General features: G+C 42.0%; 5 protein-coding genes across 13 annotated transcripts in view; all 5 read right to left on the bottom strand.

Moving 5' to 3' along the window:
* The window catches only part of LOC131937222 (centrosomal protein of 41 kDa B), a 15,430-nt gene extending 454 nt beyond the window's left edge, over nucleotides 1-14,976 (bottom strand). The window contains exons 1-13 of one of the 3 annotated variants that reach the window (XR_009386177.1): nucleotides 14,909-14,954; nucleotides 12,943-13,006; nucleotides 12,510-12,557; nucleotides 11,653-11,714; nucleotides 11,443-11,503; nucleotides 10,724-10,856; nucleotides 10,208-10,350; nucleotides 9,533-9,600; nucleotides 7,838-7,952; nucleotides 5,116-5,331; nucleotides 3,835-3,944; nucleotides 1,583-2,624; nucleotides 1-1,497 (exon numbers count right to left, since the gene is read on the bottom strand). The exon at nucleotides 1-1,497 is cut by the window's left edge and continues 454 nt beyond it. Coding sequence is in view for 2 of the 3 variants with exons in the window: in XM_059294473.1 (XP_059150456.1) it covers nucleotides 3,844-3,944; nucleotides 5,116-5,331; nucleotides 7,838-7,952; nucleotides 9,533-9,600; nucleotides 10,208-10,350; nucleotides 10,724-10,856; nucleotides 11,443-11,503; nucleotides 11,653-11,714; nucleotides 12,510-12,557; nucleotides 12,943-13,006; nucleotides 14,909-14,938 (1,041 nt within the window). In the remaining variant the exon portion in view is untranslated. Of the gene's footprint in view, nucleotides 2,625-3,834; nucleotides 3,945-5,115; nucleotides 5,332-7,837; nucleotides 7,953-9,532; nucleotides 9,601-10,207; nucleotides 10,351-10,723; nucleotides 10,857-11,442; nucleotides 11,504-11,652; nucleotides 11,715-12,509; nucleotides 12,558-12,942; nucleotides 13,057-14,908 lie in introns of all 3 variants that reach the window. The other 2 variants (XM_059294474.1, XM_059294473.1) reach the window with 2 other exon arrangements.
* A 4,338-nt stretch (nucleotides 14,977-19,314) lies between these two features.
* LOC131937223 (uncharacterized) lies at nucleotides 19,315-23,162 on the bottom strand. Its single transcript, XM_059294475.1, has 6 exons — nucleotides 22,792-23,162; nucleotides 22,369-22,577; nucleotides 21,766-21,931; nucleotides 21,221-21,376; nucleotides 20,748-20,933; nucleotides 19,315-20,542 (listed from the first exon to the last, which is right to left on the bottom strand). Exons 1-6 carry the CDS (start codon nucleotides 22,847-22,849, stop codon nucleotides 20,325-20,327), a joined length of 993 nt encoding a protein of 330 aa, XP_059150458.1. The 5' UTR covers nucleotides 22,850-23,162; the 3' UTR covers nucleotides 19,315-20,324.
* A 3,284-nt stretch (nucleotides 23,163-26,446) lies between these two features.
* LOC131937217 (protocadherin Fat 4) lies at nucleotides 26,447-58,394 on the bottom strand. The gene is made up of 19 exons (XM_059294463.1): nucleotides 58,292-58,394; nucleotides 57,506-57,696; nucleotides 56,087-56,216; nucleotides 55,454-55,654; nucleotides 54,891-55,046; nucleotides 53,797-53,951; nucleotides 52,018-52,138; nucleotides 51,236-51,381; nucleotides 50,999-51,083; nucleotides 49,850-49,966; nucleotides 49,523-49,626; nucleotides 47,699-47,890; nucleotides 42,370-45,776; nucleotides 41,632-41,841; nucleotides 29,646-29,756; nucleotides 29,303-29,402; nucleotides 28,466-28,692; nucleotides 27,968-28,008; nucleotides 26,447-27,876 (listed from the first exon to the last, which is right to left on the bottom strand). Exons 1-19 carry the CDS (start codon nucleotides 58,314-58,316, stop codon nucleotides 26,693-26,695), a joined length of 6,903 nt encoding a protein of 2,300 aa, XP_059150446.1. The 5' UTR covers nucleotides 58,317-58,394; the 3' UTR covers nucleotides 26,447-26,692.
* Nucleotides 58,395-66,296: 7,902 nt separating this feature from the next.
* Nucleotides 66,297-92,918, bottom strand: LOC131937249 (protocadherin Fat 4). The gene is made up of 21 exons (XM_059294525.1): nucleotides 92,804-92,918; nucleotides 92,239-92,371; nucleotides 90,633-90,764; nucleotides 89,848-90,032; nucleotides 89,346-89,475; nucleotides 88,772-88,987; nucleotides 87,980-88,120; nucleotides 87,634-87,791; nucleotides 87,297-87,405; nucleotides 86,899-87,038; nucleotides 83,523-83,607; nucleotides 81,826-81,942; nucleotides 80,412-80,518; nucleotides 78,107-78,298; nucleotides 72,175-75,575; nucleotides 71,256-71,465; nucleotides 69,006-69,116; nucleotides 68,681-68,780; nucleotides 68,267-68,496; nucleotides 68,046-68,080; nucleotides 66,297-67,680 (listed from the first exon to the last, which is right to left on the bottom strand). The coding sequence occupies exons 2-21, from the start codon at nucleotides 92,300-92,302 to the stop codon at nucleotides 66,932-66,934; spliced, it is 6,612 nt and encodes a 2,203-aa protein (XP_059150508.1). The 5' UTR covers nucleotides 92,303-92,371; nucleotides 92,804-92,918; the 3' UTR covers nucleotides 66,297-66,931.
* Nucleotides 92,919-96,256: 3,338 nt separating this feature from the next.
* LOC131937221 (prestin) lies at nucleotides 96,257-141,670 on the bottom strand. Of its 7 annotated transcripts, none has more exons than XR_009386176.1 (21): nucleotides 124,004-124,535; nucleotides 122,276-122,309; nucleotides 115,772-115,869; nucleotides 115,463-115,673; nucleotides 115,219-115,329; nucleotides 114,806-115,011; nucleotides 114,257-114,421; nucleotides 113,850-114,011; nucleotides 113,667-113,749; nucleotides 112,852-112,999; nucleotides 111,425-111,538; nucleotides 109,462-109,539; nucleotides 109,128-109,223; nucleotides 107,613-107,719; nucleotides 105,089-105,158; nucleotides 104,783-104,965; nucleotides 103,706-103,939; nucleotides 103,465-103,519; nucleotides 100,615-100,736; nucleotides 96,559-100,009; nucleotides 96,257-96,272 (listed from the first exon to the last, which is right to left on the bottom strand). XR_009386176.1 is itself a non-coding variant. In XM_059294469.1 (21 exons), exons 2-21 carry the CDS (start codon nucleotides 124,097-124,099, stop codon nucleotides 99,809-99,811), a joined length of 2,574 nt encoding a protein of 857 aa, XP_059150452.1. In that variant the 5' UTR covers nucleotides 124,100-124,302; nucleotides 124,354-124,535; the 3' UTR covers nucleotides 96,415-99,808. The 7 variants fall into 7 exon arrangements, 5 of the variants coding, with proteins under 5 accessions (XP_059150452.1, XP_059150450.1, XP_059150453.1 ...); XR_009386175.1 differs by lacking the exon at nucleotides 96,257-96,272 and adding an exon at nucleotides 96,415-96,520; XM_059294469.1 differs by lacking the exon at nucleotides 96,257-96,272 and having other exon boundaries at nucleotides 96,415-100,009; nucleotides 124,004-124,302; nucleotides 124,354-124,535.
* Between the last annotated feature and the right edge of the window lie 2,509 nt (nucleotides 141,671-144,179).

Here is a 144,179-nt window from a genome sequence, read left to right as displayed (position 1 = left end):
ATCTGAGCTAAAGACCACAAGCTTCTCATCCTTAAGGTTTGTTATCTTAGCTTATTAAAAATAACTTACTGTGTTTTGGAGGTAAGCTCTTCATAAATGAAGATGAACATCCAGTATGAACAAGTTTTACCATGGCGCAGAAGGCTTTGTGACAAACATACTAGCTACCCACCACTTCAAGGGTCTGCTACAATATGGTCTAGATTTGATAACTCATTGTTTTCAATGGGTTTGGACGGCATTGTTTTCATAGAAGTAGATTTAAAAAATATAGAATTATTTTTGTTGTAAATCTACAACATTGGGCACAGATCTATAGAAAGTTATAAACACAGTCCAGTGTTTACATCAATGATCTAAAATAAGCTTTGGTAATGTAAATTTTAATTAGTAACACAATCCTTCCCTCTCTTCTGATATGATTGAATGTTTTCATGAAAGATGTATCAAAGTTGGGTTGGGCTGGTTACTGAGATGTGACCAGAGGAAATGTTAAGTAGGTAAGAATTGGAGTGTGTTGTAAGAAAAAACTCTTGAAAAGTTGGCATATAACAACAGTTACGGTGGCACGTAACAACAGTTACAGTGGCACGTAACAACAGTTACAGTGGCACCTAACAACAGTTACAGTGGCATGTAACAACAGCTACAGTGGCACGTAACAACAGCTACAGTGGCACGTAACAACAGCTACAGTGGCACGTAACAACAGCTACAGTGGCACGTAACAACAGCTACAGTGGCACGTAACAACAGCTACAGTGGCACGTAACAACAGCTACAGTGGCACGTAACAACAGTTACAGTGGCACCTAACAACAGTTACAGTGGCACGTAACAACAGTTACAGTGGCACGTAACAATGGAGTAGAGAAAGCTTTTAGTGGGACATAATTACATCAAATAGATAGAAGAATTCAAAGATGGGCTTTTTACACTTGTGAACATTTTATATTTAAAAAGCTTTGTAAAAAATTGAAGCTAAACATTAGAGTAGTTAAAGTGTGTCATTATTTCAATGAGTGATGCAAACAGGTAAACCACACACATAGAACACATTCTAGTCCATTAAAAACCTATTGTATCCAAATTTGAGCACACACCAATTAAATCAAACAGGTAAACCACACACATAGAACATGTTCTAGTCCATTAAAAACCTATTGTATCCAAATTTGAGCACACACCAATTAAATCAAACAGGTAAACCACACACATAGAACACATTCTAGTCCATTAAAAACCTATTGTATCCAAATTTGAGCACACACCAATTAAATCAAACAGGTAAACCACACACATAGAACACATTCTAGTCCATTAAAAACCTATTGTATCCAAATGTAAGCACACACCAATTAAATCAAACAGGTAAACCACACACATAGAACATGTTCTAGTCCATTAAAAAACCTATTGTATACAAATGTAAGCACACACCAACTAAATCAAACAGGTAAACCACACACATAGAACACATTCTAGTCCATTATAAACCTATCGTATCCAAATGTAAGGACACACCAATTAAATCAAACAGGTAAACCACACACATACAACACTTTCTAGTCCATTAAAAAACCTATTGTATCCAAATGTAAGCACACACCAATCAAACAGCACAGGCTGAATCTGTTGGACAACATCCAGTCCACCATACAATGACAAACATCAACTCACTGATGGCAGAGCACTTGTAAACAAAACTAAGAGTAAATATATCACATAATGCAGCACAGGCTCACAGATGTCAGGTACAAATCTCTGGACCATCAGGTACAAATATCTGGACCATCAGGTACAAATCTCTGGACCATCAGGTACAAATCTCTGGACCATCAGGTACAAATATCTGGACCATCAGGTACAAATCTCTGGACCATCAGGTACAAATCTCTGGACCATCAGGTACAAATATCTGGACCATCAGGTACAAATCTCTGGACCATCAGGTACAAATATCTGGACCATCAGGTACAAATCTCTGGACCACCAGGTACAAATCTCTGGACCACCAGGTACAAATCTCTGGACCATCAGGTACAAATCTCTGGACCATCAGGTACAAATCTCTGGACCATCAGGTACAAATCTCTGGACCATCAGGTACAAATCTCTGGACCACCAGATTTATGACAGCAGGTATATCATTTGTACAAATATTTAAAAAAAAAACCATACCTAAACCAAATTCTTAAAGATGGTTTTCTTCTTGGTAACAATTTCAACATATTGGAAAAAAAACACTTTATCGTGGAATGATTATTGTAAGATAATTTTGCACACAACTGACATAAAATCATGACAATTATCAGAAATTTTGTATGATGTTTTGTAATTTGATTATTTTTTTAGGAAAATGTATGTAATGCCCCAACCAAAATATTTAAAATTATGTCAGCCAAGTTTAAATAACCAATAATTTAATTGTTGAAACAAAAAGCTAAACTACAAAATAGGAGCCCATCTTTCTTTCAGGTAATGACAGCTGGAGATGACATTAACTGTATAAACTTGAGTAGCTTCCCTTGATTATTTTGTTTTAATCAAGTGGATCATGTCTTTCTTTCACTCAAGTTGAAATTGGTAAAATTCTATTCAGGTCAGGTCAAGAGACTTAATCACTGGGGAAAACAAGTGTAGGTCAGGTTATGGCAGAGAATGTATCAGCATCTAAAAATAGCACAATCTGTCAATGGAAGCTGAACTAATCTATTGGACAATGTTTCAGATGTCATTAACAATGCTAGGTGGGAGGTATTATTTCTTAAAGAAAAATATTACCAGTAAATTTTAACAAACAGACCAGTAAACAGGGTTTCCACAATTTTTTGACCAGAAAATTCCCTGCTATTCGAAGAAATTCCCAGCTATTTTTTCATATAAATTTCAACGTGCAACATTGAACATAAACTTGCCAAATTAAATTTAATTAAACCATAAAAAGTCAGACATTATTTTAGGGGTGCTACTCAATTTTTAAAGTGAATCTTATCCTAAAATTCAATCCCAAAACTTAAAATTTTAAACCCTGAAACTTGGTGTTATCAGAAAATTTTTAAAATAAAATTTAAAGAAATTTTTAATAACAAAATTTGACAATACAAACTTTTCAAGACATTTGATTCACATGTTATATTATACATTCTTTTAGTGATTTTAACTTTATAACAATCTTTTAACAAAAATTAATATTTAAAGGATTGTGCATATAACAAAAAATTGTTCAAAATAAACTCATCTTGATCCCATGAAGTAATATTATAATTCTAGAACCTCCCCCCCCCCCCCTCCCCCAACATAAAATAATTAATATTAACATGGCGCACTGTTTTCAATTTAATGTAAAATTATGTTATATGTTTCTTAGAGGTACCTGTATTTTTAAACTTAAACAGCCTAATTGTAATTTTAACATTTTAGTTTTATAGACAATGAGATCAACTGGCCTATTTTTTATTTCAAATAAATTGTATATAAAAAAAACTTGAAAAAAAAAACAGCATCTGAGCCAAGCAGACCTATAATCATGACGATAGTCAACACATCAATATGTTTGCTTTCCAAATAGTCTTTGAGCGCTATTAAAAATTGACAGTCGGCATCCCCCCTCCACCAACTTAACACTGTGGAGGTCACCGTGAAACCTATAGCAGATGTCATAACATGAATATCTGCTATTTTAGGGAGCTGATGACGTCTCTTTCTCCCCCCCCCCCCCCCAAAAAACTTTCATAACATGAATATCTGCTATTTTAGGGAGCTGATGACGTCTCTTTCTCCCCCCCCCCCCCCCAAAAAAAAAACCAACCAGTTTAATGTTAACAAACTTACGGGTAAATGTTAACACTTGAAAGGTTTACGGCCTAGCGTGGAGAGTGAGGCGGTGGAGGCAATACTTGAAGGTCTGCTGGACTTGGCACTGGACAGCTTGGACAGTCGGCCTAAAAATCAAGTTTTTATAACAGTGTCAGCCCACCATTATCAGTCAACATCAATGCAACAAAGCATCCTTTCAGGTAATAAATATTTGTGGCATCAACCTACCATATCAGTATTAATGGCATAGGCCCAGAATATTCTCAAAGCGGAAAAATAAATATTATACAAATATTTTGCACTGTGTCATTAGAACATCAGTAGAGATCCCCAGTGCATATGCTACTTATAGATTTAGGTCGCTAAACAAAGTTTGAAAACAAAAAAGCTAAAAAATTTGGTCCTGTATTATAATACAACTTGTTTACAGACTATAGAGGAAGTTTTGTAATCATACTAAATAATTAACAGCTATTTTCACAGTTTTCACTGACATAAATTGTTTATAGAATATAAAGGATGAATAAAATTGAATTGTAAGCAGAAAAATCTTAATCGAGATTCTGACAAATTTTGATGTATTACGCTCTTCAAGAGCCAGAAACCTTTGTTGGCCTCTATATGCGTGTCTGTAAACATGATAACTTGAGCACCTTTTCCGTTAGGTTGACCAAATATCATATAAAAGTATTATATAAAAATTTTTTGTTTTCTATCAACTTTTCAGCTATTTTCTTATCCACAAGTGGTACATACTCTACTTCCTGTTCCTCAGAATGCTAATAACTAGAGTACCATTTAAATTAGATGGACAAAATATAGCCTCAAAGCAAGGATATTCTTTCTTCTTCTTCGTTCTTAATTCTAGTGGTTTCTAAACCCTCTAACAAAATTAAGTATATGTGTCAACTTGTTATGTGCCATATAGGCAGTTGACTCAGATTTCAGCCTGTTTATCTTTTTGGATTTGCTTCCATAGCCTTTGTCCAACCAAGAACAAACTACAAGGCAGAAGTTGTTTAATTTTGGAGTTGTCTCTCCTAGAAGAGTTGCTGTACCCAGCAGTCAAGCCTGAGATCAGGATATTCATTTTTGCTATTTGCAAAATCTTAAAATATTTTTTAAAAATTTTAATTGTAAAAAGAAAAAATTAATAATTACTATATAAGGATCAATGCCAAATCAATAAATAGAATGAAGAATATTTTTTTAAGATTTCTCAACTAAAACATTCAAGACAATATGGTATAGTAGCTCCCAGCCCCCCACTTGGTGGAAAAATGAAAGAGAACTGACTAGCACCACTCCTGTCTGAGGCAGTATCATCCAGATGTACACACAGTTTCTCTATCAGCTCCAGACTGAAGGACTCCGTGTTGGCCGGCAGCTTCATCAGGGGCTCTGTCTTGTGTTTGGACCCCTTCTGGCCCTGTGGGGTGTCATCCAGAATTGTCTGCGGCACCGTGCCAGCTATCAAACCCTCAGGAAACAGTTTATAGGCCACTTTCATACCTAAAGCATAAACATAGAACAGTTTATAGGCCACTTTCATACCTGAATCATAAACATAGAACAGTTTATAGGCCACTTTCATACCTAAAGCATAAACATAGAACAGTTTATAGGCCACTTTCATACCTGAATCATAAACATAGAACAGTTTATAGGCCACTTTCATACCTAAATCATAAACATAGAACAGTTTATAGGCCACTTTCATACCTGAATCATAAACATAGAACAGTTTATAGGCCACTTTCATACCTGAATCATAAACATAGAACAGTTTATAGGCCACTTTCATACCTAAAGCATAAACATAGAACAGTTTATAGGCCACTTTCATACCTGAATCATAAACATAGAACAGTTTATAGGCCACTTTCATACCTAAATCATAAACATAGAACAGTTTATAGGCCACTTTCATACCTGAATCATAAACATAGAACAGTTTATAGGCCACTTTCATACCTGAATCATAAACATAGAACAGTTTATAGGCCACTTTCATACCTGAATCATAAACATAGAACAGTTTATAGGCCACTTTCATACCTGAATCATAAACATAGAACAGTTTATAGGCCACTTTCATACCTAAATCATAAACATAGAACAGTTTATAGGCCACTTTCATACCTGAATCATAAACATAGAACAGTTTATAGGCCACTTTCATACCTGAATCATAAACATAGAACAGTTTATAGGCCACTTTCATACCTGAATCATAAACATAGAACAGTTTATAGGCCACTTTCATACCTGAATCATAAACATAGAACAGTTTATAGGCCACTTTCATACCTAAAGCATAAACATAGAACAGTTTATAGGCCACTTTCATACCTGAATCATAAACATAGAACAGTTTATAGGCCACTTTCATACCTGAATCATAAACATAGAACAGTTTATAGGCCACTTTCATACCTAAAGCATAAACATAGAACAGTTTATAGGCAACTTTCATACCTGAATCATAAACATAGAACAGTTTATAGGCCACTTTCATACCTAAATCATAAACATAGAACATTCACACTTTCAGTTGTGCAAGTTTTTAAAAAGCCATCGTAAAAAAAATAGACAAGTTCTAAACGTTGAAGAAGTGACTTCTAGTTTAGCATCTGACCTTCAGATAGCAGATAGCATAAACAATTATTCACCTCCAGACAAACCAGGTCACTCACCTCCAGACAAACCAGGTCACTCACCTCCAGACAACACAAACCAGGTCACTCACCTCCAGACAACACAAACCAGGTCACTCACCTCCAGACAAACCAGGTCACTCACCTCCAGACAAACCAGGTCACTCACCTCCAGACAAACCAGGTCACTCACCTCCAGACAAACCAGGTCACTCACCTCCAGACAAACCAGGTCACTCACCTCCAGACAAACCAGGTCACTCACCTCCAGACAAACCAGGTCACTCACCTCCAGACAAACCAGGTCACTCACCTCCAGACAAACCAGGTCACTCACCTCCAGACAAACCAGGTCACTCACCTCCAGACAAACCAGGTCACTCACCTCCAGACAAACCAGGTCACTCACCTCCAGACAAACCAGGTCACTCACCTCCAGACAAACCAGGTCACTCACCTCCAGACAACACAAACCAGGTCACTCACCTCCAGACAAACCAGGTCACTCACCTCCAGACAAACCAGGTCACTCACCTCCAGACAAACCAGGTCACTCACCTCCAGACAAACCAGGTCACTCACCTCCAGACAAACCAGGTCACTCACCTCCAGACAAACCAGGTCACTCACCTCCAGACAACACAAACCAGGTCACTCACCTCCAGACAAACCAGGTCACTCACCTCCAGACAAACCAGGTCACTCACCTCCAGACAAACCAGGTCACTCACCTCCAGACAAACCAGGTCACTCACCTCCAGACAAACCAGGTCACTCACCTCCAGACAAACCAGGTCACTCACCTCCAGACAAACCAGGTCACTCACCTCCAGACAAACCAGGTCACTCACCTCCAGACAACACAAACCAGGTCACTCACCTCCAGACAAACCAGGTCACTCACCTCCAGACAAACCAGGTCACTCACCTCCAGACAACACAAACCAGGTCACTCACCTCCAGACAAACCAGGTCACTCACCTCCAGACAACACAAACCAGGTCACTCACCTCCAGACAACACAAACCAGGTCACTCACCTCCAGACAAACCAGGTCACTCACCTCCAGACAAACCAGGTCACTCACCTCCAGACAAACCAGGTCACTCACCTCCAGACAAACCAGGTCACTCACCTCCAGACAACACAAACCAGGTCACTCACCTCCAGACAAACCAGGTCACTCACCTCCAGACAAACCAGGTCACTCACCTCCAGACAAACCAGGTCACTCACCTCCAGACAAACCAGGTCACTCACCTCCAGACAAACCAGGTCACTCACCTCCAGACAAACCAGGTCACTCACCTCCAGACAACACAAACCAGGTCACTCACCTCCAGACAAACCAGGTCACTCACCTCCAGACAACATAAATAAATTATCGTAGCCCCGCTGAACTAATGTTGTTGCTGCTCTGTGACTAATTCTTTCATCTTCGTCGTAAATTAAAATTATTTTACCCGGTTGATTTTTCTAAACAAATTTGTAAGGAAAATTGTAATGACAAAATTTATAAACAAAATTAATTTATCTTTTTAAACCCAAATATTTAAAAAAAAATTAAACTCAAATTTTTTTTAACAAAATTACACCCAAAACATTGTTAACAAAATTAACCCCAATAATTTTAAACAAAATTAAGGGGATATGCTATGTTTTTTTTCTATTTTTTACAGTTTAAGATCTAAAGCTTTTTGAATACTTTTATCATATTTGGCATATAAAAGTAAGTATTAAACAGCAAAAAAAAAGGGTCGAAAACAATTTTGGTTATCATGGAAACCCAAAAAACCTCCGCCATTTTGAATTTTTCAGTTCCTTTAAAAATACTAAGGCTTTTTTATTTATGCACCTATAGCAATCAAATTTAAACTGCTTATATTTCAGTATATATTAAAACTTTTGTCACGACAACTTTTTGAAATAATTACTAGTAAGAATTTTACAAGGTCTAAAAAATCGTACCCTTTTTAGTATTCAAATGTGCATATTAATTACCAAATACTTTTTTTCTATAAAAGCAATCACAATTCCCTCGTGACAAAAGTTGTATTTTTGCATCAACAACATTTACTGAAAATATGGTTGGCATTGTTTAATAAATAAAAAAGAAGTAGGCTTTTTAGTGTTAAAAACATGCGAACTGAGAAAAACAGCAAAAAGTAACGAAAACTAGGTCAGGAAAGTACCATATCTGTGTAAACTGCAAAGCCGATTGTAAGCTTTGGGTGTTTCCGAGATGTAGGAAATTAAGTTTATTAGATACACGAGAGATCCAGCTTTCCAATGATGTCAAATACAATATAATAACGGATATAAAACTTTTCGTAGAGAACTTGTAAGATTGGGAAAAATTGATTATTTTTTAATTAATAGGGTCATAAAAATCGGAATTCAAACACATAAAATATTTTTTTCTCTTTAAAGTTATTATTTTCTTTATACAAAAATGGACAAAGTATCTAAAAGTGCAAAAAACCCATCATGATGAAAAACATGAAATTTTGTGCTATTTTTTAACAAAAATTAATGTTAAAAAATTTCTCATTGTTTTTATACTTTAAAGTATAAAAAATTAATGATTAACTATGTTAGGTTAAATTAATTATGTAGAGTTTTAAGTTAACTAGTAAAATAAATATTTTAAAACAAAGATACAAATTCTAACATTTGATCTGGCTCATTGGTTTCTTAATGATAAGGAGTCGTCCATAAATGACGTCACACTTGTAAGGGGGGAGGGGGGTGATGGTGTGTGACGAGGGGAAGTGGGGGGGGGGGGGGGGTGTTCAGCGACGTCACACTTTTTCATTATAAAAAAGCAATGTCAGAAAACGGAATTTTAAACGAATTTTCGGGTTTAGAAAATGGTTTTAATAAATTGCAATAGGAGTTGATTAAAATACTCTATTTCGCAAGAGTTCAGACAAGATTTTGGAAAAATGTCGATGTTTTAAGAAAAATTAAACTGCAATTTTATGGATGACCCCTAACTTGTCCTTTGCTCAAATTTTAAGGGTCTGGTTAATAAATTTATTTTTCAACAAGGATACATAATTTAACATATCTTTTGTTTCATAATTCACAGATCTGGCTAGCATAGCTGTAGGGTAACTTTTGGCTGAAATTTAAAAAAAAAAAGATTTAAATAATAATGTAAATGTAAGAATTTTTTTTTTAAATTTAAATAATTATGTAATAAAATAAAAAATAGATTAAAATAATAATGTAATAAAATAAAATAAAAATTTAAATAATAGGCCTAATGTAATAAAAAGAATTTAAATAATAGTGTAATAAAATTAAAAAAAAGATTTAAATAATAATGTAATAATATTTTTAAAAATTTAAATAATTATGTAATAACATTTTAAAAAATATTTAAATAATAATGTAATAAAATAAATAAAATGTAAATAATGATGTAATAAAATTTTAAAAAAGATTTAAATAATAATGTAATAAAAAAAAGCAGAAAACAAAATTTCTTGACATGACTTTTTAAGCTGCCAATAATGTGACATTCATCAACCACTCACCTGTAATAATGTGACACTCACCTGTAATAATGTGACACTCACCTGTAATAATGTGACACTCACCTGTAATAATGTGACACTCACCTGTAATAATGTGACACTCACCTGTAATAAAATGACACTCACCTGTAATAATGTAACACTCACCTGTAATAATGTGACACTCACCTGTAATAATGTGACACTCACCTGTAATAATGTGACACTCGTCAAACGCATCCTTCTCTCTGACATCAAGCAGCAGGTAAGGGCACTGAGAACCCATCATTGGGAGAGGTTGGTGTGGACGTTTGCTGGCGTCCAGGTCGACCTCACCCATCCCATTGATAACCCTGGTCAATGATGAGAGCATTGGTCAATGATGAGAGCATTGGTCAATGATGAGAGCGTTGGTCAATGATGAGAGCATTGGTCACTGATGAGAGCATTGGTCACTGATGAGAGCATTGGTCAATGATGAGAGCATTGGTCAATGATGAGAGCATTGGTCAATGATGAGAGCATTGGTCAATGATGAGAGCATTGGTCAATGATGAGAGCGTTGGTCAATGATGAGAGCATTGGTCAGTGATGAGAGCGTTGGTCAATGATGAGAGCAAAATGGTACAAGATTTTAGTTGATATACTTTTCTACAGACTTACAGCTGGTTTTAAAAAAAGCCATTAACTGGCCTAGACAAAGCTAGTTTTATAAAAGTGACTTACTGCTCTAGCCTAGATCTGCTTGTGTCTACCTCAGGTGTCTGTCTGCTTGTATCAGATGTCTGTCTGCTTGTATCACCTGATCCATTTTTCTGAATTCTTTCAACTTCATTATCAGCCGTGTCTGGTCTATCAGCTGAAACAAGAGTAGCATCTAGTTGATGGAAGATTTTACTACAGGAAAAAAATTTTAGTTGATGGAAGATTTTACTACAGGAAAAAACTTTTAGTTCATGGAAGATTTTACTACAGGAAAAAATTTTTAGTTGATGGAAGATTTTACTACAGGAAAAAACTTTTAGTTCATGGAAGATTTTACTACAGGAAAAAATTTTTAGTTGATGGAAGATTTTACTACAGGAAAAAACTTTTAGTTCATGGAAGATTTTACTACAGGAAAAAACTTTTAGTTGATGAAAGATTTTACTACAGGAAAAAACTTTTAGTTGATGAAAGATTTTACTACAGGAAAAAACTTTTAGTTGATGGAAGATTTTATTACAGGAAAAAATTTTTAGTTGATGGAAGATTTTACAACAGAAAAAAACAAGTTATATACAAATGAAATATGGACAGCAGGGTGGCCCTTAAAGATTTGACTAGACTTTAGGGAGGCCCTAAAAACTTTGACTAGACTATAGGGGGGCCCTAAAAACTTTGACTAGACTATAAGGAGGATCTAAAAACTTTGATTTGACTATAGGGGGGCCCTAAAAACTTACTTCCACTAGTGCTGTAGGGTGGCCCTTCCTCAAAGTTATCAACATCTGCAACTTGCACTACCTGAGAAATAGAGGCAACACAATAATGAAACTTGCTCTATCCGAGTGAATTGTGATACCACTTTTATAGCAGTGAAGAAATTTTAAAAAAATACAAACAGTATTACAGTTAATTGTATTACAGTGTAAATTGTGAAAAAAATAGTTTACCAGTTGTACAAATGTTGAAATTTTCATTCTTTTGAAGATTTCATCCTTTCTAAAATTGTAATCTAAAAAAAACAAAGAAATAATGAGATGAGGTAGTTTGGTTCAATATTTGATTAAAAAAATAAACCGGGAGTGATCTCCCCTAAACTTTCTCGAATATTCTTATATAACTTGGAATATAGACATGATTTTTAATTACTTAAACTTTTAAAAATAGAATAGAATCTCATAGAAAAAAAGAATTGCGCACCAAGCAAACGCCAAAACAAAATGTGCATAATAGTGCGCAATATTATTAGTACTTTATAAATTTACATGCGTTTTTTGAGAAATCGGAAATAGCGTAAATTAGTACTTCCGGTCAACGGAAATTACTCAAAATTTGATAGAAAGTAGAGAATTAGATCTTTTACTTACATCTGAAATTTCATTTATCTATCTGAAATAGTACTCAAGTTATAGGCTTTTGAAAAATTCAAAGTAGAAAAAGTACCACTTCCGGTTATCGAAAATCGCTCAAAAGTTGATCAGGATATACGATTTTGATAAAATACTTATATATGAAATTTCATCAACCTAGCTGTAACGGTACTCAAGTTATCATGTTTACACACAGACAGACAGACACACACACAGACAGACACACAGACATATGGAAAAGATTGCAAAATTATGTTTTTCCGTATCAGTGAGGTGTAAAACGTCGAGATTTGTAAAAATCTCGATTTTTTTTTTTGCACGATTACAAGACTTTCTCTATACTTCGTATATATGAGAAAGTAAAAACGTAATTGATGCTAGTGTTTAGTGAATTACTGAATATTTGAAGTGAATATTTCATGTGAATCAAGTCTTACTTCTCTTCAACTCTTCCATCTTCTCCATGTATTTTGATATACTGGCACCTAAAGAAAGAAACAATTACAGTATTCAGAACTTTTTTATTAGCATCTAAAGAATTAAACAAAAAAGGTGTATTTACCTGTACCACAATATCAATTTACTTGTATCACAATATGTATTTACCTGTATCACAATATCAATTTACTTGTATCACAATATGTATTTACCTGTACCACAATATCAATTTACTTGTATCACAATATGTATTTACCTGTACCACAATATCAATTTACTTGTATCACAATATGTATTTACCTGTACCACAATATCAATTTACTTGTATCACAATATGTATTTACCTGTACCACAATATCAATTTACTTGTATCACAATATGTACTTACCTGTACCACAATATCAATTTACTTGTATCACAATATGTACTTACCTGTATCAACAGTTGGCCGTACATGCTTATACTTGGGGTTTTCTGGAATTTTTTTATCCAATGGCTGAAAAGAAAAAAAATGGCTGTCAGTTAGTGAAACAGTTTATCCAATGGCTGAAGAGAAGTTCAATATTGGAGTCCTCACCTCAATGTGTCCCCAGTTCAATATTGTGTCCTCACCTCAATGTGTCCCCAGTTCAATATTGGTGTCCTCACCACAGTGTGTCCCCACCTCAATGGGGACTTTTAGAAATCCCCATTTCTAAAATATTGTATTCATTTTTTTTAAGCTCCCACAATTCTGTCAGCTGTCCAGTTAAGATCTTATTTTCTGTGTTTTCTTATCTTATAATGGATATATTTTGTAAAGAAACGGGTTAAATTAGGAAATAATTTAAATGTTTGTGAGACAGGCTACATTAGGCTATACATCTATATATATAATTCTCTTCTGGGAGACGCTAGAAAACAAGCTGTAAAAGCGCTCCCTACCATCCCCACCCCTACATGGTCTTAGTGAGCTGTGGTTCACGCTATGTTTACTTACCTTCGTGGAGTCGGGTTTAGTGACGGCTATTAGGCGCAGATAATTTAGTTTGAAACGATTTTAAACGTTGGGGGGGGGGGGGGGGGGAGGAAGGGGGGTGGTTTGGTCCTTAACGAGCTACTTATAGTGTTTTAAAGAAATATTTTCAGTGTCAGCGTTGGTACTGTCGAATTCACAAATTATGAATTACTGAAAAGTAGAAAAAACAACAACTAAATAGCGGCGTATGTTATGCCGCGGGCCGGCTCGTTATAATATAAAATAGCAACACCCACAAAAGTAGTGGGCATGAGCCCCGTTGCTAACAATAATTTTTTCTGCTTTGTTCAACTGACCATTAAGTTAAAAAATACCTGCCACTTGAAAAGCATTTTTTTTTTGCGGATATTAAGTTAATACATTAAGTCTAGACCATAAGTCCTACTACTATTGACTTAGTATTAGCAGACATTTTACTACATTTACTTTTTAAATTATTTATCATGCTTCCAAATCTGACAAAGCCTAATTAATTTTAATTAGGCTAATTATAATGGTTTCAATGGTCTTCATTGATATATGTATGTATATATATATATATATTAGGCTAATATTTATATTAAGATTTAATAGGCCTGATAAGTTAAATTTGTTTTAACCATGGGCCCAGACTTAAATTACTAATTAATAAATGAAGTACAAGGACTAGGATATGTGTGTGCTGTGCTCGCATTGTGGTGGAGCAAGCAAGCTGTCTGTCACACATTTTTTGCTTTCAGATGACATTTTTTTAAAGAAAAATCAAATAGATACAAATCCTAATAAAATAATTTAAACCCTGCCTGGGGACAGAGCTTTGTGAATATAGCGCCAATCCCAAGCCAGATAAGGGAGGTGGTTTAGATTCAATTTGAAAGGACATCTTAATCTTAAGTGTGCCTTTTGATTATTTTTTATTACCGGTATTACCGCATTGCACAGCCATACCTCCACTTCACCTTCCCCCCTTACACCCCTTTGAGCCTAAAATTCCTGCTCACAAGAACTCTTCGTCTTCAACCTGTTCAACCGTTGTCATGGAGTGGTCTGAGTCACCAAATATTGAAATGCTGTAATTGAGCCCCAACAAATAAGCTAGAATCATCAAATTTAGAGTCTGGTTGGTTATGGAGAGATATATAGCGTTATTGAATTTAAATCTAAAAACGGTCAAATTTAAACTTTAGTGAGAATTGCCCATAAAATTTAAAAAATATTCGGGCTTCGGCATCGCAGTGGGTGAATAGGCCGATTATTTGATACCTGAATCAGGCTTTAAAAGTTTATAATTTAAAGCATAGGCTTGCATATTATTTAGTAAGTTTATCTTGACAATGTGTACAACTAATTAATATATCTTTAACAGTGCAAAGCGGATGCAACATGTATCAATTCACTTACATTGGCACTTTTACGGCCATGGGCAGACATTTTGTTGTGTGTTGTTAGGAATGCCTGCTCGAGAGTTGCTTCCCTTAAATAATGTTTATGTTTTAAGCGGTCCCAAATTAAGTGATCCAAATTAAAATAATTACACAAGATAATTTTCTACTTCAACAAATCACGCACATAAAAATATTAAACCGATGATTTTTTTTAAATTATTAAATTTTATTATTAATTTAAACAAAAAAATTGTAATTCCATTCAATGATAAAAGATTAAGAGCGTTGGTTTATTATTATTTATTAAGTAGGCCTACTTAAAAAAAAATCTATTTTTAAAAAAAATTAGATCTAAAATATATTTAAAAATTGATTTATCGGTGGCAGAGTTCTTTTATATTTTACTTGAATATGTTTGTCATCGACATCTAGAGTAGCTATACATTCAGCACTGGTGTAATTTATGAACTACTAAATCTAAACTATACATCCAGTGTTTGTGTAATGTATGTACTACTAAAACTAAACTATACATCCAGTGTTTGTGTAATATATGTCACAGGCACAAAACAAGTCACAAGGAGAAGTGCCAGCAACATTTTTCGTGCCCTTACCAAGTTTGCACGAATCAAAAACAAACCAGAAGACAAACACTAGACCGAAACTTTCTGGACCATTTATGTCTTTGTTATGGTGGAAGTTGATGGACCTGGTGTGTGTCCTTATGGCCAACACATATTAAATGTATGTCACGTGTCTATGGTGAACGCGTGTTCAAAGTTTCTTCCAGGCATATCTTCGGGGGTGGGGGGGGGGGGGCTCAGCCCCCCCCCCCCCCGAAAATATCAAGTGCCCCCCCCCCCCCCCCCGGAGAAAAAAGTCTGGAAGAAACACTGCGCGAGTTAAAGATACGTCATAAGCTACCAACTTGTTTCTTGGGGTGATTTTTCTCGATCATACAATATGATACATTAGACACAATCTAAACCAAAATGGCGTCTCTCAAACATTTTCATTAATGCTATATAACCTTTACCCAAACTAACTGCACGACCCACACATAGATGGTCACAGATGGGAACGTCTGTGGTAAAGGTTAAGGTCACCCGGATCCCAGGTTGACCTGACGGCATAATATTTAATAATGTCTCCCCTACAGACAGCCAAAGACTAGACCCGCCCAAACACTAGACCCGCCCAAATACTAGACCCGCCCAAACACTAGACCCGCCCAAACACTAGACCCGCCCAAACACTAGACCCGCCCAAACACTAGACCAGAGGCGTAGCGACCCCTCCCCGCGCCCGGGGCGAACATTCAGTTTGGCGCCCCCCATATATATATATGTGTGTGTGTGTGTGTGTGTGTGTGTGTGTGCGTGCGCGACAGTCTTGAAAAAAATTAATGATTACGCTGTATGATTGTCGTTTCCTAAAACCTAAAACTTTACTCGACGTAAATTAAATTAGTAATGTCAGAAAAAAAAGTTTAGCCGTGCTAAATCGTTTAGGACAGACTTTTTTTTTTTATCTTTGAGACAGTCTCTGTTATGATTTAGTATATATTTGGATTATAAGTTTGTTAGATTAAGGTCATACAATTGACATACAATAGCAAATTATTGTTCACATTGGAATACGATATGTGTATTTCGTTGACTAGTTGATTGTATAATGAAACAAGTTAGAGGATACACATTTCTTTTCTAAGTGTTAAAAGAGTTATCTAGTAACCGATCCAGTACAAATCCTGCGATTTTTGTTGGTGAAAAAGCGCCCCCCCCCCTTCCCAACATCTTGGACAAAAATATTAAAGCGGATTTTTAACGTCACTAATTCTTCTTTTTATGTTACACAATCGTAAAATACGATTTAGTTCCATGGGTTCTTTTTTGAGTGATATGGGTTATTTATTCCTTAATTTTTCCAATTTTAGTCTTCGAAAAAGCGCCCCCCCCCCTTAAATAGGAAAGCTGGAAAGCAGTTTTTCCGGTCACTGTTTCTTAAGGATATACCTTTTACAGTTACTTAATCAAGGTAGAAAACAGTTAAATCAGTATGCAAAGGCTCTCAGCCGTTAAATTTCTTTACTTTGACTGTTTATAATTCAAAACTGCAGCTTAAAATGAGCTTGTAAAAAAAAAATTCTACCCCTTTTGGCGCCCCCCTAGGGTCGGCGCCCGGGGCGGCCGCCCTCCCCTAGCTACGCCTCTGCACTAGACCCGCCCAAACACTAGACCCGCCCAAACACTAGACCCGCCCAAACACTAGACCCGCCCAAAACTATTTAAAAATAGCAAGTCACAGAAAGAAAATGGGTTCAACTAAAATGTAGTTTGACCACTATTTGATATCTCCTAACATTGAACAAACAATCTGATGAACACACAGACTGATAACCGGCAAACAATGAAAGTACTTGAAGTGGCGCTAAAGATAGAATCGAATTGTGTACAAAATTATAGGGAGACAATACGACATTATCTCCTCTATTTGTTTGCTGCTATTTTTAGCTTTCTGTCACTGATGACACGTGCTACCACCAACTTTCTGACAGCGCGGAGCCCGCAATTCTCACGGGAAACTGACGATAAGACGATGCTACAGAGAGGGCCAAGTGGTGCAATATTTTATTTTTATTCTGTCAGATAAAAGATCTAGTTTAGACCATGCGGGGGTGGGGGGGGGGGGGGGGATGTAATTATTTTTAGCCTAGTGTCTTGGTAGACCGTTCGACCGCCCACACAAGTCACAAGAACACAAACAATTCGTTTTTGTAGATTTTTACATTTTAATGCAACCATAGCCTACTTGTCAACATTTTTTTTTCATCATGCAGCCATATTTGTCAAAACCTCAATATCCATTATGCAGCTATATTTCTCAAAAACCTCAATATGCAGCTATATTTGTTTTTTGTGACAGGATTGAACGACGCTTCTGGATGTGTGAGTTTGTTAGTATTTGGGTTGGTTTGTGGGTGTGTGGGTCGAATTGTGTGTGAGAGTTGGTTTGTGTGTGTAGTTTTGTGTGTGAGTTGGTTTGTGTATCTGTGGGTTGATGTATGGGGATTGGTTTGTGTGTGTGTGGGGGGGGGGGGGGTGGGGTGATCGGTGGGTGTGTGGGTTGGTCTGTGGGCGGGATGTTCTTGAGTCCACTCAGCCCAAATAAGTACCGTATTTTCAGGCGGAACAGACGACGTTTACAGCCTGGAATCTTCACAACATTCCAGTGTCGTCTCATGCACCGGGTGTGGTCAGTGTAAGGCGAATATCCCACTAGATAAATTTTTAACTTCAAAAGCGGTGGGTGGAGGAGGAGTGGGGGGGGGGGGGGGGGGGGGCAGAGGCGTAGCGATGTGGGGGGGGGGGGCAGAAGGACATATGTTCCCGGGCGCCGACCTTAGGGGGCGCCAAAATTGGTTGTAAAAACAAATTAAAATGTCAATTTAGCTGCATTTTTGCAGTTTGAGGAGAGGGGGTGCAAATCGAAAGTTTGAGGGGGTGGTGCAAATCGAAAAGTTGGGGGGGGGGGGGACGGAAAAGGGGGGCGTTTATACGCTAGAAATGCTTGTTAGATAAAGTCATGCTTGGCAAATATTTCCTATTCCATCAGCCATGTGGTTTGATATGGTCTAATTAAGTAGCCCCCCCCCCCCCCCACCCTAACTTTGTTGCCAACATTTGAAAATGATTTTCTCCGAACATCTACTGTAAAGCCTGAAGGGTTTTCTTAGAGATGTTACACAGTGATTGTTGTCTGTCACACACTGTTGTCTGTCACACAGTGATTGTTGTCTGTCACACACTGTTGTCTGTCACACAGTGATTGTTGTCTGTCACACAGTGATTGTTGTCTGTCACACACTGTTGTCTGTCACACAGTGATTGTTGTCTGTCACACAGTGATTGTTGTCTGTCACACACTGTTGTCTGTCACACAGTGATTGTTGTCTGTCACACACTGTTGTCTGTCACACAGTGATTGTTGTCTGTCACACAGTGATTGTTGTCTGTCACACACTGTTGTCTGTCACACAGTGATTGTTGTCTGTCACACACTGTTGTCTGTCACACACTGTTGTCTGTCACACACTGTTGTCTGTCACACACTGTTGTCTGGCACACACTGACTGTTGTCTGTCACACACTGTTGTCTGTCACACACTGTTGTCTGTCACACACTGTTGTCTGTCACACACTGTTGTCTGTCACACACTGTTGTCTGTCACACACTGTTGTCTGTCACACACTGTTGTGTGTCTAGGTTCTCAAAAGCCAACAATTCTCTTGGAAGTTTATCTTAGAGAAAACAATTGTTTGAACTTTGAACCCCACATCTGGTTGCTACACGGCTGTAACCTATGACCTTCTACAACGACACAAATCTGACACTTACACCCTCCAAAAAGAAAGGAAATGATTGGTTGGTTTTAAAAAAACATTTTATTTATCGTGAGTGAGGACGACATTAAATATATGTGTGCTATTTACACAACACTTTCAACATGTAGGCAACTATTTACACATTTTAAACAGTGTTCATGATAACTGAAGCAAGTAAAATATAACCTAATAATGTTACATGTACATCTATAGCCGAGATTAGTGGTTTACCCCTGTAAACTAGCGCCCATTGAGCCTCCACCCCTGTAAACTAGCGCTCATTGGAAATCCACCCCTGTAAACTAGCGCCCTTGAGCCTCACCCCTGTAAACTAGCGCCCCTTGAGCCTCCACTTCTGTAAACTGGCGCCCCTTGGAAATCCACCCCTGTAAGCTAGCGCCCCTTGAGCCATAATCTCTAGAAAGCTGACAGTGCCGCCATAGCAAACTGAACATATATAGAAAAAATAATTTATTAAAATAGAAAAGTATTTGCATTGTTTAGAATATATATTACATTTAGATGGCTTTTGATTTAAAAAAAAAAACCATCTAATTAAAAAAAAAGACATTATTGATCAAAAGTTTATCATCGCAAAATAAACCAGAGGGTGGTCTTTGTTCCTAGAGAGAGCGTTACTGAATCTTGCTTAAACGTAACTCAATTTTGGCATTGGTAAAAACATAAGCACTTTAATTAGTACTACACATATTTTGATATTCCACAATGTCATGATTATTTAATTAGTACTACACATATTTTGATATTCCCTAATATCATGATTATTTAACTAGCGCTACACATATTTTGATATTCCCTAATATCATGATTATTGAACTAGCGCTACAAAAATATCGAAGAAAACCGGAAGTGAGCTACCTCTGGACTTGACCTTTAACCCACGAGAACGAACAAGGCAACCAGTTTCCTGTTGACGATGCCGAGAGTCCGAGGCTACAAATGTATCAGAGGGGAGAAAAGTAGGAGTTGCTGAAACCATCAAGGTCGGACCACCAAGTTTTCTCAAGGTCAGACCATCAAGTTTTCTCAAGGTCGGACCAGAATGCCAGAGAAGACACACAGTCTCTCAGACAACGCTTTTGGGTTACTTCCGGATGCTAAATTCACAACGACCTTGACCGCGTCCGACTTTTTCAGCCTAGCGACGACGCTGATGGAGCCTTGGTCGCCAAAGTCCCTATCCTGTGTGTACATCTTCGCCAGATTGGCGCCTGCAACGTTCAGGAGGATCTCCCCAACAGCGCCTGGTAGAAAGCAGAAATTGTCGTCAAAACAACAGATTCTATCCCATAATTATTTGCAGGAGCTTTACATTTAAAAGTTCCACAACGTGAGGACATTAACATTTTACAAGTATCACTTTGCTCTTACAAGTTTCTACTTGTAAAATGTTAATGTCCTCACGTGTAGGTCTACTAGGTCAGTAAATATTTAAGCTAACGAGCTTACCGCCATAGCCAATCTCTAGCACCACGTGGAAGACATACAGGCCAGCAGACGGCGCTGTGAAAATGCCAGAACTTTGGTTGTAGCCTTGACCTTCGTTCAACATGACGTCATTGAAGAGAATTGTGTCACCAGTGACGATGTTTTTCTCTTCTCTCAAAGTGGCAGAAAATGCCGCAGTTAAACTCACTGTTGGTTAGACATCAGATAAGCTTCTCAATATGACATCTAAACATATCAACGTGACATCTAAACAATTCAACATCACATCTAAACAATCGAACATGACATCTAAACTTTTGAACATGACATCTATAAAATTGAAAATGACATCTAAACAATTAAACATGACAACCAAAGAATTGAAAATGACATCTAAACAATCACCAAATCATAAATGCCACACCACAGTACGTCTTACAACACCTAGAAACATCAGCTGTAGATTCTACCACCAATTGACCGGTACAACTCACTTTTCTCTTTGACGGCCTCCAGCTGATCTGATTGGTTCCTCACGGAGAGAAGCATCTGCTGATTGGACCGCTCGACGGCCTTGACCCTTTCCAACAGGTTGTCCACACTCTTCTGGAGGTTACTGACCTTGTCGTCCAGACTGGCACCGTTAGTGGCTGGAACCACCGCAGGTTTACATTACAACCAGTCGTAGTCGTGTACATCTATGTGTTTGTTTGTGTTTGTGTGTTTAGATTACAACCAGCCTAGTCGTGTACATTTAGATTACAACCAGCCTAGTCGTGTACATTTAGATTACAACCAGCCTAGTCGTGTACATCTATGTGTTTGTGTGTGTATATATACTGAAGTATAAGAGGTTCTCACATTTTTATAAATGTTCTACATGTCCTACTCACAATTGAGACTGAGATGGACCATGTCCCTGTCCTGTCTAACTGTTGTCCTACATGTCCTACTCACCATTGAGGCTGAGACGGACCATGTCCCGGTCCTGTCTAACTGTTGTCCTACATGTCCTACATGTCCTACATGTCCTACTCACCATTGAGGCTGAGACGGACCATGTCCCGGTCTTGTTTGAGCAGTCCTGTCTCGTCCAGGTAGGACATGACGCAGGTGTAGATGCCCACGTTGTCACTGCTGGGGTACCTGATGGTCAGCGTCAGGTAACTTTCTGCGATGTCAGTGTTGTTGATGGCACCCTGAGCCTATAGATACAAGCATTCAACAATCTCATGGGGTGACACCATGAGCCTACAGACACCATGAGCCTACAGACACCATGACCTACAGACACCATGAACCTACAGACACCATGGCCTACAGACACCATGAGCCTACAGACACCATGGCCTACAGACACAAGCATTGTTAAATGGGCCTAAACACCTAATTTAGGTAACCATCTCAGCGCCATGGGTTCATGATTCATTGATTTCATGCGAATTTTGGAACCAAACTAAAATTCCAGCTAATCAGTCGCTTACTTTTGAAACCGAACCCCCCCCCCTTTTACTACGAATTTACAAAAACCCACCTGGAAATGCCACATTTAACTACACGTGTAAACAAGCCATCTGAAAATGCCACATTTAACACAGTAGTAGAAAACCCCACCTTTAGATCAAGTGAAACAAAAGCCCACCTGGAAAAGCCCCCCGTCGCCGTGGGCGTAGTTCAGCTTGTCCGGAGGTTGGATGTTGACGATGGGCGTCTCGGCGTCCTTGGAGATCTCCATCAGCAGGATCTGTCTGGCCTTGACCCCGGTACCATCGGGGAGACACGTCATCACAATGGCGTCCGTCACACCGTCAAGAAAGTCGCTGGGCACCACATCCAGATGTACCGCCCCGCCTGGTAAAGTAGCGTTCACATGTGCAACAGCAGCCTTTGTTTTTACATGTATATTAACATGCATTTTATTTACTTTAAGCAGAGCTAACATATAAATAATTATAATGCAAGGAATAGATTAAATTTATTATTTCAATCTGCTGGATTCAACTAGAGTTTATTTGAGCTTAATTAAAACTTCTAATTAAAACTTCTAATTAAAACTTCTAATTACCTCCGTAAACAAGTAGAGCAAGGAGCGGAGCCCAAGCATTGGCAACTTTTGTTTGCATCTCCGGGTGGCAACTTTAGAATTTTACTGGCAACTTTTCTATCAAGTCAATGTTCAGTTTTTATCTTTATCAAGTCAATGTTCAGTTTAGGTCTCTTTAAGTCAACGTTCACTTTTGATCTTTACTAAGTCAATGTTCAGTTTTGGTTAAAGAAAAATGCGTGCTTGTAGTAAACAGAAAGGAAATGGAGTAACTCTTGTTGTCGTCTGGTGAGAAAAGTCCTTTAGACAGCGGCTGGTCTACAGAACTCTCACAGACAAGAACTTATATAGGGGGACTCGGCACCCTGACACTGGCGGATAATGTCAGTAGAAAGTAATCATCACACACAAGTACCTGTAGCGTTAAGGTAGTATCGCTACCTTGTAATCAAATGCAGGATCGATACCACCTTTGTGGTACACCCAACAACCCGGCCCGTGGTTTCATGTGACGCAAGTCCCCTCCCCTCAAGTGTCTTCATGTACACTCCACAGATAACTAGCCGCCAAAACAGCGGCGGGGGTGGGGGTGGGGTAGAGCTGCTTCAAGTTTCATGCAACAAAAGATGCTGCCACAATCAATATAAAAAACCCTCAGATAATTTTATAATTTTAATGTTATCGAAAACACCACAATCAATATAAAAATCCCTTAGATAATTTTATAATTTTAATGTTATCGAAAACTTACACCAGAAGAACAACGCTAGTCTTCACTTAATGGAGAGCAAAAGCTAGGGTATCTAAACCATATCTTTAAGTGCAAAGTTTATTTTAAGTCCACGATTAGAGAAGTCTTGTCATGGGTCAATCAGAACGTGTTGATTTTCAAAACCTGGTGTTGCACAAACTACAATGATCAATACTATTGTTTAGCTGTTATTAAAAGATCTATTGTCTTACAGCCGAATCGATTAGCGAAAATAATAATATAAATAAACTAACAGAGCGTTTGTAGAAAGTGAATATAAAAAGACGATAGAGTTATTACATGCTTTAGTATAGTATAATAAAGCCAATGGCCAGTTTCACTAAGTTTATGTTTACCTTTAAAGGCCAGGGCGGCGCCTAGCCGAAAAGGCTATAGATGTATATAAATTTGATTAAATTTTGAAACGAAATGGGAAAAGCAGACTTGGTCTTTAAATTTACATCTTTTTAGCGTCCCTTTTGTCTGTTTAGACCTGTAGACATAAACACTGTTGACACCACTATCCCACGTGACTGGCCTAGTTAAGGCTCCTCCTGAAATCTCCAGTTGGTTGGTTTGTTAATCGTCCATTTGTATTGGCTTATTTAATATCTATTTAGATATGAAATTAGATATTCTTGCGTCGCCGTTGAAATTATCTGGAATATTAAAATAAATGAGTACAGTAGATTAAACATGAGTATGAAATTGGACATAGAGACATCCTGGCCCAATCTAAGAAAAAGCTCAGAGAAAACTTTACCAATTGCGTATTAAAACGTTCTCAAGCAGAGACCATCTCCCATCCGGTGAATCACCAATTTGTCGCCTGCTTATCTTTACCGTCAAAGTAGAGGACTCTTGCTGTGATCTCACTAAGGACTGATGACGTCAAACGCTCTGATAGGACTTTAAAAAAACGGGTTAATTGCGGATCTCAACTGCCACAGAAGATATCGGTGAGAAATCTTTTAAACCTGCGTGACAGGCTGCAGTTAAATCGTCAGCCTGTGTCACTGTGACAGGCTGCAGGTAAAGAGTCACAAATTGTGACAGGCTGCAGGTAAAGAGTCACCCTGTGATGAGCTGTTTCGTCCTCTCTAAACGCAGACGCCCCCCCCCCCCCCATATGGTGTGTAGTGTGAAAGTCAACAAAATAAATAAATAAACAGTAAAAAAAAAACCTGGACAAAAAATACAATAGACTAGTTTTATTTCGCTCTAGATATTTTTTTTTTCTGTTGTTGATTGTGTGCACATTTTTTCCCCCTCGTTTTCTTTAACTTGCTTTCGCGTCTGTTTTTCCATCAAATCTTGCGATCAAAATTTCGGGCACTTCCCAGTTAGCTAGCGCGCTGAAATTTTCAGGGATGCTTTGTTTCCGATGACAATACAATATTAAATTATTATTATTACTAAATTGATCCATGGAAACATTTTATTGATCATTTTAGACTCCTATTGATTTGTACCAAAAAAGGGACATAACCTGGTAATTGTAATTTGATAAAAACAAGGTTCGGTACTTTCCCTCTTTTGGCTTACTGAAAAACAAATGAAAAAAATCATGAAGGAGCGAGCACGCGATTGGCTGAGTAGTGGTCACGCGGTGTTTGTGTACAAACCTATGCAAATCTGACTGATCCGGAAGTAGAATGTTGATGGTCGAATGGTTTGCACGCGAGGGCAAAATGGTGAAAGAAACGGCAACACAGAAGAAACGTCGATTGGAAAAGGCACGCCCGAAGTATCAGGAGAAGCGCAATGCAGGATACAGATTGGAAAATCCTCCTAAACGACCAAAAATTATGGAAGAAGGTGAGTATCAAAAGAAGCTTGAAAAAGGTCGAAACCGAAAATCGTGGGGCGCCGTGATTTTCTTACAGTTTCTAATACTTCGGCGCCCCACGTTTTTCATTTTTTGTCATAATGCGCACGCAGATTCCGATCGCTTATAGCAGAGTGATCGTTTGCATTATTGTGATGTATAGCATTTATTTTCTACTTTTTAGTTCAATCAGAAAACGTGGGTTTTTAAAAAAAAAAATTATGATAATTAATTTTGTCGATAGGGGTATGAGAGATTAATGTTAATAGTTTTTTCCAGGCAATAACTTTTATTATTTAAATAAAGCAAATAATAATGGCATAGCTAGAACATGAAAAATCTACTAAATAAAAATAAATAAAACGAACATTAGAAACTATCAAAGATATCAAGTTCCATTGTTTAACATACTTTTGACAGACTTGCCAGATAAGAAGTTACACTTTTCACAATTTTTGGAGGGCAGAAACTGAGATATAAGTTTGGGCCTATTCACGTGTGGTTTGTAGTCTGACAATCAAATAGGTCAAATTACTAAATTAGGAAACAGATTAATTTAAAAGTCTTCTGTAAATAAATAAATAAATAAATACACACACACACACACACACACACACATATATATATATATATATATATATATATATATATATATATATATATATATATATGTGTGTGTGTGTGTGTGTGGGGGGTTGAGAGAATTATTTTTTGCGGGGGTGGATTGGGGGTGGGGGGCTCTTGTTCCGCTATTGAGTGTAGCATATAAAAATATTAGTGATGAAAGATCTAACAATTGAATTGAAACGAATGTAATAGGCTTGAAATGTCTATATAATCACACTAAATTTAAAAAAAAAATAATTAAAGTTACATATCAAAGTATTAAAGCCGTTTACATGAAAAGCCGTTTAGAATTATTTTATCTATTCAATTATTTTTTAAAAAGCCGCCCTTACATTGAAGTCAACCGGAGTGGCCAGGGAGAGTAAAACAATGTAAGTCAATTTTTTTTCTCCATGATAAAATTCGCAATAGCGGTCAATCGAGGTACATTACCCAGTAGTTTTTTTTTTTTTAATATTAAATAATATTAGTTCCCCTATCACCACAACACACTGACTCTACTAATCCAAATTTAAAATAAAAGTGTTAGCTAAATTACTATTATATTGCTAGTCTAGTTATTATTTTAAAAATATTTCTAGCCTTAGTAAAACCGGAAGTCATTCTCAAATGTTATAAAATAGTCAATTTTGGTTGAAAAATTGTATCGTGGTACAAAAATGTACTTTACAAAAAAGCTGAGCCATGAAATAAAAACTTAAAGGTTGCCAGGTGAACTAGTTGCTGTCACTGTCTAGTCTGGCGGTCACTCCTTCGTTCTTTAGGACTGGCAGACTTTCTTCGTGGGTTGTCTCAAGATTTTTGTTAGGGGTGTCAGCATCAGACAGACTTTCCTCGTGGGTTGTCTCAAGATTTTTGTTAGGGGTGTCAGCATCAGATAGACTTTCTTCGTGGGTTGTCTCAATATTTTTGTTAGGGGTGTCAGCATCAGACAGACTTTCTTCGTGGGTTGTCTCAATATTTTTGTTAGGGGTGTCAGCATCAGACAGACTTTCTTCGTGGGTTGTCTCAATATTTTTGTTAGGGTTGTCAGCATCGTTGTCCTTGATGTCAGCCGAGTCAGCGTCCTCAAGGTTGGAGTCAGCATGACTGGAGCCAGTGTGGTGGATATTGAATGAAGACGTGTCACTAGCGTGAGTCGATTTGTTTCCCTCATGTCCAGTGTTGTCTGTGGTGTTCGGTCTGTCTGGTCTCACGCTTGCCGAGTCGTCCGTACCGCTGCTCTCGTCATCTCGCGGTCTCTCGCGCTCGTCTCGGTCACTCCGTTTGACTTCCGGTGGTTTGTTTATGTTCTTGCTTTCTCTGATGGCCGCTCTACTTCCTCTGGTCGCGCCGTCTCTTCTTTGGGCGGCCTTGCTATTTCGAGAAGGCGTGTAGGCAGTCCATATGGTTTTAGGAGTGTTCTGCCCTTTTTTAGGGATGTTCTGCCCCTTTTTAGGGATGTTCTTCCCATCTTTGGGGACGTTCTGCCCATCTTTGGGGATGTTCTGCCCATCTTTGGAGATGTTCTGCCCATCTTTAGTGGATTGAACTTGCTTACCTCTGACTCCAGCCTTCACTAGACTCACACTGTTGCTGCCGTCTCTCTGAGGCTTCATGTAGGGCGTGCTTGTGGATGTGTGTGTTCTCAGTTCGCTCCGTGTACTGGTCCCGGCTGGGGATGTGTGTGTTCTCAGTTCGCTCCGTGTACTGACCCCGGGGGCGGGACGGTAGCTTTTCGCCCTGTACCTCGGGCTGAGGCTGTGTTTGACGTCGTATCCCCACTGTGGTTGGTCTTCTTGAAGGTTCTCGCGAGACGCAGGGGCGACAACAAAGATGTCTGTGTAAGGGAGAGCAGCCGTCTGATGTTTTTGGACATTTGTCGACTTGCCATTAGAGTCGCTGACCTTGCTGCTAGATACTAAAGGTAAAAAAATGTTTGAAAGAAATTAGAAATAAAAAGCCGGAAAGTTTAGACTACAAAAACAAGCAATAGAAAAAAACCAACCAACCTGGTTCTTTAGTTCTCTCTTCTCTTGTCCTCTTCAATCTGCTGAACGGGAGAAAGGGGCGGACAATTTGTTTTAATCAGAACAAAAATCTTTTATTTAAAAGTTAAATGTAAACACTTATCAGTGTGTGTCTATCATGAACGTACGGTGTGTCTGTCGTTAACGTACGGTGTGTCTGTCGTTAACGTACGGTGTGTCTGTCGTTAACGTACGGTGTGTCTGTCGTTAACGTACAGTGTGTCTGTCGTTAACGTACGGTGTGTCTGTCGTTAACGTACGGTGTGTCTGTCGTTAACGTACGGTGTGTCTGTCGTTAACGTACGGTGTGTCTGTCGTTAACGTACGGTGTGTCTGTCGTTAACGTACAGTGTGTCTGTCGTTAACGTACGGTGTGTCTGTCGTTAACGTACGGTGTGTCTGTCGTTAACGTACGGTGTGTCTGTCGTTAACGTACGGTGTGTCTGTCGTTAACGTACGGTGTGTCTGTCGTTAACGTACGGTGTGTCTGTTTTCTTGTGGTAGCAGAGGCAGACGGCCAGCAGTACGAGGGCCACTAGCAGCACCAGGGCCAACAGGCAGAACATGGCCACCGCCCCGGGGGAGGACACGAAGTCTGTGGCGTCTGCGGCGTCGGCTGCTTGGTACGGCTCTACTACGGTGACGTCAAGGAGGGCGGGGTCGGACAAACCCAGGACAGGCGTCCCGTCTACAGATCTCTGCAGGACCTAGACAGGACACAGGGGTTATGTGGGGGTCTTATGGACATGTGGGGTTATGTGGGGGTCGTGCGGAAATGTGGGGTTATGTGGGGATCATGTGGGGGTCATGTGGACATGTGGAGTTATGTGGGGGTCGTGTGGGGTTATGTGGGGGTCGTGTGGAAATGTGGGGTTATGTGGGGGTCATGTGGAGTTATTTGGGGGTCGTGTGGGGTTATGTGGGGGTCGTGTTGAAATGTGGGGTTATGTGGGGGTCATGTGGAGTTATTTGGGGGTCGTGTGGGGTTATGTGGGGGTCGTGTGGAGTTATGTGGGGGTCGTGTGGGGTTAAGTGGGGTTTTGTGGGGGTCGTGTGGGGTTATGTGGGGGTCGTGTGGAAATGTGGGGTTATGTGGGGGTCTTATGGACATGTGGGGTTATGTGGGGGTCATGTGGGGTTATGTGGGGGTCTTGTGTACATGTGGAGTTGTGTGGCATGAGGACACGATGGTTTAGGAAGATGGGACGGGTTTCTGTGGGGTTGGAGTAGTGATATGGATAAACGGGCATTGACCATTTGGTGATCTACGAAGACTTGTGGTAACTATATAAACCAATGACCTCTAGATGACCTTACCTTCAGTATGTCTCTGTCGGCCATGAAGGTTTTGGGATTGTTGACGTTAACCAAGTCGTCTGCTTGCACATCGTTGACGACATATGTGTAGACTGCAGTGCTGGAAAGATATAGCGAGATCGAATACACCCAGCAATTCTAAACCCCACCCCGCCTCATTATTTCCTCCAAATGTAGACTACTGAAATAGCTATCAATTAGGATAATTATTCGGTGTCTAGTAAGTGAAAAGTTGTATTTATCTCAGACAATAGGAAGCAAAGATTGGACATTTTAAAAGTATGGCTAACAATTGACAGTAGTGGACAGGGTGGATGGACAGCGTAGATAGACAAAGACGTACTGTGTATCTAAAAGTCTCCTACGATAACTGGTGCTGGTATCGATGACATTGGAGAATCCGATTCTTTGAGAGTTGGAGAAAAACATTTGCGCCCTGTCTCGAAATATGGACCTGGAACATGAGAGGAGATTGGCAGTTATTGGGGCGTGGAACATGAGAGGGGATTGGCAGTTATTGGGGCGTGGACCTGGAACATGAGAGGAGATTGGCAGTTATTGGGGCGTGGACCTGGAACATGAGAGGAGATTGGCAGTTATTGGGGCGTGGACCTGGAACATAAGAGGGGATTGGCAGTTATTGGGGCGTGGACCTGGAACATAAGAGGGGATTGGCAGTTATTGGGGCGTGGACCTGGAACATAAGAGGAGATTGGCAGTTATTGGGGCGTGGACCTGGAACATAAGAGGGGATTGGCAGTTATTGGGGCGTGGACCTGGAACATAAGAGGAGATTGGCAGTTATTGGGGCGTGGACCTGGAACATAAGAGGAGATTGGCAGTTATTGGGGCGTGGACCTGGAACATAAGAGGGGATTGGCAGTTATTGGGGCGTGGACCTGGAACATAAGAGGGGATTGGCAGTTATTGGGGCGTGGACCTGGAACATAAGAGGGGATTGGCAGTTATTGGGGCGTGGACCTGGAACATAAGAGGAGATTGGCAGTTATTGGGGCGTGGACCTGGAACATAAGAGGGGATTGGCAGTTATTGGGGCGTGGACCTGGAACATAAGAGGAGATTGGCAGTTATTGGGGCGTGGACCTGGAACATAAGAGGGGATTGGCAGTTATTGGGGCGTGGACCTGGAACATAAGAGGGGATTGGCAGTTATTGGGGCGTGGACCTGGAACATAAGAGGAGATTGGCAGTTATTGGGGCGTGGACCTGGAACATAAGAGGGGATTGGCAGTTATTGGGGCGTGGACCTGGAACATAAGAGGAGATTGGCAGTTATTGGGGCGTGGACCTGGAACATAAGAGGAGATTGGCAGTTATTGGGGCGTGGACCTGGAACATAAGAGGGGATTGGCAGTTATTGGGGCGTGGACCTGGAACATAAGAGGGGATTGGCAGTTATTGGGGCGTGGACCTGGAACATAAGAGGGGATTGGCAGTTATTGGGGCGTGGACCTGGAACATAAGAGGAGATTGGCAGTTATTGGGGCGTGGAACATGAGAGGAGATTGGCAGTTATTGGGGCGTGGACCTGGAACATGAGAGGGGATTGGCAGTTATTGGGGCGTGGACCTGGAACATGAGAGAAGATTGGCAGTTATTGGGGCGTGGACCTGGAACATAAGAGGGGATTGGCAGTTATTGGGGCGTGGACCTGGAACATAAGAGGGGATTGGCAGTTATTGGGGCGTGGACCTGGAACATGAGAGGGGATTGGCAGTTATTGGGGCGTGGACCTGGAACATGAGAGGGGATTGGCAGTTATTGGGGCGTGGACCTGGAACATAAGAGGAGATTGGCAGTTATTGGGGCGTGGACCTGGAACATGAGAGGGGATTGGCAGTTATTGGGGCGTGGACCTGGAACATAAGAGGAGATTGGCAGTTATTGGGGCGTGGACCTGGAACATGAGAGGGGATTGGCAGTTATTGGGGCGTGGACCTGGAACATGAGAGGGGATTGGCAGTTATTGGGGCGTGGACCTGGAACATGAGAGGAGATTGGCAGTTATTGGGGCGTGGACCTAGAACATGAGAGGAGATTGGCAGTTATTGGGGCGTGGAACATGAGAGGGGATTGGCAGTTATTGGGGCGTGTAACATGAGAGGAGATTGGCAGTTATTGGGGCTAGGACCTGGAACATAAGAGGGGATTGGCAGTTATTGGGGCGTGGACCTGGAACATGAGAGGAGATTGGCAGTTATTGGGGCGTGGACCTGGAACATGAGAGAAGATTGGCAGTTATTGGGGCGTGGACCTGGAACATGAGAGGGGATTGGCAGTTATTGGGGCGTGGAACATGAGAGGGGATTGGCAGTTATTGGGGCGTGGACCTGGAACATGAGAGGGGATTGGCAGTTATTGGGGCGTGGAACATGAGAGGGGATTGGCAGTTATTGGGGCGTGGACCTGGAACATGAGAGAAGATTGGCAGTTATTGGGGCGTGGACCTGGAACATGAGAGGAGATTGGCAGTTATTGGGACGTGGACCATGAGAGGAGATTGGCAGTTATTGGGGCGTGGAACATGAGAGGGGATTGGCAGTTATTGGGGCGTGGACCTGGAACATGAGAGGGGATTGGCAGTTATTGGGGCGTGGACCTGGAACATGAGAGAAGATTGGCAGTTATTGGGGCGTGGAACATGAGAGGGGATTGGCAGTTATTGGGGCGTGGACCTGGAACATGAGAGGAGATTGGCAGTTATTGGGGCGTGGACCTGGAACATGAGAGAAGATTGGCAGTTATTGGGGCGTGGACCTGGAACATGAGAGGGGATTGGCAGTTATTGGGGCGTGGAACATGAGAGGGGATTGGCAGTTATTGGGGCGTGGACCTGGAACATGAGAGGGGATTGGCAGTTATTGGGGCGTGGAACATGAGAGGGGATTGGCAGTTATTGGGGCGTGGACCTGGAACATGAGAGGAGATTGGCAGTTATTGGGGCGTGGACCTGGAACATGAGAGGAGATTGGCAGTTATTGGGGCGTGGACCTGGAACATGAGAGGGGATTGGCAGTTATTGGGGCGTGGACCTGGAACATGAGAGGGGATTGGCAGTTATTGGGGCGTGGACCTGGAACATGAGAGGGGATTGGCAGTTATTGGGGCGTGGACCTGGAACATGAGAGGGGATTGGCAGTTATTGGGGCGTGGACCTGGAACATGAGAGGGGATTGGCAGTTATTGGAGCGTGGACCTGGAACATGAGAGGGGATTGGCAGTTATTGGGGCGTGGACCTGGAACATGAGAGGGGATTGGCAGTTATTGGGGCGTGGAACATAAGAGGAGATTGGCAGTTATTGGGGCGTGGACCTGGAACATGAGAGGAGATTGGCAGTTATTGGGGCGTGGACCATGAGAGGGGATTGGCAGTTATTGGGGCCTGGAACATGAGAGGGGATTGGCAGTTATTGGGGCGTGGACCTGGAACATGAGAGAAGATTGGCAGTTATTGGAGCGTGGAACATGAGAGGGGATTGGCAGTTATTGGGGCGTGGACCTGGAACATGAGAGAAGATTGGCAGTTATTGGGGCGTGGACCTGGAACATGAGAGGGGATTGGCAGTTATTGGGGCGTGGAACATAAGAGGAGATTGGCAGTTATTGGGGCGTGGACCTGGAACATGAGAGGAGATTGGCAGTTATTGGGGCGTGGACCATGAGAGGGGATTGGCAGTTATTGGGGCGTGGAACATGAGAGGGGATTGGCAGTTATTGGGGCGTGGACCTGGAACATGAGAGAAGATTGGCAGTTATTGGGGCGTGGACCTGGAACATGAGAGGAGATTGGCAGTTATTGGGGCGTGGACCTGGAACATGAGAGAAGATTGGCAGTTATTGGGGCGTGGACCTGGAACAGAGAGGGGATTGGCAGTTATTGGGGCGTGGAACATAAGAGGGGATTGGCAGTTATTGGGGCGTGGAACATAAGAGGGGATTGGCAGTTATTGGGGCGTGGAACATGAGAGGAGATTGGCAGTTATTGGGGCGTGGAACATGAGAGGGGATTGGCAGTTATTGGGGCGTGGACCTGGAACATGAGAGAAGATTGGCAGTTATTGGGGCGTGGACCTGGAACATGAGAGGGGATTGGCAGTTATTGGGGCGTGGAACATAAGAGGGGATTGGCAGTTATTGGGGCGTGGACCTGGAACATGAGAGGAGATTGGCAGTTATTGGGGCGTGGAACATGAGAGGGGATTGGCAGTTATTGGGGCGTGGAACATAAGAGGAGATTGGCAGTTATTGGGGCGTGGACCTGGAACATGAGAGGAGATTGGCAGTTATTGGGGCGTGGACCATGAGAGGGGATTGGCAGTTATTGGGGCGTGGACCTGGAACATGAGAGAAGATTGGCAGTTATTGGGGCGTGGACCTGGAACATGAGAGAAGATTGGCAGTTATCGGGGCGTGGACCTGGAACATGAGAGAAGATTGGCAGTTATTGGGGCGTGGACCTGGAACATGAGAGAAGATTGGCAGTTATTGGGGCGTGGACCTGGAACATGAGAGGAGATTGGCAGTTATTGGGGCGTGGACCTGGAACATGAGAGGAGATTGGCAGTTATTGGGGCGTGGACCTGGAACATGAGAGGGGATTGGCAGTTATTGGGGCGTGGAACATGAGAGGGGATTGGCAGTTATTGGGGCGTGGACCTGGAACATGAGAGGAGATTGGCAGTTATTGGGGCGTGGAACATGAGAGGGGATTGGCAGTTATTGGGGCGTGGAACATGAGAGGGTATTGGCAGTTATTGGGGCGTGGACCTGGAACATGAGAGGGGATTGGCAGTTATTGGGGCGTGGAACATGAGAGGGGATTGGCAGTTATTGGGGCGTGGACCTGGAACATGAGAGGAGATTGGCAGTTATTGGGGCGTGGACCTGGAACATGAGAGGAGATTGGCAGTTATTGGGGCGTGGACCTGGAACATGAGAGGGGATTGGCAGTTATTGGGGCCTGGAACATGAGAGGGGATTGGCAGTTATTGGGGCGTGGACCTGGAACATGAGAGAAGATTGGCAGTTATTGGAGCGTGGACCTGGAACATGAGAGGGGATTGGCAGTTATTGGGGCGTGGACCTGGAACATGAGAGGGGATTGGCAGTTATTGGGGCGTGGAACATAAGAGGAGATTGGCAGTTATTGGGGCGTGGACCTGGAACATGAGAGGAGATTGGCAGTTATTGGGGCGTGGACCATGAGAGGGGATTGGCAGTTATTGGGGCCTGGAACATGAGAGGGGATTGGCAGTTATTGGGGCGTGGACCTGGAACATGAGAGAAGATTGGCAGTTATTGGAGCGTGGAACATGAGAGGGGATTGGCAGTTATTGGGGCGTGGACCTGGAACATGAGAGAAGATTGGCAGTTATTGGGGCGTGGACCTGGAACATGAGAGGGGATTGGCAGTTATTGGGGCGTGGAACATAAGAGGAGATTGGCAGTTATTGGGGCGTGGACCTGGAACATGAGAGGAGATTGGCAGTTATTGGGGCGTGGACCATGAGAGGGGATTGGCAGTTATTGGGGCGTGGAACATGAGAGGGGATTGGCAGTTATTGGGACGTGGACCTGGAACATGAGAGGAGATTGGCAGTTATTGGGGCGTGGACCATAAGAGAAGATTGGCAGTTATTGGGGCGTGGACCTGGAACATGAGAGGAGATTGGCAGTTATTGGGGCGTGGAACATGAGAGGGGATTGGCAGTTATTGGGGCGTGGACCTGGAACATGAGAGGAGATTGGCAGTTATTGGGGCGTGGAACATGAGAGGGGATTGGCAGTTATTGGGGCGTGGACCTGGAACATGAGAGAAGATTGGCAGTTATTGGGGCGTGGACCTGGAACATGAGAGGAGATTGGCAGTTATTGGGGCGTGGACCTGGAACATGAGAGAAGATTGGCAGTTATTGGGGCGTGGACCTGGAACAGAGAGGGGATTGGCAGTTATTGGGGCGTGGAACATAAGAGGGGATTGGCAGTTATTGGGGCGTGGAACATAAGAGGGGATTGGCAGTTATTGGGGCGTGGAACATGAGAGGAGATTGGCAGTTATTGGGGCGTGGAACATGAGAGGGGATTGGCAGTTATTTGGGCGTGGACCTGGAACATGAGAGAAGATTGGCAGTTATTGGGGCGTGGACCTTGAACATGAGAGGGGATTGGCAGTTATTGGGGCGTGGAACATAAGAGGGGATTGGCAGTTATTGGGGCGTGGACCTGGAACATGAGAGGAGATTGGCAGTTATTGGGGCGTGGAACATGAGAGGGGATTGGCAGTTATTGGGGCGTGGAACATAAGAGGAGATTGGCAGTTATTGGGGCGTGGACCTGGAACATAAAAGGAGATTGGCAGTTATTGGGGCGTGGACCATGAGAGGGGATTGGCAGTTATTGGGGCGTGGACCTGGAACATGAGAGAAGATTGGCAGTTATTGGGGCGTGGACCTGGAACATGAGAGAAGATTGGCAGTTATCGGGGCGTGGACCTGGAACATGAGAGAAGATTGGCAGTTATTGGGGCGTGGACCTGGAACATGAGAGAAGATTGGCAGTTATTGGGGCGTGGAACATAAGAGGGGATTGGCAGTTATTGGGGCGTGGAACATGAGAGGGGATTGGCAGTTATTGGGGCGTGGACCTGGAACATGAGAGAAGATTGGCAGTTATTGGGGCGTGGAACATGAGAGAAGATTGGCAGTTATTGGGGCGTGGAACATAAGAGGAGATTGGCAGTTATTGGGGCGTGGACCTGGAACATGAGAGGAGATTGGCAGTTATTGGGGCGTGGACCTGGAACATGAGAGGAGATTGGCAGTTATTGGGGCGTGGACCTGGAACATGAGAGGGGATTGGCAGTTATTGGGGCGTGGACCTGGAACATGAGAGAAGATTGGCAGTTATTGGGGCGTGGAACATGAGAGAAGATTGGCAGTTATTGGGGCGTGGAACATAAGAGGAGATTGGCAGTTATTGGGGCGTGGACCTGGAACATGAGAGGAGATTGGCAGTTATTGGGGCGTGGACCTGGAACATGAGAGGAGATTGGCAGTTATTGGGGCGTGGACCTGGAACATGAGAGGGGATTGGCAGTTATTGGGGCGTGGACCTGGAACATGAGAGGGGATTGGCAGTTATTGGGGCGTGGACCTGGAACATGAGAGGAGATTGGCAGTTATTGGGGCGTGGAACATGAGAGGGGATTGGCAGTTATTGGGGCGTGGAACATGAGAGGGGATTGGCAGTTATTGGGGCGTGGACCTGGAACATGAGAGGGGATTGGCAGTTATTGGGGCGTGGAACATGAGAGGGGATTGGCAGTTATTGGGGCGTGGACCTGGAACATGAGAGAAGATTGGCAGTTATTGGGGCGTGGACCTGGAACATGAGAGGAGATTGGCAGTTATTGGGACGTGGACCATGAGAGGAGATTGGCAGTTATTGGGGCGTGGAACATGAGAGGGGATTGGCAGTTATTGGGGCGTGGACCTGGAACATGAGAGGGGATTGGCAGTTATTGGGGCGTGGACCTGGAACATGAGAGAAGATTGGCAGTTATTGGGGCGTGGAACATGAGAGGGGATTGGCAGTTATTGGGGCGTGGACCTGGAACATGAGAGGAGATTGGCAGTTATTGGGGCGTGGACCTGGAACATGAGAGAAGATTGGCAGTTATTGGGGCGTGGACCTGGAACATGAGAGGGGATTGGCAGTTATTGGGGCGTGGAACATGAGAGGGGATTGGCAGTTATTGGGGCGTGGACCTGGAACATGAGAGGGGATTGGCAGTTATTGGGGCGTGGAACATGAGAGGGGATTGGCAGTTATTGGGGCGTGGACCTGGAACATGAGAGGAGATTGGCAGTTATTGGGGCGTGGACCTGGAACATGAGAGGAGATTGGCAGTTATTGGGGCGTGGACCTGGAACATGAGAGGGGATTGGCAGTTATTGGGGCCTGGAACATGAGAGGGGATTGGCAGTTATTGGGGCGTGGACCTGGAACATGAGAGAAGATTGGCAGTTATTGGGGCGTGGAACATGAGAGGGGATTGGCAGTTATTGGGGCGTGGAACATGAGAGGGGATTGGCAGTTATTGGGGCGTGGACCTGGAACATGAGAGGGGATTGGCAGTTATTGGGGCGTGGAACATGAGAGGAGATTGGCAGTTATTGGGGCGTGGACCATGAGAGGGGATTGGCAGTTATTGGGGCCTGGAACATGAGAGGGGATTGGCAGTTATTGGGGCGTGGACCTGGAACATGAGAGAAGATTGGCAGTTATTGGAGCGTGGAACATGAGAGGGGATTGGCAGTTATTGGGGCGTGGACCTGGAACATGAGAGAAGATTGGCAGTTATTGGGGCGTGGACCTGGAACATGAGAGGGGATTGGCAGTTATTGGGGCGTGGAACATAAGAGGAGATTGGCAGTTATTGGGGCGTGGACCTGGAACATGAGAGGAGATTGGCAGTTATTGGGGCGTGGACCTGGAACATGAGAGAAGATTGGCAGTTATTGGAGCGTGGAACATGAGAGGGGATTGGCAGTTATTGGGGCGTGGACCTGGAACATGAGAGAAGATTGGCAGTTATTGGGGCGTGGACCTGGAACATGAGAGGGGATTGGCAGTTATTGGGGCGTGGAACATAAGAGGAGATTGGCAGTTATTGGGGCGTGGACCTGGAACATGAGAGGAGATTGGCAGTTATTGGGGCGTGGACCATGAGAGGGGATTGGCAGTTATTGGGGCGTGGAACATGAGAGGGGATTGGCAGTTATTGGGACGTGGACCTGGAACATGAGAGGAGATTGGCAGTTATTGGGGCGTGGACCATAAGAGAAGATTGGCAGTTATTGGGGCGTGGACCTGGAACATGAGAGGAGATTGGCAGTTATTGGGGCGTGGAACATGAGAGGGGATTGGCAGTTATTGGGGCGTGGACCTGGAACATGAGAGGAGATTGGCAGTTATTGGGGCGTGGAACATGAGAGGGGATTGGCAGTTATTGGGGCGTGGACCTGGAACATGAGAGGAGATTGGCAGTTATTGGGGCGTGGACCTGGAACATGAGAGAAGATTGGCAGTTATTGGGGCGTGGACCTGGAACATGAGAGGGGATTGGCAGTTATTAGGGCGTGGAACATAAGAGGGGATTGGCAGTTATTGGGGCGTGGAACATAAGAGGGGATTGGCAGTTATTGGGGCGTGGAACATGAGAGGAGATTGGCAGTTATTGGGGCGTGGAACATGAGAGGGGATTGGCAGTTATTGGGGCGTGGACCTGGAACATGAGAGAAGATTGGCAGTTATTGGGGCGTGGACCTGGAACATGAGAGGGGATTGGCAGTTATTGGGGCGTGGAACATAAGAGGGGATTGGCAGTTATTGGGGCGTGGACCTGGAACATGAGAGGAGATTGGCAGTTATTGGGGCGTGGACCTGGAACATGAGAGGAGATTGGCAGTTATTGGGGCGTGGAACATGAGAGGGGATTGGCAGTTATTGGGGCGTGGAACATAAGAGGAGATTGGCAGTTATTGGGGCGTGGACCTGGAACATGAGAGGAGATTGGCAGTTATTGGGGCGTGGACCATGAGAGGGGATTGGCAGTTATTGGGGCGTGGACCTGGAACATGAGAGAAGATTGGCAGTTATTGGGGCGTGGACCTGGAACATGAGAGAAGATTGGCAGTTATCGGGGCGTGGACCTGGAACATGAGAGAAGATTGGCAGTTATTGGGGCGTGGACCTGGAACATGAGAGAAGATTGGCAGTTATTGGGGCGTGGACCTGGAACATGAGAGGAGATTGGCAGTTATTGGGGCGTGGACCTGGAACATGAGAGGAGATTGGCAGTTATTGGGGCGTGGACCTGGAACATGAGAGGGGATTGGCAGTTATTGGGGCGTGGACCTGGAACATGAGAGGAGATTGGCATTTATTGGGGCGTGGACCTGGAACATGAGAGGGGATTGGCAGTTATTGGGGCGTGGACCTGGAACATGAGAGGGGATTGGCAGTTATTGGGGCGTGGACCTGGAACATGAGAGGAGATTGGCAGTTATTGGGGCGTGGACCTGGAACATGAGAGGGGATTGGCAGTTATTGGGGCGTGGACCTGGAACATGAGAGGGGATTGGCAGTTATTGGGGCGTGGAACATAAGAGGAGATTGGCAGTTATTGGGGCGTGGACCATAAGAGGAGATTGGCAGTTATTGGGGCGTGGACCTGGAACATGAGAGGAGATTGGCAGTTATTGGGGCGTGGACCATGAGAGGGGATTGGCAGTTATTGGGGCGTGGACCTGGAACATGAGAGGAGATTGGCAGTTATTGGGGCGTGGACCTGGAACATAAGAGGAGATTGGCAGTTATTGGGGCGTGGACCTGGAACATGAGAGGAGATTGGCAGTTATTGGGGCGTGGACCATGAGAGGGGATTGGCAGTTATTGGGGCGTGGACCTGGAACATGAGAGGAGATTGGCAGTTATTGGGGCGTGGACCTGGAACATGAGAGGAGATTGGCAGTTATTGGGGCGTGGACCTGGAACATGAGAGGAGATTGGCAGTTATTGGGGCGTGGAACATGAGAGGGGATTGGCAGTTATTGGGGCGTGGACCTGGAACATAAGAGGAGATTGGCAGTTATTGGGGCGTGGACCATAAGAGGAGATTGGCAGTTATTGGGGCGTGGACCTGGAACATGAGAGGAGATTGGCAGTTATTGGGGCGTGGACCATGAGAGGGGATTGGCAGTTATTGGGGCGTGGACCTGGAACATGAGAGGAGATTGGCAGTTATTGGGGCGTGGACCTGGAACATGAGAGAAGATTGGCAGTTATTGGGGCGTGGACCTGGAACATGAGAGAAGATTGGCAGTTATTGGGGCGTGGACCTGGAACATGAGAGAAGATTGGCAGTTATTGGGGCGTGGACCTGGAACATGAGAGGGGATTGGCAGTTATTGGGGCGTGGACCTGGAACATGAGAGGAGATTGGCAGTTATTGGGGCGTGGAACATGAGAGGGGATTGGCAGTTATTGGGGCGTGGACCTGGAACATGAGAGGAGATTGGCAGTTATTGGGGCGTGGACCTGGAACATGAGAGGAGATTGGCAGTTATTGGGGCGTGGACCTGGAACATGAGAGGGGATTGGCAGTTATTGGGGCGTGGACCTGGAACATGAGAGGGGATTGGCAGTTATTGGGGCGTGGAACATAAGAGGAGATTGGCAGTTATTGGGGCGTGGATCATAAGAGGAGATTGGCAGTTATTGGGGCGTGGACCTGGAACATGAGAGGAGATTGGCAGTTATTGGGGCGTGGACCATGAGAGGGGATTGGCAGTTATTGGGGCGTGGACCTGGAACATGAGAGGAGATTGGCAGTTATTGGGGCGTGGACCTGGAACATGAGAGGAGATTGGCAGTTATTGGGGCGTGGACCTGGAACATGAGAGGGGATTGGCAGTTATTGGGGCGTGGAACATGAGAGGGGATTGGCAGTTATTGGGGCGTGGACCATAAGAGGAGATTGGCAGTTATTGGGGCGTGGACCTGGAACATGAGAGGAGATTGGCAGTTATTGGGGCGTGGACCTGGAACATGAGAGGAGATTGGCAGTTATTGGGGCGTGGACCTGGAACATGAGAGGAGATTGGCAGTTATTGGGGCGTGGACCTGGAACATGAGAGGAGATTGGCAGTTATTGGGGCGTGGACCTGGAACATGAGAGGAGATTGGCAGTTATTGGGGCGTGGAACATGAGAGGGTATTGGCAGTTATTGGGGCGTGGACCTGGAACATGAGAGAAGATTGGCAGTTATTGGGGCGTGGACCTGAAACATGAGAGGGGATTGGCAGTTATTGGGGCGTGGAACATAAGAGGAGATTGGCAGTTATTGGGGCGTGGACCATAAGAGGAGATTGGCAGTTATTGGGGCGTGGACCTGGAACATGAGAGGAGATTGGCAGTTATTGGGGCGTGGACCATGAGAGGGGATTGGCAGTTATTGGGGCGTAGACCTGGAACATGAGAGGAGATTGGCAGTTATTGGGGCGTGGACCTGGAACATGAGAGGAGATTGGCAGTTATTGGGGCGTGGAACATGAGAGGGTATTGGCAGTTATTGGGGCACTTACAATCTGTTTACGACATTACTGCAAGCACTTGCAATCTGTTTACGACTTTAATGCAAGCACTTACAATCTGTTTACGACATTAATGCAAGCACTTGCAATCTGTTTACGACTTTAATGCAAGCACTAACAAGCGGTTTACGACATTACTGCAAGCACTCACAATCTGTTTACGACGTCGGAATATTTCTCTGCGAACTCGATGACCACCATCTGTGACGTCATGTCGAATGTATCAATCCGCAGGAGGGAGATCTTGGAGGTGGTGACGCTGCCGATGGTGGAGCGACACAAAACCCAGTGGAAATATTTGGCCTGGTTCTCTAGAGACGAGGAGCTGGTCACTGTGATCTGACCAGTCGAGCTGGACACACTGGGGGCCGGGGGAGAATATGACAAACAGATGTCAACATAGAGGAGATTATAAAATAGATATTACACAAGAGAAATACATGCGTCAATATTATATGTAGTGTCCTTAACAGTGGCGTAGCGAGGTCGGGTGTCACCCGGTGCGGCACTTAATGGTGTCACCCCCCCCAGAGGCATAGAGACCCTTCCCAGGGACAAACTTTCAAATTTTCGATTTGCACCCCCCCCCCTCAAACTTTCGATTTGCACCCCCCCTCGAGTTTTCGATTTGCACACCCCCCCCCTCAAACTTTCGATTGGCACCCCCCCCCCCCCTCAAGTTTTCGATTTGCACCCCCCCTCGAGTTTTTCTCTATATATTTTGCTATTTTTTGCCTTGGTGTCACCCCCCTAAATGGTGTCACCCGGTGCGTTCCGCACCCCCCGCCCCCCCCCCCCTCGCTACGCCCCTGGTCCTTAAACAAGAATACATTTATATGTAAATTTGGTTTAAATATTCTTGGTTCAAACAAAAGCCGTGACAACTTACCTGAATGGTATTGTGGAGCTTTTGTAGGCGAAGTAATAAACATAGGCTAGAGGTGAGGCTTCTATGCCAAAGTCTCCTGGGGTCAGCGTGTAGACCAGGTGACCATTGGATGCTTGGTACGGACATTCCAGGGAGATCATGGCATTCTTGGTCACCTTGGAAATGGGCGTTTCTTCTTCTTCTAATACGTCAATCAAATTAATGCTGACTCCCACTGAGGCGGACGGTTGAGGGTTGACGTTTAAATCTGTGGCGTCCACTTGGAAAGAAATGGAAGACGTGTCTTCATAGTTAGGGGATTTCTTTATAACCAGGTGACCTGACGCGTCTATGGTAAAGTAGGTATCACCAGGTGGGGTCAGGGTCAAGTTGTTGTTGCGGTTGGCGGATGTGACGTCAGCATCGGACCACATAATGGTCTCCACCGTGTAGCCAACCGGCATGTTTTCTGGGATACTGATGACGTAAGCGGTCTGTGAAAAAACTGGCGGGTTGTCGTTGACGTCGGTCACTGTGACCTGGACCACTTTGGTCAACGGACCGATGTCTGTGGTCACTTCCACCAGCAGGTTGTATTCTGGGTATTTCTCACAGTCTAGTGCTGAGACAGTCAGGAGACCTTCTTTTGTGATGTTGTTAAACACTTCCTTAATAGAATCTCCCAAGTTGCCAGCCAATATTGTATATCCACTAGGTACCCTGGGACTGTCAACCTTGATCCTGCCGATCTCACTGCCTGCAGGTTTGTCCTCGGCCACCGTAAAGCTGTAGTCAGGGTCAGGGTTCGTAGTACGGGACGGCGTGACGTTGATCGTAACGGTCGCGGTGCTTGACCTCGAGGGCGTTCCCCGATCTTTGGCCCTCAGCACGAACGTGTACGAGTCAGCTGCCGTCAGGATGCTGGTCGAGGTTCGAATCTCGCCGGAAGTTTCGTTCATCAAGAAATAACCGTCGTCGTTGCCTGAGAGGATCGTGTAGAGGATTTGACCGCTGATGCCGTGGTCATTGTCTGAGGCGGACTTTGTCCCGACAACCGTTCCCTTGGGTTCTGTTCTGGGGACGGTGAAGGTGTCTGGATCTGGGGCAGAAAATATCGGGGTGTTGTAGTTGGGGTTTGTAGCGGTCAGAGTTATGGTAAACGTCTGGTCAGTGGCTAGACTCGGGACACCATGATCTGACGCCGTTATGGTTAGCGTGTAGGATGACGTGACGGCAGCGTCCAGCAAATCTGTTGTGGTCAAGACACCCGTGGACTCGTCCAGTGAGAAAAGTCCAGGGCCTGTGGTCGATTTGATGACGTAAGAAACGTTTCCGGCATTCCCAGTGTCAAGGTCAGTGGCGTAGAACCTAAAGACTTCTGACCCTATTGGCACGGAGTCCAGTAAAGTCGTGTTTAATGTGGTCACAAAATCTGGACTGTGGTCATTGACGTCATTGACCTTGATGACGACATAAGCCTTGGCTGTCTTGGCTGGGGTCCCTCCATCTGAGGCCGTCACCAGAAGGTTGTAGTAACTTTTCTTCAGGTAGTTCAGCTTGTTCTTCACCGTGATGACCCCAGTCATTGGGTCAAGGACGAAGTCTGAAGTTCCAGTCATGGTCTCACTGACCAGACCGAATGGGCCCCGGTCAGCGTCAGTGGCCAAAACCGTCCCCACGACAAAGTCTATGGTTGCATTTTCATCAACTACAAAACTAAAAGTTTCCTGAGTCACACCGACAATATTGGATAGAAAACTGGGAGTATTGTCATTGATATTGGTGATGGTTACGATTAGCGTACATGAGGCCCTCTTTTTAACGGCACTAGCAAAAACTATCAAATTATAGGACTCTTTTTTCTTCTCAAAATCTAAGGCTGAAGCAACGTAAACTTGACCAGTGTTTGGCCGTATTTGAAATTCTCCATCGCCACCTGACATTGTGTAGCTGATGGTTCCATCTTCTAAAGCACCCAGCAGTGTGGCATTGAAGTCGTAGACTTGAGTGCCAACAAGCACATCCTCTCGAAGTGTCACGCTGTCTGAAGTAATGTTAAACTTGGCATCTGTGGAAGCTGGTGTGACATTAATGACAACAACAGCTGTGGATGTCAGCTTTGGAGAGCCTCCGTCTTCAGCCTCCACGATCAGAGTGAATCTTCTGATGCCCAAGTAATCGAATGACTGGCTTGTTGTCAGCTGCAGGCTACTGTTGTTCAGGGCAAACTGTGACTGGGTGTCTCCACTTAAGATTTTACCAATAACGACAGCGTTGGTACCTTCATCCGCATCAGTCACAGTTAGAGTCCCGATATTAGGGCCAGTGTACCCATGAGCGAAGGAATACACGTAAACATTTTGTGAAAACTTTGGGTAGTTATCGTTGACGTCTTGGATGTTGACGGTCAACGTTCCTGTGACTGACCGACCGTTTTGATTGACAGCTACAATGGTCAGCGTGTAGCTGGGCGTCCGCTCCCTGTCCAGGAATTTATTGACAAAGACTTTACCGGAGGCGGGGTCAATGAAAAAGTCGTTCTTGGTGTTGCCGTTGGTGATGTTGTAGGTGAAGATGGCATCCATGTCTTTGCCTGTTGCGTTGACCTGGTATACTAAAGTCCCTAAAGCAACGTCTTCCGTTAGGTTACAGGTGCATGTCCCAGGAAGGGCAATCCACGTTGAATTAAATTCATCTTTATTTTGTACTTGAATAACCACAGTTGTTGTTCCTGATTTTGGCGGTACACCCCCATCTGCAGCCGTGATTTCAACCGTCAAAGTTGTCTTAGCCTCGTAATCTAAACCTTGTATCAGACTCAGAGAACCTGTCCCCGCATCAATGCTAAAGGATGCTGAATCTGTCCCAACCGTTAGGTTATAGGTCAGTCGGGCATATTGCCTGCTGTCCTTATCAGTTGCTGTGATTTGGCTTATGACCGAATTCACGCTCGAACTTTCGTCCACTTTAAAGACGTAAATATTTCTATCAAACTCTGGCCAGTGGTCGTTGATGTCCTGCACGCTAACGGTCAGTGTGGCAGTCGCCGACTGACCACTAGTGGACGTGGCCACCAGCACGTAGTTGTACACCCCCTGCAGCTCCCTGTCGTAGGGGACGTTGTTGTAAATGTTCCCAGTGTAGCTGTCCATGCTCACCCTGTTGTCGCTGTTCCCGCTCACGATGGTGTAGGTCAGCTGTGGGAACGTGCAGCACGCCGACAGTGTGGTCAGCTTGACCACAGGCGAATGTTCCCGAACAAACAATGTATGGTTGAAGTTAACAAATTGTAAGCGGGTCTCAGAGAAAACGGTGAAGTTGACAAACGTTGAGCCGGGGCCTGAGTTCACATACACGTGAAGATCGTATCTTGGTTTGTCCGGGAAGTTTGTTGGATTCTTCAGACGTAAAGCGCCAGAGGTGTCCATCTGACAGATACACATTAATTTTTTTTTATCTGATCAAATTAACTTTGGAAAATCTGGAGAGATGGTAATTGCATTCACCTGACGTGGCCATTATTTTATTAGCCGTACAGAAGGTCAACTTATCGGGCAGGGTTGGAATTAGAAGAGTTGAACATTTGGGAGATGTAGAGTTACACAACTGAAACTTCCGATCAAGAACAGTAACACGTCTGATACGCCGCACGTAACACAGGGTAGGTGCTTTAACGTCACAGGACGTCTCCCCTACCTCAAACATCCCGTCTTGGTTCCCCTACCTCAAACATCCCGTCTTGGTTCCCCTACCTCAAACATCTCGTCTTGGTTCCCCTTAACATCCCGTCCTGGTTCCCTGTGACCTACTTAGGTCTTTTTACTTTCTCGTATATACGAAGTATAGAGAAAGTCTTGTAATCGTGCAAAAAAAAAGTGAGATTTTTACAAATCTCAACGTTTTACACCTCACTGATACGGAAAAACATAATTTTGCAATCTTGTCCATATGTCTGTGTGTCTTTATGTGTGTGTCTGTGAGTGTGTGTGTAAACACGATAACTTGAGTACCGTTATAGCTAGGTTGATGAAATTTCATATATAAGTATTTTATCAAAATCGTAGATCCGTATCAACTTTTGAGCGATTTCCGAAAACCGGGAGTGGTACTTTTTCTACTTTGAATTTTTCAAAAGCCTATAACTTGAGTACTATTTCAGATAGATGAATGAAATTTTACATGTAAGTAAAAAATCTAATTCTCTACCTACTGTCAAATTTTGAGTAATTTCCGTTGATCGGAAGTACAAATTTACGCTATTTCCGATTTCTCAAAAAACACATATAAATTTATAAAGTAATAATAATATTACGCACTATTATGCACATTTCATTTGGCGTTCACTTGGTGTGCAATTCTTTTTTCTACGAGATTTTGTTCTATTTTAAAAACTTTAAGTATTTAAAATGGAATTCCCATCCCCCTTTTTTTTAATAAGAATATTCGAGAAAGTTTAGGGGAGATCACTCCTGGTTTATTTTTATTATTTAATTTTTTTATTTTATATTTAATTGGCCTTAAGTGGTCTGTGGTGCAATCCAAAGAAATTTTTCATCACGTGATAAGATTCACCAATGATTTCGCTTGGCTAGTGCTTTGGCTATTTCCAACCCAATAGTCTTTGACTTTGAGATGGACATCCCGTAATTCTGGGGTCCTATATATACATCAGGAATTTTCCTCCCTCGTGGTAGATGACCAGACATTTACCGAGAGAGAATGCCATGTACGACGCCATATTGTATTTTATAAGTTAAGCAGCATTTTTCCCTAATTACTTGTGTATTAAGTATTTTTCTGTGCCTCAATTTAATATCGTGTAGGTTGTGTTGATTACTTAAGTACCTTATCCAGTGTTAGCAGTTTCATTGTTTTATTCTTCAACTCGTAAGTTGGGTCTTTCATTATTTGTATATTTCTAATATGTTACATAGAATCTAGAGTTTATTATTTGGACTTGTATACATATTAAACGGTTGTGAATTGATTAAAAGTATTATTAGTTGCAGAAGGTCTTCGTGTTTTTACCCTAGACATTATATCCGAGTCCACGGAGAGTTTTTGTTGTCTGGTAATCTTTTAGTTTCGTAAGTCATCAGTCTACAACCATCCTAAAGAATTCGGGTCGTGCGTTATCTTTACCAGTGGTAGAGAAGCGTCGTAACATCCCCTAAACACCCCGTATTGTTTCCCCTAAACATCCCGTCTTGGTTCCCTTAACTCAAACATCCCGTCTAGGTTCCCTTAACTCAAACATCCCGTCTAGGTTCCCCTAAAGATCCCGTCCTGGTTCCCCTACCTTAAACATCCCGTCTAGGTTCCCCTAAAGATCCCGTCTTGGTTCCCTTACCTCAAACATCCCGTCCTGGTTCCCCTCATCAATGCTGTAGTTAAACGTCCCCCCTGGTGGGTCTCCCCAGCTACATGAGACACGCGCCAGGCTGGAGCCGTTAGACACGGGGTACCTGACGACCACAGGTGGGACTGGCAGGCAGGTGATCGACCAGTCTGTGACGTCACTCACGTAGGCTGTCAAAGTTTGCTGAGGAAAGTTGTATGTTGTGAAAATATTGTTTGTTGTTGAACCAAAGTTGGATATTGATTTTTAAAAAGTTGGGGTGAATAAGAAAAAGAAATAAAAAAATTAGTGTTTTAAATTTTTGAGAAATTTTGTCGTGAAGAATTTATAATGATCTTTGTCCACAAGAATCTTTCAAGCTAAACCTTCCACAGGACACGCTTATCTATCTATCTCTATATATAATTCTCTTCTGGGAGACGTTAGAAAACAAGCTGCAAGCGCGCCTTACAGTCCCCTCTCTTCCTCTCTATCGCCACCCCCACCCCCCTCACATAGTCTGGTGAACTGTGGTTCACGCTGTTTACATTTTACAATCATAGAGCCGGGTTTGGTGACGGCTATTAGGGGCAGATAATTTAGTTTGAAACGATTTTAAACTAAGAGGAGGTATCTAAGAGAAGGCCGCTTTCACTTGGGGGGGGGGGGGGGAAGGGGGGTTTAGTGTTTTTAAGCAAATATTTTTAGTGGCAGCATTGGTACTGTCGAATTCACAAATTATGAATTACTGAAAAGTAGAAAAAAAAACAACTAAATAGCGGCGTATGATACGCAGCGGGTCGGCTCGTATATATAATTCTCTTCTGGGAGACGCTAGAAAACAAGCTGCAAGCGCGCCTTGCAGTCTCCTCTCTTTCTCTCTATCACTACCGCCCCCACCCCCACATGGTCTGGTGAGTTGTAGTTCACGATAAAGGTTTACAATCCGGGTTTAGTGACGGCTATTAAGGGCAGATAATTTAGTTTGAAACTATTTTAAACTTTAAAGGAGGTAACTAAGAGGAGGCTGCTTTCACGGGGGGGGGGGGGGGTGTAGGGTAGGGGTTGGGGGAAGGGGGGGGGGTTAGTGTTTTAAAGCAAATATTTATAGTGGCAGCATTTGTACTGTTGAGGGCAGATAATTTAGTTTGAAACGATTTTAAACTTAGGGGAGGTAACTAAGAGGAGACTGCTTTCACGAGAGGGGGGGGGGATAAGGGGTTGGGGAAAGGAGGTGGGGGGGGGGGAGTTATCGTCCTTAGCGAGCTACTGATAGTGTTTTAAAGTAAATATATTCAGTGGCAGTATTGGTACTGTCGAATTCACAAATTAAGAATTACTGAAAAGTAGAAAAAACAACAACTAAATAGCGGCGTATGATACGCAGCGGGTCGGCTCGTTTTGTCATAAAACAGATGTACATGTGGTCAACAGTGGTCAATCAAGGCTGGACTCAGGGCAATACAACATCCGTCATGTCATGCAGCATGTCATATCATACAGCATATGTCAAATCCTGTCGTACAACATTTATCATGTTATGTCATAGAGCACATATCAAACAACATCTATCAAATCATACAGCATCTGTCATGCCATACAACATTTGTCATACCATACAGCATCTGTCATGTCATACACCATCTGTAATGCCATACAACATCTGTCATAACATACAGCATCTGTCATACCTTAAGCATCTGTCATGCCATACAACATCTGTCATACCATACAGCATATGTCATACCATACATCATATGTCATACCATACAGCATCTGTCATACCATACAGCATCTGTCATACCATACAGCATCTGTCATACCATACAGCATTACCGTGGCTGACCGAGGATTGCTTGACTTGTCAGTGGCCAAAATTAGAAAGCTGTACGTCTTCCGTGTCTCATAGTCCAGTGGTGTGTTGGCCAAACGTACAACACCTGCAGGTCAGAGCTCAAGGTCAGAGGTCAAGGTCAGAGGTCAAATTACTTTTAATTAAGTGTTTTATAATTAATTACCCTGCAGGTAGTCACCACCTTTTGTGTATGCAGTTATCAACTATCTGAACTCGACTCTGTATTCATACTTTCTGTAATCGAGTTTTAATGGCATATTTTACTCGAATATCTGTGTCAGATGACAAGTACTCGACTACTCTATTACCTGAGAATTGATCCACTAAAAACGGTATCGGTTTGTCACTAGAGATGATCGAGTACTGGATGACACCATCGTCACCGGCATCAGCATCGGTTACGTTCAACCTAAACACCGGCATCCCTGAAATAAAGATGCGATTACACGTAATGGGAGAATCGAATAGTGTGGGTATCGATGCTAATCACACATACGTGGTAATAAACTAAACCAAATCTACAAACCTACTTTAAAACATGGCGTAAAATTTATATTAAAAGAAAATTAATTACACTTGTAATTATAATCACAGGTAATCCTCCATACGCGGTAGGGTGTGTTTAATTAAAAGGTGGGCAGGATAGTGTTTCACTGCTTAAGTTAGTAGTCTCACCTGGTTTAAGTGAGTTGTCTCACCTGGTTTAAGTGAGTTGTCTCACCTGGTTTAAGTGAGTTGTCTCACCTGGTTTAAGTGAGTTGTCTCACCTGGTTTAAGTGAGTTGTCTCACCTGGTTTAAGTGAGTTGTCTCACCTGGTTTAAGTGAGTTGTCTCACCTGGTTTAAGTGAGTTGTCTCACCTGGTTTAAGTGAGTTGTTTCACCTGGTTTAAGTGAGTTGTCTCACCTGGCTTAAGTCAGTTGTCTCACCTGGTTTAAGTCAGTTGTCTCACCTGGTTTAAGTGAGTTGTCTCACCTGGTTTAAGTCAGTTGTCTCACCTGGTTTAAGTCAGTTGTCTCACCTGGTTTAAGTCAGTTGTCTCACCTGGTTTAAGTGAGTTGTCTCACCTGGTTTAAGTGAGTTGTCTCACCTGGTTTAAGTGAGTTGTCTCACCTGGTTTAAGTGAGTTGTCTCACCTGGTTTAAGTGAGTTGTCTCACCTGGTTTAAATGAGTTGTCTCACCTGGTTTAAGTGAGTTGTCTCACCTGGTTTAAATGAGTTGTCTCACCTGGTTTAAGTCAGTTGTCTCACCTGGTTTAAGTGAGTTGTCTCACCTGGTTTAAATGAGTTGTCTCACCTGGTTTAAGTGAGTTGCCTCACCTGGTTTATCTCACAGGTCTCACCTGGTTTAAGTGAGTTGTCTCACCTGGTTTAAGTGAGTTGTCTCACCTGGTTTAAGTGAGTTGTCTCACCTGGTTTAAGTGAGTTGTCTCACCTGGTTTAAGTGAGTTGTCTCACCTGGTTTAGTATCCTCTGGCACCGAGAACGACAGGTTGGTGTGGTGGAACACAGGTGTATGTTCATTCACTGGCTCCACAATAACCTGCACAAAAATATCTGCATGAGTTGACCTACGCCCAGTGTAGTGTCCTAAAACTTAACGCGCCCGAGTTAGTGGGTTAGTTAGGGTTAATAGAACCCAGTCACGCACGTGACGTCATCACACAATAGGTCACCTGACGTCACCTTACCCACCTGAAGAAAAGCGGAACTACTTTTTGGCGGCAAGCCCTGATCCTCGGCTACAACTACGACGAGGTGTGACGTCATGATCTCGTAGTCCAACTGTCCATTTAATCTGACCTCACCCGTCGTGTCGTTGATAACAAACAGACTGCTAGCTGTGGTTAGTGAGAGGACGTGAGAGGATTAAGGTTTATCTCCATGGGTTGTCGGCAGGTAGGTTTAACTCTATTGTCGGCAGGTAGGTTTAACTCTATTGTCGGTAGGTAGGTTTAACTCTATTGTCGGTAGGTAGGTTTAACTCTATTGTCGGTAGGTAGGTTTAACTCTATTGTCGGTAGGTAGGTTTAACTCTATTGTCGGTAGGTAGGTTTAACTCTATTGTCGGTAGGTAGGTTTAACTCTATTGTCGGTAGGTAGGTTTAACTCTATTGTCGGTAGGTAGGTTTAACTCTATTCACGATTGGCGTGAATGTCTAGTTGAACTTAGCATTTTAAAAAGCGATATAAGTGTAATGTAGAGTTTCTTTCACCCCAGGACGAAGAGGGGGGGGGGCTGTAAAAAAATGTATAGAAAGATACTTTAGCCAGCTTCCGTTCCCCCCCCCCTCCCCGAAAGTTTCAAGTGCTCCCATGGGAGAAAATTGTTTGAAAGAAATACACGTGTTACGATCAAGTAAAAAGACCAACTTAGAAAAAAATTGATGTTATGACCAAGTAAAGAATGAAGTTAGGAATTAAATAGGAACTCAGAACATACCCCCGTCCAGCGAATATCAGAACTCAGAGCATACCCCCGTCCAGCGAATATCGGACAGTCCCGTCCAATCCTGTGTCCCCGTCCGTCGCAAGCACACAAGTCACCAGCGAACCATTGGTGGCGTTCTCGAACATTCTAGCCTGGTATGGCAGGGTCTGTGTGAGAAGATTCAAGTTAGAGCCTTGTGTTAGAGATTCAGATGAGGATGTCACTTGCGTCTAGAAGTCCCCCCCCCCTCCCCGACCATAAGGCTTATTATAGACCATCATGTCACCTGTGGTTACCTGGCTATAGACCATCATGTCACCTGTGGTTACCTGGTTATAGACCATCATGTTACCTGTGATTACCTGGTTATAGACCATGTCACCTGTGGTTACCTGGCTATAGACCATCATGTCACCTGTGGTTACCTGGCTATAGACCATCATGTCACCTGTGGTTACCTGGCTATAGACCATCATGTCACATGTGGTTACCTGGTTATAGACCATCATGTCACCTGTGGTTACCTGGTTATAGACCATCATGTCACCTGTGGTTACCTGGCTATAGACCATCATGTCACCTGTGGTTACCTGGTTATAGACCATCATGTTACCTGTGATTACCTGGTTATAGACCATGTCACCTGTGGTTACCTGGCTATAGACCATCATGTCACCTGTGGTTACCTGGTTATAGACCATCATGTCACCTGTGGTTACCTGGCTATAGACCATCATGTCACCTGTGGTTACCTGGCTATAGACCATCATGTCACCTGTGGTTACCTGGCTATAGACCATCATGTCACCTGTGGTTACCTGGCTATAGACCATCATGTCACATGTGGTTACCTGGTTATAGACCATCATGTGACCTCTGGTTACCTGGCTATAGACCATCATGTTACCTGTGATTACCTGGTTATAGACCATCATGTCACCTGTGGTTACCTGGCTATAGACCATCATGTCACCTGTGGTTACCTGGCTATAGACCATCATGTCACCTGTGGTTACCTGGCTATAGACCATCATGTTACCTCTGGTTACCTGGCTATGACCATCATGTCACCTCTGGTTACCTGGTTATAGACCATCATGTGACCTGTGATTACCTGGTTATAGACCATCATGTTACCTGTGATTACCTGGTTATAGACCATCATGTCACCTGTGGTTACCCGGTTATAGACCATGTCACCTGTGGTTACCTGGTTATAGACCATCATGTCACCTGTGGTTACCTGGTTATAGACCATCATGTCACCTCTGGTTACCTGGTTATAGACCATCATGTCACCTGTGGTTACCTGGTTATAGACCATCATGTCACCTGTGGTTACCTGGTTATAGACCATCATGTTACCTGTGATTACCTGGTTATAGACCATGTCACCTGTGGTTACCTGGTTATAGACCATCATGTCGCCTGTGGTTACCTGGCTATAGACCATCATGTGACCTCTGGTTACCTGGTTATAGACCATCATGTGACCTGTGATTACCTGGTTATAGACCATCATGTTACCTGTGATTACCTGGTTATAGACCATCATGTCACCTGTGGTTACCCGGTTATAGACCATGTCACCTGTGGTTACCTGGTTATAGACCATCATGTCACCTGTGGTTACCTGGTTATAGACCATCATGTTACCTGTGATTACCTGGTTATAGACCATGTCACCTGTGGTTACCTGGTTATAGACCATCATGTCGCCTGTGGTTACCTGGCTATAGACCATCATGTGACCTCTGGTTACCTGGTTATAGACCATCATGTCACCTGTGGTTACCCGGTTATAGACCATGTCACCTGTGGTTACCTGGTTAAAAACTGGTCTCAGGTCGTTGACGTCATTTACGACCACGTCAAGTTTTGCCGTCGAGGTTTTCCCTGACGTCCATGACCGGGCGTGGACAGTACAGCTGATGTTTTGACTAGCCCTGGTGTCCAGCGTTGACTTGGTGACCACAGCACCTGGGTACAGGTGAGAAAATAAGGGCATCACGTGACTGATGATCTAAAGGTGACAGATACATGAAGGTAGACGAGCAGGTAAAAAAGCTAGAGCCCGCTGTAGCCGTGGTTTGTTTGGTTGTGTGGTTGTCTAGTTGTGTGGTTGTGGTGTTGTCTAGCCGTGGTTTGTTTGGTTGTGTGGTTGTGTGGTTGTCTAGTTGTGTGGTTGTGGTGTTGTCTAGCCGTGGTTTGTCTAGTTGTGTGGTTGTGGTGTTGTCTAGCCGTGGTTGGTTGTGTGGTTGTGGTGCTGTCTAGCCGTGGTTGGTTGTGTGGTTGTGGTGCTGTCTAACCGTGGCTTGATTGGTTGTGTGGTTGTGGTGTTGTCTAGCCGTGGTTGGTTGTGTGGTTGTGGTGTTGTCTAGCCGTGGTTGGTTGTGTGGTTGTGTAGTTGTGTGGTTGTGTAGTTGTGTGGTTGTGTAGTTGTGTGGTTGTGATGTTGTGTGGTTGTGGTGCTGTCTAACCGAGGCTTGATTGGTTGTGTGGTTGTGGTGTTGTCTAGCCGTGTTTTGATTGGTTGTGTGGTTGTGGTGTTGTCTAGCCGTGGTTGGTTGTGTGGTTGTTGTGTTGTCTAGCCGTGGTTGGTTGTGTGGTTGTGTAGTTGTGTGGTTGTGTAGTTGTGTGGTTGTGTAGTTGTGTGGTTGTGTAGTTGTGTGGTTGTGTAGTTGTGTGGTTGTGGTGCTGTCTAACCGAGGCTTGATTGGTTGTGTGGTTGTGGTGTTGTCTAGCCGTGGCTGGTTGTGTGGTTGTGGTGTTGTCTAGCCGTGGTAGGTTGTGTGGTTGTGGTGCTGTCTAACCGTGGCTTGATTGGTTGTGTGGTTGTGGTGTTGTCTAGCCGTGGCTGGTTGTGTGGTTGTGGTGTTGTCTAGCCGGCGAGACAGTGAGACAGGTGTTGATGCTTACCTGTGACGCTGTCGACCAGTAGTAGGTCAGGCTGACATTGTAAGCTGTAGGTGATCTGTGAGTTTCGGGTTCCAGGGGCGCCTCCACTAGGGGCGCCTCCATCGGTAGCGGTGACAACCAGAACAGTTGTTCCAACAGTCGAGTTTTCAGAGAGCTCTGAGAAACATTTGGTGTGGGAGCTCAGGTGTGTTATCAATGGTAAATCGGTGTGTTCTCACACAAATGCTTACATATAAAAAATATTATAGCTATTTTGATTTCCAATGACCAAGTATATATCTCAACATGAATTGTAAAAATTTTTTTGCCAAAACAATATTAGATCCCTCTATCAGATGGCCTTGACGTATTTGGTCAAGATTTTTATTTTGACATCGCTAGCACAATGATCAAAACCAAGCTCTGGTTAAAATAATATGACCTACCTAGACATGACAATTAGACCTACCTAGACACGACAATATGACCTACCTAGACACGACAATATGACCTACCTATACATGACAATATGACCTACCTATACATGACAATATGACCTACCTATACATGACAATATGACCTACCTTTATGATACTGGGATGTGTTAAACTTGGGCACCTGGACGTGTTGAAGGTGAAGGACGACTGTGACGTTGGTGGTGTGAGGCGGTCGAGCTCTATCTCTCACCTGTACTGTCACCTGGCGTGTGTGGCCCTTTAGGTGGCTGGTGATTCGTTGTTTCAGTTTCGCTGTCTGACCGTCTATCTCGATGTCATCAACATCACCTGTCATGTCATACCAGCTACAAGGTTTAGAAAGACCAGCTACAAGGTTTAGAAAGACCAGCTACAAGTTTTAGACAGACCAGCTACAAGTTTTAGACGGACCAGCTACAAGTTTTAGACAGACCAGCTACAAGTTTTAGACAGACCAGCTACAAGTTTTAGACAGAGCAGCTACAAGGTTTAGACAGACCAGCTACAAGTTTTAGACAGACCAGCTACAAGTTTTAGACAGACCAGCTACAAGTTTTAGACAGACCAGCTACAAGGTTTAGACAGACCAGCTACAAGTTTTAGACAGACCAGCTACAAGTTTTAGACAGACCAGCTACAAGTTTTAGACAGACCAGCTACAAGGTTTAGACAGATCAGCTACAAGTTTTAGACAGACCAGCTACAAGTTTTAGACAGACCAGCTACAAGGTTTAGACATACCAGCTATAACTTTATAGTGAAGCCCTCGTTTATCATACGAATCAACATCACGACACGCGAGTTGAGCGAAACTTGTTCCACTCGCCGCGTCCTCGTGCAACGAGCCAAAGACAGTGTAGTTGTCGCACGTCTGTTGACGTCATGGGGCACATACATGTGGAGACAAACCAATGTTAACCACAACTAGACCACAACAAGACCACAACTAGATCACAACTAGACCACAACTAGACCACATGACCACAACTAGACCACAACTAGACCACAACTAGACAACAACTAGACCAGTGTTTCTTCCAGACTTTTTTCTCCGGGGGCACTTGAAATTTTCGATTGTAGGAAAAAAAGTCACAGGAAAAAAAGTCACAAATATATATTTGCATGATATTTGTTAATACTTTTATGTATTAAATATTTAGAGAGTGCAAATTAACTTAGGATTAATTAAATGTAATGTAATGTGTGTAGGCTGTATACGCATAGGAATTTTTATAATTCATCTAAAAATATTTATTATGAAGTATGTAGATTGTAAGTATTTTAAACTTAAGATTAGTAGCATTTAATAGAATGCTCCAAAGTCCACGTTTTTCATCGTGTTATTTTTAAATACCATTAAATTACCGTGAAATGGTAAGTTCATCTGACTTGCTGTCCTCAACTCATGGCAACAATAGTTATGTTTAGTTCAACCACCTTAACTGCCCACATGTATCACGCTCATTACATAACAAAACTTAGGATCAAAACAGAAAGCCGACAAGGTTCAAAGGCTGTCATTGACGCATAACGTCAACAACACAAAATATGTTCGGACAATGCCTACTGAGGAGAGGCCGACCGGAGAATAGCCTAAGGCAAAATGTGCCTAAATATCTTTTATAATTAACTTTTCTACCGCGTATTTAACTAAATACGTAACAAAAGTTGAGATTGTTGTGTTAATTATCTTAGAATATTTTTACTTACAGTTGTTATGAATCATAATGCTTTTAACGTCTATAAATAATTTATGCTATAAAAAAATACAACCCACAACAATAAACATACACAATTTTACAATTCTTAACAAATTAATAAAAATATTTCTAAAAAGATTTTTGTGACTTTTTTTCTGTGACTATTTCTGTGACTTTTTTCCGATAAAATTTTTCCACTGTGACTTTTTTTCTGTGATTTTTTTTCCTAGCAAAAAGTGTGACTTTTTTCTGTGTTTTTTTTTTCCTGTGACTTTTTTTCCGTTTACCAAATTTTCGGGGGGGGGGGTCAATATTTTTCAAGGGGGCGGATTCTAGTAAAAGTGTATGTTTACTAAAAAAATCCATCTCGTTCGGGGTAGACTTTCTTTGGGGCAGGGGGGGGGGGGGGGCTCCGAAGAGATGCCTCGAAGAAACTCTGAACTAGACCACGTGACCCTACCGGTGTGTTGTCATTCACATCGGTGACGTCAATATTTAAAAAGTCTGAGCCCCTCTTCGTCCCTGTTCCTGAGCTGGCCCTTATGGTCAGATTGTAACGTCTGCCGCTCGGGTTCTCGTAGTCCAGACGTCCAGCCGTGTAGATCTCGCACTTGTCCATGTCCATGGCAAACCGTCTCGCTTCATTTCCAGCTGGTCACGTGATCAAAACATTTGGAAGATTTGGGACAAGGGACAGGTAAACCATGGGACAAGTACACCAAACATGGGACAAGTACACCAAACATGGGACAAGTACATCAAACATGGGACAAGTACATCAAACATGGGACAAGTACATCAAACATGGGACAAGTACACCAAACATGGGAACATGGGACAAGTACACCAAACATGGGACAAGTACACCAAACATGGGACAAGTACACCAAACATGGGACATTACACCAAACATGGGAACATGGGACAAGTACATCAAACATGGGAACATGGGACAAGTACACCAAACATGGAAACATGGGACAAGTACATCAAACATGGGACAAGTACACCAAACATGGGACACGTACACCAAACATGGGACAAGTACACCAAACATGGGACAAGTACACCAAACATTGGCACATATGTGATACAACCTGTTCACAAATTGTAATGTTTTGTTTGACGTATAGACATCATTAGCAAGTTAATAACATTTTCACCCAAAACATTTTCACCTAATACGCAGAACAAGTTTAAAACAAAAACAAGTAATATACAAGTTTAGGTAAAAAATAAGTTTTACCTGTAATTTGACAAAAAACGTGCATTCCTGCATCATTTGTAAAGTTAAAAATTCTTGATCCTACAGGTATGTCTTCTGGTACCCATATGGTAGTTGGTGTGTTAGTTAGGAGATGTGTACCACAGAGGCGTAGCGACCCCTCTCGGCGCCCGGGGCGAAATTTCAGTTTGGCGCCCCCCCCCCCCCGCCATATATATATATATATATATATATATATATATATATATATATATATATATATATATATATATATATATATATATATATATATATATAATCTTTTATCATATGTTACCTAGTTGGATTATAACTTTGTTAGATTTAGGTAATACAATTGACATACAATAGCAAAATCAGACACATTTATTGTACTCATTGGAATACGACATTGGTTGACTGTATAAAGAAACAAGCTAGAGGAAACAAACTGGAATCCAACGGAAGTCTTTGATTTTGCAGATGTGAGCTTCTTTCTCGCACATAGTCAACACAAAATGCATAATAAATTGTACTGGTCGAAGAAGCAGTAATAAACGTTTAAATAAAGTGGCACCGCCTATGACGTTCAGATTAGAATCAACCGCGGTAAAATGTGTATTAACATTCTAAGCGAATGTGGAATTGAAAAGCATTCAATCAGCATGTACAGCGAAATATGAAGTCTATTTTACTGTATGGCACGGAGTTCGGCTACAGACAGTGGAGAATGAAAAGGTGGTGGTTAGGACACAATATGAGAAAGACAGAAAATAAACCCTCTAAACAGGTGCTTGTGTAAAGTCCACGGGTAAAGAGGAAGAGGAAAGGACCATATAAGTCACGAAGAAAATCGTTTGAAATAGAGTAGGGGGAGGTCGGATTATTAAGGATTGATCTTTGATAAAAATCAAGTGAGTTGACGAAGTGTTGCCTACGCCTATGTTCCGTGGGAAGACGAAACGAATAAAAAGAAGAAAATCAAAAGCGTTTAGAACAATGGGTTCCATCGAACCCAAGAGGTTCGGTAGGTCAGTCTCCGGGTTTCCGTGGAGGTCAAGACACAAACTGACTCATATGATTCACGATCTGATTTTGTCAGTGTGGACGATACATCTACTAAGAAGGGTTTGGTGAATGCGCGTATGAAACTGGTGGGGTTCGGTACCTTCAATTTTTGTTGGCGAAAAAGCGCCAACAACACCCCCTTCCCCCCGCACCGTCTTGGACAAAGTTGTAGAGCAGGGTTTATACGTCGCTAACTCTTTTTTTAATGGTACACAATCGTACTGTGCGTTTTCCTACATTTGGTTTCTTTTATAAGTGGTAACGTTTATCAACTCATTAATCCAGTGTAAATTTTTCCAATTTTTTCTTCGAAAAAGCGCCCCCCCCCCCCCCCCCCCCCCCCGTATAGCAAAAAGCTGGAAAGCAGTTTTTTCCGGTCACTGTTTCTTATGAGTTTGTTTTACAATTACATAATCAAGTTGGAAAACAGTTACATCAGCATGTAAAGGCTTGTGGCCGTTAAATTTCTTAACTTTGACAGTTTATAATTCAAAACTGCTGCTTAAATGAGCTTTTAATTTTTATTTTTTTACCCCTTTTGGCGCCCCCCTAGGGTCGGCGCCCGGGGCGGCCGCCCTCCCCGCCCCCCCGTAGCTACGCCTCTGGTGTACCACTCACTGCCAAAGTAAGTTTTGTCCAAATAAGGAAAGAAGGTGTTAGTTCTTACATCACATGTACGTGTAATTGTATCTGATTGTGTACTTAAGTTTTATCAATTTATCATTCTACAACAAAAATATTTAATCACACTTAATCACAAAGAAAGCAGTGTGAAAACATTACAGCAAGTATTGGCTTAAATGTTCGTATTTTTTTGCTTGTCATATATTCGATGGTATGATTGAATTGATTTTTTAAAAAGAAAACGAAGTTAAGCAATTAAAATTAGTAAAAAGTTAATTAATTTTAGAAAATCCTACCCAAACTGTCCACCAGGATTACACAAATGAGAGCGTGGTATTTCATAAACCCTCCCATATCGGCAAGCGTTTTACCGTCCCTAATGCCTAGAAAGGTTTTTGGTCGTCCGCAGGTTTGAAGCAGACGGCGCTGATCTACTTACTGCTGCACTAAACGGCTTCTGTTTGTGTACCGACTTTCTAGCCACAAGACTCTCCTCGTAACGACGGGGTTTGTTTTTCTTTATCAGTCACGTGACTAACATGTCAACCAAAACTGGCGGCACTAACACATCAACTAACGCTGTCGTCACTAACACATCAACTAATGCTGTCGTCACTAACACACCAACTAACGCTGACGTCACTAACACATCAACTAACGCTGACGTCACTAACACATTAACTTACGCTGACGTCACTAACACATCAACTAACGCTGACGTCACTAACACATCAACTAACGCTGACGTCACTAACACATCAACTAACGCAGACGTCACTAACACATCAACTAACGCTGACGTCACTAACACATTAACTAACGCTGACGTCACTAACACATCAACTAACGCTGACGTCACTAACACATCAACTAACGCTGACGTCACTAACACATCAACTAACGCTGACGTCACTAACACATCAACTAACGCTGACGTTACTAACACATCAACTAACGCTGACGTCACTAACACATTAACTAACGCAGACGTCACTAACACATCAACTAACGCTGACGTCACTAACACATCAACTAACGCAGACGTCACTAACACATCAACTAACGCTGACGTCACTAACACATCAACTAACGCTGACGTCACTAACACATCAACTAACGCTGACGTCACTAACACATCAACTAACGCTGACGTCACTAACACATTAACTAACGCTGACGTCACTTACACATTAACTAACGCTGACGTCACTAACACATCGACTAATGCTGACGTCACTAACACACCAACTAACGCTGACGTCACTTACACATTAACTTACGCTGACGTCACTAACACATCAACTAACGCTGACGTCACTTACACATTAACTAACGCTGACGTCACTAACACATTAACTAATGCTGACGTCACTAACACATCAACTAATGCTGACGTCGCTAACATATCAACTAAAGAAGAAGTAATTCAGGCCTACGTTAAATTTATAAAACGATGACCAAATGACCGTTGTGATCAACCTCCCGTCTACCCAACTGACCGGATGACCGTCGGTGTCAAAACTCTCCCGTCTACCCAAATGACCAGATGACCGTCGGTGTCAAACTCCCGTCTACCCAACTGACCGGATGACCGTCGGTGTCAAAACTCTCCCGTCTACTCAACTGACCGGATGACTAGACGCCGCAGGCGTGGGCCTGGTCTGTCTACGTTAGATTGACATTTAATTACTTTTTCTCTGCTCCACAGTGATTGGCTAATGCTAGAGAAATATTATTTTTAGTTCGATGGTAGGCCTACACAAAATTAGAATTTAGAGAAAGTCTGCTTATAAAATTTCAATATAGTAAAAAAATTAGAAACTTTTTACAGTAACAAGATTATAGTAATTATTTTTTATACACAAAATAAAAAAAATGCTTGATTTTGTTTAAAAAACTGTTTTTTTTGCAAGTTGAAAAGTTTTTCTTCTTTTTTTTTGAGAGATTTTTTTTTTTTTTTTTGCGCCAGTATTTTATTGACAACTTATTTAAGTTGTTGGGCGAAAAGACGAAAGTTGTTGGAGGGGGGGGGGGGGAGGGGGGGAAGACCAAAGTTGTTGGGGGGGAAAGACCAAAGTTGTTGGGGGGGGGGGGGGGGAGACCAAAGCTTTGGGGGGAAAGACCGATGAACTCAGTTTACCACCAAAAATAAAAAGGCTGGTCAAAACGCTCATAATAAGACTGACACAATTTTGTATCATCGCATGTAAACTGTAGCCTAACTAATGAACCTATTGTATCATCGCATGTAAACTGTAGCCTAACTAATGAACCTATTGTATCATCGCATGTAAACTGTAGCCTAACTAATGAACCTATTGTATCATCGCATGTAAACTGTAGCCTAACTAATGAACCTATTATATCATCGCATGTAAACTGTAGCCTAACTAATGAACCTATTGTATCATCGCATGTAAACTGTAGCCTAACTAATGAACTGATTGTATCATGCATGTAAACTGTAGCCTAACTAATGAACCTATTGTATCATCGCATGTAAACTGTAGCCTAACTAATGAACTGATTGTATCATCGCATGTAAACTGTAGCCTAACTAATGAACTGATTGTATCATCGCATGTAAACTGTAGCCTAACTAATGAACCTATTGTATCATCGCATGTAAACTGTAGCCTAACTAATGAACCTATTGTATCATCGCATGTAAACTGTAGCCTAACTAATGAACCTATTGTATCATCGCATGTAAACTGTAGCCTAACTAATGAACTGATTGTATCATCGCATGTAAACTGTAGCCTAACTAATGAACTGATTGTATCATGCATGTAAACTGCAGCCTAACTAATGAACTGATTGTATCATCGCATGCTAATTGTATTTTGTGACATTTTCTTACTGTGACTACTAACACACACACCGATGGAAATCTCTGAGAGTCACAACGGTGAGCTGACGATTTTAGCAGACGATTTTAGCAGACGATTTTTGTTAACTTGCATCCGATTCGCCCAATCAATATTTGGAAATTACAACAAAAGAAAAGCAATTATTTTGAAGATTGTATGTGAATAAGTTTTGAATTATCTTTTAAGTGTTTTCAAAAAACTTTGATCGGATAGTAACACTATCCCGATCAAAGTTTTTTGAAAACACTTAAAAGATAATTCAAAACTTATTCACATACAATTCGCCCCTCCTAAGAAAAAGTCTACCACCTCCCCTCTCCCCGAACGAAATGTAATTTATATAGAAAATATATACTTTTACCAGTGACTTTTACCCCCCCCCCCCCCACCCGGAAAGTTTAGTCCACCCCTCCGAAGTAAAACCCACAATTTTGTATTTTGTACTGCTAGGATCGACGTGACACTTATCACCGAGCTTTTACTGTAAGCTTTGAGGTGATACACATAACAAATCAGAAAATCAATCGATAGGATCTGATAAATACATCGATCTGTTGTGACACATCGGTCTGTTTGAAAAAGTGTTCACCGTACAGATAACGCCACTGGCGAGAAGAAACTGAAGTTGGTACTGGTGGGGTCGGGCAAGGGGGTGAATGAAAAAAAAATGTCACAGAAAAAAAAAACAGACAAAAATTGACGAATGAAAAATTTTATCGGGAAAACAGTCACAGAAATAAAGTCACAAATAAACCGGGAGTGATCTCCCCTAAACTTTCTCGAATATTTTAATATAAAATAACAGGCGATGGGAACTCGGGCTATAGACATGATTTTTAATCCATTTTAAATACTTAAAGTTTTAAAAATAGAATAAAATCTCGTAGACAAAAGAATTGCACACCGAGTGAACGCTAAATAAAAAAGAAAGTGCATAATAGTGCGCAATATTATTAGTACTTTAAAAATTTACATTAGTTTTTTGAAAAATCGGAAGTAGCGTAAATTACTACTTCCAGTCAACGGAAATTATTCAAAATTTAACAGAAGGTAGAGAATTAGATCTTTTACTTACATGTAAAATATCATTTATCTATCTGAAATAGTACTCAAGTTATAGGCTTTTGAAAAATTCCAAGTAGGAAAAGTACCACTTCCGGTTATCGGAAATCGCTCAAAAGCTGACACGGATTTACGATTTTGATAAAATACTTATATATGAAATTTCATCAACCTAGCTGTAACGATACTCAAGTTATCGTGTTTACACGGACAGACAGACAGACAGACAGACAGACACACAGACATATGGACAAGATTGCAAAATTATGTTTTTCCGTATCAATGAGGTGTAAAACGTCAATTTTTTTTTTGCACGATTACAAGACTTTCTCTATACTTCGTATATACGAGAAAGTAAAAAGGGCACTAAAATGTTTTAAGAAATATTTTGATTTCATTGTAAAATGTTTGGTGTTTATTGATGTAGGTTGTTTTTTTAGCAGATTTAGTTGTTACATCATAGACTGTAGTGGTTACATCACAGTCTGTAGTAGTTACATCATAATCTGTAGTAGTTACATCACAGACTGTAGTAGTTACATCACAGACTGTAGTAGTTACATCACAGACTGTAGTAGTTACATCACATAATGTAGTAGTTACATCACAGAATGTAGTAGTTACATAATAGTCTGTAGTAGTTACATCACATACTGTAGTAGTTACATCATAGTCGGTAGTAGTTACATCACAGACTGTAGTAGTTACATCATAGACTGTAGTAGTTACAGTCTAAGTTGGAGTGGTGTGTAAATTACCAATAAAGTGTTGTAGTCCCACATTATTTAGCCAATAAAGTGTGGTCCCACATGATTTAGCCAATAAAATGTGGTCCCACATGATTTAGCCAATAAAGTGTTGTGGTCCCACATGATTTAGCCAATAAAGTGTTGTGGTCCCACATGATTTAGGAAATAAATTGTTGTGGTTCCACATGATTTAGCCAATAAAGTGTTGTGGTCCCACATGATTTAGCCAATAAAGTGTTGTGGTCCCACATGATTTAGCCAATAAAGTGTGGTGGTCCCGCATGATTTAGCCCAGGGGTCTCCAAACTTTTCAGACCGAGGGCCGCATTAACTATCAAATTTCAGTTCGGGGGCCAGTTACTTCCAGGCATGTCATTGATTTCTCTGGGCAAAGTTCCTCAGCCATCACCAACAAACGATTTTTCCTTAGACAAAAAGACCTCCGCGGGCCGGATGAGAGGACTTCGCGGGCCGCATCCGGCCCGCGGGCCGTAGTTTGGAGGATTGTAGGAAAAAAAGTCACAGGAAAAAAAAACACAGGAAAAAAAAAACAGAAAAAAAGTCACAGGAAAAAAAGTCACAGGAAAAAAAGTCACAGGAAAAAAAGTCACAGGAAAAAAAGTCACAAATATATATTTGCATGGGATTTGTTAATACTTTTATGTATTAAATATTCAGAGAGTGCAAATTAACTTAAGATTAATTAAATGTAATGTAATGTGTGTAGGTTGTATACGTATAGTAATTTTTATAATTCATCTAAAAATATTTAGTATGAATTATGTAGATTGTAATTATGTTAAACATAATATTTATAGCATTTAATAGAATGTCCACGGTTTTCATCGTGTTTTTTTTTAAAATTAAATTACCGTGAAATGGTAAGGTCATCTGAATTACTGCCCTCAACTCATCGCAACAATAGTTATGCTTAGTTCAACCACCTTTACTGCCCACATTTATCACGCTCATTACATAACAAAACTTAGGATCAAAACAGAGAGCCGACGAGGTTCAAAGGCTGTCATTGACACAAAACGTCAACAACACAAAATATGTTCGGACAATGCCGACTGAGGAGAGGCCGACCATAGAATAGCCTACGGCAAAACCCATGCAAAACACAATGATGTGCCTAAATTTCTTTTATAGTTAACTTTTCTACCGGGTATGTAACTAAATACGTAACAAAAGTTAATATTGTTGTGTAAATTATCTTAGAGTATTTTTACTTACAATTTTTATAAACCATAATACTTTTAAGGTCTATAAATAATTTATGCTATCAAAAAATAAAACCCACAAAAATAACATACAAAATTTTACAATTCTTAACAAATAAATCAAAATATTTCTAAAAAGATTTGTGTGACTTTTTTTTCTGTGACTTTATTTCTGTGACTTTTTTTCCGATAAAATTTTTCCATTGTGACTTTTTTTCCGTGACTTTTTTTCCTAGCAAAAACTGTGACTTTTTTTCTGTGTTTTTTTTTCCTGTGACTTTTTTTCCGTTTACCGTTTGGAGACCCCTGATTTAGCCAATAAAGTGTTGTGGTCCTACATGATTTAGCCAATAAAATGTGGTCCCACATGATTTAGCCAATAATCCCCCCCCCCCCCCCCCCTTAGTGAAAGACTACAACACAATTGAAATGACGAAAAAGAACTCGTTTTATTCAGACAAGATTTGCCGGTCGTTTATGTGATTACAGATTGGCTTCTTTTACAGACGTCAGTTTTATGGAGGGGGTAGGGGGTGGAGAGTATTTCTTAAAATGGTGGGATGGAGGGTGGGGTATGGGGGTTGTGATAATTTAACTAACTCTAGCCTCTGACCAATCGTCTTGTCTGAAGGTCAACAATTAACACCAACAAGACCTAAGGCACCGGTCAGTGAGAGGTCAGTAGTGGACATTTTTAACATCCATTCTATGTGGCCTGGAGACATTTTTATAAAACATATGACTCTGTCTATTTGGGTACAAGCTAAACTTCCATATACCTCAACCAGTCGGTTTAAAAAGTTTGACGTCATTTAAGGACAGCCTCCTATCGAGAAATATTAAACATTAAGAAACATAAAATTTAAATTACAGTCTCAACAAATATTTACAAGCTGACTACTCATTAAAATATAGTCATCAGAAACCTTGTTTTGTAATATCACAGGTCTGCCGACAATGTAACATTATGTAATAATGGCTTTAAGTTAGGCTTTAACAGTAGTAACAATCAAATATCAAATATTTGTTTACAACAATCAATCATCACATATTTGGTAGTAGCATTCAATCAAGGTTAGCTTCCACCCCATGGCTTTTCTGCTGTGTGGACTCATCTTCTTCGACTGTTCCATTGTCTATAGGGGTGTCAGCTTCATCGGGCTCATTCTTAATTCTTTCACTGACGTCATTGTCTGCGTCTGTGCTCGTGCCAGCCTTCACCTCTGAGGTGTGACCTTGGTTCAGACCGGAAGTGTGACCTTGGTTCAGACCGGAAGTGCTACCTAAGTTCTTCTGTGTCGAATGTATGTTCTTGCCGCCATCTTTACTGACCTTTGGCCCCGGCTTCCTGGCGCTGGACTTGATGAGGCTGATTTTGTTTTTGGTCTCCTGAATGGTCGGCCTGCTGTACTTCTCGCTTGGTCGGGCTTTCATCGCCCACTCGCTCGACTCTCTGCCTTCTTTCATGGCGGCTGTTTCGCTGTTGGCTGTGTTGGCTGTGTTGGCTGTTGCTGTGTTGGCTGTTGCTGATCCAGGTGTCACCACCTTGGATGGTTCAACCTGTTGTGTCACCGCTTGAGGGGGCTCAGGTCTCGCCACTGAGGTCTTGTTTGCGTGTGTGTCCACTGTAGGCCGTTTGTCCACTCTCGGACCTTCCTTTTTGCGACTTACAACAGTGGCCGCGGAGAGAGGTGGAGTAGAGTTGACCACGAAAATGTCAGAGTATCCGGGCGGTCCGGACTCGATCGACATTTTTTTGCCGGGGTTCACCGGTGTGCTGGTTTCCTGACTGCGGAAAAACCCGATCGTCTTTTCTGTGAACAGATGTGACAGTGTGACAACGAGAACATGTAAGACAACGTGACGACGTGATGAGGCGAGACAACATGAACAGGTGAGACAACGTGACAACCTTATTACGTGAGACAACATGAACATTTAAGACAACATTAACAAATGTGACAAAGTGGTCAGGTGAGACAACATGAACATGCACAACAACGTGAATATTTGACAAACAATGAGTGTATAGAAATTTCCAGTTTAAAAATTTAGATAAGTATTTTACATTCTATCAATGATAAGAGATCGATGATAAGTATTTTACATTCTATCAATGATAAGAGATCGATGATAAGTCTTTTACATTCTATCAATGATAAGAGATCGATTTATTCACCTTTCCTCTTCTCTTCCTCACGCTTGATTAATTTTCTGTTGAAGTTTTTTAAAAATACATTAATCTTGTTATCGATATTTGAATTCCAACAATATTTGGTCATTAAAATAAAACATATAATGCAAGCCATTTAATAACAAATACATTACAATATTAAAATAATTGTCACAAGTGAGTACCCTACAAAGGGCAGCAACCCCACAAGTACCGGTGCTACTCACACTTGGTCCGATCTCTTTTTCCTGTGGCACAAGCAGACGACGAGCAGCACGAGCGCCGCGACCAGCAACAGACCCAGCAGACAGAACATGACGATGCCGCCGGTGGACGAGACGAAATCTGACGCGTCAGACGACGTCGACTCCTGGTACGGCGAGACGGTGGCCACCTGCAAGATCTGCTGGTCCGACAGGCCGACGACAGGTGTGCCGTCTGACGACTGCTGCAGGACCTACAGAGGGGAATGTCATGCTCAGGTCATTATACAAGACAATCATCGCACTCGATCCTCCGTTTAAAATGGAGGATCGAGTGCGATGATTGTCTTGACAAAAGTGTGTTCACGCCATATGTTGTTGTAGTTGCTAGACCGTTTGTGTTGTTGTTGCTAGACAGTTGGTATGGCGAGATCTTACCTTGAGAATGGCGGTGTCCGTCAAGAAAGATTTGGCGGTGTTGACGTTAGCGATGTCGTCTGCTTGTGTGTCGCTCACCACGTAGGTATAGGCAGCTGTCCTAAAGGCGGAGTAGAGTTTAGTTACAACAGTTTTAAATTTAACGGGTTGACACATGTTTCTTGGCTGAAATAATAACGCGCGGTATTTTTTCAAATTTTTTTTTTTAAATCTAAAGAAAAAACTAAACAAAAACATCAAAACAGAAAGACTCTCGCATAGATGACATTATTCAACTTTAATCGCACTTGTGAGAGTATGGAGAGGTTGTGAGAAAGTTTCTTACTGTGTGGCCAAGAGACGTCTGCGACTACTTGTACTGGTATCGATGATATTAGAAAATCCGATTCTTTGCGTTGATGAGAAAAACACTTGTGCACGGGACCGGAAGGTTTGACTGTCAAATTTTAACGTGTTTATTAACATGTTAAAACACAAACTACAAACACACACACACACACACACACACATATATATATATATATATATATATATATATATATATATATATATATATATATATATATATATATATATATATATATGTATCTGTTATATCTATCTATATAATCTATATCCATCTCCATCCATCCATCCATCCATCCATCCATCCATCCATCCATCCATCCATCCATCCATCCATCCATCCATCCATCCATCCATCCATCCATCCATCCATCCATCCATCCATCCATCCATCCATCCATCCATCCATCCATCCATCCATCCATCCATCCATCCATCCATCCATCCATCCATCCATCCATCCATCCATCCATCCATCCATCCATCCATCCATCCATCCATCCATCCATCCATCCATCCATCCATCCATCCATCCATCCATCCATCCATCCATCCATCCATCCATCCATCCATCCATCCATCCATCCATCCATCCATCCATCCATCCATCCATCCATCCATCCATCCATCCATCCATCCATCCATCCATCCATCCATCCATCCATCCATCCATCCATCCATCCATCCATCCATCCATCCATCCATCCATCCATCCATCCACCCATCCATCCACCCATCCATCCACCCATCCATCCACCCATCCACCCATCCACCCATCCACCCATCCACCCATCCACCCATCCATCCACCCATCCACCCATCCATTAAATCCATCCATCCATCCATCCATCCATCCATCCATCCATCCATCCATCCATCCATCCATCCATCCATCCATCCATCCATCCATCCATCCATCCATCCATCCATCCATCCATCCATCCATCCGTCCATCCGTCCATCCGTCCATCCGTCCATCCGTCCATCGTCCATCCGTCCATCCGTCCATCCATCCATCCATCCATCCATCCATCCATCCATCCATCCATCCATCCGTATATATATATATATATATATATATATATATATATATATATATATATATATATATATATATATATATATATATATATATATATATATATAATATAGTAGAGAATCACGCGTTATCACTGGTTATACGTTGCGTGTAAAGCTCAAATAAACTACACTAAAGTGAAACAATGTGCTAATTTATTTAAAAATTGTACACTCAGTGATGAAGAAAACAGCTAGAGCAGCGCCTGGCCTGAACGGCAAGTTACCAGTAAATAGGCTTGAAAAGCCTATGTAATCACATAGAATTAAAAATTATTTTTTTTTTAGAAAATATTGTAAGCAACAAAATTATGGTTACTTTTTAAAATATTTAAGCTGTTATTATAGTCGTTCACTAAATTGAATCAGGCGGATTGTTATTTGGCGCCCTGGGCTATCCCGTGGGCGTTATGGTGCCTACGTTCGTGTTAAAGAGTGCGATAGACTATAAATAAGAAGGGTTACTAAAAATTTTCACTAAATCGAATCCAAGGCATGCTCCGGCGCCCCAAGAGAGTTCTATCTGGCGCCCAGGACGTTCCAGTCATCTCTATGGCGTCTACGTTCGTTTAAGTGAATGCAATACACTATGGACAAGTTGGTATTTTATAGTCGTTTGGTAAGTTGTATCAGACGGGTCCACCGGCGCCCCTGCAGGGTGCGATTTAGTGCCCCGAGCTAGACTGTTAGCTCTATGCGTTTATGTTTGCATTTAAGTTTGTGTTAATGTTCGCGTTTAATTTTGCATTATTTTCTGAGTTATTGTTTGCGTTTGCGTTTCTATTTGTATTTGTGTTTGTTTTAGCGTTTGTGTTTGCGTTTGCTTTTGTGTTTGCGTTTCTGTTTGGGTTTGTGTATGTGTTTGCGTTTGTGTTTCGGTTGAGTTGGCGTTTGGGTTTGTGTTTGCATTTCTGTTTGCACTTGGGTTTTCCTTTGTGTTTACGTTTGTTTTTATGTTTTTGTTCTGGTTTGTTAGGATTAGGGTTAATTCGAAAAGTAATATATTTCATAAGCCCGGGCAATGATGGGTATACGCTGTTAAATAAACACACAAGTCATGGTGCTTTACAGATAGGTTTTTTTTTCAGAGGCAAATTACTATTATATTACTAGCAATTATTCGTTTGAATATTTCTAGCCTTAATCAACTCACATATTGCTAACGACGTCGGAATATTTCTCTGCGAACTCGATGACCACCATCTGTGACGTCATGTCGAATGTATCAATCCGCAGGAGGGAGATCTTGGAGGTGGTGACGCTGCCGATGGTGGAGCGACACAAAACCCAGTGGAAATATTTGGCCTGGTTCTCTAGAGACGAGGAGCTGGTCACTGTGATCTGACCAGTCGAGCTGGACACACTGGGGGATAATAGAATACAAAAGTCATGTCCACGCGTGGAATATAGAGAGATGCAGCAGTCAGTATGAGAGTAAGGATCTTAATAATGAAACATTAAAAAATCAGAGTAAGAAGCTTTGAATGCGATGAAAATAAGAAAATCAAACTTCATTAATAAAAGCATGGTCGCTCGTAAGAACACTTGCATAGTCTATTAACGAAGGTTGTTCTATTTTCTCATTTTCAGTGCATACAAAATGTTATTTATTTCCATTTTTCGTCAGTCGTTCAAAATTAAGTTGATACTACAACAACGACTAAAAATAGTTGACGGCCCCTTCTTCGTCCATACTCAACGCTCGACGTAAAATCAGCGAACTGTGAAGGTACAGTTCACCCACGACGTCCCTCTGAACAAGCGATTGCTAACTGGTATTTTATTTTGTATTTGAATATAGTAATCTTAAATTAAAATGTTCTCTCTAAATAAATTAAACATTGATTTTCATACAGAACGTGTTTGGAAAGTTTGAATGAAATCGCTGCATTAGAAGTGGGTCAAAATTGAGTTACAAGGTTTGCCATATATCCACAACCAAACAAACTGACGTTGCGAACTAAGTAAAGCTTGTAAAACTAACAGCAACTTTAATTTTAATTTAAAGAATAGGAAGTGGCAAATAATGTATTCCTATTTAGTGTCACGTGTCTAAACGGACCAATCATTACCTGAAGGGAAATGTGCTGGTGTATGTGACGTACTCGGCTGTGGCTAAGTTTGATTCAGGGATGCCAAAGTCTCCTGGGGTCAGTGTGTAGACCAGGTGACCATTGGATGCCTGGTACGGACATTCCAGGGAGATCATGGCATTCTTGGTCACCTTGGAAATGGGCGTTTCTTCTTCTTCTAAGACGTCAATCAAATTAATGCTGACGCCCACTGAGGCGGACGGTTGAGGGTTGACGTTTAAATCTGTGGCGTCCACTTGGAAAGAAATTGAAGATAAAATATCATAGTCAGGGGATTTCTTTATAACCAGGTGACCGGACGCGTCTATGGTAAAGTAGGTATCACCAGGTGGGGTCAGGGTCAAGTTGTTGTTGCGGTTGGCGGATGTGACGTCAGCATCGGACCACATAATTGTCTCCACCGTGTAGCCAACCGGCATGTTTTCTGGGATACTGATGACGTAAGCGGTCTGTGAAAAAACTGGCGGGTTGTCGTTGACGTCGGTCACTGTGACCTGGACGACTTTGGTCAACGGACCGATGTCTGTGGTCACCTCTACTAGCAGATTGTATTCTGGGTATTTCTCACAGTCTAGTGCTGAGACAGTCAGGAGACCTTCATTTGTGGTGGCGTCTAGATCTACACCAATAGAGTTTCCCAAGTTGCCAGCCAATATTGTATATCCACTAGGTACCCTGGGACTGTCCACCTTGATCCTGCCGATCTCACTGCCTGCAGGTTTATCCTCGGCCACCGTAAAGCTGTAGTCAGAGTCAGGGTTCGTAGTACGGGACGGCGTGACGTTGATCGTAACGGTCGCGGTGCTTGACCTCGAGGGCGTTCCTCGATCTTTGGCCCTCAGCACGAGGGTGTACGAGTCGGCTGCCGTCAGGATGCTGGTCGAGGTTCGAATCTCGCCGGAAGTTTCGTTCATCAAGAAATAACCGTCGTCGTTGCCTGAGAGGATTGTGTAGAGGATTTGACCGCTGATGCCGTGGTCAGTGTCTGTGGCGGACTTTGTCCCGACAACCGTTCCCTTGGGTTCTGTTCTGGGGACGGTGAAGGTGTCTGGATCTGGGAGAGAAAATATCGGGGTGTTGTAGTTGGGGTTTGTAGCGGTCAGAGTTATGGTAAACGTCTGGTCAGTGGCTAGACTCGGGACACCATGATCTGACGCCGTTATGGTTAGCGTGTAGGATGACGTGACGGCAGCGTCCAGCACATCTGTTGTTGTCAAGACACCCGTGGACTCGTCCAGTGAGAAAAGTCCAGGGCCTGTGGTCGATTTGATGACGTAAGAAACGTTTCCGGCATTTCCAGTGTCAAGGTCAGTGGCGTAGAACCTAAAGACTTCAGACCCTATTGGCACGGAGTCCAGTAAAGTCGTGCTTGATGTGGTCACAAAAACTGGACTGTGGTCATTGACGTCATTGACCTTGATGACGACATAAGCCTTGGCTGTCTTGGCTGGGGTCCCGCCATCTGAGGCCGTCACCAGAAGGTTGTAGTAACTTTTCGTCAGGTAGTTCAGCTTGTTCTTCACCGTGATGACCCCAGTCGTTGGGTCAAGGACGAAGTCTGAAGTTCCAGTCATGGTCTCACTGGCCAGACCGTATGGGGCCTTGTCAGCGTCAGTGGCCAAAACCGTCCCCACGACATAGCCTACGGTCGCATTTTCATCAACCAAAAAACTAAAAGTTTCCTGAGTCACACCCACAATATTGGATGGAAAACTGGGAGTATTGTCATTGATGTTGGTGATGGTAACGGTTAGCGTACATGAGGCGCTGTTTTTAACGGTACTAGCAACAACTACCAAATTATAGGACTCTTTTTTCTTCTCATAATCTAAGGCTGAAGCAATGTAAACTTGACCAGTGTTGGGCCGTATTTGAAATTCTCCATCGCCACCTGACATTGTGTACTTGAGGGTTCCATCTTCTAAAGCACCCAGCAGTGTGGCATTGAAGTCGTAAACTTGAGTGCCGACAAGCACGTCCTCTCGAAGTGTCACGCTGTCTGAAGTAATGTTAAACTTGGCATCTGTCGAAGCTGGTGTGACATTAATGACAACAACAGCTGTGGATGTCAGCTTGGGAGAGCCTCCGTCTTCAGCCTCCACGACCAGAGTGAATCTTCTGATGCCCAAGTAATCGAATGACTGGCTTGTTGTCAGCTGCAGGCTACTGGACAGGGCAAACTGTGACTGGGTGTCTCCACTTAAGATTTTACCAATAACGACAGCGTTGGTGCCTTCATCCGCATCAGTCACAGTTAGAGTCCCGATATTAGGGCCAGTGTACCCATGAGCGAAGGAATACACGTAAACATTTTGTGAAAACTTTGGGTAGTTATCGTTGACGTCTTGGATGTTGACGGTCAACGTTCCTGTGACTGACTGACCGTTTTGATTGACAGCTACAATGGTCAGCGTGTAGCTGGGCGTCCGCTCCCTGTCCAGGAATTTATTGACAAAGACTTTACCGGAGGCGGGGTCAATGAAAAAGTCGTTGTTGGTGTTGCCGTTGGTGATGTTGTAGGTGAAGATGGTATCCATGTCTCCGTCTGTTGCGTTGACCTGGAATACTAAAGTCCCTAAAGCAACGTCTTCTTTTAGGGTAGAGGTGTAAGGACCAGGAAGGGTAATCCACGTTGGATTGGATTCATCTTTGTTTTGTACTTGAATCACCACAGTTGTTGTTCCTGATTTTGGCGGTGCACCCCCGTCTGCAGCCGTGATTTCAACCGTCAAAGTTGTCTTAGCCTCGTAATCTAAACCTTGTATCAGACTCAGAGAACCTGTCCCCGCATCAATGCTAAAGGATGCTGAATCTGTCCCAACCGTCAGGGCATAGGTCAGCTGGGCATTTGTCCCGCTGTCCTTATCAGTTGCTGTGATTTGGCTTATGACCGAATTCACGCTCAAACTTTCGTCCACTTTAAAGACGTAAATATTTCTATCAAACTCTGGCCAGTGGTCGTTGATGTCCTGCACGCTAACGGTCAGTGTGGCAGTCGCCGACTGACCACTAGTGGACGTGGCCACCACCACGTAGTTGTACACCCCCTGCAGCTCCCTGTCGTAGGGGACGTTGTTGTAAATGTTCCCAGTGTAGCTGTCCATGCCAACCCTGTTGTCGCTGTTCCCGCTCACGATGGTGTAGGTCAGCTGTGGGAACGTGCAGCACGCCGACAGTGTGGTCAGTAGCCCCACGGTCGTGTTCTCCTCAATGGTGAGCGGGTTGGTGAAGGTGCTGAAAGCCAGGTCCGTCTCAGACAGCACGGTGAAGGTGACGGTCGTGGAGTCCGTGCCGTCATACACCTGTGCCTGCAAGTCGTATCTGGTGCTCGCGGGACGTCTGCTCACGTCTGACAGCATTAACGTCCCCTTAGAGTCAATCTGGAGTCAAAGTAAAAAGGTTTAATTAAAATCATGTATTAAGACACAATGTAACAAACAAAATATCTAATCAGTAGCGTGAGATTTCTCTGTAGATGTCTACATTGTCCGATCCAGTTTTTCTTACAGACAAGTTGGCACTTGAAATTTTCGAGGGAAGGGGGGGGGGGGGCGGACTAAAATTTCTGGGCGAAACTCTGGGCGGTCCCTCGCCTCCAGTAGGACGTGCTACACCTTCAGACACATAGAGGCACACATACACATAGAGGCATGGAGAAACTCAGACACATAGAGACACACATACACAGAGAGGCATAGAGAAACTCAGATACAGACAAAGAAAGACACAGAGAGTCACAGACAAAAATAGGCAGACACAGAGACAAAGAGAGACACAGACTAAACGCTTACATACATTACATGTGTTCGGGAGAACAGTAATTGTAATTAATATGTACAGGCAAACATTTGGAATTGTGATTTAAAACGTGAGACCGCCTACACACTTTTAGTATTTGCATTTTTGATCAATAATTTCCCTTTATTTAGGGGTCAACAACTTGTTTATGTCGTCTAGTTTTGAATTTGTAATCAATTATTTTAAGTTCCATTCAAAATGTTATGGGCAATTGATACGCAATTATATAATTTGAGTTCAACCCAAAATGTTATGGGCAATTAATACGCAATTAAATCTAATATATAAAGTTCAATTCTGTATGTTTGTTTGTAAAATGTTGTCGTGGATACTTCGATGGATTTAAGTGTTAGATTATTATAGTGCTCATGGTCTAAATTTATGAGTTAAAAAATTACTATTGAAAGTCTTTAAAAACAATTTTCATTTTATATACTTAGAATGATAATTTTCAATTATGAACTTTACATAAAATTTAAAAAACGTGTATAAACGTTTATAAAATTTCTAAAATTGTGTCTGAAATGTATTTGCATTTTGTCCTTTAGCTCTCATAAAGTCCCTTGATTTGGAAAACACAGTTACTTCCCTTTAAAAAACCATTAAATCGGGGGAAGAAAGAATTTACTTTTTATTACTTTGTTTTGATGTTAAAAAATAAATAAAAAATAACATAATTAGTGGGGATTGATTAAGTGCTATGTCGTTAGTATTTTTAATACTGCCTTTTATTTATTCTATACACTGAATATACTGTTTACTAATTATTTTTTTTTAAATCAATAACATTTAATAAGCCAGGTCCTACAAATCCTATATGTTTATATCTTTCCGTTTACGGATAAGCTTGGAGTATTATAATTTTGTTCACTAAATTGAAACAGGCGCGACCGCCGGCGCCCATGCACGGTTCGATTTGGCGCCATGGGCTATCATGTGAGCGCTATGCTGCACAATTTTGTTTTAAACACTTCGATAGACTATGGATAAGAAAGGTTACTATAGTCTTTAAGTGAATCAAATCCGGGCGTCCTCCGGCACCCCGACAGGGTGCTATTTGGCGCCCTGGGCCTTCCCGTGTACGCTATGGTACCTACGTTCGCGTAAGTGAGTTCAAAAGACTATGAATAAGTTGGGTACTATAGTCGTTTACTAAGTTGAATCAGGCGGTTACGCCGCACGTCTTCATGGTGCGATTTGTTTTCTTTGTGTTTGTGATTGTTTGTGTTTGCGTTTGTTTTTGTGTTTTCGTTTGTGTTTGTATTTGCGTTTGTGTTATGTTTGCGTTGGGGTTTTTTTTTGTGTGTTTTGGTTTTGGTTTTGGTTTTGTTTGGTTGTGGTTGTGATTGGGTTTGTGTTTGCGTTTAGATTTGTTTTCGTTTTCTTTTTTTGTTTGCGTTAGTGTTTGTGTTTTCTTTGTGTTTGTTGTTGGGTTTGTCTTTGCATTTGTTTTTGTGTTTTCGTTTGTGTTTGTTTGTGTTAGTGTTATGTTTGCGTTGGTTGTGGTTAGGGTGGGCAATGCCGGATAAATGCTGATTACTAAGCACACAAGTTATGGTCCTTTACAGATACCTTTTTCAGAGATGCCAGTGCAGGGCCTGGCCGGGACGGCTAGTATTTAAATTAAATAATTTAATTTACACTTTTTAGTGTATATGTTACGCTTGTTATCAAAATGTTTTTACGTATTTTTGAAAAATATTAAATTAGTACAATAGTGTTGTTGGGCTTTACTTATTATTTATGTATATGAGTTTCCCATTTAAAAAATACAAATGGGGTGAACTGAAGGAAGCGGTTCACGACTGGCAGCTCCAATTCAACCGGAATTCCTTCACTGTCATGGGGACGATATCGTGGATTATCCACACCAATGCAACGCATACACAAGGGACGTGCTACCGCCACCCACGCGCAGCGCAGCGCTTTGCTAGTAAATAAATAATACTTAATAATTTTGAAGATTTTATTCCGGAGCCTAACTCCTTAAAAACTTGTATTTTTTTTTTAACTCAAGCCATACACGGGAAACAACTGATTGTACGCGATTATACTGGTTGGGAGGGATATGGACATCTGCTAAGAAGAATTGTTTTCGACGAGATCAACCTACCTTAAAATACCCAGCACCGTTTCCCACAGGTAAGCTATAGGTGAGGCTGGCACCTGTAGAGTCTGGGTCATTGCAGGTCAACTGGCTCAAGTTGGCCGCGTTAGAGAACGGCGACTTGAACACCACCGTTGGGACAGCGTTACAGGTGACTGGCGAGTCGTTGACGTCAGTGATGGTCACGGTAACCGACGCCTGTGAGTAGGACAAGTTTTAATCAGTCACCTAATTAACACAAGGTTTAATTAGTCACCTAATTAACACGAGGTTAAATTCTTAATTACTAAAGTTACTGACGTTTTACCTAAATATGTACAGGGTAACTGCCTAATTTCCAAAGGTATAAACTCTAACCTAATTTACAAGAAGTTGAATGTTCAACTACAACACTTTTAGCCACAAATTTGTCGTTTTTGCTTACATTTGCTAAGAGGTAAGTTTCTAGAATTCTCCACATTACCAACATGATTAGATAAATAACGTCCGCAAATGACGTCATATTTCGGGAGGTGGGGTGCTTGATAGTAACGGAAAGGGGTATGAAAGTGTGGTGTAGCACTTATCTATCTATTTTTAAATGCAACTAATACTCAGACATTTTTTTTTTCCTTTTACGTTTGATAAGAGCATCTGCACTATCAGCAGAAATGTAAAATACGTATTTATGTAGAGAAAAATATTCCATTTTCCCAAAATGTTATATATTAATTTATTGAAAGATGATAATTAATTTATTGATATGTTCAGCTGTACAAACAACCTTTTAATTATAAAAGTTCACAACAAATACTTTACTTATTTTCACAACGATACACTTGACAGTTCTTCTAATTTAAGTATACTATCTTAAAATCTATCCAGATCTAACGATAAACTAGATTTAGGAAAGCTGTCTGGGGAAAGTAGGCCAAACCAAAATTAATAAGTTAAAAGAAAAATAAGTATAAAAAACATTTAATAATTTTTAGTTTCTTTATTAAACTATTTTAGACCTGAAATATTTAATATAAATCTTTGTTTCTTAACAATGGTATTTGTTAAAATGGGATAGATTTTAATTCAAAATAATATTTGTCTTGATTTTACATTTTTTATGGAGGCTAAGTAAAATAACTTAATATATTTTCTCTAAACATGTATCTGGCTGCCCGCAATTCAATGAATGACCCCGAAACCTACAGTTATCTAAGGATAACGGGTGGTCTAGTGCAGTGGCGTAGCGAGGTCGGGTGTCATCCGGTGCGGCACTTAATGGTGTCACCCCCTAGAGGCGTAGCGACCCTTCCCGGGGACAAACTTACAAGTTTTCGATTTGCACCCCCCTCAAACTTTTGATTTGCACCCTCCCTCAAGTTTTCGATTTGCATCCCCCCCCCCCTCAAACTTTCGATTTGCACACCCCCCCCCCTCAAGTTTTTCTTTATATATTTTGCTATTTTTTGCCTTGGTGTCACCCCCCTAAATGGTGACACCCGGTGCGGTCCGCACCCCCCGCCCCCCCCCCCCCTCGCTACGCCCCTGGTCTAGTGTATTTTATGAGCCAGTCAAGAAGCTGATATCAAAATAAAAATCAACTTTAAAATGAAAAACGAAATGTGACTAGACCAAACTCATGCTTCATCCCGAAATAGTTGGGTGTGTCCGAAATAGTTGGGTGTGTCCGAAATAGTTGGGTGTGTCCGAAATAGTTGGGTGTGTCCGAAATAGTTGGGTGTGTCTGAGATAGTTGGGTGTGTCCCAAGCTACACACAATTTAGGAAGTTAAAAAAATGAAATTATAATGGGGGGGGGGGTTCAAGTTTGATGTCAGTTTAAGATCTGTTTGTGGTGGTGTGACGATGGACAGAAAGGGGAAGGGGGGGAGGGATAGGGGAATTTTAAAATAAAAGTGTGACTTCATTTATATATTCCCTATTACCCTTTTTAAAAACATTTTTAATAAATTTTAGAGTGTATTTAATATTGCTAAAGTAACAGTAAGTAACGCTGGTCGCCAATGTTTTCAGTTGGTTACAAATGTCTTCAGCAAACATTTAACGATAGCCTAGTTGGTCAACCATGGTTTAGCATTACATGGAGGCTCTAGTGACGTAAGAGTGAGCAATGTATTCCCTAAAGATGTACACACCCCCAATGTACTCCCTAAACAAATACACCCCCCCCCAATGTATTCCCTAAAGATGTACACACCCCAATGTTTTCCCTAAACTATTACACCCCCCCCCCAATATATTCACTACACATGAACACACCCCCAATGTTTTCCCTAAACTATTACACACATCTCCAGACACAATAAACACATTACATTAGCAGACTTAGGCGCTGTGGTGGAGTTGTCCTTGGCTACGATGGTGAATGTGTAACTTTTTGTCTTCTCAAAGTCTAAGGGGGCGTAGGCCACTCTCAGGATGCCTGGAACAACACGTCATAACCATCAACAAACAACACATCATAACCATCATCAAACAACACGTCATAACTATCAACAAACAACACTTCATAACCATCAACAAACAACACATCAACACCATCAAAAAACATCACGTCATAACTATCAACAAAAAACACTTCATAACCATCAACAAACAAAACGACACAACCATCAACAAACAAAACGACACAACCATCAACAAACAACACGTCACAACTATCAACAAACAAAACGACACAACCATCAACAAACAAAACGACACAACCATCAACAAACAACACGTCACAACCATCAACAAACAACACGTCACAACCATCAACAAACAAAACGACACAACCATCAACAAACAACACATCATAACCATCAACACAAAACGTCATAACCCTAAACTGGGTAGATCCGTATTACTGCTAAAAATAAAACTTAAATTGTTACTTAAATTAAATGAAAATGTTCATGCAATCATCTCCGCACACAAACTTCTCCCCCACACATACACCCACCCCACACATACACCCACCCCACACATACACCCACCCAACACATTCACTCACTCCACACATACACCCACCCCACACATACACCCACCCACCACACACATACACTGGCCCCTCACATACACCCACACATACAACCACTTAACACATTCACTCACTCCACACCTACACACACCCCACACATACACCCACCCCACATATACACCCACCCCACACATACACCCACCCCACACATACACCCACCCCACACATACACCCACCCCACACATACACCCACCCAACACATTCACTCACTCCATACATACACCCACCCCACACATACACCCACCCCACACATACACCCACCCCACACATACACCCACCCCACACATACACCCACCCAACACATACACCCACCCCACACATACACCCACCCCACACATACACCCACCCCACACATACACCCACCCCACACATACACCCACCCCACACATACACCCACCCACCCCACACATACACCCACCCAACACATTCACTCACTCCATACATACACCCACCCCACACATACACCCACCCCACACATACACCCACCCCACACATACACCCACCCCACACATACACCCACCCCACACATACACCCACTCCACACATACACCCACCCCACACATACACCCACCCCCACACATACACCCACCCCGAGACATACACCAACCCCACACATACACCGGCCCCTCACATACACCCACCCCACACATACACCCACCCACCCCACACATACACCGGCCCCTCACATACACCCACCCCACACCTACCTGTCCCTGCGTCTATCATGAAAGGTGTAGGTGTGGTGCTGGTCACCAGACTGTACCCTATGGCGCCATCAAGTCCAGCATCTTGGTCTGATGCTGTGATCGTGTACACAGATGTACCTGAAACACAAAGGTCAATCAACAGGTCATTCTACACTTGTCCTGTGGTCAGTCTCTCGACAGGTCAATCTACACTTGTCCTGTGGTCAGTGTCACAACAGGTCAATCTTTACGTGTCCTGTGGTCAGTCTCTCGACAGGTCATCCTACACTTGTCCTGTGGTCAGTGTCACAACAGGTCAATCTTTACGTGTCCTGTGGTCAGTGCCACTTAATACCAAATCATGCGCCAGGTCAGTTCGGGTTTGCTAATACAAACCCATTCTTTCATATAAAATTCATTTTAAGTAAGAAATAAGCATTTTACAAGCTTTTATTTAACTTGCTTCCTCGTCCAGTCTGTCGTCAGTTTGTCGTCAGTCTGCCGCGTCTGTCGTCATAGAGTGAAATGCTCGAGCGAAATTTCGGGCACTTCTAACTGACAGATTCGGTTCTTAGTTGGCACGTGAAGACATGAAGACAACGCAATCTGACATTAAATGTGACTTAATTGGATGCCTAATTAATTAAAATTGTGTCCAAATTAGTAGGCTATCTTATCCAACTATTCGCACTATTATACTCGCGTTAGCATGTTCATTAATTGCGCAATGGTTTTTAGTCACTCAACTAAATTGTAAATGAAATAAACCGGGAGTGATCTCCCCTAAACTTTCTCGAATATTCTTATATAATACTACGGGGGATGGCAACTCGGGATATTGTATTGTGTATACATTTTATAGCGTACGTAGATCTAAATCAAATTTGAATGAAATAGTTCACTTCTTTTCATTCTAAACACGGCAGATGACGTCATTAGTTAATGTATAAACATTAGTGACGTCACTGTTTTATGCATTCTTTTTCACAACTATAAACGCTTTTCCTTTTGCATAATTAAAACTGTTTCTCTACATTCGAATAAGCCTTTATTTTTTATTTTTCTTCTTTAAATAAAATTGTGGTTATACATTTAAAACATCTGACATATTATTTTCAACAAAAGTCCGTATAAAGGTATCCATATATCGCTGCCGATTCTGACGTGATATCCGGCGAAAATATTTTGCGGACAGACAGAGAGAGAGAGAGAGAGAAGTGCGCACATGGTCTATTATATATTAGGATACACGACTATTTAAATTACTATAGAGAAAAGCGGGGGTCTCTTCCTAAATATTAGTAAAGGTATCCAATAGATTATAAAGTGACCCACGCTTTTCTTTATAGTTATTTAAATAGTAGTGTATTATTATATATTAAAAGATAATTATTTATTTTCCACTTGTAGTGCATTATTACATAAAAGCTTGTTATTAAAACGTTGTTTTTTACACATTTTTTAAACATTGTTGCCTTAGAATTGTTTTAGTAAGCTGGAAACTTATCAGGATTGTTTTAACGAGTCACGTGTCCTACATCCGAAGCTTTTTGTTACAGATAATGGTGGCAGATGTTAGATGAAAGGGGCAGTTGTTAGATGATGGGGCAGATGTTAGATGATGGTGGCCGATGTTAGATGATGGTGGCAGATGTTAGATGATGGTGGCAGACGTTAGATGATGGTGGCAGATGTTAGATGATGGTGGCAGATGTTACCTGGAACTTGGTCTTCTGCTACAGAGAGTGTGTAACTTGGTGGGGTGAATACAGGGTCGAATTCGTTCACTGGTGTAACTGTTACCTGTTGAGTAGAGAAATAGAAACTGTTACCTGTTGAGTGGAGAAATACAAGCTGTTGTTAGGTTTTTCATTGTCTCTTGTCTGGTCATCTTCCACTGGTCAGTTGGTTGTTTGACTTTAAAAGGCCAGTTCTCAGGAGAATATTCTATCTCACCTGGACAAACAACACTTCACCTGGGAATCAACACCTCACCTGGACAAAGGTATTCTATTCTGGGCAACAACACCTCACCTGGACAACAACACCTCACCTAGACAACAACACCTCACCTGGACAACAACACCTCACCTGGACAACAACACCTCACCTGGGCAACAACACCTCACCTGGACAACAACACCTCACCTAGACAACACCTCACCTGGACAACAACACCTCACCTGGACAACAACACCTCACCTGGACAACAACACCTCACCTGGACAACAACACCTCACCTGGACAACAGCACCTCACCTGTACAACAACACCCCACCTGGACAACAACACCTCACCTGGACAACACCTCACCTGGACAACACCTCACCTGGACAACACCTCACCTGGACAACAACACCTCACCTGGACAACAACACTTCACCTGGACAACAACACCTCACCTGTACAACACCTCACCTGGACAACAACACCTCACCTGAACAACACCTCACCTGGACAACACCTCACCTGGACAACAACACCTCACCTGGACAACAACACCTCACCTGGAAAACAACACCTCACCTGGACAACACCTCACCTGGACAACAACACCTCCCCTGGACAACAACACCTCACCTGGGCAACAACACCTCACCTGGACAACAACACCTCACCTGGACAACAACACCTCACCTGGACAACACCTCACCTGGACAACACCTCACCTGGACAACAACACCTCACCTGGACAACACCTCACCTAGACAGCAACACCTCACCTGGTCAACAACACCTCACCTGGACAACAACACCTCACCTGGACAACACCTCACCTGGACAACACCTCACCTGGACAACAACACCTCACCTGGACTAGCACTTCACATGGACAACAACACCTCACCTGGACAACAACACCTCACCTGGACAACAACACCTCACCTGGACAACAACACCTCACCTGGGCAACACCTCACCTGGACAACAACACCTCACCTGGACAACACCTCACCTGGACAACAACACCTCAACTGGACAACACCTCACCTGGACAACAACACCTCACCTGGACAACACCTCACCTGGACAACACCTCACCTGGACAACACCTCACCTGGACAACACCTCACCTGGACAACACCTCACCTGGACAACACCTCACCTGGACAACACCTCACCTGGACAACACCTCACCTGTACAACACCTCACCTGGACAACAACACCTCACCTGGACAACACCTCACCTGGACAATAACACCTCACCTGGACAACAACACCTCACCTGGACATCAGCACTTCACATGGACAACAACACCTCACCTGGACAACAACACCTCACCTGGACAACAACACCTCACCTGGGCAACAACACCTCACCTGGACAACAACATCTCACCTGGGCAACAAAACCTCACCTGGACAACAACACCTCACCTGGACAACAACACCTCACCTGAGCAACAACACCTCACCTGGACAACAACACCTCACCTGGACAACAACACCTCACCTGGACAACACCTCACCTGGACAACACCTCACCTGGACAACACCTCACCTGGACAATAAAACCTCACCTGGACAACACCTCACCTGGACAACAACACCTCACCTAGACAACAACACCTCACCTGGACAACACCTCACCTGGACAACAACACCTCACCTGGACAACAACACCTCACCTGGGCAACAGCACCTCACCTGGACAACAACACCTCACCTGGACAACAACACCTCACCTGGACAACAACACCTCACCTGGACAACAACACCTCACCTAGACAACACCTCACCTAGACAACACCTCACCTGGACAACAACACCTCACCTGGACAACAACACCTCACCTGGACAACACCTCACCTGGACAACACCTCACCTGGACAACAACACCTCACCTGGACAACACCTCACCTGGACAACAACACCTCAACTGGACAACACCTCACCTGGACAACAACACCTCACCTGGACAACACCTCACCTGGACAACACCTCACCTGGACAACACCTCACCTGGACAACACCTCACCTGGACAACACCTCACCTGTACAACACCTCACCTGGACAACAACACCTCACCTGGACAACACCTCACCTGGATAACAACACCTCACCTGGACAACAACACCTCACCTGGACAACAGCACTTCACATGGACAACAACACCTCACCTGGACAACAACACCTCACCTGGACAACAACACCTCACCTGGACAACAACACCTCACCTGGACAACAACATCTCACCTGGGCAACAACACCTCACCTGGACAACAACACCTCACCTGGACAACAACACCTCAACTGGGCAACAACACCTCACCTAGACAACACCTCACCTGGACAACAACACTTCACCTGGACAACAACACCTCACCTGGACAACAACACCTCACCTGGACAACACCTCACCTGGACAACACCTCACCTGGACAACAACACTTCACCTGGACAACAACACCTCACCTGGACAACAACACCTCACCTGGGCAACAACACCTCACCTAGACAACACCTCACCTGGACAACAACACTTCACCTGGACAACAACACCTCACCTGGACAACAACACCTCACCTGGACAACACCTCACCTGGACAACACCTCACCTGGACAACACCTCACCTGGACAACACCTCACCTGGACAACAAAACCTCACCTGGACAACACCTCACCTGGACAACAACACCTCACCTAGACAACAACACCTCACCTAGACAACAACACCTCACCTGGACAACACCTCACCTGGACAACAACACCTCACCTGGACAACAACACCTCACCTGGGCAACAGCACCTCACCTGGACAACAACACCTCACCTGGACAACAACACCTCACCTGGACAACAACACCTCACCTGGACAACAACACCTCACCTGGACAACAACACCTCACCTGGGCAACAACACCTCACCTGGACAACACCTCACCTGGACAACAACACCTCACCTGGACAACAACACCTCACCTGGACAACAACACCTCACCTGGACAACAACACCTCACCTGGACAACAACACCTCACCTGGACAACAACACCTCACCTGGACAACAACACCTCACCTGGACAACAACACCTCACCTGGACAACAACACCTCACCTGGACAACACCTCACGTGGACAACAACACCTCACCTGGACAAAGACAGTGTTAGTCTGTGCAGGTGTTCCATTGTCTGTTGCTGTCACTGTGAGCAGGTGTGACGTGGCTGTTTCATAATCCACAACATCTTTAAGCGTGATCACTCCAGATGTGGAACCTATGTCAAATTTCGCTGAAATATTGGTGAGAAATATCAACTCAAGTTGACCCTGTGAAATATCGCTGAAATATTGGTGAGAAATAAGAAATCAAGTTGACACTTGGTGTAAAACAGATGTACGGCTAAGGAAATACTTGGACCATCAGACAATAACTTTTGAAAAGCGTAAATAATTTCCGTTTGGCAAAAGTGTGACCTATTTGATTAGATGAGTGGCTAGCCTAAAAGTGTTCAATGATTTTAACAATGGTCACGTGACAAGGTACTCACTGTCCACGATGCTGTAGGTGACCGTCCCGCCGTCTGGGTCCTTGGCCGACACGGCGGTCACTGCTGTCCCCACGGTGGCGTTCTCTATGACGCTTCCCTGGTAGTGGCTCTACAACAACAAACGTGTGGACATTGTAGAGGTCCTGCTAGGACACGTCACTGTAGAGGTCAGTGTCCTGTGGTAGGTCCATCTAGCAAATACTGTCCAGTATAGTGACCTAGTTACACTAAACGTTTAGACCCCCATCCCAACCCCCCACCCTGTCTTCCCCTCACCCCCTGATCTCCGTGACCTTGATGGTAGAACAAGGTCAATGAGTTGTTTAGCTCGGCTGACCTGGTTAAACAGCGGCATCCTGTCGTTGACGTCAATGACGGTTATCGTGACGGTGGCGGTGCTGGTGTTGGTCGTCTTGTCGGACGAGTAAGCCGTGGCCGTGCACCTGATCTCAGGGTTCGTCTCGTAGTCCAGCTGGGTCACGGTGAAAACTTGACCTGAAACATGACGAAAGGGTCAAGGTCGGGTTTTTTGTTGGGTCAAGGTCGGGGTTTTTGTTGGGTCAAGTCGGGGTGACTAACAAACCTACCTCTGAACATAAACCTACCTGTGTAGCTAACAAATCTATCTGTAAACATAAACCTACCTGTGTAGCTAACAAACCTACCTATGAACATAAACCTACCTGTGTACCTGTCCACCATAAGAACAGCAGGTGAGCAGCTGATGCCGTACACAACTCGTGAGTTGGCTGACCCCACAGCGTCAAGGTCATTTGCTGACAGAATCAACACGCTTGACCCCACGGGCGTGTTCTCTAATACAGCTGTAAGCAAAGGTCACGGGAGGTCAGTCACATGACAGGAAGTAGATCTACTTAATTAGCCTAATAGACGAGATTTTTCTCATGTAGAGATTAGAAATGCCTATTCCTATAAGGGGATACAATCAGGCTAGGATGTTTTGATAAAATTATTAATTGAGTAGTTTCCCCTTCAAAGTATGACATCGAATACTTTCAGTAAATAAATAAATCAAGAAACTTCAAAGCAGCTTTTAAAGACAGCATGATACTTACATGTAATATGTAAGCTAAATGTAACGACATAGTTATTTACTTAATCCTCATTACTCCCTGTGGAGTATAGGGCAACAGCAAATCTCCGCCCTTCCACTCTGACATACTTAACTTACATGTAATTTATTGTCATTTTGAAGTTTAAAATGTATTATGCAATTACACCATGATGCTTTTACGCAGTAGGCCTATGTAAGGACACCATAAAGTTAACATGCAGTTGTGATGGCATGACGACACTTACATACAGTATGTAATGACATCACGATACTTACCTACATTATGTAATGACACCAATACACTTACATACAGTATGTAATGACACCACGACACTTACCTACATTATGTAATGACACCAATACACTTACATACTGTATGTAATGACACCATGACACTTACATGTAGAGTACACCCCCGAGGGTATAAACTGCGGTATGTTGTCATCCACGTCCTTGACACTGAGCAGCACCGTGACGTTGATCGATAGCCTGGGGCTGCCCTTGTCGGACACCTGGACCACCACCTGCAGGCTGGTCAGGCTGCTCTCGTAGTTCAGACCTTGGACGATGTAAGCTGTTCCGGTGGTCAGGCTCACATTGATGTAAGCTGTGTCACCTGGGAACGGCAATTTCTAACCGTCGTTATCTGACCGTCTGACCGTCCACTATCTGACCGACCATGTCAGATCGTCCATGTCTGACCGTCCATGTATGACCGTCTACATCTGACCGTCCATGTCTGACCGTCCATGGATGACCGTCCATGTCTGACCGTCCATGTCTGACCGTCCATGGATGACCGTCCATGTCTGACCGTCCATGTCTGACCGTCCATGTCTGACCGTCCATGTCTGACCGTCCATGTCTGACCGTCCATGTCTGACCGTCCACGTCTGACCGTCCATGTCTGACCGACCATATCTGACCGTCCATGTCTGACCGTCCATGTCTGACCGTCCATGTGACCAGCTTACCGCTAACGACGCTGTACTCGACCACCCCGCCTAAGCCAGTGTCCACGTCGGTACAGGAGAGTTTGGTGAAGCTGGTCCCCACAGCCGCGTCCTCGCTAAGCTGACCCAGGTAGTTGTAGTGGCTGCACGTCTGTTGGTGCAGCATGACATTTGTGACATGGGACAACATGACATTTGGTGACGTGTGACAACATGACATTTGGTGACATGTGACAACATGACATTTGGTGACATGGGACAACATGACATTTGGTGACATGGGACAACATGACATTTGGTGACATGTGACAACATGACATTTGGTGACATGTGACAACATGACATTTTGTGACAGACGATACCTTGACATTTTGTGACATGGGACAACGTGACATTTGGTGACATGTGACAATTTGACATTTTGTGACATGTGACAACATGACATTTGGTGACAGACGATAACATGACATTTGTGACATGGGACGTTTTGCTACACAACGTCCCTAAAGTTATCTCCACCTACCGGTTTGTTGTCGTTGACGTCAGTGATGTTGACCACCAACAGTTTGGAGTCGACGAGTCCAGTCGCGACCTCCGTCACCCTCGGCCAGAGCTCGTAACTTTTGGTCGTCTCGTAGTCGAGGGCGTAGCCCAGGTAGATGAGAAAACTGGAGGCGTCCGCAGAGAACCGCCGCTCCTGGTTGCCAACTGGGGACACATGTCAACTGGCCTGTCATTGGGATGTCAACTAGCCTGTCATTTGGGATGTCAACTGGCCTGTCATTTGGGATTTCAACTGGCCTGTCATTTGGGATTTCAACTGGCCTGTCATTTGGGATTTCAACTGGCCTGTCATTGGGATGTCAACTGGCCTGTCATTTGGGATTTCAACTGGCCTGTCATTGGGATGTCAACTGGCCTGTCATTTGGGATTTCAACTGGCCTGTCATTTGGGATGTCAACTGGCCTGTCATTGGGATGTCAACTGGCCTGTCATTTGGGATTTCAACTGGCCTGTCATTTGGGATTTCAACTGGCCTGTCATTTGGGATTTCAACTGGCCTGTCATTGGGATGTCAAATGGCCTGTCATTGGGATGTCAAATGGCCTGTCATTTGGATGTCAAATGGTCTGTCATTGGGATGTCAACTGGCCTGTCATTGAGATGTCAGCAGTCGACTTACTTACATGAACAAATATTATGTTACTTACATCCACACATCTGATGTTACTTACATCCACACATCTGATGTTACTTACATCCACACATCTGATGTTACTTACATCCACACATCTGATGTTACTTACATCCAATGTTAAAGACCAGCGTGGATGACCCGTCGTAGAACCATGTCCCGTTGTAAACGAGGCTGCCCACGGTCAAGTTCTCTGCTATCTGGATGGCGGTTGACAGAGAGGTCAAGGTCAAGGTCAAGCCGCCTAGAGACACAGTAGAAACATTGTGTCGTAAACTTGTACGGTAAAATGTCACAGGAAATCAAAGAAAAATTCACAGAAAAAATGTCACAGTAAATAAGTCACAGGAAATGAAAGAAACAAACGTGTGTTAACATGGAATCAGTTAATACATTTATTTGTTTTAAGTATTCAGAAAGTAGACATGAACAGACGATTATTTTAAATTTAATATCAACATTTGATATCTGCGTCAATGTGTGCCTATGTTGTATTTTGTGTGAATATATTTATAAACCACGTAAAAATGTTGAATCTGAAGTACGCAGGTTATATTTATACATCTACATATCTCATCATGTTTTTAATTGGCTACTCACTTGAATTTCGCGCAACATGGGAAGAAGACATAATTAGTATCAAAACAACAGACCGACACGGTACAAAGGCCGTCAATAACACAAAAAGTGGGCGGACCAGGCCGACCGAGGAAAGGCCTGAGACTAACAACACACGAAACACAATTCTGTGCTTTCATTTCTTTGATAATTAATTCTTGTACCAGATATTTAACGAAAATATAGGCGGTATTGTCAATTATCTTATTTGAATTTTTACTTATTGGGAAGATGAAAATCGGATGATTATTGTAAACTAGTTTATACATCGGTTAATCAAAATAAATCGAAATATTTGTTTAAAAATTGTAGTGATTTTTTTTTCTGTGACTTTTTCCATGCTCACTGTATTGTACATGTGACGCCACAAAAACTGTTTTACAGCAAACAGTAAGATATTATGTGTAATAGGTACATCAAAGAGTAAGATATTATGTGTAATAGGTATTGTACATGTGACGCCACAAAAACTGTTTTACATCAAACAGTAAGATATTATGTGTAATAGGTACATCAAAGAGTAAGATATTATGTGTAATAGGTAATGTACATGTGACGTCACAAAAACTGTTTTACATCAAACAGTAAGATATTATGTGTAATAGGTATTGTACATGTGACGCCACAAAAACTGTTTTACATCAAACAGTAAGATATTATGTGTAATAGGTATTGTACATGTGACGCCACAAAAACTGTTTTACATCAAACAGTAAGATATTATGTGTAATAGGTATTGTACATGTGACGCCACAAAAACTGTTTTACATCAAACAGTAAGATATTATGTGTAATAGGTATTGTACATGTGACGCCACAAAAACTGTTTTACATCAAACAGTAAGATATTATGTGTAATAGGTATTGTACATGTGACGCCACAAAAACTGTTTTACATCAAACAGTAAGATATTATGTGTAATAGGTATTGTACATGTGACGCCACAAAAACTGTTTTACATCAAACAGTAAGATATTATGTGTAATAGGTATTTTTAACAGGTAGGCTTTCTTGGTACAAAAGTAAAAGTTCCCTTTCGTACCTGTGGGAGATTAATCTGAGGTCGGAGGTGGTGTGTACAATGACATTGGAGACTTACTTGCAGGTGATAAAAAGAACAAAGTTGTGGCAAGAAACAAAACCCCTTGCAGTCCCTTCTCCATGTTGAGGAACGTTTTATCTCAACTAAGTTGTCTCGAGAAATTTATTCTTGTCTAGCAAACATGGCGTTACTGAAATATAACAGAAAAATTAGTCGTTTCTGGTTTAGCACATGTGGGAGATTTGATAAATCAATGCTCCTACATACTGAGAGGTGTCATAGTAGTACACAATGGACACGTCGTGGCCACATCCAATACTGGCCACAAGAAACATCGGCCACATCCAATACTGGCCACAAGAAACATCGGCCACATCCAATACTGGTCACAAGAAACATCGGCCGCATCCAATACTGGCCACAAGAAACATCGGCCACATCCAATACTGGCCACAAGAAACATCGGCCACATCCAATACTGGCCACAAGAAACATCTGCCACATCCAATACTGGCCATAAGAAACATGGGCCACATCCAATACTGGCCATAAGAAACATGGGCCACATCCAATACTGGCCACAAGAAACATTGGCCACATCCACTAGTTGGCCAAAACTTACCACAAGCAGAACGAAAGTTGAATCAACAATAAAATATTTTTTCTTTAAAGAAACAACAACACACTGACTGGTCCCTGTAGTGGTTCCTGTCACACTGCTGCTATCTCACACCTTTCAACACAAGCCAGTGATCACGTGATCAAGAAATCGACCCCACGCTCGTGTATTGATCAGTTTCTCCTGGCAATCGGTGTTTATGTTGCTGCCGATATCGAAGAGATCGATAAAGCCCAGATTTAGACCCCATAAAAACTTTCTCTCGCCAAGAAATTATAATCCAAGTTAGGTGTGTGTGTGGGAGGGGGTCGTTTTTTTTTATGTACTGACGTCAAGATCCCGAGGGTCTCGTCTCGCTTGACTGGAGCTACTCAACAGATCTACGTAGTTTTTCTACCGAGGAAAGTTTAATTAGTTCTCACACGGAGCTGCCAGAAATCTTTAACAATTACATTTTCTCACTCGTGGAATTTAGTCCATTGATTAAAAAATATACTTTAATTTTAATTGAAAGTATTTTAAATGGACTTTAAAGGAGATTTTGAAAAGATTTTTAATAGATTTTATATAGATTTAAAACAGATTTTAAATGGATTTTAAAACAAATATTGTATTCAATAAATTTTAAACAGATTTTAAACAAATATTAAATAGATTTTAAACAGATTTTAAACAAATATTAAACAGATTTTAAACAAATATTCAATAGATTTTAAACATTTGTTTCAAGCCGTCATATGTTGAGATTTGAGGCAAAACAAAAAATAGAGAGGCACACGAATCGGAATGTACCTGACATTCTCTATTAAGCTTATGACTTGACTTTTGACATGAGTTTTGTCGTGACTTATGACTTGACTTTTGACATGAGTTTTGTCGTGACTTATGACTTGACTTTTGACATGAGTTTTGTCGTGACTTATGACTTGACTTCGTGACTTGCCTCACACAGGAAGAAAGGCTGGCAGAAAAATTAAACTGAAAAGGAGACATTTCACAGTGGCAAGAAAACACCTCCCCCACCCCCGAGATCGAACCTAACCCTCCCCCAGGATCGATATGCTGATTGTCTATTTGACTGCCACAAGTGAATGAACAGGGCCATATAGACTAGACTATAAAGGTGCAGTCTTCATATCAGCTCAGGTGGGGCTGTGACGTCACCATACACTTAACAGCCCCAGCCGTCTGAGTCAACAATAGATCAAAGTTTTTTTAGCTGCTCCACCAGTTCACGTTGTGTCAAATTGACGGGCAACTTCAAAGGGACCTTTCACTAGAGGTGGTCTTTAGTATGTGTAGAACTTACATGGAACCTTTAGTTTATATAGAGCTTAGGATCTTTATATTATAGAACTTAGCTAGGATATTTAGATGTATAGAACTTAGGATCTTTATATTATATAACTTAGGATCTTTAGATTATAGAACTTAGGATCGTTATATGTATAGAACTTAGAATCTATTGTTTGCATAGATATTACATAATCGAACTTTTAAAAAAATATGATAATTTCTGTGAAGATCTTCGAAGGAGTTTTAGTTGGCAGTTAATTTTCATGGTTCTTTAGTTTGTCGAGAAGTTACGAAAGCTCTTTAGTCTGTAGATCTATAAATCTGAACGAAATAATAGCTATAAATATCACCCTGTTACTATCAACGCCTATATCTGTAAAGCTGTAAATTGTCACAAGTTTTTTTTCTGCCGTATGATTTAAGACGATCAACACAATATTTGATTTAAGACGTTCAACACAAAATATATATTTTTTCAAACCAACCGTATAAAATTGTTTCTACAACTCACCCGTCTAACGGTCGCAGCAGAGTTTCTTCCAGGCATCTCTTCGTGGCGCCCTACCCCCCCCCCCTCCCCCGAAGTAAGTCTACCGCCTCTCGATCGAGATGGAATTTATATCGTAAACATATACTTTTACTAGTATCCGCCCCCCCCCCCCGTTCCCCGGAAAATGTAGTCAGCCCCCCGAAAATATTAAAAATATTAGGTGCCCCCCCCCCCCGGAGAAAAGTCTGGAAGAAACACTGTGGTCGCAGTAGACAATTTGTCAACCTGTCTAGCTAGACACCTGGTTCGATAAACTGTTAATCTTTTGTCCATTTAGTGTCTGTTTATAGTTTTAAAGGGAACTAACCTCTATTTTACCATTTTAAATCGTTGTTTTAGTTGACAATGTTCGTTTGCTTGGACGATTCTAGCCGGAACAAACTACAGATGCGCAGTGGGGAAAAAACATGGAAATGTTTTCGATGTGCTGCGCATTCGTAAATACAACCTCCCTAAATCTAACCCAACTCTAACCCTAGTGCCCAAACATAACCCTATACAAGTTCAACAAACAACTTTTATTTACCAAGTAAAATAGAAAAATAATGCAAAATAAAAACTGTGGAATGGTTGGTTTGCTTGTTTTGGCATTGTGTGTGTGTATTGCAATTGTTTGTTTGTTTTTGTATTATGTTTGTGTGTGTGTGTGTGTGTTGTGGCAAATGTAATTAATTTGTTGCGATGCGATTTCATTAATTTTTTCCCAGATACATCATCTGCGATGAAATATAAAATAAACCTGCTTTATTTAATAAAAGCTTCAGCCGGTCATGAAATCTCTTGCATATGTTAACGACCAAAGCTTTTAAACTTTTGTTAATAAAAGCAATTTATTTGTTCAGTGCATGTAGAGGCTTATGATTTCATTTTATGATATAATATTATTAATATATTCGTTTTATTTTCTTTTTAAAACTAACAAAAACGATTGGATTGGTACTTTGGGGAATGGAAAGGAATAATGGCATTTCAATGGGGGAAACTGCAATTTGAAATAATAGGTAAAGTAACGTAACGAATTAGATTCTTATCTCATGGTGGTACCACGGTGAATTACAATATACAGGGGTGCCAACCCATGCAGTTTTACCAAGTAATATTGTTATATTAGTGCTACTGTAATGTTATTTATGAACAGTGTAAATTACTGTAAATGTTAAGAAAGGTAGTGCTTATTTCGGCCAACGACAAAGATAATTCGCTAGATGCTTATATCCTGTCACGGAAATAAACACTGTGCTTATACTTATACCCTTTCGACAGGATGTGAGTGGATATAAACACCTGACGAGTTTTCTCTACAGTAAAGGTACACGCCAACATCAAAAAGATACTTCTTTCATTAATTCAAACAAGCTTCTTAATATTTGCTCTCATAAAAATTATTTTCTAAGACTATCTTTAGCCATAATCCTAAGTAAACCCTAAGATGTGTCGCGCGTTGTTTATTTTCTCTATCATTAGCTGTGATCAGGGCACCAAGCGCAGAAAGGCGAAATATTTTTCTAAGAAATCAAGTCAACACAGGCCAGCTCTGGTGTAGAATATTTTATTTGATTTGTAATCTCTGGTGCCAGACTACAGCAACATCAGCCACCACACAACAACCTCAGCCACCACAACAACCTCAGCCACCACACAACAACCTCAGCCACCACACAACAACCTCAGCCACCACACAACAACCTCAGCCACCACACAACAACCTCAGCCACCACACAACAACCTCAGCCACCACACAACAACCTCAGCCACCACACAACAGCCACCACATAACAGCCACCACACAACAACCTCAGCCACCACACAACAACCTCAGCCACCACACAACAACCTCAGCCACCACACAACAACCTCAGCCACCACACAACAACCTCAGCCACCACAACAACCTCAGCCACCACCCAACAACCTCAGCCACCACACAGAACACTACTTACACACACAAAACCACACATCAATCAAGAGCACCAATTTGATTTTATCCTCTATTTACATTAATGCTAATCACGGTTGCCAGTAACAATAAGAACTACACGGGAATGACAATGGTGAGTGTCACACACACACACACACATACATGCACACACACGCCTTGACTGCCATTCACTGGATCTTGGCCAACATCAGGAAATACTTGACATTAATAACATACACTCTTCAAGTGTATCAAACAATGGTTTTTTGAAGGTTTGGGAAATGTTTTCATAGCACTACATCATTGGGGTCAGCTAGGGTACTTAGATGTACATCATTTGGGTCAACTAGGGTACTTAGATGTACATTATTGGGGTCAGCTAGGGTACTTAGATGTACATCATTTGGGTCAACTAGGGTACTTAGATGTACATTATTGGGGTCAGCTAGGGTACTTAGATGTACATCATTGGGGTCAGCTAGGGTACTTAGATGTACATTATTTGGGTCAGCTAGGGTACTTAGATGTACATTATTGGGGTCAGCTAGGGTACTTAGATGTACATTATTGGGGTCAGCTAGGGTACTTAGATGTACATTATTGGGGTCAGCTAGGGTACTTAGATGTACATCATTGGGGTCAGCTAGGGTACTTAGATGTACATTATTGGGGTCAGCTAGGGTACTTAGATGTACATCATTTGGGTCAACTAGGGTACTTAGATGTACATTATTGGGGTCAGCTAGGGTACTTAGATGTACATCATTGGGGTCAGCTAGGGTACTTAGATGTACATTATTGGGGTCAGCTAGGGTACTTAGATGTACATTATTGGGGTCAGCTAGGGTACTTAGATGTACATGATTGGGGTCAACTAGGGTACTTAGATGTACATCATTGGGGTCAGTTAAGGGGTCAGCTAAGGTATTTGGTCCTATCAATAATCAAACATAATGAAAAGACTAGAATAGAACCAGCCTTGACATGATTATAACTAGACACTAAAGGACAGCTGTATATAACTACTTCTCGTATATACACCCAGTCAACATGTAGACTACAACATACATTTCATTGTCAACAAGTGGCCCACAGAACTCCATGGGCCAACAACTAGTCAACAAGTGGCCCACAGAACTCCATGGGCCAACAACTAGTCAACAAGTGGCCCACAGAACTCCATGGGCCAACAACTAGTCAACAAGTGGCCCACAGAACTCCATGGGCCAACAACTAGTCCATAAATGGCCCACAGAACTCCATGGGCCAACAACTAGTCAACAAGTGGCCCACAGAACTCCATGGGCCAACAACTAGTCAACAAGTGGCCCACAGAACTCCATGGGCCAACAACTAGTCAACAAGTGGCCCACAGAACTCCATGGGCCAACAACTAGTCCATAAATGGCCCACAGAACTCCATGGGCCAACAACTAGTCAACAAGTGGCCCACAGAACTCCATGGGCCAACAACTAGTCCATAAATGGCCCACAGAACTCCATGGGCCAACAACTAGTCAACAAGTGGCCCACAGAACTCCATGGGCCAACAACTAGTCCATAAATGGCCCACAGAACTCCTTGGGCCACAGAATCAACAATTTATTCCTCCACACACATCATGAGTATCAACAGTTCTGATTAGATTTTTTTTTAAATGACAAGCAATTTAAATTAAAGGCTAAATTACTTTGAAAACCTGCCATAACACAATAGTTATGTTAGACAAACTAGTCAACAATGTAGAGCAATACAAAGATACAGTGAGGGGAAACTAGCAATGTAGTGAAGGCAAACACCACTAGATAGATTAGGTTTTGTAACATGGACTATCACTGGTGAAAGTACACCGGTAGAGTTGCAATAGAAAGTTGTCTGGAATAAAGTGAAACAACTGTTCCAGTAACTGAAGGAATGCTACAGTCATTACAACATAAGAGATACAATGTAACCACTAAACTAAATTTGGCAGCCATTGTTAACCACTCAGATGAAAGATGACATGGCTTGCTAGTTCTGTGGGACTTGGTTTAATACCACATCACCAGACCAAGGCTCAGGGGAGATAACCTAATAACTCAAGGAACATAACTGCTTATTTTATCACAAGATGGCAAAAACATGTTAGAGAATTCTGCTAATAATTAGTTATAAAGCTCTTTTTTGAGTTTAAAAAAAAATGTTATTAGACACATTATTTGACTGTATCCCTAGACAATGTGGTCAATCCACATGAGAACCCATGTGATGAGGTCAAGTCAGAATTACCAAATAGAGGACAGGTATATCATGCAGTGGGTGTAAGTAAGACACCTTTGAAGACAGGTGTATGATGGAATGATGCTGACAATGACAGAAATACATACCAACAATATCTACAAAATGTACATTAAAAAATCCACATCTAGAAAAAGGATATAAAATATTTTGGCAGATTTTTTTTTACCATTATTTGCTTATGATATAAAAAAATATGAAGCTGTAAATAAAATTTTCCTTGAATGATATTGCATGTTTATGAACATTTATATACAGATTATAAAATAATTCAGTCTTAAATAAATAAACTTTTTAAAATATAACCTTTTTCAATGAGTAACATTTTTATCCACGCTGAGAAGTCCATACTGCTAGTAGGATGATTTCAGCTCAAACAATTGGATTCAAACAACTCAAATCTTATGAGCTGTGCTGTATGACGGGAGGGGTACTTCCCCCGGCAGACAAAATGTCCCCTGTACAGCCCCAGACAAAATGTCCCCTGTACAGCCCCAGACAAAATGTCCCCTGTACAGCCCCAGACAAAATGTCCCCTGTACAGCCCCAGACAAAATGTCCCCTGTACAGCCCCAGACAAAATGTCCCCTGTACAGCCCCAGACAAAATGTCCCCTGTACAGCCCCAGACAAAATGTCCCCTGTACAGCCCCAGACAAAATGTCCCCTGTACAGCCCCAGACAAAATGTCCCCTGTACAGCCCCAGACAAAATGTCCCCTGTACAGCCCCAGACAAAATGTCCCCTGTACAGCCCCAGACAAAATGTCCCCTGTACAGCCCCAGACAAAATGTCCCCTGTACAGCCCCAGACAAAATGTCCCCTGTACAGCCCCAGACAAAATGTCCCCTGTACAGCCCCAGACAAAATGTCCCCTGTACAGCCCCAGACAAAATGTCCCCTGTACAGCCCTAGACAAAATGTCCCCGGTACAGCCCCAGACAAAATGTCCCCCGTGAAAGATTCCCTCAAACATGCGTCCTCTCCAGCACCTGGACATGATTGTCCAGTGCAGCTGTCCTGGAGCTAACAACCACCTCCTCAGACAACTCCTCTGTCTCCTCATCTGTCTTGTCTGTCTCCTCATCTGTCTTGTCTGTCTCCTCCTCTGTCTGGGCTGTGTCTGTCAGTGCTGTGTTGTTGTTATTGCTCAGGTGGCCTGGGTTTTCCTGGATCAACACAAGACAAACATCAGTTGACATGGGAATCACCTGGTTGCTATGGTTATAGCGACAACCTACCTTCTCAGGGCATCTAGACACTCACCTGGTTGCTATGGTTACAGTGACAACCTACCTTCTCAGGGCATCTAGACACTCACCTGGTTGCTATGGTTACAGTGACAACCTACCTTCTCAGGGCATCTAGACACTCACCTGGTTGCTATAGTTACAGTGACAACCTACCTTCTCAGGGCATCTAGACACTCACCTGGTTGCTATGGTTACACTTATAATCCCCACACGCTCCCTCAATCTTTCTTAACTGCTGCAGCGTAGGGGATTTCCTCCAACATAAATAAGTTTTAAGCGTCACAATGTTGTGGGCTATTTGGCCAGTTGACTCAGCCTGCTTTTCTTTCTGGATTAGGTTCAATAGCTTTGTCCATCTGAGAAGATTCTGCAAGGCAGCAGATGTTTTCTCTCCCAACTCATGAACCTACCTGGGAGGTCCGGGGACCAAACTCAGGACTTTGACATAAGCAGTCATCAGCTCTACACCCAGACCATGCTCTCCCCACCAGTTCCAAGAAAACTGATCAAGCATGACTTACCCCAGTGACTGACCAGTGGTGGAGCTGGGCACTGACCACTGCATCATGTATAGTTAAAAACATGTAATTTTTGCTGGCAGTTTTGTAGAAATTTGTGCACTCAAACATCTCCCTCACACTGGCTGTAACAGGCAATTTTATATATGATTTTATATTATAACTAGACACTAAAGGACAGCTGTAACAAACATCAGACATGATTATAGCCAGACACTAAAGGACAGCTGTAACAAACATCAGACATGATTATAGCTAGACACTAAAGGACAGCTGTAACAAACATCAGACATGATTATAGCCAGACACTAAAGGACAGCTGTAACAAACATCAGACATGATTATAGCTAGACACTAAAGGACAGCTGTAACAAACATCAGACATGATTATAGCCAGACACTATAGGACAGCTGTAACAAACATCAGACATGATTATAGCTAGACACTAAAGGACAGCTGTAACAAACATCAGACATGATTATAGCCAGACACTAAAGGACAGCTGTAACAAACATCAGACATGATTATAGCTAGACACTAAAGGACAGCTGTAACAAACATCAGACATGATTATAGCTAGACACTAAAGGACAGCTGTAACAGGCAAACATCAGACATGATTATAGCTAGACACTAAAGGACAGCTGTAACAAACATCAGACATGATTATAGCCAGACACTAAAGGACAGCTGTAACAAACATCAGACATGATTATAGCTAGACACTAAAGGACAGCTGTAACAAACATCAGACATGATTATAGCTAGACACTAAAGGACAGCTGTAACAGGCAAACATCAGACATGATTATAGCTAGACACTAAAGGACAGCTGTAACAAACATCAGACATGATTATAGCTAGACACTAAAGGACAGCTGTAACAGGCAAACATCAGACATGATTATAGCTAGACACTAAAGGACAGCTGTAACAAACATCAGACATGATTATAGCTAGACACTAAAGGACAGATGTAACAAACATCAGACATGATTATAGCTAGACACTAAAGGACAGCTGTAACAAACATCAGACATGATTATAGCTAGACACTAAAGGACAGCTGTAACAGGCAAACATCAGACATGATTATAGCTAGACACTAAAGGACAGCTGTAACAAACATCAGACATGATTATAGCTAGACACTAAAGGACAGCTGTAACAGGCAAACATCAGACATGATTATAGCTAGACACTAAAGGACAGCTGTAACAAACATCAGACATGATTATAGCTAGACACTAAAGGACAGCTGTAACAGGCAAACATCAGACATGATTATAGCTAGACACTAAAGGACAGCTGTAACAAACATCAGACTTGATTATAGCTAGACACTAAAGGACAGCTGTAACAAACATCAGACATGATTATAGCTAGACACTAAAGGACAGCTGTAACAGGCAAACATCAGACATGATTATAGCTAGACACTAAAGGACAGCTGTAACAGGCAAACATCAGACATGATTATAGCTAGACACTAAAGGACAGCTGTAACAAACATCAGACATGATTATAGCTAGACACTAAAGGACAGCTGTAACAGGCAAACATCAGACATGATTATAGCTAGACACTAAAGGACAGCTGTAACAAACATCAGACATGATTATAGCTAGACACTAAAGGACAGCTGTAACAGGCAAACATCAGACATGATTATAGCTAGACACTAAAGGACAGCTGTAACAAACATCAGACATGATTATAGCTAGACACTAAAGGACAGCTGTAACAGGCAAACATCAGACATGATTATAACTAGACACTAAAGGACAGCTGTAACAGGCAAACATCAGACATGATTATAGCTAGACACTAAAGGACAGCTGTAACAAACATCAGACATGATTATAGCTAGACACTAAAGGACAGCTGTAACAGGCAAACATCAGACATGATTATAGCTAGACACTAAAGGACAGCTGTAACAGGCAAACATCAGACATGATTATAGCTAGACACTAAAGGACAGCTGTAACAAACATCAGACATGATTATAGCTAGACACTAAAGGACAGCTGTAATAGGCAAACATCAGACATGATTATAGCTAGACACTAAAGGACAGCTGTAATAGGCAAACATCAGACATGATTATAGCTAGACACTAAAGGACAGCTATAACAGGCAAACATCAGACATGATTATAGCTAGACACTAAAGGACAGCTGTAACAAACATCAGACATGATTATAGCCAGACACTAAAGGACAGCTGTAACAGGCAAACATCAGACATGATTATAGCTAGACACTAAAGGACAGCTGTAACAGGCAATTATATATATGATTTTATATTATAACTAGACACTAAAGGACAGCTGTAACAGGAAATTATATATATGATTTTATATTATAACTAGACACTAAAGGACAGCTGTAACAGGAAATTATATATATGATTTTATATTATAACTAGACACTAAAGGACAGCTGTAACAGGCAAACATCAGACATGATTATAGCTAGACACTAAAGGACAGCTGTAACAAACATCAGACATGATTATAGCTAGACACTAAAGGACAGCTGTAACAGGCAAACATCAGACATGATTATAGCTAGACACTAAAGGACAGCTGTAACAAACATCAGACATGATTATAGCTAGACACTAAAGGACAGCTGTAACAGGCAAACATCATACATGATTATAGCTAGACACTAAAGGACAGCTGTAACAAACATCAGACATGATTATAGCTAGACACTAAAGGACAGCTGTAACAAACATCAGACATGATTATAGCTAGACACTAAAGGACAGCTGTAACAGGCAAACATCATACATGATTATAGCTAGACACTAAAGGACACATGTTGACAAACAGAAAGACTTACATTTACACTGTGCCAGATAGACTGTGATGTTGAAAGCCCTGAACTCACTAATCACCTGCACACAAAATAATCTCAAAGTTAATGAATCAGGTGGACACAATACAATACAAAACTAATGGGTAACGTAACAAGCCTCTGTAATAAAAGATTGAAAAATGTAATGATCTGGACAAAACTGTCAGGAGACTGCTAGCCAATATTAAAAGCCATCTGGTGTTCCACTCTGGTGGGATCTGATTACCTGTTGTAAGACCTTGACCCCCATGGAGTCGACGTAGCTCATGGTAGCGCAGTCGATGATGATGTAGTGGATGTCGGTCAGTGTTGGGGCTTGGCTGATGAAGTGAGGGTCAGGCAAGCCTTTGGGCGCTGTGGGGCTGTCCAGTTTTTTACTAGGGTCAACACTAGTGGACAGAGGACCATTGGGAGTGCTGTCTATCTCAGTGGTCTGGATGTCAGCACTTCCTACAGAGTCCTGGAGGAACAAGTTCATCAGTTTACAGAATGTCTAGTTCATCAGCATTCATAGAATGTCTAGTTCATCAGCATTCATAGAATGTCTAGTTCATCAGCATTCATAGAATGTCTAGTTCATCAGCATTCATAGAATGTCTAGTTCATCAGCATTCATAGAATGTCTAGTTCATCAGCATTCATAGAATGTCTAGTTCATCAGCATTCATAGAATGTCTAGTTCATCAGCATTCATAGAATGTCTAGTTCATCAGCATTCATAGAATGTCTAGTTCATCAGCATTCATAGAATGTCTAGTTCATCAGCATTCATAGAATGTCTAGTTCATCAGCATTCATAGAATGTCTAGTTCATCAGCATTCATAGAATGTCTAGTTCATCAGCATTCATAGAATGTCTATCATAACTAATGTAAGGTTCATAGAATGTCTACCTTCATTCGTGTAAGGTTCATAGAATGTCTATCATCACTAATGTAAGGTTTACAGAATGTCTAGTTCATCCTTTGTATAAGTTTTATAATGTCTAGTTTACCCTTTATGTAAGGTTCATAGAATGTCTATCTTCATTAATGTAAGGTTCATAGAATGTCTAGTTCATCATTGATGTAAGGTCATAAAATATCTACTTACAGTTAAAATCGGCATATTTAAAATATGTCGCATTGAAATAAATGTGATCTAGTAATATAATTTTTTTGCATTGAAATTTTGTGTGTGGGTAAAGGGGCATTGTTTAGAACTGTGTGATGCAGTATGAACTAGCAATAATAGAACCTAAGCAGCAGTTAATTAATTAAAACTGAGCTATGAAATAAATATGACCCAGCCATTACTGACTTACCACTGTGATATTTAGCAAGTGTTTCTCATCTTTCTTCTTCTTCTTGTTAATTTTTTTCTGCATCTTCTTTAAGACATATGGATCCACTGTATGCTTATAAAGTGTACTTTTGAAAAACTCAGAGTTGGCAAAGAAGATGGGGCAATCAAAGCGGAAGATTTTGATGTTAGGAACCTCTTCAGCCTGCAAGCACAAGTGTTCAAGTCTAGTTACAGCACATCTTAGCTCATTTCATTAACTCTTAGATTCAGTAACTACTTGATGCCTTTAGAATATAAAGTAAAAGATGGCAGGGTAGAGACTCACAGTTTTATAGACTGACAGATCCCTGTAGATGTCTGTGCCAGGCACTTGACCCAGCAGGCAAGCATACGGCCTGAAATGTTTCACACAACTGTTAGGCTCAGGTAAATATCAGATAACTCTGTTAGGACTGGGGTTAGTGTAGATATCAGGTCATTATGTTGGGTTAAGGACTGGGGTTAGTGTAGATATCAGGTCATTATGTTGGGTTAAGGACTGGGGTTAGTGTAGATATCAGGCCATTATGTTGGGCTAAGGACTGGGGTTAGTGTAGATATCAGGTCATTATGTTGGGTTAAGGACTGGGGTTAGTGTAGATATCAGGCCATTATGTTGGGCTAAGGACTGGGGTTAGTGTAGATATCAGGCCATTATGTTGGGTTAAGGACTGGGGTTAGTGTAGATATCAGGCCATTATGTTGGGCTAAGGACTGGGGTTAGTGTAGATATCAGGCCATTATGTTGGGTTAAGGACTGGGGTTAGTGTAGATATCAGGCCATTATGTTGGGTTAAGGACTGGGGTTAGTGTAGATATCAGGCCATTATGTTGGGTTAAGGACTGGGGTTAGTGTAGATATCAGGCCATTATGTTGGGTTAAGGACTGGGGTTAGTGTAGATATCAGGCCATTATGTTGGGTTAAGGACTGGGGTTAGTGTAGATATCAGGTCATTATGTTGGGTTAAGGACTGGGATATCAGGTCATTATGTTGGGTTAAGGACTGGGGTTAGTGTAGATATCAGGCCATTATGTTGGGCTAAGGACTGGGGTTAGTGTAGATATCAGGTCATTATGTTGGGTTAAGGACTGGGGTTAGTGTAGATATCAGGTCATTATGTTGGGTTAAGGACTGGGATATCAGGTCATTATGTTGGGTTAAGGACTGGGGTTAGTGTAGATATCAGGCCATTATGTTGGGTTAAGGACTGGGGTTAGTGTACATATCAGGCCATTATGTTGGGTTAAGGACTGGGATATCAGGCCATTATGTTGGGTTAAGGACTGGGGTTAGTGTAGATATCAGGTCATTATGTTGGGTTAAGGACTGGGGTTAGTGTAGATATCAGGTCATTATGTTGGGTTAAGGACTGGGATATCAGGTCATTATGTTGGGTTAAGGACTGGGGTTAGTGTAGATATCAGGCCATTATGTTGGGTTAAGGACTGGGGTTAGTGTACATATCAGGCCATTATGTTGGGTTAAGGACTGGGATATCAGGTCATTATGTTGGGCTAAGGACTGGGGTTAGTGTAGATATCAGGTCATTATGTTGGGTTAAGGACTGGGGTTAGTGTAGATATCAGGTCATTATGTTGGGTTAAGGACTGGGGTTAGTGTAGATATCAGGCCATTATGTTGGGTTAAGGACTGGGATATCAGGCCATTATGTTGGGCTAAGGACTGGGGTTAGTGTAGATATCAGGTCATTATGTTGGGTTAAGGACTGGGGTTAGTGTAGATATCAGGTCATTATGTTGGGTTAAGGACTGGGGTTAGTGTAGATATCAGGCCATTATGTTGGGTTAAGGACTGGGGTTAGTGTAGATATCAGGCCATTATGTTGGGCTAAGGACTGGGGTTAGTGTAGATATCAGGCCATTATGTTGGGCTAAGGACTGGGGTAAGTGTAGATATCAGGCCATTATGTTGGGTTAAGGACTGGGGTTAGTGTAGATATCAGGCCATTATGTTGGGTTAAGGACTGGGGTAAGTCTAGATATCAGGTCATTATGTTGGGCTAAGGACTGGGGTTAGTGTAGATATCAGGCCATTATGTTGGGCTAAGGACTGGGGTTAGTGTAGATATCAGGCCATTATGTTGGGCTAAGGACTGGGGTTAGTGTAGATATCAGGCCATTATGTTGGGTTAAGGACTGGGGTTAGTGTAGATATCAGGTCATTATGTTGGGCTAAGGACTGGGGTAAGTCTAGATATCAGGCCATTATGTTGGGTTAAGGACTGGGGTAAGTCTAGATATCAGGCCATTATGTTGGGTTAAGGACTGGGGTTAGTGTAGATATCAGGTCATTATGTTGGGTTAAGGACTGGGGTAAGTCTAGATATCAGGTCATTATGTTGGGTTAAGGACTGGGGTTAGTGTAGATATCAGGTCATTATGTTGGGTTAAGGACTGGGGTTAGTGTAGATATCAGGCCATTATGTTGGGCTAAGGACTGGGGTTAGTGTAGATATCAGGTCATTATGTTGGGTTAAGGACTGGGGTTAGTGTAGATATCAGGCCATTATGTTGGGCTAAGGACTGGGGTAAGTCTAGATATCAGGTCATTATGTTGGGTTAAGGACTGGGGTTAGTGTAGATATCAGGCCATTATGTTGGGTTAAGGACTGGGGTTAGTGTAGATATCAGACCATTATGTTGGGTTAAGGACTGGGATATCAGGTCATTATGTTGGGTTAAGGACTGGGATATCAGGCCATTATGTTGGGCTAAGGAGTAGGATAGAATATAATTGGTTCACCACTCCTAGACTGTGGAGACCATACTGACCAATAGCAGACTGACCTTTGAGATTTCATGATGACGGTCAAGAGGGCAAACACCACACCAACAAGCAAACCCAGATCAACATCAAGAAAAACTGTTGCGCAAAATGTGATCAGCCAGGTGGCCTGTCTCAAGTAAAACACATAAGGTTTTACAAGCATATAGTGTACAGTAAAACACATAAGGTTTTACAAGCATATAGTGTACAGTAAAACACATAAGGTTTTACAAGCATATAGTCTACAGTAAAATATAAGGTTTTACAAGCATACTGTGTACAGTAAAATATAAGGTTTTACAAGCATACAGTGTACAGTAAAACACATAAGGTTTTACAAGCATATAGTGTGCAGTAAAACACATAAGGTTTTACAAGCATACAGTGTACAGTAAAAAACATAAGGTTTTACAAGCATACAGTGTACAGTAAAATATAAGGTTTTACAAGCATACAGTGTACAGTAAAACATAAGGTTTTACAGGCATATAGTGTACAGTAAAACACTTAAGGTTTTACAAGCATATAGTCTACAGTACAACACATAAGGTTTTACAAGCATACAGTGTACAGTAAAACACATAAGGTTTTACAAGCATATAGTGTACAGTAAAACACATAAGGTTTTACAAGCATATAGTGTACAGTAAAACACATAAGGTTTTACAAGCATACAGTGTACAGTAAAAAACATAAGGTTTTACAAGCATATAGTGTACAGTAAAATATAAGGTTTTACAAGCATACAGTGTACAGTAAAACATATAAGGTTTTACAGTCATATAGTGTACAGTAAAATATAAGGTTTTACAAGCATATAGTCTACAGTAAAACACATAAGGTTTTACAAGCATACAGTCTACAGTAAAACACATAAGGTTTTACAAGCATATAGTCTACAGTAAAACACATAAGGTTTTACAAGCATATAGTCTACAGTAAAACACATAACGTTTTACAAGCATATAGTATACAGTAAAACACATAAGGTTTTACAAGCATATAGTGTACAGTAAAATATAAGGTTTTACAAGCATATAGTGTACAGTAAAATATAAAGTTTTACAAGCATATAGTGTACAGTAAAATATAAGGTTTTACAAGCATATAGTGTACAGTAAAATATATGGTTTTACAAGCATATAGTGAACAATAAAACACATTAGGTTTTACAAGCATATAGTGTACAGTAAAACACATATGGTTTTACAAGCATATAGTGTACAGTAAAACACATAAGGATTTACAAGCAAATAGTGTACAGTAAAACACATAAGGTTTTACAAGCAAATAGTGTACAGTAAAACACATAAGGTTTTACAAGCAAATAGTGTACAGTAAAACACATGACAATGTTTTACAAGCATACAGTGTACAGTAAAACACATAAGGTTTTAGAAGCATATAGTGTACAGAAACACATGACAATGTTTTACAAGCTAATAGTTTACAGTAAAACACATAAGGTTTTACAAGCATATAGTGTACATTAAAACAAATGATTTAGAATGAAATATGCACAATGAGCTACTTACAAAATCTATCATAGAGATTCCCCAGAGAGTCTTCAGTTCCAGGAACTGCATGAACATACCCTTGAGTGCCACCAGAATAATGGAGGCTAAAACACACTGAAACACATGTCACAGTATATGATATAACACTTAATTACATGTCAAAAAACATGATAAAATAATGAAACATTATGATTGATTACATTTAATTTAAATTGATAATGTTATTTAATTCAATGATTGATTTCAACCTACATAAGTAGATATCAAATTTGAAGGTTTTCAATCAACTAGAAGTGCAACAGTAACTCACATTGAAGGTTTTCTATCAACTAGAAGTGCAACAATAACTCACATTGGGCAAAGTTTTAAAGTACGGGCCAATTACCAGCAGGACAACCAACAGCAAAGCACTGGACACCAGCCCAGTCACCTGTACAACAGACATCAACATGGTCATTTCATCTGCTATATGGTCATTTCATCTGCTATATGGTCATTTCATGTGCTATATGGTCATTTCATGTGCACAATGGTCATTTCATCTGCTCTTTGGTCATTTGGTGACTAACATAATCATTTTATGTGCTATATGTTCATTTGGTGACTGTCATGGTCATTTGGTGACTGTCATGGTCATTTGGTGACTGTGATGGTCATTTGGTGACTGTGATGGTCATTTGGTGACTGTCATGGTCATTTGGTGACTGTCATGGTCATTTGGTGACTGTGATGGTCATTTGGTGACTGTCATGGTCATTTGGTGACTGTCATGGTCATTTGGTGACTGTCATGGTCATTTGGTAACTGTCATTGTCATTTGGTGACTGTCATTGTCATTTGGTGACTGTCATTGTCATTTGGTGACTGTCATTGTCATTTGGTAACTGTCATTGTCATTTGGTAACTGTCATTGTCATTTGGTGACTGTCATTGTCATCTGGTAACTGTCATGGTCATTTGGTAACTGTCATGGTCATTTGGTGACTGTCATGGTCATTTGGTGACTGTGATGGTCATTTGGTGACTGTCATGGTCATTTGGTGACTGTCATGGTCATTTGGTGACTGTGATGGTCATTTGGTGACTGTCATGGTCATTTGGTGACTGTCATGGTCATTTGGTGACTGTCATGGTCATTTGGTAACTGTCATGGTCATTTGGTAACTGTCATTGTCATTTGGTGACTGTCATGGTCATTTGGTGACTGTCATGGTCATTTGGTAACTGTCATGGTCATTTGGTGACTGTCATGGTCATTTGGTGACTGTCATGGTCATTTGGTGACTGTCATTGTCATTTGGTAACTGTCATTGTCATTTGGTAACTGTCATTGTCATTTGGTGACTGTCATTGTCATTTGGTAACTGTCATTGTCATTTGGTAACTGTCATGGTCATTTGGTGACTGTCATGGTCATTTGGTGACTGTCATGGTCATTTGGTAACTGTCATTGTCATTTGGTAACTGTCATTGTCATTTGGTAACTGTCATTGTCATTTGGTAACTGTCATTGTCATTTGGTAACTGTCATGGTCATTTGGTGACTGTCATGGTCATTTGGTGACTGTGATGGTCATTTGGTGACTGTCATGGTCATTTGGTGACTGTCATGGTCATTTGGTGACTGTCATGGTCATTTGGTGACTGTCATGGTCATTTGGTAACTGTCATGGTCATTTGGTGACTGTCATTGTCATTTGGTGACTGTCATTGTCATTTGGTGACTGTCATTGTCATTTGGTAACTGTCATTGTCATTTGGTGACTGTCATTGTCATTTGGTGACTGTCATTGTCATTTGGTGACTGTCATTGTCATTTGGTAACTGTCATTGTCATTTGGTGACTGTCATTGTCATTTGGTAACTGTCATTGTCATTTGGTAACTGTCATTGTCATTTGGTGACTGTCATGGTCATTTGGTGACTGTCATGGTCATTTGGTAACTGTCATGGTCATTTGGTGACTGTATTAAGGTCAGCAACTGACCAACATACCCGAGTTCAAGGTCAAAAGGTCAGCAACTGACCAACATAACTAAGTTCAAGGTCAAAAGGTCAGCAACTGACCAACATAACTAAGTTTAAGGTCAAAAGGTCAGCAACTGACCAACATACCTGTGTTTAAGGTCAAAAGGTCAGCAACTGACCAACATAACTGAGTTTAAGGTCAAAAGGTCAGCAACTGACCAACATACCTGAGTTTAAGGTCAAAAGGTCAGCAACTGACCAACATAACTGAGTTTAAGGTCAAAAGGTCAGCAACTGACCAACATACCTGAGTTTAAGGTCAAAAGGTCAGCAAGTGACCAACATACCTGAGTTCTCCCACCAACATTCTCCTGCACCAAACTCCTGGACAGCGACACAGTGGACACAAATGATGAGAAGAAGGAGGAGACAACATTGCAGGTCCCATAGGCCAGGAGTTCCTGCACAAGTTTTAGATGGTCAGCTCAAATACATTTTTTTCACTGGTCAGCTCAAATACATTTTTTTCACTGGTCAGCTCAAATACATTTTTTTCACTGGTCAGCTCAAATACATTTTTTTCACTGGTCAGCTCAAATACATTTTTTTCACTGGTCAGTTCAAATACAGTTTTTTCACTCGTCAGTTCAAATACAGTTTTTTCACTCGTCAGCTCAAAACATTTTTTTCACTGGTCAGTTCAAATACATTTTTTTCACTGGTCAGCTCAAATACATTTTTTTCACTGGTCAGTTCAAATACAGTTTTTTCACTGGTCAGCTCAAAACATTTTTTTCACTGGTCAGTTCAAATACATTTTTTTCACTGGTCAGCTCAAATACATTTTTTTCACTGGTCAGTTCAAATACATTTTTTTCACTGGTCAGCTCAAATATATTTTTTTCACTGGTCAGTTCAAATACATTTTTTTCACTGGTCAGTTCAAATACATTTTTTTTTCTTTGGTCAGTTCAAATATTTTTCTTTTTTTACAAGCTTTTATTTAGTTCGAAATGTAACTCCACTTCTAATGGAGCAATTTTGTTCAAACTTTTCAAATATGTTCCACTCCGATGAAAATGCAAGGCTAGCTTTTTAAAAATTTATTTCATTTTTAATTAGTCATTAAAAACGAATTAAACGTTTTGAAATTAAGGGGAGATAACAAAATTAAATAACTAGTTAGATTACTATATTCAATAAAAGAAGGGGAGATAACTAGCTGTGGTTCACCAGAATGTTTAAAATCTTAGAGCCGGTCGCTCTAGTGAAGGCTATTATAAAGGGGAGGTAAACAAGAACTTATTGTGGTCTGTTAAAAATGGGGCAGATAATGGTGTTTTAAAGCAAATATTTTTAGTCATGTTGACTTCATAAATTAAGGAATTACTAAAAAGTAGGAAATAAAACAAATATTAAAAAAACTATAACAACAAACTTTTAAATGCATTGAAAATAGAAAATAAAACTAATCTGCTTTCTTTCATAAAAGCTTTGGTCGCTCATGAGATCTTTTACATATTTTAGCCACAACAGCTTTTATGAAAGAAAACAAATTAGTTTTATTTTCTTATTTTCAGTGCATTTAAAAGATTGTTGCTGTAGAGGTTTTTTAATATTTGTTTTATTATTGGTCAGTTCAAATACATTTTTTTCATTGGTCGGATCAAAAACATCTTATTTTCATTGAACAGTTTAAATGAACAAATTAGGGCTATATCAGCACACATAGATATGAGCATACAGTGAGTTACTATCATACAACACAACAGACCTGGTTAGAGTCTACAGCGTAGTCATGTTTTTTAGCAAAGATCTTGGCCATGGAAACTGAGATGGCAAATGACACAATGGCGATGGCTATAGAGTCAGCTATCACTTCTGACAGGCAGGTGAAAGCATTCAGGTTGGGAGCTGGAATTCTGAAAGATAAACTTTATATGTCAGTGCTGGTTAGTTTGATCAAGTTTTTCTACCAGTAGAACAGATCAAGCTCACAAAAGATGACTTAGGATCAAGATAAACTTTCTATGTCAGTGTTGGTTAGTTTGGTCAAGTTTTTCTATCAGTAGAACAGATCAAGCTCACAAAAGATGGCTGAGGATCAAGGTAAACTTACATTTTAAAAAACCTGCCATATGGACACTTGACATGGTTCAGAAAATTAAAACAGTATAATGGCCTATTTTAGAATAACCTGAATTAATCTTTTTTTAAATCCAATTAATTTCCGTTAGCAGCGCAATAGTTGTATGAAAGCATTTTGAGCCATTTTTTATTAGTTTAAAAATGTAATCTATAAAACAGCCTATAATGATTTCATTATAAAAAACATTTTCATTCCTTTTAACAGTTCTTTCATGAGGTTGAAAAAACTTATTCAGGTTTAAGGGAAACTACTCTGTTACATCAAAGTGAGATTTGTCTGCCTTGCCATAACAGGGAAGGATGAAATCTAAGGAGGCCACTATTAGTAAAGAAAATGTAAACATTAAAAATGTTTCTTTATTTCAAGGAAATGCCTGTTGTTTTGGTAGTAAAACTATTTCATGTCCAACAGCAGTTTGTTTCAAAGAAAAAACAACTTACCCTACAGGTATATCCCCAACAGTTTTCACTTTATAAGTTTCCTCAAGCTTAACAAAGTAAGATATCACAGTCCCTAGCGCAACCTGAATGGGGAGATGGCAAGAGTTAGGATCCAACTGGTGGCAATCATTTCACAACATGGCTGTACTAAAAGCTATTGGAAAAAACATATGAGGCACTCACAACAATGAGTTCAGTTGGAATTGGCATCTTGAGCTTGGGCTTGATCTTGGGGTTGCCATTGATGTATTCCTTGACCACCCACAGCAGAATCATGCACACAATAGAAGCAATGAAAGTCACTGCATTTGTGTCGGGCAGGTTTTTAAAGATGTCGTAGTAGGTCTGGAAGGTAGGTAATACAGGCTGTTAGAGGAGCCTTAATTAACATCAGGAGTAAATACAGCTCCCAGATCAGGCAACTGTTACAGTGGCCATTTCCTATAGAATAGGAACTTAAAATAACATTTAGTTCCCCTTGTGCAACAGCAGTTATCTCCCCAGCACTAGCAGTAATGCCCCCTGTAGTAACAATACTGAGCCCCCCATAGAAACCAGGAAATATGAGAAAGAGTTAGATGAGGACTCACATAGACCAGCTTGAAGGCTCCGCTGTACCTCCCAGTGGAGATGCCAAAGATGTGTTTGATCTGGCTGGTGAAGACATGGATGGCTGCCCCTGTTGTAAAGCCACTGATCAGAGGGTCAGACAGATAAACTGTCAGGAAACCCAGGCGAAACACTCCCAGCAGAATCTGAAAACATAAGCTTTTTAAATACGCCTACATACTGCACCCAACTGTTTACCTACACTACACTTACATACTACACTACTACAATTGTTTAGCTACAGTACACCTACATACAGCACCCAACTGTTTACCTGCACTACACCTACATACAGCGCCCAACTGTTTACCTACACTACACCTACATACAGCACCCAACTGTTTACCTACAGTACACCTACATGCAGCACCTAACTGTTTACCTACAGTACACCTACATGCAGCACCCAACTGTTTACCTACAGTACACCTACATACTACACCCAACTTTTTACCTGAAGTACACCTATATACTGTACAACTACATTTGTTTACCTACACTACACCTACATACTACACCCAACTGTTTACCTGAAGTACACCCACAGCAAAGGTGACTGACATCGCCAACATCAGTTTGACATTGAGAATTTCCTCTGAATTATCAGACAGCTCATAAGTCATGTTCCCACCACCAGCGTCTATAGTTTTGTTGTAGACCTCGGGGACCAAGCTACGCGCCTTCATCCCTTTATCAACTGTTGAACCAACCATCAGAGACACTACAGCAAATGTACCTGTGTAGTGAGGGGAACAGTTTTAGACAAATGTTGCGTGTCTCTCTCTGAAACATCTGAACCAAACACAACAGCCAGATAAAAATGAACATCCCTATATCCACACATCATCAGCTCAGGTATTCATCTTTCTACCAGCTACATCATCCATTTAACTACTCACCAATGTTTTAAACACAAAAACTTGCCATCCATTTAACTACTCACCAATAGAAACATGTTTGGAAGAGCCGAAGAAAAAATAAAGTATCACTGGGAAGAAGGACACATAGAGTCCAAATACTGGTGGCAGCGTGGACAACTGACCATAGGCCATACCTACGAGAACATGGTTTCAGGGTTACAACATATGCATGTAACTTTTGTAAATTATCCATTAGCCTACTAAAATACAACCAACAAGATGGTATATGTTTTGTGTGAACCCAACATAGGAGGGGGAACAAGTTACCTTGAGGGATGTGCATGATGCCCACAGTTAATCCAGCTATGGCATCTGCTATTAGATCCGTCTTGAAATTATAATCTCTCATGATGGCCAGGAATGGCAACTTGTGAGCAACAGATCTGCGGACACACGCAAATGAGCACTCACACTTCCTGACCTGTGACCTGATGTAGGTGAGTGGGGTGTGCTTAGGTCTCTGTCCTCCTTCAAAACCCTAGCCATTCAATGGACACAAGATCATGTCAAATCAAAAACACAATTGGTTCATTAATTACAATCATTAAGAGAATGTGATGAGCCGGAGTGGATTACCTGGTCAAACTCCTTCTGGGTGTAGATGGGCCTCTCAATGACCACGACCTCATCCACAAAAGACTCTGCTTCACCAGGCTCTCCATCCTCAGGGTGCCCTGACAGAAAACACAAGCTGTTAGAGCACATTGGCCAGACAGGTGGACACAAGCTGTTAGAGCACATTGGCCAGACAGGTGGACACAAGCTGTTAGAGCACATTGGCCAGACAGGTAGACACAAGCTGTTAGAGCACATTGGCCAGACAGGTGGACACAAGCTGTTAGAGCACATTGGCCAGACAGGTGGACACAAGCTGTTAGAGCACATTGGCCAGACAGGTGGACACAAGTTGTTAGAGCACATTGGCCAGACAGGTAGACACAAGCTGTTAGAGCACATTGGCCAGACAGGTGGACACAAGCTGTTAGAGCACATTGGCCAGACAGGTAGACACAAGCTGTTAGAGCACATTGGCCAGACAGGTGGACACAAGCTGTTAGAGCACATTGGCCAGACAGGTGGACACAAGCTGTTAGAGCACATTGGCCAGACAGGTGGACACACCTAAGACCTACTGAGACTTAAACCCCATCAAACAATCACCCACTAATAACAAGATCTACTGAAAATAAGACCTAACAGAAAGCAGTTTCTTCCAGGCATCTCTTCTGGGGACAGAGTCTTCATCATTCTCTCCCCCCCCCCCATTCAGTCTACTTCCCATCATGACTCTCAGAAAGCTTGATACACAAACAGTGAAGCACATAACTGGCCTGACACATTGAGCACATCTGTTGCAGCACATGCAGGATGTGTTGAGTACGTACAGGCTAAGTTTATTACAAAGAGATTTAAACAAAGGTAGAATAAAACACTGCATTCAATGGAGACAGGGAGTAGATCATCCTGTGAAGAGAGCCTCTTCTGTGATGTAATACCTACAGCTCTTATGTGAAATACAGCAAGTTGTTGTATGTCCATTAATACTTCCTCTATACTTTGAATACGAGAAAGTAAAAAGCAAGCTTGACACACCTATTAACCTTAATTGTTCTCTGATTTAAGACTTAATTTAGAAGTATGGAAGTGTAACTCCATTTTAGTTTTAGACATTTAAAAGGCTAACATTTAATATTTGTAAGTGATTTTTAAAAAGTGTGATCAATTTAAAAATTAACTAAAAGGCTATTTCAGATGCCATTTTTAAAAGACTAAAAGCAATTTTTATATCCACTATCAAGAGCAAGGTAAATACAAACAATAGACATATATCATAACATTTTATTTATAAAAAAAAAACAATGAAAAACAAAGATAAGAAAATTGTAACTACTTTGTTGTTGTTTAAAGCCTTAGAGTTTTACAGCAATAACACAGGCAAATCAATTATTAGTGTTTTACAGTTTTAGGTGTTTTAAAGTTTCAGGGTATCTAGTTCTGCTTATTAGTTATGCCCATGTTAGTTTTCTACAGTAATAAAAGAGGGAATCCAATTATTAGTGTTTTACAGTATTAGGGAGCCCAGTACAGCTTACATTAGTTATACCATGTTAGCAGGGCAATGTTTTAAAAAGGAAACTGTTTTATATGATTACACACGCAATATATGTGATCAATGTGTTAGTAATGAAGTTCAAAGTTTAAAAGACAATCATCAAACAATACAAGTTGTGTAAAACTAAAAGCACACCAACATAAAAAACAAACATGTCAATACTTAACATAATAATAGGTCTACTTCTTTTGAATAATATTAGCCTATCCCTGGACATGTCTGTATTGCCTGCTCAATGCTGATAGTTCAGCTCTATTGATGAGTTGAACATGTCTCAATTGTGTGCTGTATAGTGTGTGACAGGCCCAGCATCATCTGCTGCTGTGCTAGTAGTAAGTACCCCCCTCACCTGTGACAGGGGCACATCACCAGGTATGTTTACCTCAATTGGCTGCCATCTCAACTAATACCCCATGCACATCACCAGGTATGTTTACCTCAACTGTTTAGGGCTGCCAGTAACATCTCAACTAATACCCCATGCACATCACCAGGTATGTTTACCTCAACTGTTTAGGGCTGCCAGTAACATCTCAACTAATGCCCCATGCACATCACCAGGTATGTTTACCTCAACTGTTTAGGGCTGCCATCTCAACTAATGCCTCATGCACATCACCAGGTATGTTTACCTCAATTGTTTAGGGCTGCCATCTCAACTAATGCCCCATGCACATCTTATTGTACAGAGACATCAGGATACATGATTCAACACTAAGGGAGACTGGGGCAAGGACATTACACCCCCCCCCCCCTGAGGTCAATTTACCCCCCTACCTCCCCACCCTGAGTCATGAACCCCTGTTAATAACCCCCCCCCCCCCTCAACTATATATACTAAAAAAGCCTAACCCCAAAATCAATCCTAACCCCAACTCTAAACCTACATCTAACCCTAACCTTAGCCCTAACCCCAACTCTAAACCTACATCTAACCCTAACTTTAGCCCTAACCCCAACTTCTCCAGAACTGGGCTGGGTAGGGGTGGTGTAATTGCTCCAGGTGGTAATGTCTGAGTGGGGGAGGGGGGGTGAGTGTCCTACTCCCTGCCAGACCATAGTGATTCAGGTGGTAGTAGGATTACATCAGAGGGTAGAATCATACAACTGTGTTCACTTTATATACACATATTTTCATACAGCAATACAGATTGATAGAAGCATACAAAAATGCATACACATATGTGTTATATGTATACATATATATATATATACACACGTCTATGGATTTAATGATACAAAGCAAAACAAAAATGTTTACATCATATATATCTAAGCAATGCTTTAGTTCAGTGAGTGTGCTTTATAACTAATCAGGTGACATTAATCTAACACAGGTCACAGGACAACACAATCCTCCTGTGAACTTATAATATTCTAGACTGCCCAGATCCTGTAATAATGGTCCACTATTTTGTAACTTATTTTTGAGTCTTTAGGCCACACAACAACAAAGACTTTGTGGTGTTTATATTTCACCTTTGACCTTAGGTTACCTAAAGCCTAATGTGACCTAAAAGCTATATTTATTTAAGGATACTGGCCTTTTTACCATTGTGTCTGTATCCAAACATGTACACAATAGTGGGACAGTTGACATTTAGCTCAAGACATTGTGTATGTATCCAAACATGTACACAATAGTGGGGCAGTTGACATTTAGCTCAAGACATTGTGTATGTATCCAAACATGTACACAATAGTGGGACAGTTGACATTTAGCTCAAGACATTGTGTATGTATCCAAACATGTACACAATAGTGGGACAGTTGACATTTAGCTCAAGACATTTTGTATGTATCCAAACATGTACACAATAGTGGGACAGTTGACATTTAGCTCAAGACGTGTATGTATCCAAACATGTACACAATAGTGGGACAGTTGACATTTAGCTCAAGACGTGTATGTATCCAAACATGTACACAATAGTGGGACAGTTGACATTTAGCTCAAGACATTGTGTCTGTATCCAAACATGTACACAATAGTGGGACAGTTGACATTTAGCTCAAGACGTGTATGTATCCAAACATGTACACAATAGTGGGACAGTTGACATTTAGCTCAAGACATTGTGTATGTATCCAAACATGTACACAATAGTGGGACAGTTGACATTTAGCTCAAGACATTGTGTCTGTATCCAAACATGTACACAATAGTGGGACAGTTGACATTTAGCTCAAGACATTGTGTATGTATCCAAACATGTACACAATAGTGGGACAGTTGACATTTAGCTCAAGACATTATGTATGTATCCAAACATGTACACAATAGTGGGGCAGTTGACATTTAGCTCAAGACTGTGTATGTATCCAAACATGTACACAATAGTGGGACAGTTGACATTTAGCTCAAGACATTGTGTATGTATCCAAACATGTACACAATAGTGGGACAGTTGACATTTAGCTCAAGACATTGTGTATGTATCCAAACATGTACACAATAGTGGGGCAGTTGACATTTAGCTCAAGACATTATGTATGTATCCAAACATGTACACAATAGTGGGGCAGTTGACATTTAGCTCAAGACATTATGTATGTATCCAAACATGTACACAATAGTGGGGCAGTTGACATTTAGCTCAAGACGTGTATGTATCCAAACATGTACACAATAGTGGGACAGTTGACCTTTAGCTCAAGACGTGTATGTATCCAAACATGTACACAATAGTGGGACAGTTGACATTTAGCTCAAGACGTGTATGTATCCAAACATGTACACAATGGTGGGACAGTTGACATTTAGCTCAAGACATTATGTATGTATCCAAACATGTACACAATAGTGGGGCAGTTGACATTTAGCTCAAGACATTGTGTATGTATCCAAACATGTACACAATAGTGGGGCAGTTGACATTTAGCTCAAGACATTGTGTATGTATCCAAACATGTACACAATAGTGGGGCAGTTGACATTTAGCTCAAGACATTATGCCCTATACCACAACTACAAGACATGCATCACAAATTGACACACAATTATTCCACACGAACTTTCCATGACTGACACTCGACAACACCAACTATCGTCTCTGTAACGTTGACCGTACATGGTCTATGGTGTACACAGACAGACGGCACAACAGCGGTTTACCAAAATAGCTGGTGACATAAACGGTGACCCGGTCACCACACGTTCAATGGTGGAGCTAAGAGTACACAAGGCTTTCATCTCCCCTTACCCCCCCCCCCCGATCTGTGAGAAGGTCAGTCAACCTGATGTTGTTAGTGCACATCTACAGAAACGTGAAGCGTGTACAGGCTAGCACACGTACAGTCTAGCACGTGTACAGGCTAGCACGTGTACAAGCTAGCACGTGTACAGGCTAGCACGTGTACAAGCTAGCACGTGTACAGGCTAGCACGTGTACAGGCTAGCACACGTACAGGCTAGCACACGTACAGGCTAGCACAAGTACAGGCTAGCACGTGTACAGGCTAGCACACGTACAGGCTAGCACACGTACAGGCTAGCACTAGCACGTGTACAGGCTAGCACACGTACAGGCTAGCACAAGTACAGGCTAGCACACGTACAGGCTAGCACTTGCACGTGTACAGGCTAGCACACGTACAGGCTAGCACACGTACAGGCTAGCACACTTACAGGCAAGCACTAGCACGTGAAAAGGCTAGCACACGTACAGGCTAGCACACGTACAGGCTAGCACACGTACAGGCTAGCACTCGCACGTGTACAGGTTAGCACACGTACAGGCTAGCACACTTACAGGCTAGCACTAGCACACGTACAGGCTAGCACACGTACAGGCTAGCACACGTACAGGCTAGCACACTTACAGGCTAGCACTAGCACACGTACAGGCTAGCACACGTACAGGCTAGCACACGTACAGGCTAGCACACGTACAGGCTAGCACACGTACAGGCTAGCACACTTACAGGCTAGCACTAGCACACGTACAGGCTAGCACACGTACAGGCTAGCACACGTACAGGCTAGCACACGTACAGGCTAGCACACGTACAGGCTAGCACACGTACAGGCTAGCACACGTACAGGCTAGCACACGTACAGGCTAGCACATGTACAGGCAAGCACTAGCACGTGTACAGGCTAGCACATGTACAGGCTAGCACTAGCACGTGTACAGGCTAGCACGTGTACAGGCTAGCACACGTACAGGCTAGCACACGTACAGGCTAGCACACGTACAGGCTAGCACTAGCACGTATACAGGCTAGCACTAGCACATGTACAGGCTAGCACGTGTACAGGCTAGCACACGTACAGGCTAGCACACGTACAGGCTAGCACACGTACAGGCTAGCACTAGCACGTATACAGGCTAGCACTAGCACATGTACAGGCTAGCACGTGTACAGGCTAGCACACGTACAGGCTAGCACGTGTACAGGTTTGCAATAGCACACGTACAGGCTAGCACTAGCACACGTACAGGCTAGCACTAGCACACGTACAGGCTAGCACTAGCACACGTACAGGTTAGCACTAGCACACGTACAGGCTAGCACTAGCACATGTACAGGCTATGTGTACAGGCTAGCACGAGTACACAACGCGCTACATGAGTGAGTACATTGATACTATTGGAGCTATTAGTTGCTAACATTAGTTTAAAAGCAAAAACAAATCAATACTACACCAGAAAGCCGTGAAAGTTGAGGGTTTTGTTACACCTATCGTATTGTAAAGTGTAGCGGTGAGGGTTTTGTTACCGGTGTAAATAAGCCTATTTGTGTGCGTGTAAATCTGGGTACTTGGTCGCATCAAAAGTTTTCGTGCTATCGAAGTGAAGTATAAACAAGTACAGTTGTGCCGACAAAGATTGAGTTGGAAAAGTTTGAGTCCTCCCACGGCTTTGGTTTGTATTATAATACAAGGAGAAAAAAAACACAACTAAGAACAAAAATATGAACGAGCATCGCAAACGTCTAGTGGCAACTGGTCAAGCAGTACTCACGTTCAGGCAGACGTCTGGATCCCGTGACCGCTGGCTGCAGAAAGCCAGACCAATTAGACACGACCAGGGAAACCTTGGGCTGACATATGACACGGTGGGGGTGTCGTTACATGGGGCAGAAGGTCACCACTTCATGGTTTACAAGTTATCGAGTCACCACCCCAGGGTTTACAGGCTACTGAGTCACCACCCCAGGGTTTACAGGCTACTGAGTCACCAACCCAGGGTTTACAGGCTACTGAGTCACCACCCCAGGGTTTACAGGCTACTGAGTCACCACCCCAGGGTTTACAGGCTACTGAGTCACCAACCCAGGGTTTACAGGCTACTGAGTCACCAACCCAGGGTTTACAGGCTACTGAGTCACCAACCCAGGGTTTACAGGCTACTGAGTCACCAACCCAGGGTTTACAGGCTACTGAGTCACCACCCCAGGGTTTACAGGCTACTGAGTCACCAACCCAGGGTTTACAGGCTACTGAGTCACCACCCCAGGGTTTACAGGCTACTGAGTCACCACCCCAGGGTTTACAGGCTACTGAGTCACCAACCCAGGGTTTACAGGCTACTGAGTCACCAACCCAGGGTTTACAGGCTACTGAGTCACCAACCCAGGGTTTACAGGCTACTGAGTCACCAACCCAGGGTTTACAGGCTACTGAGTCACCAACCCAGGGTTTACAGGCTACTGAGTCACCAACCCAGGGTTTACAGGCTACTGAGTCACCAACCCAGGGTTTACAGGCTACTGAGTCACCAACCCAGGGTTTACAGGCTACTGAGTCACCAACCCAGGGTTTACAGGCTACTGAGTCACCAACCCAGGGTTTACAGGCTACTGAGTCACCAACCCAGGGTTTACAGGCTACTGAGTCACCAACCCAGGGTTTACAGGCTACTGAGTCACCAACCCAGGGTTTACAGGCTACTGAGTCACCAACCCAGGGTTTACAGGCTAATGAGTCACCAACCCAGGGTTTACAGGCTACTGAGTCACCAACCCAGGGTTTACAGGCTACTGAGTCACCAACCCAGGGTTTACAGGCTACTGAGTCACCAACCCAGGGTTTACAGGCTATTGAGTCACCAACCCAGGGTTTACAGGCTACTGAGTCACCAACCCAGGGTTTACAGGCTACTGAGTCACCAACCCAGGGTTTACAGGCTACTGAGTCACCACCCCAGGGTTTACAGGCTACTGAGTCACCAACCCAGGGTTTACAGGCTATTGAGTCACCAACCCAGGGTTTACAGGCTATTGAGTCACAACCCCAGGGTTTACAAGTTATTGAGTCACCAACCATGCATGTAATTGTGTCACCACTCCACTTATGTGTATAGGCGTGTGTAATTGTGTCACCCATAACCAGTTAGATGTGTTACCAGACTAACATTCTACTGAATATGTTAGGACAAGCAAGCCTTCACATAGAAGACACGACATTGTCGTTAAACATTTAATCACAAGCTTTCGAGTGGGTGGATTGTTGGTCAGGGTGCAGCAACCAATACAATAACATTCACATCGAGAATTCGGCAGTCACAAGTAACCTACAAGTCTGCACACTATGGCCTAAGTTTGAGCTTTGTGTGTTTAATGCATCACTGCTTATCGATTGATCCTAAGATAATGGGTGCAAAACATTTGGCCGATGGTAAGCACATTAAGAAAACCTAACACAAACCAAGAGAAGTAAAAGTTGATGTCAATTGACTGTATATACTTACAGTTGATGTTCTATATATAATCCTACACTTGACAGGCGTGTGGGTGACTGCTCCAGTCATATTACTCGATCCTAGTCGAGTGACTGCTTCAGTCATATCCTAATTGTGACTGCTTCAGTCATATCCTAATTGTGACTGCTTCAGTCATATCCTAACTGTGACTGCTTCAGTCATATCCTAATCGAACACAGAGATCGATATCTAGCAGAGATTAAGACACAAGTCCCCTCTGATAGCAGTCGGACAAGAGGAGTACGGTAAGAAACACATGCCACTATCTTGTGTACACCAGTCGATACCTCCACCCTGCCCAATCTACATGCCACTATCTTGTGTACACCAGTCGATACCTCCACCCTGCCCAATCTAAGTCCCGTCCAGGTGACCTAGATGCAGGACCAGGTAAGGTGGTTTGTTTGTTGCCAGCAGCTAGAGGGGATTTGTTTCACTCATCAAGGGGATCGCGTCACGTGAGTGAGTAGCTAACACAGGGGGCGCTCCACACAGGTGGGTTCTCTATGGGTGTCTTATGTAAGTCTAATACAGGGGGCGCTCCATACAGGTGGGTTCTCTACGGGTGTCTTATGTAAGTCTAACACGGGGGGGGGGGGGCGCTCCACACAGGTGGGTTCTCTACAGGTGTCTTATACAAGTCTAACACGGTGGGCGCTCCATACAGGTGTATTCTCTATGGGTGTCTTATACAAGTCTAACACAGGGGGGGGGGGGGCGCTCCACACAGGTGGGTTCTCTACGGGTGTCTTATGCAAGTCTAACACGGGGGGGGGGGGGGCGGGGGGCTCCACACAGGTGGGTTCTCTACGGGTGTCTTATGCAAGTCTAACACAGGGGGGGGGGGCTCCACACAGGTGGGTTCTCTACGGGTGTCTTATGCAAGTCTAACACAGGGGGGCGGGGGGCTCCACACAGGTGGGTTCTCTACGGGTGTCTTATGCAAGTCTAACACAGGGGGGCGCTCCATACAGGTGGGTTCTCTACGGGTGTCTTATGCAAGTCTAACACGGGGGGGGGGGGGGGCGGGGGGCTCCACACAGGTGGGTTCTCTATGGGTGTCTTATACAAGTCTAACACAGCCGAGGGGGTGGCATCGCTCCAAGGTTAACTCTAAGATTACAAGGATTATCTAGAGCCCATTTAATCTGAGACAAGTTTTCAGGGAAAATTTGTGTAGTTTCAAATTGTTATCGGCTATGAATCCCCAGTAAGGGTGGGGGATGGGGAGGGATGGTGTGATTGTTTTCGATCTAATTGGAGGGGGGTGTTATTATTATTGTTTTCGATCTAATTGGAGGTGGCGGGGTGTTAGTGTTATCTCTAAATGAATAAACTATACTAAAAATAAAGGTTAACGTGAAGAAACAAAAGAACTCAACATAGAGCTGGTCTATCATAAACTGGTGAAATCACAAGTCCACTATTGTATACAAAGTACAAGTCTGACATAACCACGCGACTAGACTGAATGGGTTGGTGCTAATGCTTATTTTTAATAGTGACCCACCAAATATAAGACGTTGTCTAAGGTACGTGTTATAAATGGCCATTTTGGCTAAATTCTAAAGTACATTATTATTATAAATGGCCATTTTGGTTAAATTCTAAAGTACATTATTGTTATAAATGGCCATTTTGGCTAAATTCTAAACTACATTATTGTTATAAATGGCCATTTTTGCTAAATTCTAAAGTACATTATTGTTATAAATGGCCATTTTGGAAGTGGATCAATGACAAGATAAGAGCTGATGAAGGAAGGGGAGTGAACCGTGTCCCACTAATTACAAAACGGACTAATTCCTCAGATAATTACAAGATTACATTCCTCGGGGCTTATCTAATCACTGTTTACACATGCAGAGAATTCAAATAAAAAAGCGAATCGTAGATTTGTAGAGCCAAGACATCAGGACTGAGCTACGTATCTGAAGAAATATGTCAACTATGTCGCACCTTTACCTTTCTTATCGAACAAACCGTGACTGACCATATCTCAGGTATTTCTCCCTTATGTGCACAAGCTGAAACTGGACCAACTCTCTACCATCTTTTAATTGACCCACACACGAGAGTGGGCTAACATATCAACACTAGAAGAATGGGGCTGAGTTGAAGGCTGGAATCCTGATGCTAAACGAACTTGTTAAAAGGGACCGTCCAACACCAAAGGAAACAACAGTGGTAGTCTGGGCTGTAGTTGGGTTAGTTGTACATGAGCAGAGTTAGTACGTTAATGGTGATAGAAAAACATGCGTCCATACTTAGAGGCAATCTGTAGCTGATCTTACACCGCATACGGCTGGCGGTAAATCCTCACAAGAAAAACATCCTCGCCACGTGACCTACACGGGAAACCCTCGCCTTTTATAAGGGGTTTGACACACTCCCCACCCACCCCTCCCAGCATTCTCCTCTGTCGTTTGTCAACACGGATGTCAGACCGGCAAAACGAAGGTTCACATTTATAAAATGGCAAATTGTTTTTGTCTTCCTTGCAGCAGAAAACTGTCAAGTGTGGGGTGAATAAGATATCACGACACAAACGGCAGCTAGCACGAGACGTGGATTCATTGATCCAGGAAATCCATATCACAACTCACAAGTGAGAACAACAAGTAACATTGTCAGGCTATTTATAGGCCGGCTAATTAGCTCTTGTGACGGCGGGAAGGACGTATGGATTGCTTGCCGTGCAGTTGGGGTTTAGAAATATGGGTGACCTGTGATAGAGGTCAGATGCAGAGTTCAAGGTACCCGCTATACAGGTAAACTAAACGGTATTATCCAAAGTACAGGTAAGAGATAACATTTGTAACCCAGAGGCTAAATATCATGTACCCCCCTGCTTCCACACCCCCCCCCATGATAAACATTTTAAGTTATTTTGATGGCCTTTTAAAAATAGGTAGATCTATATCATTTTTTTAAACAATGGCACTGTTGGCATATCGCTCAATGTTACCTAATGTAAATAAACACGTGAAAGAAACTTACCCTCCTCTAACATTGTCGGATTGAAGTCTGGCTCCATGGATGTACAGTATCCCAGAACTTGAAAGTGTACCGGTCAGGCTAGCGTTCATCACGTGCTCCGTGTACAGAACACAAGTCTCAGACTAGCAAACATGTTTTTCTCACTGATAAATCTGGTCCGTCAGCCAATCACTACGATCGTTGTCTATCAGAAGGCCAGTACGTTTGACAATGAATTGATTAGACCAATAGCTAGGCGCGGTGCGACAGTGTAGCACCAGGGAATGATGCAAACATTGGACTCAAACTGTAACACTACGGGAATAACAACCACGTGCTAATGTAGCGCCGAGAGAAGGACCAGCACTTTCCACTGTACCGAAGTAACACCCTATCTTTAAAACAATATCTAGCTCGAATATTTCTAACAGTACTCACAGTGTAGACCTACTTGTCGGCCAAATCTAAAAACCACCTAACGCGTAAACAATTTTTTTTTTAAATCACAGTAATAGTATTGCAACTCGATTGTTTTTCTTCGAGGTATGAAAGTTTCCACACAGCACTGAATGTGACAAATAAGACACGAAGATCAGCAGCGGGTACTTGAGTCATTAAGACAGACCAGAAACCCGGTGTAAACAAGCGCCAACAACACATAGACCAGAGGAGCGACAACACTCGTGTGACTGGTGTAGTCGGGACAAGTGTTCACAGACTCACGTATTTGGAGATAGGAGCAAGGTTAAGGTCAGCACTAGTCAACCAACGCGGTGGTCCAACGGGCCCTACTTTCTACCTGTCGCAGTGATGCAATGCTGGGGCGGCGGTGATAAACATAAAAAGTTTGGCTAGATCAGCAAGATGTTATTGTCATTAGATAAGAGTGCAAGCACGTCTAGGGTAGGTTCAACTGTCATTAAGGCTGAGAGGGAACTCATTGCCTCAAGGGCTCGTCCATAGAGAATATCACAACCTTTATTGGAGGGGGAGGGGACGGACTTATATGAAGATGGAGAATTAACGAAGTAACCCTTTAAATTATTATTTTAAGTTGAGGTTTTGTTTATTTTTGGCATTAAAACAACAGGTTAATTGTAATGAAATTTCTGTTCAGAAAAAAACAATTCTTATTAAAATTATTAGGCCTATTTTCTTTAAATATATAATAATGAACCACTAATAATTAAATAACCAAAAAAAAGGAAGTGTGGGTCACTGTTTTAATTGTATTAGGCCCCAATGTATTCAAAACATTATAATTGTGCACCAATTTAAAGTTAAATCTTGGTCACAGATTAAGTGCTGGGCCAGGGGTTATCATATTCGCACCACTACTTGACAGTTTAGCTCCTAAATCTTCATTAATTTAAAGCAGGGGTCTCCAAACTTTTCAGTCCGAGGGCCGCATTTACTATCAAATTTCAGTTCGGGGGCCAGTTTTTTCCAGGCATGTCTTTGATTTTTCTGGGCAAAGTTCCTCAGCCATCACCAACAAACGTTTTTTCAGTGGACAAAAAGATCTCCGCGGGCCAGATGAGAGGACCTCGCGGGCCGCATCTGGCCCGCGGGCCGTAGTTTGGAGACCCCTGATTTAAAGGTTAAATATTGGTCACAGATTAAGTGCTGCGCCAGGGGTTATCATACTTAACATAAACAGCAATGTTAACTGTACAGAAAAAGATGTTCTACCAGTAGTTGACAGTAACTGGAGCCATACAATACATCAGCAATGTTAACTGTACAGAAAAAGATGACAGTTATTGGAGCCATACATCAGCAATGTTAACTGTACAGAAAAAGATGACAGTTATTGGAGCCATACATCAGCAATGTTAACTGTACAGAAAAAGATGACAGTTATTGGAGCCATACATCAGCAATGTTAACTGTACAGAAAAAGATGACAGTTATTGGAGCCATACATCAGCAATGTTAACTGTACAGAAAAAGATGACAGTTATTGGAGCCATACATCAGCAATGTTAACTGTACAGAAAAAGATGACAGTAACTGGAGCCATACATCAGCAATGTTAACTGTACAGAAAAAGATGACAGTTATTGGAGCCATACATCAGCAATGTTAACTGTACAGAAAAAGATGACAGTTATTGGAGCCATACATCAGCAATGTTAACTGTACAGAAAAAGATGACAGTTATTGGAGCCATACATCAGCAATGTTAACTGTACAGAAAAAGATGACAGTTATTGGAGCCATATATCAGCAATGTTAACTGTACAGAAAAAGATGACAGTTATTGGAGCCATACATCAGCAATGTTAACTGTACAGAAAAAGATGACAGTTATTGGAGCCATACATCAGCAATGTTAACTGTACAGAAAAAGATGACAGTTATTGGAGCCATACATCAGCAATGTTAACTGTACAGAAAAAGATGACAGTTATTGGAGCCATACATCAGCAATGTTAACTGTACAGAAAAAGATGACAGTTATTGGAGCCATACATCAGCAATGTTAACTGTACAGAAAAAGATGACAGTTATTGCAGCCATACATCAGCAATGTTAACTGTACAGAAAAAGATGACAGTTATTGGAGCCATACATCAGCAATGTTAACTGTACAGAAAAAGATGACAGTTATTGGAGCCATACATCAGCAATGTTAACTGTACAGAAAAAGATGACAGTTATTGGAGCCATACATCAGCAATGTTAACTGTACAGAAAAAGATGACAGTTATTGCAGCCATACATCAGCAATGTTAACTGTACAGAAAAAGATGACAGTTATTGGAGCCATACATCAGCAATGTTAACTGTACAGAAAAAGATGACAGTTATTGAAGCCATACATCAGCAATGTTAAATTCTCCAGTGACTTGGAGGATAACAGCCTATACAAGTTTAATGACCTCTTTGTCCACAACTATACACCTGTTCTCCCCACACTTGTCACCAATAACTAGCCTTGACATGTCAGATGTAATAGAGGAAAATGACGAGCATCTTAAGGAGAAAAGGTGTGGTATGAGAGAGAAGTAACTGGCCAGTGGCTGGGTGCCATTGATACTAAATGACACAGTACAACTACATCACTGCATTACAAAGGATATCTCTAACACAGCTTGTTCATGATCTCAAAGTATTTCAGACTTCTCCCGATCAATGAAATTAATGGAGTATAAATTGTTGGAAGTTAGCCTTTCAATTACTTCATGGGTCTTCTGGTGCAGTAACTTCAAATATTTACTCTAGCTTGATTTATTTGTGCCAAGATGTCCGTCCAATGGACAAGTCATAAACACGGCCTTTAAGGAAATGACTAAAGCGGAAAGTCTCTCGATTTTGATGGCAACTACTTTATAACATACATGTCTTATGGTTCTCATGATGAAGGAGGGTTATAAAATAGATGGGAGTTAAGCTAATGAATGTACAGTTTACAGCTGGTAGAGAAAAACCCCACAATGTGTTCAGCAATTTTAAACTAAGGTATTTAGAAAATGCTATGATTGAAATAGATCTTTCTACAGTTTCCAGCAGAGGCATACAATACACAAACATTTATCTGCTTAAAGAAAACATGACTGACCATCTATCTGAATAAAGAAAATATGACTGAATGAATGCAAACAGAATTTACTGATAACCAGATTAACAGAAATAATGAATAATGCAAAATACATTATAAAAAGAAAGACAGGTCTGTCAACTGAAGACAAAATGTTTAAAAATCTTCTCTACCTTCAAAAGACGTGGTACAAGATCTTCTATACTAATACTATTGGGATATTTCCACCACCCCCACTTATATGCTGCTTATTTTTTACTTTCAGCCTTTTAAGTAATTTCACCAGTTTAAGATCACAGCTAATTTTGGTGACCAATGGCATACATTTTAAAACAATGTTTCATCCAAAATGGAGCAGAAAAAATATTTTACAATGATTAAGGAATAAAAACCTTAAAATTTTAAAAATATATTAAAATTGAAAGCACACGGTCAGCTTGAGTTATGTAACCAAAAAAGTTATCTCAAAATCTCTTTCCATTAAACTATGTAACACTTGCCAGCTATATGAGTGTTATAGAATAAACTACATAAAACAAAAAGAAATTCAAATAAAAATCAAACAGCAAAAATAAGTATGTAATATTTAAACCTGATATCTACTGACAACTTCATCTTGAATTTTTTTCTTTCGGGTTACATATACTGTCTTCAAACGAATACATTTTCTTCGCTCTTCATACAGGTGCTCTTTTAAATCCAGCTTGAAATTTCAACTTTTGCAACCAAAAAATAAATAAATTATGTTATTTTAAGTTTAAGCCAATAATGGCTATTCTTTAGACAGGTTAGAAATTTTAATAACAGAGCGATTATCAAAGGAAAATTACTGGTTCTTTAAATACACTTGTTGAGCACTACAATATTGTATCAATATTAATTTGTAAAGGTAGTGATAGGGTCAGGATCAGTGCTAGGGCCAGGGTTGATCAAAAAGGAATACTAACAAAAATATTTTTAGTATCAAGACACAAAAAATAAATACATTTGGGGAATTGCAGCTGACTTTAGATTCACAGTGCACTCCCCCCCCCCCCCCCTAATTTCTTTACAGGAAGAAATTAGTACTTAGATTTTACTAGTTACTTAGAAATGAGAATACTAACTAATTAAAATGAACAGCATTTCTCTAAATACTAATGCGATTTGCGCCAACAAATGGCAATGAATAGGCCTATCTGGTAATAATTTCATTATTTAGCCTATCTAAAACTTAAATAATAGTTATTTACTAGCCTAACGACTTATAGTTATTAGGCCTAATAGAAAATAATTTGGCTATTAGGCTAGTTAATATTGTTATAATGCCTAGGCTAATTATTAATTAACATTTAAAAATAACTGTTGCTAACATTAGCCTATAACTTTACAAACAATGCAGATCTAGTATGTAGGCCCTAGGCCCTTTTACTATTTGCATTTGTTTGTCTAGAGTCTAGTCTAAAACTTATAGATTTTTATCTAAAAAAGATTAGGCCTAAATTAAAAACATAAAAAAAGATTTAGCGTATTTTATTAGCCGCTTCTGGTTCACCTCTGGTTGAGCGTATTTTATTATAAACACAATCAAAACTCACAAAAACGTTAGTAAAAACCCAGGATTAGAGCTATGTTAGGAAAAAACCAGGATTAGAGCTAGATCTACTTATTTTTTTAAATGAATTTTTGAATGTAAGTTTTAATTAGAAAAGGTAAAAAAACATAAAAAAGCATTAGGATAGTTCCAATTAAATAGCCTGTGATGGTCAGTGTAATCGTCAGCTGGAGAAAAATCCCTACACATTGAGGGTTTACCGTGAGTCCACATTGACACTAATTTATCAGCATACGTCATAGCTTAGGCAATTCCTATTTGAAATTGTGGTGGTCTCAGTTTTGGGGGTCATTGTGAGTTCATAAACTTTTATTTATAGTATCATGCATGGGAGATACCTGCCTGTAACAATACAAACTTATTAACTTAACCACCTTGCAATTGTGAGTTTTGTACTTTACCCATTGCCATTAAAATCTTTACTGACACACGAACATAGCACATTCAATATTCCAGATTTGGATTTTTCTCAAGTTTTGACAAGAGTGGGAAAATGTTTACACGGTGTCCGATAATGGAATCTTCTTTAAAAAAAGGGGTGTTAGGTAACTGGTTTTTAACTAAATGCCATGCACACAGAGTTGGCTAAAGTCAAACCCTGTCCCTAACCCTAACCCCAACACTGGTCCTACCATACGCCTAACCCTAATTTCTAACCATAAAATTAGTCGAGATTACAATACTACTAATAACCCAACACCCCTTTTTTACAGAAGATTCCATTATCGGACACTGGTATCTATAATTAATTATCCTAAATGCCAAATGGCAAACATTGCCGCAAACATTAATTATTAACAAGATAAAAGACGTAAAAGTCACCTCAAAACTTACTAAACTTTGGTAAATTAAAGCGATAAAATATATTCTAGATCTAGATTAATAATTTAGTAACACTAGATCTTGTAGTAGGGGCATATAACCGCATATAAAAATATATATATAGTTATTTAATTTATAGTCATCGTCGTATACTTTAGTAGTAAGTAGAGGCCCTAGCGATAGATTAGAAGTAAAAGCAGAAGTAAACTTCTAACTCTTGTGCGTGATGAGTAAAAAAATTGTTATTTAGTTTTCTGTGGTTTCCAGAACACAAGAGTGATAAAAAGAAAAGTGGTACACCCCTCCCAAGGTTACAAAGATCATGATCAATAATAAGCAGTAGCGTACGCAGGGGGGGGGGAGCAGGGGGAGCTGCCGCTCCCCCTCTGGCCATTTTCAGCAAAGTGGCGCCTTTTTGGAAACTTTTTAAACTCAAAGTTTTAAACAATGATATTTGTTAAAAATTATTTTTGTTCGGCACATCTATGTAAATCACAAGATTTCTTTTCATGCAGCAATTAATCATTATTGTACCTGTCTAGTAGTTTCTACGTTTACAACACGTATTAACAGCTGCATCAGTTTGCCATTCTTAAAATAACCATTACGATGCATTGCAAAGTTTAAAAAACCTCTACGGGTAGTACTACTTGGCAAGAGGGGTGTTAAGTTTTAAGCAACTGATAATGTATTTGCTTAAGAATAATTGAATTAGAAAATGTTATACATAAATCTTCACACATAATTACGTTATATATACAGTTTGAATCGTGTGATTAATTTTTAAAAAATTACAATACAGAAACAAATACAACTGATGTGGCACCTCTATTTAAATTTATTTATGAGCAAACTGCGTAGTGGTGGGAAAATTAGTATTCTTACAGTTTGGGCGATAGTGATTACGATTACAAATTGTATGAAACAGTTACAACCCCCTCCCCCATGGACCCCTCTGTAAAAAAAATATTGTCATAATACCACTGCTACTTATTTAAATCTATTTCTATAATATATATTTGTTTAATATATATTTGTGTAATATATATGTATGTTTAGAATAGTCATCTAAAAACTGACGCTATGTTCACTCTGAGTTGGTTATCTTCCCCCCCCCCCCCCCACCTCACCACCACAATTGTGTAGAGCGACATTAATGTCACACCTTGTTATAAACTGGGTTGGATAATCGACCTAAAGTGACCGGACAGTGGTAAATGAAGTTGAACCCACCCACCCCCCCCCCCCCCAACCCACCCTGAACTGATATGTAAATGCGTAATGGTGTACCAAAGTACCATGCCGCCAGAAAATTAGCTTTTTTAAACATAAAACTTTGTGAATATTGTTTTTGCAATTACCAGTAAAAAGGTGTGTGAGCAATACAGTGATCTAACCCATACCTATCACTATGTTAAAAAATGATCTTAAAAGAACACAAAGAAGCAGTAGTTAATTAAAAATATATGATCTGAACTAAAAGACCAATATTTAGTAAATGTAGGCTGCTATTTCGAATGTTTAGCTGTTATTTGGAAAAGCGTGGTTTTATACCAACTCTGATTTTAAAAACTTTCATTATGCTGTAACACTTTAGCATTTATGCTGACGATATATTAAATTCTGATTATAGACAAAAACATTTTGTAAACACGAATAGTGTTAAGCAATTTCATTATATTCTAAAGTAATTATTTATTTGTTTTGACATTTATAATTAAATGTGTAGATATATACATATTTATATTAAGAGAGTGATTATTTCCCCTATTTCACTTGTCTTAAATAGTTTCCCAGGAATTATTATGTAAGAATTTTTTTAACAAGAATTACAAAACAGATTGTGTTACGTTCATTGTTTTTGGTTGTGGTGTGTGTATATTTGTTTTATTTTTGTTTAGATTGATACTATTTTTGTTTTGTCGGCCTACATTGTGTGTTTTTTTTTTTATTTCTTCGGAGTGCTACTTTCAATTATTTTACATCATAGCGAAGTAATGACATACAGCTAGTAATTATATATATATATATATATATATATATATATATATATATATATATATATATATATATATATATATATATATATATATATATATATATATATATATATAATACACGTATATAGAACGTGTTAAAAATTCGGCGCCTTTTTTTTTGCTCTTTTCGCTCCCCCTACAACGAAAACCTGGATACGCCTCTGGTAATAAGCTATCATGATTTATAGATCAAAGTCTAGTCTATAGCCGTCCAAGCTGGATCTAGATCTATATAATAATTTATTTCAATTTCTGAAAAGCTCTACATTAGTAATTACTAATACAGACTATGGGAAAAGAAAAACATTGACGACCACCTGCACAACCTTTTATTCCACCCCCCCCCCCATACACACACTCCAAGCTTTTACAGAGTAAAACGTGTGAGATGTAAAGTGTTTCATAACAGAAACCCCAGCATGATTAGAGACCAGACAAGGGCAGTGTTTCTTCCAGACTTTTTTCTCCGGGGGGGGGGGGGGGTGCACTTTGGGGGGGGGGGGGGGGGCGGACACTGTTAAAAGTATATATTTTCTATATAAATGATATAAATTTCATTTCGCTCAGGGGGGGGGGGCGGTAACAATTTTTCAGCCTACACAAACACACAGAACCAACACCAATCATTCGTGGTTAACTCATGTCTTGATAAGTGGAGGAAGAAATTTCTCCTAATGGGGTGGGTGGATCAATACTGGTTTTCACCTGACGTACTGTGTTGTTTGTCTGGCCATCACATGCCTGTTTAGAGGTCGCTGTTGTTTGGCCATCAAAGGCTTGTCTGGCCATCACAGGCTTGTCTGGCCATCACAGGTTTGTCTGGCCATCAAAGGCTTGTCTGGCCATCACAGGCTTGTCTGGCCATCAAAGGCTTGTCTGGCCATCACAGTTTTGTCTGGCCATCACAGGCTTGTCTGGCCATCACAGGCTTGTCTGGCCATCACAGGCTTGTCTGGCCATCACAGGCTTGTCTGGCCATCACAGTTTTGTCTGGCCATCACAGGCGTGTCTGGCCATCACAGTTTTGTTTAGAGGTCGCTGTTGTTTGGCCATCACAGACTTGTTTGGCCATCAAAGGCTTGTCTGGCCATCACAGGCTTGTCTGGCCATCACATGCTTGTTTAGAGGTCGCTGTTGTTTGGCCATCATAGGCTTGTTTGGCCATCACAGGTTTGTCTGGCCATCAAAGGCTTGTTTGGCCATCAAAGGCTTGTTTGGCCATCAAAGGCTTGTTTGGCCATCACAGGCTTGTCTGGCCATCACATGCTTGTTTAGAGGTCGCTGTTGTTTGGCCATCAAAGGCTTGTTTGGCCATCAAAGGCTTGTTTGGCCATCAAAGGCTTGTTTGGCCATCACAGGCTTGTCTGGCCATCACAGGCTTGTTTAGAACTCGCTGGCCATCACAGGCTTGTCTGGCCATCACAGGCTTGTTTAGAACTCGCTGGCCATCACAGGCTTGTTTGGCCATCACAGGCTTGTTTAGAACTCGCTGGCCATCACAGGCTTGTTTGGCCATCACAGGCTTGTCTGGCCATCACAGACTTGTTTAGAGCTCATGTGTTGACCACAACCCACCCAGTTTGGGATGTTTTGGTCAGCGGCCCCACACACGGGACATAGAAATGGGAGTCGTAGTTTTATAGGATATGTCCTGACAGCAGTTAGCGTTGAAAGCCCAATGTACCCTGATCACGTATCGTTGTTTACCGTAGAAGGACCCAGTCAACACACGTGATAAAACAGGATAATGGCATAGATGTAGCCACAGATGTAGCCACAAGGTATTGGTACAGATGTAGCCACAGATGTAGCCACAAGGTATTGGTACAGATGTAGCCACAAGGTACTGGTACAGATGTAGCCACAAGGTATTGGTACAGATGTAGCCACAGATGTAGCCACAAGGTATTGGTACAGATGTAGCCACAAGGTACTGGTACAGATGTAGCCACACGGTACTGGTACAGATGTAGCCACAAGGTACTGGTACAGATGTAGCCACAAGGTACTGGTACAGATGTAGCCACAAGGTACTGGTACAGATGTAGCCACAAGGTATTGGTACAGATGTAGCCACAAGGTACTGGTACAGATGTAGCCACAAGGTACTGGTACAGATGTAGCCACAAGGTACTGGTACAGATGTAGCCACAAGGTACTGGTACAGATGTAGCCACAAGGTACTGGTACAGATGTAGCCACAAGGTACTGGTACAGATGTAGCCACAAGGTATTGGTACAGATGTAGCCACAAGGTATTGGTACAGATGTAGCCACAAGGTACTGGTACAGATGTAGCCACAGATGTAGCCACAAGGTACTGGTACAGATGTAGCCACAAGGTACTGGTACAGATGTAGCCACAAGGTACTGGTACAGATGTAGCCACAAGGTACTGGTACAGATGTAGCCACAAGGTACTGGTACAGATGTAGCCACAAGGTATTGGTACAGATGTAGCCACAAGGTACTGGTACAGATGTAGCCACAAGGTACTGGTACAGATGTAGCCACAAGGTATTGGTACAGATGTAGCCACAAGGTACTGGTACAGATGTAGCCACAAGGTACTGGTACAGATGTAGCCACAAGGTACTGGTACATATGTAGCCACAAGGTATTGGTACAGATGTAGCCACAAGGTACTGGTACAGATGTAGCCACAAGGTATTGGTACAAATGTAGCCACAAGGTACTGGTACAGATGTAGCCACAAGGTACTGGTACAGATGTAGCCACAAGGTACTGGTACAGATGTAGCCACAAGGTATTGGTACAGATGTAGCCACAAGGTACTGGTACAGATGTAGCCACAAGGTACTGGTACAGATGTAGCCACAAGGTACTGGTACAGATGTAGCCACAAGGTACTGGTACAGATGTAGCCACAAGGTACTGGTACAGATGTAGCCACAAGGTACTGGTACAGATGTAGCCACAAGGTACTGGTACAGATGTAGCCACAAGGTACTGGTACAGATGTAGCCACAAGGTACTGGTACAGATGTAGCCACAAGGTATTGGTACAGATGTAGCCACAAGGTATTGGTACAGATGTAGCCACAAGGTACTGGTACAGATGTAGCCACAAGGTATTGGTACAGATGTAGCCACAAGGTATTGGTACAGATGTAGCCACAAGGTACTGGTACAGATGTAGCCACAAGGAATTGGTACAGATGTAGCCACAAGGTATTGGTACAGATGTAGCCACAAGGTATTGGTACAGATGTAGCCACAAGGTATTGGTACAGATGTAGCCACAAGGTACTGGTACAGATGTAGCCACAAGGTACTGGTACAGATGTAGCCACAAGGTATTGGTACAGATGTAGCCACAAGGTACTGGTACAGATGTAGCCACAGATGTAGCCACAAGGTACTGGCATAGATGTAGCCACAAGGTACTGGCATAGATGTAGCCACAAGGTACTGGCACAGATGTAGCCACAAGGTATTGGTACAGATGTAGCCACAAGGTACTGGTACAGATGTAGCCACAGATGTAGCCACAAGGTATTGGTACAGATGTAGCCACAAGGTATTGGTACAGATGTAGCCACAAGGTACTGGTACAGATGTAGCCACAGATGTAGCCACAAGGTATTGGTACAGATGTAGCCACAAGGTATTGGTACAGATGTAGCCACAAGGTATTGGTACAGATGTAGCCACAAGGTACTGGTACAGATGTAGCCACAAGGTATTGGTACAGATGTAGCCACAAGGTACTGGTACAGATGTAGCCACAAGGTACTGGTACAGATGTAGCCACAAGGTATTGGTACAGATGTAGCCACAAGGTACTGGTACAGATGTAGCCACAAGGTATTGGTACAGATGTAGCCACAAGGTACTGGTACAGATGTAGCCACAAGGTACTGGTACAGATGTAGCCACAGATGTAGCCACAAGGTACTGGTACAGATGTAGCCACAAGGTACTGGTACAGATGTAGCCACAAGGTATTGGTACAGATGTAGCCACAAGGTACTGGTACAGATGTAGCCACAGATGTAGCCACAAGGTACTGGTACAGATGTAGCCACAAGGTACTGGTACAGATGTAGCCACAAGGTATTGGTACAGATGTAGCCACAGATGTAGCCACAAGGTACTGGTACAGATGTAGCCACAGATGTAGCCACAAGGTACTGGTACAGATGTAGCCACAGATGTAGCCACAAGGTACTGGTACAGATGTAGCCACAGATGTAGCCACAAGGTACTGGTACAGATGTAGCCACAAGGTACTGGTACAGATGTAGCCACAGATGTAGCCACAAGGTACTGGTACAGATGTAGCCACAAGGTATTGGTACAGATGTAGCCACAAGGTACTGGTACAGATGTAGCCACAAGGTACTGGTACAGATGTAGCCACAAGGTACTGGTACAGATGTAGCCACAAGGTATTGGTACAGATGTAGCCACAAGGTATTGGTACAGATGTAGCCACAAGGTATTGGTACAGATGTAGCCACAAGGTATTGGTACAGATGTAGCCACAGATGTAGCCATAAGTCTAAGATAAAGGTGACCCATCACGTGACTGGAGAACATTTTGTGGCGGTCATCAACCTTTGATGTGTCAAGTCTAAGCCACCTATTGATTAGCTACCTGTTAATTAGCTACCTATTGACTGAAAGTTTACAACCCCACAAAAGTACAACTGATTAAGAGAGTTTGTGTGGATGTTTCCCTGAACCCAAGATGTTTAGATGCCCCTCCCCCACCCCACCCATAATCACACAGAACTCCGCCTCGGAACAGGGGGCACTCTATACTCCAAGAATGCATTGTTCTCACGAATGTCATTTTCATTCGCTCCAAAAGAGGAAGCAATCACGTGTAGTACTGTTTACCTATATCGATACATGTTCATGTTCATGATATATATATATATATATATATATATATATATATATATATATATATATATATATATATATATATATATATATATATATATATATATATATATATATATATATATATATCCTAATATATAATTCCCCATGTGCGCACTTCTCTCTCTCTCTCTCTCTGTCTGTCCGCAAAATATTTTCGCCGGACATCACGCCAGAAACGGCAGCGATATATGGAGAACTTTATACGGACTTTTGTTGAAAATAATATGCTAGATGTTTTAAATGTATAACCACAATTTTAGTTAAAGAAGAAAAATAAAAATTAAAGGCGTATTCGAATGTAGAGAAACAGTATTATTTATGCAACCGGAAAAGCATTAATATATGTGAAAAAGAACGCATGAAATTGTGACGTCACTATTGCTTATACATTAACTAATGACGTCATCTGCCGTGTTTAGAATAAAAAGAAATGAACTATTTCATTCAAATTTGATTTAGATCTACGTACACTATGAAATGTATACAATACAATTTTTCCGGCCTAAACTCATAAAATTTATTTTATTTATTTGGATTCTAGATCTAGATATTCTAGATTCATCTATTCAAATAATACATTTCTATACTAAAGTATTTCAGGCCTTAATTACTTTATTGAAATCTTTGTTTATCTATGCAATTTGCTAATCTCTATAATATATAAAGCAAAGTTGTCGGGTGCCCGATAGGGCACTTCCCGGCGCCGCAGGCGCTTCAAATTTGGCAGGATCTTGCCTTGGGGCGACAGAACACGGGGGCCGGTTGGCCGAAAAGTCTACGATGATGGGGTAAAAACTGACCTCGACTGACCGGCGCCTTATATGAGCTATAAATCGAAAAAAAATGTCCACGGAGGAACCTCTTCATAACTCCTGAGGTCGTAGACCGACCCTCGGGCGAATTAATTAAGCATTCAAATTCTCAATGTTTTCGAAAGCCTAAGCAAAGCTGGGCAGCATGCCTAGTATATATATATATATATATATATATATATATATATATATATATATATATATATATATATATATATATATATATATATATCAGAGGATCAATGGAATCCTGCAATAGCGGAAGAAACTCCGCTTTACAGTGACAATTTATTTTTGCGGTTATTAAAAGATAAACATCAATTTCCAACAAAGACAACTGCCCTACTGTGTAGGCTATAGGCGTATTTGCTGCAGATAACTGAGATAAGATGTTTGGTGCTACTGCACGCGGTTAATGGATGTTAGTTTCAATCAAGGCCCAGAGTTAAGTCAAGGGAAACAAGTGTGTTAGTGCTGACAAAAGTAAGGGTTACTGTGTAGCTAGAATACGGATATAGACTGGTTTCATTAAAAAAAAACAGGTTTTTTGCTGTTATAAGTTGGACAACTTACAGATGGACATTGACGACAAAATCTTGACATTGACAAGAAAAGTTGGACATTGACAAGAAAAGTTGGACAACTTACAGATGGACGAGAAAATCACCTTCCCTCCTCGCTTGACTTGAACACAGGGGCGCGACTTGGGTGGCGGGGCGTGCATGGTGACAGCACGGGGGCGCCACTAGCCGGGCCGCCAGCACCAACCCCCGCCTGTGTGTACAACCCCCGCCTGTACGTACAACCCCTCCAGTACACAGTCACCGACCTTTGTGTACCCTTACAGCGCCGTGTGTCAGGTTCCAGAAATATCAGACACTCTGCTCTAGTCAGGCACTAGTTCAGTAGTTTAAAACGTCCTTAGAATGGTTGATGGGCCGTTATGCACCAGTCCTAGCCACAACTTACAACGGCGAGAAAGTTACCTCTATTTATATCTGAGTGGGGGGGAGGGGGGTGTTTCTTGAATAAAATTAATTTGAAGCATAGACCGTTACGCTCCAGTTTCTAAGGCGGATAGTGGCGGTGGATAGAGGCGGTGGATAGTGGCGGTGGATAGAGGCGGTGGATAGAGGCGGTGGATAGTGGCGGTGGATAGAGGCGGTGGATAGAGGCGGTGGATAGTGGCTGTGGATAGAGGCGGTGGATAGTGGCGGTGGATAGAGGCGGTGGAGAGTGGCGGTGGATAGAGGCGGTGGAGAGTGGCGGTGGATAGAGGCGGTGGAGAGTGGCGGTGGATAGAGGCGGTGGATAGTGGCGGTGGATAGAGGCGGTGGATAGAGGCGGTGGATAGAGGCGGTGGATAGTGGCGGTGGATAGTGGCTGTGGATAGAGGCGGTGGATAGTGGCGGTGGATAGTGGCGGTGGATAGTGGCTGTGGATAGAGGCGGTGGATAGTGGCGGTGGATAGAGGCGGTGGATAGTGGCGGTGGATAGTGGCTGTGGATAGAGGCGGTGGATAGTGGCGGTGGATAGAGGCGGTGGATAGTGGCGGTGGATAGTGGCGGTGGATAGAGGCGGTGGATAGAGGCGGTGGATAGAGGCGGTGGATAGTGGCTGTGGATAATGGTGTGGATAGTGGCGTATAGGAGAGGCTCTGGTGGACGGGTGTTACTGTGTCCTATGGGTAGTTTGTGGGTGATATGTGGGTAATTTATGGATGGATGTCCTCTATTTGTGTCCTCTCGTTATTTTGTGGATATCTTCTAATTTATGGATGTCCTGTGGATATTCTCTCTGACGCTACTGGTTGGCATTCTAATGCTATATATATATATATATATATATATATATATATATACCTATTTCTATATAGCCAGTAAAACAGTAGGGGAGAAGTCATGTTTTACCATTATATAACACCAAACAGAAAGTTGACGCGACAAACTAGCAGACATAATTATCATTAACCCTAGCTACGCCCCATCAGGGAGCTACGCACACATCGATTGGCCACGGACAGATCTGGAACATTCTGGTTCTCGATACAACTGTTTGGACAAAGGTCATCTACCAAACAGCTTCAAATGGTATCACCTGAAACCTTTGAAAACATCAACAGGTGCTCAACAGGTGTTCATGAATTATTTACCTGTTGACTGACCAATGGTGCACATGACTTTGACAATGGTGCACATGACTTTGACTGACCAATGGTGCACATGACTTCAGCACGTGTCTGTCGATTGACTAGCCCGGTAAATACCACTTGTCTACATGTTGGATGTGACTTGAATTTTGTTCACATAAAATTGAGCTTCAGCCTAAGGCAACAATAACCACGGTATTGTCTGCCCTTGTTCAACTTTTTATTGACGTCATGTATTAGGTCAGAGGGCGATGTTTCGTTGTTTACCTCGGTCTAGTGGCAGGATGCTGCGTCTATGTTTACCTCGGTCTAGTGGCAGGATGCTGCGTCTATGTTTACCTCGGTCTAGTGGCAGAATGCTGCGTCTATGTTTACCTCGGTCTAGTGGCAGAATGCTGCGTCTATGTTTACCTCGGTCTAGTGGCAGAATGCTGCGTCTATGTTTACCTCGGTCTAGTGGCAGAATGCTGCGTCTATGTTTACCTCGGTCTAGTGGCAGGATGCTGCGTCTATGTTTACCTCGGTCTAGTGGCAGGATGCTGCGTCTACGTTTACCTCGGTCTAGTGGCAGGATGCTGCGTCTATGTTTACCTCGGTCTAGTGGCAGGATGCTGCGTCTATGTTTACCTCGGTCTAGTGGCAAGATGCTGCGTCTATGTTTACCTCGGTCTAGTGGCAGGATGCTGCGTCTATGTTTACCTCGGTCTAGTGGCAGAATGCTGCGTCTATGTTTACCTCGGTCTAGTGGCAGAATGCTGCGTCTATGTTTACCTCGGTCTAGTGGCAGAATGCTGCGTCTATGTTTACCTCGGTCTAGTGGCAGAATGCTGCGTCTATGTTTACCTCGGTCTAGTGGCAGGATGCTGCGTCTATGTTTACCTCGGTCTAGTGGCAGGATGCTGCGTCTATGTTTACCTCGGTCTAGTGGCAGGATGCTGCGTCTATGTTTACCTCGGTCTAGTGGCAGGATGCTGCGTCTATGTTTACCTCGGTCTAGTGGCAAGATGCTGCGTCTATGTTTACCTCGGTCTAGTGGCAGGATGCTGCGTCTATGTTTACCTCGGTCTAGTGGCAGAATGCTGCGTCTATGTTTTCCTCGGTCTAGTGGCAGAATGCTGCGTCTATGTTTACCTCGGTCTAGTGGCAAGATGCTGCGTCTATGTTTACCTCGGTCTAGTGGCAGAATGCTGCGTCTATGTTTACCTCGGTCTAGTGGCAGAATGCTGCGTCTATGTTTACCTCGGTCTAGTGGCAGGATGCTGCGTCTATGTTTACATCTATTGTCTTATAGCCTAGCCCTGTCTTACAGCC

This window comes from Physella acuta, unplaced genomic scaffold, assembly GCF_028476545.2.
Source record: "Physella acuta isolate Inbredline_101_S28 unplaced genomic scaffold, ASM2847654v3 ptg000204l, whole genome shotgun sequence".
In the NCBI taxonomy this organism is placed as follows: Eukaryota; Metazoa; Mollusca; class Gastropoda; family Physidae; genus Physella; species Physella acuta.
This window is presented reverse-complemented; position numbering and strand designations above follow the sequence as displayed.

Excerpts from the sequence above, each read along its gene's own strand:
- LOC131937223 (XM_059294475.1), bottom strand. The coding sequence starts at position 22,849 with ATGCAAACAAAAGTTGCCAATGCTTGGGCTCCGCTCCTTGCTCTACTT. Across the intron at positions 21,932-22,368 it reads GCGACGGGGGGCTTTTCCAG|GCTCAGGGTGCCATCAACAA; the intron begins GTGGGCTTTTGT and ends TTGTATCTATAG. Across the intron at positions 20,934-21,220 it reads GGAGGCCGTCAAAGAGAAAA|TGAGTTTAACTGCGGCATTT; the intron begins GTGAGTTGTACC and ends TCTAACCAACAG.
- LOC131937217 (XM_059294463.1), bottom strand. The coding sequence starts at position 58,316 with ATGCACGTTTTTTGTCAAATTACAG. Across the intron at positions 55,655-56,086 it reads TCACTATAAAGTTATAGCTG|GTGATGTTGATGACATCGAG; the intron begins GTATGTCTAAAC and ends ATGACATGACAG. Across the intron at positions 28,009-28,465 it reads CACAAGAAAACAGACACACC|CAGATTGAAGAGGACAAGAG; the intron begins GTACGTTAACGA and ends TCTCCCGTTCAG.
- LOC131937249 (XM_059294525.1), bottom strand. The coding sequence starts at position 92,302 with ATGGAGAAGGGACTGCAAGGGGTTTTGTTTCTTGCCACAACTTTGTTC. Across the intron at positions 87,406-87,633 it reads GGATGCCGCTGTTTAACCAG|AGCCACTACCAGGGAAGCGT; the intron begins GTCAGCCGAGCT and ends TTGTTGTTGTAG. Across the intron at positions 81,943-83,522 it reads AGCAGAAGACCAAGTTCCAG|GTACATCTGTGTACACGATC; the intron begins GTAACATCTGCC and ends TTTGTGTTTCAG.
- LOC131937221 (XM_059294467.1), bottom strand. The coding sequence starts at position 124,099 with ATGACTGAAGCAGTCACTCGACTAGGATCGAGTAATATGACTGGAGCA. Across the intron at positions 115,330-115,462 it reads CATCATGCACATCCCTCAAG|GTATGGCCTATGGTCAGTTG; the intron begins GTAACTTGTTCC and ends ATGTTCTCGTAG. Across the intron at positions 100,010-100,614 it reads ACCACTGGTCAGTCACTGGG|GAAAACCCAGGCCACCTGAG; the intron begins GTAAGTCATGCT and ends GTGTTGATCCAG.